This window comes from Lycium barbarum, chromosome 5, assembly GCF_019175385.1.
Source record: "Lycium barbarum isolate Lr01 chromosome 5, ASM1917538v2, whole genome shotgun sequence".
NCBI lineage: Eukaryota > Viridiplantae > Streptophyta > Magnoliopsida > Solanales > Solanaceae > Lycium > Lycium barbarum.
The window spans coordinates 140410713-140554891 of NC_083341.1; the positions used below are offsets into that span (position 1 = coordinate 140410713).

Here is a 144179-nt window from a genome sequence, read left to right on the forward strand (position 1 = left end):
CAATGCAAGTTTATAAGATAACAACATTAGACCATATAAGATATTGGAGACAGTTTATGTATCCACTTACCATAATTGTAAGATGCATATATTAAGCTCAAATTAAGCTTGTAGGTTATTTGAATCTAGTCAAAATAACAATTAACGTTTAAATTTCAACATAGACAAAAAAATATTAGATGGTTTCTTCTTATCAGCCTTCAACTCAGACAAAAATATATTGGGTGATTTCTTCTTATCAACCTAAATATTAGTGAACAGAATTATTCGACACCAGTGCTGATAGAAATTATTTGGTTACTTGCGTTATGATTAAAGAGGAAAGAAAACCACCACTAAATAAAATGGAGTGAAGATTACAACAAGTTTCGGCACAGTATAGATCGTTAACTAGTGGAAAATTGTCTTTTGAAACTCTTATCTTTCTGTCTCACTTGAATTACTAACATCTAGTTTTAAAATCATTACAAGATATTTCTAGTCACTCATGTCCAATTAAACAGATGCATGGATAGGACTTTCGTTATTTTTAGAAAGAAAACAAATTAGGAACATGATCTGAATTCCAATACAGGATTAGACAACATATCATTAGAAATCCTTGTCACATGTGGTATCATCCAATTTGTCATAATTTTAAGAAATATATAGATTATATTTGAACTTTAAGCTTCCTTTGTGTCTTCTCTCCGGCAAAGCTACTAATAAGAACTTCTAATTATTAGTCGACAACATTATAATTTTTAAGAGCCAACATTTGAAAGCTCTTTGGCCTTTATTTAATTTGAAGCCTTTCCTAGGTGTTAGAAATATTTAAAATATTATAATAAAAAGAATGATCCATTTTGATCGAGAAGAATTAAAATCGACGTTATCTCCTCATTTAGATTCAGCTCATTAAAAGGTAAAGCATCACATTTTAATAGACAATGAAAGAAATTTTACTTTAATTAGTTGTTAATTCTGTCTTAATCTCCCTCCTTGTGTTAAGGCAATAACTTGAGGCATGACTAGTCAAAAGCACTTAAGTAATTAACAGATGAAAAATAATCGAAATTAGGATGGATGTGATATATGATTAAAATAACCAAAGATAATTATTATAACTTAGTTTTTTAAGTCATCATTGTTCTCATCAATTGACTACTTCTTGCTCCATAGTTATCTAAGATGCACATAATTATTAACTAAGCAAACAACAAGGAGACATGCACTCATCACGGCATGTTAAGTACCTTCATAAAAGCAATATGACTGTAACTGTATAATCATGAGATCATTAGGTTTCATTAAACTAGGATAATATAAGGAGTTTGGTAAAGTTTCATTAGGGAGTTTGGTAAAGTTTTTGGTATATGTTTAATCAAGTTAAATAGTCCAAATATCACCTTTCATTCTACAGTATATGAAATGAAGTTGATAGGTGAGCATGATCAAGGCACTTCTGCCCCTCAGTTCTAGTTAGGGGTGATTGAGTTGAATTTGGATGAGTGAAAGTTGACTAAGGTGTCATTTGGACATGGTTTGAAATCTCAAGTCATGCCTTTTTGAATGATTTGGTCATAGTTTGAAACCATTAGATGATGAAACTGCATGTTCAAATGCTAATTTCATCTCATGGTTTCAAACCATAGTTTCAAATTGCATGTCCAAACGCCTACTAAGAGCCTGTTTGGATTGGCTTATTTAGGTGCTTTTAAGCCAAAATCTTTTATGCACTTTTATAGTGTTTGAGTAAAATAAAAAAGTATTTTTAATGTTTTTAAGCTAAAATAACAAAAATAAACTAAAAGCCCGTCCAAACAGGCTCTGAGTTAATAAATGAACACGTCATTAACTTGTCTAAAGTTGCTTTTGATGAAGCGGACTGGGTTAAATAGGCTAAATAATGTGTCATAACTCAACCCATCCAATTCTTTCAAAATTATGATAACATTTTTTTCTCTCTCTTATTATTTATTAAATTACCAAATAAAATTGTTTTTCCTTTATTATGCTATATATAACTAAAAAAATATTAAAATATTTTGCCAAGATCTCTCATGAATCATTGGCAATATATTCATCCCAAATCAGCCCAGCTTTTAAATGGGCTAAATAGAGCAAGTCATGTTTACATGAGCTAATTTTATCACCTCCAATTTCTATCTAGTTAATAAACACCTCCTCATGTCCTCTCCAAACACCATTAGTAGCACTTTTCTTTTCCAATTTTGATATTCAAACACTTTTATTGACCTGACTCCAAATTTGCGTCGCATACAATAATTTAAGAAAAGAAATATCTCTTATTAATTTTTTTTTCATACTCAAGTCTCAAATTCAAAATTTCTAATTTAGAGGTAAGTATATCATCCATATCGACCACATTCTCAGGTGATAACACCATCAATTTAAATGCACTAAACTATAAGAGAAAGATTATCCATAAAGATGAATGAAAGTAGAACTTTATAGAAGTCTAGACTTGTTGTTCAAAAAAGGAACTAAAAACGTGCAAGGCGGTAAAGAAGGACGTGCAAACCGGTCTTCTATTTTTTGGTCTCACATCTGCTACACCCCTCCTACACATCTGCTATTCTCACTCATAATTACAAAAAACATACCCCGGTATCTCAAATTATTTATCGTTTTTTTGTTTTTTTGCATGTCCCTTAATAAATATTAATTAGCAGGGTATTTAACCAACTTTATCTTTATCTCTCGCAAAGTTATAATTTCTCTCCATTAAATATTTATTTTATTTATGTGTTATATCTTCATTAGTGACAAAATTCTAATAAGGATAAAATAAGAAAAAAAAAATTAATCATGTCTTGAACTTCTACAACAACAACAAATTTGAGACAACAATTTTTATTAACCACGACGTCTAATTTGAGACGGAGGCACGAGCGGATCTAGGGCTCAGGGAGGGTGCTCACCCAAACAACCTCAGCAAAAATTTACACCGCACATATGAGGTATTTTATATATTTATGTACATATATAGATTTTGAATATCCTGAACAGAGTGGAGATGAATTCAGTATTTAGGGAATTCAAAATTTACATTGAGATTTCAAATTTCAAACACTATATTTTTATTTTTTAAACTTTCTAAATTTTGAATCCGCCGCTAAAGTACCAAATAGTACTTATTTTGGGGAGGGATGAACTCAGGAACAATAATGAAGGAATGGGGCCTCATCGATACTTCCAGAATTTCATAAAAAATACGTCAGCGAAAGAATGTATTTTTAAGGGTTTTGGACAAGTTCCATATGCGTCACAATCATCTCATTTTTTTTGTTTTCCTAAATAGAACTTGGTAAATAATTTATTTTTAGCAATTAAATTTAAAAATAAAAATATATAGCACTTAATTATATTTATTTATAAATGTATATAAGCAAATCCCTTGAGAAAAATATGTATCTTGCACCGAATTGGAGCTTTTCTTTTGATTTTTCATCCGATGTTTGGTACTCGTATTGGAGCTAGTATGACCCATTTAAGGACGAAGGGCTCCCTAACAAGATTTTTCAATAGCTATGGCTCAAACTCAAAACTCTAATAATTAGGAGCGGACTTGTTGGTGTAGCTACTTGTTATACATTTAAAAGTAATACGAATTGTATATCATATGCTTCAAAAACATTAATGAGAAATACTAGGTTAACAAATACTAAAGAGGTTTTCCATCAAATAGAGAACACCATATACACCACATTATAAATTCAAGAATTATCTTTACTTCCTCTATTACAGAGAAATTTTATACTTATACTTCTATCTATCCCTACACAAAATCATTAACGTAATTAATAGCAAGATCGTGTTACTTTGTTTATATAAAGATTAAACTGTTTATAATTTGATTGTATTACATAGTTCTTTTTAGTTTTTCATATTTCGTTGAATCTCTGAAGGTCCTAAAAAACCTTTCTAACTATATAATCTATCGGATTAATTAAACTACAACTAGGCACTTAGTGTGAATAAATAAATTATTAATACGTGGGAAACTATCTTCTGAAAGTCTTATCTTTCTGTCTCACGTAGAATAGGACAAACTGGCTATAAAAACGTTAGTATAAAAATTTTGCAAGCCAGTACTCATGTCCAATTGCATAAATGCTTGTACTACATTTGTGTTATTTTAAAAGTATTTTGGATCTGATCTGAATACAACATTAGAGTTCATCCACTTGCCACAGTGATAAGAAATTAAATATGTATTAAGCTCTAATCACACAAAATCTTTGAATCTAGTCAAGATGTAGTAATTAAGGGTTTTTACCTCCATTATGCTTACTCTTGAGCAAAGTGATTATAGAGCTACTATTTACTAGACAACATTATAAGTACTGAGTGCCAAAGGTTTCAAGCTCTTTAGCCTTCAATTTAAAGTTTTTTTTTTGTGTGTGTTTTCACCTTTTCTAGGTACAAAGAAATGGTACAATTTTTAAATAGTAAATTTGACTAATTAAATGATATATCCACGCGCGAACTGTTGGGCTAAAACAACCAAGCTTGCACGATTATTTTGCATAAGATTTCAAACCATTAAAAGTATCATTGCACTTTAATCTTTGAATCTAGTCAAGATATAGTAATTGAAGTTTTTACTTCTTTATGCTTACTCTTGGGCAAAGTGATTATAGAGCTACTATTTACTAGACAACATTATAAGTACTGAGTGCCAAAGGTTTCAAGCTCTGTAGCCTTCAATTTAAAGTTATTTTTGTGTGTTTTCACCTTTTCTAGGTACAAAGAAATGGTACAATTTTTAAGTAGCAAATTTGATTAATTAAATGATATATCCACACACGAACTGTTGGGCTAAAACAACACGATTATTTTGCATGACATTTCAAACCATTAAAAGTATCATTGCACTTTAATCTTTGAATCTAGTCAAGATATAGTAATTAAGGTTTTTACTTCTTTATGCTTACTCTTGGGCAAAGTGATTATAGAGCTACTATTTACTAGACAACATTATAAGTACTGAGTGCCAAAGGTTTCAAGCTCTTTAGCCTTCAATTTAAAGTTTTTTTTTGTGTTTTCACCTTTTCTAGGTACAAAGAAATGGTACAATTTTTAAGTAGTAAATATGATTAATTAAGTGATATATCCACGCACGAACTATTGGGCTAAAACAATCAAGCTTGCACGATTATTTTTCATAAGATTTTAAACCATTAAAAGTATCATTGTACCTTACTCTCTCTCTCTCTCATATATATATATATATATATATATATATATATATATAGCTATCAATATGAGACTCTATTTGCACTTCCAACAATCATACCTTCGAACTAAGTTTCACATGATCCATCGCCTCATGGGCTTAACTGTGTGGCACCTACATAGACCGAGTATTTATAAACACCAAATCCACTAACTTCTTTTTCTGTGTATGTGTCTCCAAAAATTACAACCTATGGATAAATAGGCCGAAGTGCACACATACTCGATTTTGGGATAATTGTTCAAGTGATACTCGCAGTGCGTGAAAATTTGCAAGTCTACTACTACGGAACAACTTCATATAGTTGAAGTTCAGTCATGTTTGCTTGAATTTCAGCCATGTGTGGCTAAATTAAATTATTTTTCCTGGACTTCAACAAATTTTGCCTGAAGTTGAATCACTTTTGCCCATCTTATGTGGCTAAATTTTGTCATTTTTGCTTGAACTTAACCATTTTTTGTTGAACTTCAGTTATATGTAATTTCAGACACTGTATGTCTAAAATTGTTCTGAAATGGATAGCCATTCGAAAATAAAAAAGTAGATACAGATTAAATAACGGTGTCCAAATAGGATACCCGTTATATCAGGTAAATATGGTAAACTAGCCGGTAGACCGGTGAAGACCTAAGTCGTGCTCCGCATAATCAGATTACATCTATATACTCGTCTGGCTGAATTATCAACTCTGTTAGACTAATACAAGACTCTAATACCAACTGTTAGGCTAATACAACCCAAAAATATTCTTATTGTGGTGTGATGTATAGTTCATCTTGACCAATTCAGATCACATGGTTTTCTCCCATATCGTTACATCATTAAAAATATCACTGCACTTTATATATAACTCTTTCTTCTTTTCAATTAGCATTATGAATTTTATTTGCACGCCCAATATATTAGCTCCTCCATCATACGGTCGAGAAGAAACTCAGTAAATGTACTCGAAAAATAATACGTCTTAATTTTGACGTTTATTATCAGAAGATAATCAGTTTTGAACGAGATGAATTGAAGATACTTTATTTTTCATTTTCTCAGCTCATTAATACATACAAATAAGAATCATCTTCTAATGTATTTGGTGAACCAAAAGCATTAAATTTTAATAGAAAAAAATTAAAGCCGGCCGTGATTAGGACTTATTATTACAAATAATCTCTTTTTCTTTTTCACCATCGTCTTGTCAGACACATATAATAACCAAGTCAGCACCAAAGAAACATGCAATCATAACAGCAAGTTGCATAATCATGAGATTAAGTTACTTTTGACAAATTAGGATAACTTAAGGAGTTTGGTATAGCCTTTGGTATCTGTTTAATCAAGTTAATTAACACTTTTCACATCACATGAACTGATGATCTCTAATGTGCTTTAGTCAAACCAAGAAAGCATCTTTTCTGTTCAAAACCTTGACTTTTCTTGGCACACCCTAATCTTAAAGTACTCATGTATTATGCACTTTTAGGATGAAATTGATGTTTTTCACACTCGTCTAAATTTGGTCATAGAGGGTGAATGCAAGAGCAATTACTCCATTCTTTGCAATTTATACGACATTTCCTTAAAATTTTCAGAAACGTTATCTTATATGCTGAGATTAATTCCATTAGTAATGTTAATAGGTTGCATTTTATATAACACTCCTTTTACATTTTGAATTTGATGTGACATCTTTTTTTTTTGTATGGCAAGAGAATCTGCATCACTATACTTTGGGGTGCACAAGGTAAATTCCGCTCATATGCAATAGCCCGCAAATCACACAACAATCTTTTAAACCAAACAAATCTTTTAACTAGTATTACTTACTCAGTCTCATTTTGGGTGACATTTATTTTCTAATCTATTCCAAAACGAATGAATATATTTATTTAGAATAAGTTAACTTATATATTGTATATTTAGAAATAAGTTAACTATAGATTTTTTTAATTTTTTTTCTTAATAAGATGATTTATAGTCACACAGATATCGATATCTTGTTTTTAAACCATAAATTTCAAAGATCTTTTTTTGTTTTCTTGAATTTCATATCCAATCAAACATCGCCACATAAAATGGGATGAAAACAACTACTAATATTATATCTAATCAAATAACACCATACAAACGGGCAACTAAAATATAAGTTTTGAAAATATAGTCTTGTAGGCGCAAACGGATCCAAAATTTGATTAAATATAGTTAAATAATTATAACACATATAATGTCTGAATAAAAATGATTTGAATTCACGTTAATTTATAAGTTGCACTATAAATCCACCCTGCTTGTAGGTCAAGGGACTAAAAACGTCGAATGCGGCAATACGTGTGGGTCGTGCGTAAATGTAAGTGTTCTATTTGGTCTCCCAAGTAGCAAACTCATCTAAATCCATACCCCAATTGTTATTTTATTTTTTATAACGTAACGAAAAATCGAATTCTTGTACTCATTCCATTCATTTTTACTTGTCATTTATTGACTTGCACGTCTATTAAGAAGCTAAAAAAAGAATGGCTATATTACCCTAATAATTGCTAAGTAAAATAATGATTGAAATTAATAAAATATTCTTTAAAAGTTGTGCAGCTACTAAGAATTTTTTAAACTTTTCAACTCAATAATTATAATAAGAGTAAAATACGTATGAAATGGTGAATCGTCTCTTGATTTTTCAAACTGGACAATAAATATGAATTTCTATTTTTAGTATACATCACAAATATAAATTGACAGAGGACTCATAAGATACCTTCAACCCAGGCATGTTGTTGCACGTGATGCTGACTCGTGGGGGACGATGAGGTCTCTCTAATCCTTTATTTGTTTAATTTAATAATTAATAATTTAATTATTTGTTTTTTATATTCGATATTATCCTGCCACGTCTTTAGTAGGACCAATTCTGTCTGTTTTTGTTATCTTCTTTCACTATTGTATTTTTAATTTTCGTATATAACCCACTTGATAACCCATAGTTTTTTTTTTTTTTAATAAATTTATTGGCTCAGTCCACTACCATACTAATAGCTTTGTGCCCCTGGTTTTTTGGGTTAATATGCAGTTGGATATTGAAAGTTGCAAGTTGCAACTTGGAAGATTCTATGTATGTCATCTAGTTTAATTTTGCTCAGTGCAATCATGAGAAGAAATTAATAAATAAATAAAACAATGAGAAGAAAACTTGGAAGATTCAATATATGTCATCTAGTTTAATTTTGCTCTGTGCAACAATGAGAAGAAAATAATAAATAAACCAGGGGTTATTTATTAGAAAACCACTAATTTAACGTTGAGATTTGTTCAATTCGGCCTCAATTTAGTAGGCGTTTCGACATGCGATTTCATCTCATGAGATAAATTCCAAATCATCGCAAAAGGCATGATTGGGATTTGAAATCACGATTTCAAATTTTTTAAATGTAAAAGTTGACCCAAAAGTTTATATTTTGTAAAAATATATCCATAAGTTGGTAGATATATTTACCAATCATGTTTACCAACCATTTATATCAAATATTAAAAGATCCACAAGTTAGTAGTATATTTATAACAAACTAGTGAATTTGATCGCGCTTCGCTCGGTATCTTAGTAATTTAAAAATGATCTTTTGTAAATTACGTCGAGATAAATGAGATAATTTGTTTTACTTAGACCTGATTTTCTTTTCCTTGTTAACAAATTATATAATTATAATTAAGATGCAATGCCATTGAAAACAATCAGAAGGAAAGATATACAGATAATGATCTTTTTTTGGGTTTGTTGTGCCATGTCAAGAAGAAAAATACAACTTCATAAAAGAGGAGATAAAATAGTTGAAAGCAGCAACCCTCTTATATTTCTGAAATCTAAGTAGTATTCTCTTTAATTACACACAGACAAATAATATTAAGCTTAGTACTGACTCTCAATTATATGTAATCAAAATTAGAACATTGGAGCCCCTAAATGACTATGCTACCACACAAAATTCTATATGATACAATATAGCTATTGTAAAAAAAAAAAGACTTTCGTTTTAGTTGAACTTCTAACTTGCAGAGATGAATAACGCATGGAACACATTTAAAAGATGAGGAAGTCGATCTTCTTTTATCATGTTTGTCAATTGCCATGTAGAATCCAGTTTCAAACACTTTGTAGATGTTGTTCTACAATTCAGCGTTCACCTTCTTCTCATATAGAATTAAATATGAACGAACTGCAAGAAGACAAAAACTTAGAAAACATGTAACGTTTAATTTATCTTTTTTCACTTTGATTTTGAAAGTTATTGTGGGTAAACACCTTAAATAGGGAAAGAGGACATTTTTCCTAAATGTCTTCCTCATTTATCATTTTTTAAACATAGCGCAATTAATCATAATTAAGAGAGTTAAGGAGTGACTTTTGAGTTTTTTTTAAACATAGCACATATATAAATGGGGGGGGGGGGGGGATAGAAAAATGCGAGATCTATTACCATAGCTATTTTTCGCAAATATTGAAAAAAGGAAGTTCGCAATTTCTAAATTAACTAAAGAGTAAGCATGAAGGAGAACAAAAATAAAAATAGCAACATACCTTGTATCAAATGTCATTTTCGATGAAGAAGCGGAGGCTTAGCGCAAGAGACAAACTTTGACTTTTCAATTTTGGAGCAGCTAAAGTGTAAAATCTAAGGAAAAGGAAAAATCAAAATCTTGATCAATAAATGGTATCATATCATCTTCCCAAACCTGGGTTATTCTTACAAAAATTATTAGGACGTTCATGCAAACAATAATATAAATAGGAAATATGGGGAAACAATTTAATAAAGGAGGAAACAAATAATTGTGTTTTTTGGCCAAAGAAAAGTGTCAGGTCACTCTCCTTTGTCTAACTTTATAATATATATGAATATAGATGGTAGTAGATTTTGCTAGAATTATTTGGCTTACCAATCAAAATTATCTAAGCAACAAAGTATATATATTTTAATCTTCATATACTCTTATTAAAGAGTATAAATATAGAAATTCTAGACAAAACTAAAAGGTATGATGACGCTTCTCAACAATTTGTGTCACGAACAAACGGAAAAAGAAGATCAACAGTAAAAGTTCTATAACATAATAATTTAAAGGGTGAGAAAATTAAACATTCTAAAAGACATTCATATAATAAAAGTACCAAGACACTCACTCACTTGCTAAAATAAATATTTGAGTCCCTGACATGGGAATAGTTCCTTCTCCATCAACATTTTCTTCATTTTGTGCTTTTGATTTCCTCCTCAATTCTACAATTTTGTGCTTTTGATCTTCTCATCCATTCTACAATACCCTTTATTTAGGGGTGTTCACGGTTTGGTTAAAAACCGATCCAACCCGAAAATCAAAATCAAACCGATTAAATAAACCGATATTTACTTGGGTTAGGTTTGGAATTTTTAAAAACCGATAATATTTGGTTTGGTTTGGTTTTGGTTTTACTAAAAGCAAACCGAAGAAAAAAACCGAACCGAACCGACAAATTTATACATAATTTTTATAATTATAATTATATATATATATATATATATATATATATTAGTTTTTATAAATACTTTTAAATAATCTATATACTTTTTAAACAAAATTTTATATCTCTAATAGGCTGATATATATATATATATATTAGTTTTTATAAATACTTTTAAATAATTTATATACTTTTTAAGCAAAATTTTATTTATCTCTAATAGGCTGATGAACTTTATATTGTAAGCCGATTTAAAAATAAATAAATAAAAATCCATGAATTCAAACTCATTTATTCAGAGAAACAACTATATGAGATTTACCTAGATTTATTTTTAGTATTTCTTATAAACTTTATTCACTTATTTAAAATCATAAATCTTAAGACATTTCTCCATAATGCAAGAAACTATAGCTACCACAATAAAAGGGTAATAGCGGATTATAAGTTGGAAAAAGGATAGAAAATTCTCTCCTAATTGTAGGGAAAAAACATGAAAGAGAGAAATACCGTTAATTTTCTTAAAAATCGAAATCCGACCCAAACCGACTACAATCAAACCGATGGATATGTATTATATTTGATTTGGTTTGGTTTTAATAATTTTAAAAACCGACTAGATTGGTTTGGTTTTGGTTTTAACCTAAAACCGACCCATGAACACCCCTACCTTCATTTATTGGAATGAAAATACCATATTGGTGTGATTTTAATTAGGTGTCGTAACTTGTACATTAAATTAGGAATTATGAAATTAATTAATAATACTAATGAAGACTAGAAGTTATGAAGATAAAGGGGTGTGTTATGGAGATGACTTTTTAAATTAAAATAAAATAATTAAAAATGATATAAAAAGCCAAAAAAGAAGAAAAAGGATAAATATGATCCTTGACCATAGAGAGGTATCACATAGGATTATCTATTCCTAACTTTATATTATATATAGATTAACTCTTACCAACTATGTGAGAGAATTATATTAAAGAGTAATTACACTATAACTCATGTTCAATTTTCTATTTTATTGAACTAAAGTTTGATCAATTGATGTTGTATTTTCTTAAAAAGGCTTTCTAGTAACGTATTAATTTTGTTATGAACTATGACTTGCTCATTTAGTAAGATTGTATAAGAATTGGGAAAGTTTTGATGGTTTTCACAACTTGTGGGTTTTTTATGTCTATTAAAAAAATACAACTTAAGAAATCCAAATTGCATATCCAAACAAAACTTCAACTTCAAATCATCATGATTTCATCTCATAATTTCAAATCATGATTTCAAATCATGTCCAAACGGCTCCTTAGTAATATCTTAGTGGATACTTGGTATAGCCCAAGCTTATGATGCATATTGTTTCGTTTTGCCTCAACGGACATTATGTATAGATTTACTTTTCGAGCTAAATTGTCATCGTTTATAAAAATGAACATACCATGTGAACTTATATTAAGGCTTTACATTTCTCTCTCATTCCGAAATGAGATTCGTCTAAGGTGAGCATACGCACATTCTTTAAAAACTTTTCCAGCCTAAAAGTATGTCAATTCTTTTCAGCTCACCCTTTGTCATGAACGTTATAAAGGCATCTGAATTTTGGTTTACTTTGATTTCAAAAGCTAATTTTTGGGAAAGTTTGTGCCTTCTAATAAATTTTCGAGAAAAATATTTTGCAAAAAACATTTGCATTAGTTAGTAGGTTTTATATAAAACCGAACTTTAGTTATTTTAAATTTTGGAAAAACATTTTAGTTTGATTGACGAAATTAAGATTTGTTTTTCAAAGACTAATTACAGAAATGGCTAAAGGTACTCTACTTTTCATGATGGACGTCATTATAACAAAAGCTAGTGGCTAGTATATACAGGAATTTTAAGAAATTTTGGAACTTCCTTGTCTTGAGCATCCAACGAAAAGCTAAACTATTGTCGAAAGTTGAATAGCCAATTGCAAACCTTAAATCATAATAAGGAAACTACAACCATAAAAAGATGCATACTAAATACTAATGCTAAGTAAATATTAGGGATTTAGGGGTGTCAAATGATTGGGTTGTGTGCTTAACTTGGCATATTAACATGAGTTAAATTAATAAATGGACGAGATATTAACCCGTTTAAATGTTGCTTGAGTTAAGATGGATTGCGTTAAGATGGGTCAAATAACGGATCATAATCCAACTCGTTCAAAACACTTACCAAGTTTTAATTTATTTGCATGTTTTCTTATATTTTGTTTAATTATGTAATAATTTCTTTTAAAAATTATGACTATCTATAACATATCAAACAAATAGTGGAACAATGCTTTCATGGGTCAATTTGCATTATATAAATATTTTGTCAAAATCAACCAAACTTTTAAATGGACCGATCCGGGGCCTCCGATTTACACAAATGTCCCTTGTTTAGGCCACCATTTAGTTTGTCCCTATTTTTACAAATTATGCAACTATAGCTCTTGAACAATTATTTTTGCCTGACAACGTTTGACGTTGTCTCTGATCTAATGTTTGCTCATATATTTCTAAACCTTGCAGATAAAATATTAGACTGTAAAGCGTAAACTTCTTCTTTTAACAAGGGCAGATCGCGCTGAATCCAATCGCTTTTGTTCAATCAAAATACTTGTACTAAACTATTAGCATTTGAAATCATCATTCTCAATTTAATAATTCACAAAATTAAAATCTTGGCTCTAACTGAACTCTTGGCTCCATATGGAAAAGGAGCAGATTTTTGGGAAGGATAAAGTGAAGGAATGGGGTCTGATTAACCATTCTCTGAATTTCATAAAAGATGTCAGCTGCAGGCAACAAGCTTGGGAGTTGAGACATACTATAAGCCAATTCCCGTGGGCGGTTGGCCAATTACTATTTCTGTATATACATTTTATTAATTTACGTATTCTATAATACACTTTACATTTACGTATATAATAATTTTATTTTTATTTCAAGCTAGCATTTACATTTTGGACACATTCTATGTGCATGTACCATCCCATTTTTAGATTCTCCTAAAATCAGAACTTCGTATCTAGGAAATAAATGTATTATATACTGCACCGATTCAATGTACTCATATTACAACTATTTTTATTTCTTAAAGTTTTCTATATTTTATACATAGAAAAGTCGTCAAGAAATGAATAATGCGTCAGAGAATCGGAAACCTAGTCTACTGAATTAATCTTAGTAGATATGCTGGTGAACAACGTGAAAGCCACTTAAAAATATGTGTGGATGCAACTTGTGAAGATTTTCGAAATAGTTTTTCTTTTTTGGATCAAGCTTTGATATTATATGTAACAGTCCAATTCACTAATGATATTATGCGACATCTCAGCTAGGAGAATCTCATATCGGCAAAACACAGGAGGAATGCTAGGTTACCTGGCTAGACCCAGTGAGGTCAGTGGCGGAGCCACATAGAGCCGAGGGGTTCATCCGAACTCCCTCGGCGGAAAAAAACACTATTTTTACAAGGTTAAAATTATTTTTTTATGTATATATATAGTAGATGTTAAACCTTCTTAGGTTTCTTCGTATGTTTATTTTTTTATATTTTGAACCCCCTCGGCGGAAATCTTGGCTTCGCCACTGAGTGAGGTGTATCAAAGCCGCGCATGTCTAGACCCAGAACATATAATATCACTAGCTAGCTGGGCCGTTACAAAACCGTCCTCAATATGTGTTTTTGACCACTTTCATATTACATTCTTTCTTCATAAAAGCAATTCCCATTAAATTTGTGGCCCAGCAAACTGATTAGAAGGGGTCTGTAAAGGTGCATTTGAACAATTAACCTTTAGCCTCAAGCAATTCTTCAAGTGTCACCCTTCTCTTTAACTACATAGAGATTTTTCCAGATAGTATTAAATTATTCACGTAAAATGTGGATATAATTATAAGAAAAATAATTCTAGCGTTAATTATAAAGGTATATGTATATATTATCCTTTATTTTCTTAAAATGTTTCTCTTAATGACATTCTACCAATTGCTAAAGTAAGGTAGATATGAAAAAAATGTAATATGTGACTTCTCCATTTTCTAAGATGTCAAATATTTCGAACAGATTCAAATTTATAATGGCCTAAATTATATTTGTTTTTGCTTTCATATATGGAATCTTTGGAGAGAGAAAAAATTCAGAAAATTTGTGGCCCAGAAAACACGATTATGAAGCAGTTAAAGAAAAGTTTAAGGATTAATCACGTTTGAACATTTGAAGTGGTCAAAGTGCTTTTGTAGAAAACAACGTTAGCCTCAAGCAATACAACAAGTGTCAATATGAACTCTTTACTGTCAAGATTTTTTCAGACAAACTCATTAAGTTATTCACCTAATTAAGATACGGTTTTAAATTAAACTATTATTGTACAATCTCTAAATAGTTCTTTATTAATTATGTGTACTAGGACGGCTAAAGATATTAAGATAGGCATGTGCTGCGGCAACATATGAGTTGCACGTGTGAGACTGAGGTAAATTTGCTTCATTTGATTCATTATTAAGTAATTAAATGTGGTTTTTTGAGGTAAACCACTTTAATTAGCAGGGATACTGAAAAAGACGTAGCATGTTTGATTGTTACTCTAGTTTGAGAGGTCTCTCCATAAAGACAATTATATCTGTTTAATTAATATCCCTCCGGATAAAAAATAATATCAACTTAGTCATTTACACATTCCTTAAAAAAATATTAACTCTTAGAAAAAATAAGTAATTTGACTAAATTATCCCTAATTAAATAGGCATTGGTATTTGATTACATAACACTTAATAGGGCAAATCTGAAAAAATAAAGTTAGTTCTTTCTTGATTTGATAAGTAAACACTCTTTTTTATCCCCAAAAAAAAAGCTAAGTTGACACTTTTTTTTATTCGAAGGGAGTAAGTAATTAAATGTGGTTTTTGAGGTAAATCACTTCAATTAGCAGGCACGCTGAAAAAGACACGGGGTAGCATGTTTGATTGTTACTATAGTTTGAGAGGTCTTTCCCATAAAGACAACTACATCTTAATCAGAAGAAAATTAGAGTCGGCTATATGAACTTTTATTTTCAAACGTAAACATAAAGTTATACGGTAACAATAAATTGACTGTTAACATAACACTGGTAATCAATAACAGTATAAAATACGTGAATAGATCTCTAATTAAACTTTTTTCTTGATATTAATTTATATAGGTAGCTCATGTTACTAGTTCATCTATTTATTAACTTAATAATAATAATAATATTAAAATGTGGTGGGATGGATGAAATCACTCCCTCATTAATTAGAGGTTTGGGGTCCAAGTGTTGAAAATAGAGAATTTTTTTTATAGGGAGCGATTCCCCACTTTAACTGAGTTACATGAAACGAATCTTAATTAATTTTATTAATGAATTCTGAATAACGGATGATTAAATAAAAAACTTAATAATATTAGGACATATTTTCTCATGAAAAGAAAAGGAGATAATGAAAGGGCAATTCGCACGAATGCCCCCAATCTTGGGGTGGTTTTTAGTTTTTTCCCCCTCAAATCGCTGGTCTTTAATTCTTGTCCGTCGTCATTTTAAGTAATAAAAAAGTGGTCAAAATACATTGAAAAAACAAAAAAATGAAACCAAAAATAAAAAAAAAAAATCGGCCTATCCTTATCTATGACCTAACGAGCAAAGTTTCATATATACTTTGCCTTGTCCAACATAAGTTCTGTAGGAATTAAATGTCCGACATAACTTCATTTCTACGGAACTTATGCCGTACAAGGTAAAATTTCTATAACTTATGCCGAGCGAATTAGTTACTATATAACTTATGCCGGATAGCTTCATTTTTATAGAACCTATGCCGGACAAGGCAAAGTTTCTATCGACTTTGCTGGGGATTGAACCCAAATCTCTGATTATGTAGACCAGCGAATATGAGTAATTTGGCCCACAAATTTTTATCAAATGAGAAGCAGAGGCAAAAATTAAAGGGAAAATGACATAAGATACCTACTTAAGACTCTTTATTACAAAACATAACGATGGTTTTCCTTATCTACAAAATATAACCGATTTTCATTTTTCACACTACTTTTTATTATTATAATTTTTTTTCCGCTCAAGGTCTAAAAAATTCACTCAAACTTTTGTGTATTAAAATTGTATGAAATGTGTATATGTGAGCAAAATATTTAATATAGTTTTTATACACAAAATTTTGAGCGAACTTTTTAAGCCTTGGGCGAGATATAGAGATTTCATACACAAAATTTTGAGCGATTTTTTTAAGCCTTAAATATTGTATAAAGTTGTAACAATGTTGTTGTAGTTGTATTAATTTTCCGGAAACATAACTTGAACTTTATACACGAAAGATGTGAGCGAAATTCTAAGCCTCGAGCGAGATATACAGTTTTCATACACAATTTTGAGCAAATTTTTTATGCCTTAAACCAGATATACACATTTGATACATTTTGTTACACAAAATTTTGAGCAAACTTTTTATGCTTGGAGCGAGATATACACATTTCATATATTTTTTATACATTTTTCATACACCAAATTTTGAGCGATTTTTTTTAGCCATGAGCGGGAAAAAAATTAAAAAATATTTTTAAAAAAATAATGAAATTTTTTTTTTTTGTTAAAAAGATATTTTAAAAAAATTGGAGCGAAAATTATATATTTTGTAAGAAATATATTATTATATTTTGTAAAATGAAAATTTTCATTATATTTTGTAAATACTTTTCTTATCATGTATATATAGGTCAATCGCTCACCATTAATTTGAGGGACAAAAATTAAAGACCAGTCCTTAGAAAGGGCAATCCGTGCATTGAAAAGGACTCGTGAGATTTGGAGGCGGAAACTTCCTGGCTGTTGCATCCAATATTTAGCCCAATCTTCATATTCTATGAGGTGGCTGTACTTCTATTTAAAAAAGTAAAATTTACACAAATAACTATCTTTTAACAGCTTCTAACAAATTATAGCTATCAGTGTTTTAAAAGACGGGACGTTTTACGTCTGCCTCAGTGAGGCGTAAGCCCCGAGGCACGGGGCGTAAGCCCCATGGAATTTTAATTTTTAGTATTTTATAAAATGGTATAATTATAATAAATACTTTTAAATAGGTGAAATAGCGTAAAAAATTGAAGAAAACTATAAATAAGTGATATATATATATATATATATATATATGCTCTACCCCCACAAAAAAACTAATTAGAGCAATCTATTAAATGCTACTTACAAGTACAAGTGACTGCTCGTTACTTTTTTGAGATAGTAGAAGACAAGATAAATAATTGGAAAAGAATATATATTAGACATTCTAATTTCTAGCAATAAAAAAAGGTCTTGATTTTTAAATTTAATGTTTCAGTTCCTTTTTAAAACATTTGAGTAATTACATGTTGACTTTTGAGAATTTGGGCATTATATTAAGGATTTATTTAACAAATTTCGTTTTAGTTTGAAGAAGTTTTCTGGGCTTACGCCCCAACAAAAAAAAACTCGCCCCAAACGCCCGGGCGTTCGCCCCAAACGCCCGGGCGTACGCCCCAAATTGCTGGGCGTACGCCTTTGGAGACTTTCGCCCAGACCCATCGCCCCGGGGCATTTGTGGTACGCCCTGCCTCAGGGCTCGCCCCGAAAATGCCTTTTAAAACACCGATAGCTATAAGTTGAAGATTTACAATTCGTAGCTACTTTTGGCTGTATTTCAGCTGTATCTCGCGTTTTTTTAAATACAATGAAATACAGCGAAATACAACGAAATACAGCGCGACTGTTGCATAAAAAAAAGCTATATTTATGGCCATAAAAATCTTTTTCAAATTATATGGTAATTTGTATTAATGGTTCCATGATTCACGCAAACCTCATGAGGTTCCATTATAGCTAACGTCTCTCTATCACAATTACTCCATTCAAAAGTTTTTTTGTTGGTTTTTGTTGTATTCGCTTGTATTTCGCATTTTTTAAATACACGAAAATACAAAATTTGGCAGAATAAAAATAGGTTGTATTTATGGAACATATTCTCTTCTTTCATTTTAAATGGTAAGTCAAATTAAATCAACCATGTATCACGCATAACGGCTGAAGTTTCATAACAACCCACGTTTCTCTCTCCAAATTACTCCATTCCAGACTTTTAGAAATACTTCCAAATACAGAACAATATACACTGGAATACAATTAAATATGGTTGATTGTTTAAGAAATATAAAATTGTAGTATGCGTATATACAGTGGAATACACTGAAATGTATCAAAAACTATTTCGTAAATTAAAAATACATTGAAATATACCGAAACAGTGCACTGAAATATATTGAAACAGTACATTGAAATACACTAAAAAAATGACGAATATACATTTTCTCCTTCGAAATACAAAGCGAAAACAAAAAAAAAATACACTATAACAAAATAAAATAAAAAATATAACCTCCACAACCACAAACCCTACCGAGCCGAATAGGAGCTTCACCGCCGCCGCCTCGACCACCACTAATTCAAATGATAAAAAATTACTAAAATTAGCTGACTTATTTGCCTGAAATTACTTCTCAAGCTGTAGCAGAAATTCGCGGTGTCATATTTTTGGCAGTTCTATTTGGCATCCCATCGCCACGATTCATTCGTCCATTGTTGCCTCCTATGTTGTCAGCTCGCTGATAGCCCTCACCTCCACCACATCCAACCTATACCAATTAACGGAAAAAATAGGGAAAGGAAAATATGCAGAAAGAGCTCATATGAAAATATCAAAGCTCATGACTTCATACGAATCTATTATATCTGCCAATATCGATTAGGTGTTAAAGAAATGTCAACTCTAACAAATCTATTCATAGTGGAAGAGGAAGCCTATCAGCAGGTTATTGGTTGGCGGCGTCACCGTCACCGTCACCGCCGGTGAAAACGCAGGCAAAAAGCACCGACGAATAAAAATTCAATCCGCCAGATTTGGCGACGATTGTGTCCACGACGTCGAGGGGTGGTTGTGGTTGTTGGTTGGCGGGTCTGAGATCTGGTTGTTGTTGGTTGGTGGCCGAAAGAGGAGAGAGAATTTTTTTTAGGGTTTAGAGAAAATGATAAATCTTAAATGTGTAGTGAGGGAGAATAAATAGATACATGTATTTTAAAAGTTACTGGACTAGTTATGAAATGTAATTTTAGAAAAATAAAGCTACAAAAATTAAATAAAAAATAAGGTAGTTATTATTCATAAATAAGTATTAGAGGTAGCTATGACAGGTAAATTTTCCTTTAAAAAAATAGTCAAAAGCTTTTTAAAATTTAATTAATCATTTCAGAATTAGTTTATACTCGCAAAAATGAATTGAAAATTGTAACTTTGAAGTTTCAAACTTTAGACCCGAATGTTATGATATCAGTGACGTAATTGGCATTGCTGTCAAATCAACTATTTCTTACAACCTTGTTAACCACAGTATGCTAAAAAAGAAACAATTAAAGTAAGGAATTTAATTTTTCATTTTCTTAACAATATCCTTATCGGAAAAGTTTAGTTAAGTGGGTCCATTATGTTGTCATCGGTCATTACTAGTAAGAATCAATTTCTTAGCTTACACATCATAACCAGTCTATTCACCTCAACTTGCATGGCCGGAAAACAAAAAAAACACAAACTTGACCCTTGAGTTCATGAACCGCCATTTCTGTCCACTAATTACAAAAAACTAAACAAGAGATTAATCCATGTGTTATAGATTAAATAAAATAATTTATTTGTGTGATTGGTCACCATTGCCACGATCAAAGGATTTAAAATATATATATTGTGACGCATATGATTTTAGTGGCTCAAATTAGGGGTGAGCGTTCGGGCCATCGGATTGGATATGAAATTTTCGATTTGAATATTTGGTTTTTGGATTGAAGAAATTACAATCCAAATTCAATCCAAATAAGTTCGGATTGGATTGAATATTTTAAGTTCGGTTTCGGATTATTCGGTTTGGATATTTTGGATTTGACTCTTTAGACTTAAGGCAAACTTGTTAGGAACGAAATTCATGTGTTAGTTCCACCTTGAAAGGTGCATACCTTTCAAGGCGGGGGTTAGGTCTGCGTACACTCTACCCTCCTCAGACCTCACATGGTGGGATTATACTGGGCTTCTTGTTGTTGTTGTTGTTGTAGTTCCACAGAGGTAATCTAAATTTTAATTGCTCAGTAAAAAAAGCCTTCCAGTTCAAATTAGGATTAACAAATCCAAGTCATGTCCAACATAATAAATTCATACCAAATAAAAGCATTTTGGAAAAGTGAAAATGAACAAAATAAAATCTAAGTAGTCATCTAGAAAATAACTAAGAACTATGTCGTCGTTGACAGTAATGTGAGACTTTGAGACTTGAGAAGTAAGAAAATCCCATATTATATTTGATTTAGTAGAGAATTATATAATGAATTTTTCCACTCTCAACAATTTGTGCAGTTTCAAAAAAAAAAATTGTATATTGGATTTAATATTTTAATGGGTAGGGCCTTAGGTACTAATCTATTGGACATTTAGAAACTAGACTTATTAGTACTGGGCACATATGATATAGGTAGGTCTAGATAAAAGGTATAAAAATTTCGGATTTTCGGATATCCAAAAATCCATAATACTAAATCCTTATCCAATCCGAAATCCATAAATTTTAAAAATAAAATCCGAAGTCCAATCCATAATCCAAATATCCAAACCAAATATTTAGGCTTAATACCTAGATGGACCCTTAAACTTGGCATGTTTTGTAAGATAGGCATATAAACTTATAAGGTGACCAGATAGACACTTAAACTTACTCAAAGTGTATTTTTCAAGTTTTTCAGTTGTTTTGAAAACAAAAACTATATTTTTCAAACACTCACAATTTTCATGGCCAAACAAGCCCTAAATATATCACAAAATATTTTTTTTAAAATGCAAAAATAAGGCAAACGCATATACATGAGATTATAAATGTGCACTTAAACCAATAAATACTCGCTAATCGCAATTTTGCAGCTTTCAATTAACTCGGATTTGTTTTTTACACTTGAATAATTAAAAAACAATAACTTTAACCAATAAAAATCCTTAAAAAAAGAAATTTCAAATTAAGAAATTTCTAAGTTCAGTATTTCAAGTGTAAAAGAAATTTCAAATTAAGAAAACTGTAAAGCCGAGAAGAAAATCCTTAAAAAAAAGAATTTCTTAATTTGAAATTTCTTTTTTTAAGGATTTTTATTGGTTAAAGTTATTGTTTTTTAATTATTCAAGTGTAAAAAAAAAAACCGAGTTACTTGAAAGCTGCAAAATTGCGATTAGCGAGTATTTATTGGTTTAAGTGCACATTTATAGTCTCATGTATATGCGTTTGCCTTATTTTTGCATTTTAAAAAAAATATTTTGTGATATATTTAGGGCTTGTTTGGCCATGAAAATTGTGAGTGTTTGAAAAATATAGTTTTTGTTTTCAAAACAACTGAAAAACTTGAAAAATACACTTTGAGTAAGTTTAAGTGTCTATCTGGTCACCTTATAAGTTTATATGCCTATCTTACAAAACATGCCAAGTTTAAGGGTCCATCTGGGTATTAAGCCAAATATTTAAAAAGTTCGGATTTCGATTTGAATTTCGGGTTGGCCCAAACTGTGCCCACCCCTAGCTCAAATTCAATGATGGGAAAATTTCATAAATGACTACATTTTAAGGGTTAAAAATCTGGCATAACAACATTTTACTTATTTACAGCTCGTAGCTACTTTTTTGTTTGCTGTATTCATTTTTTTTCGTCTGTATTCATTTTTTTTTTGCTGTATTCATGACTAAATAATTTTTTTCCCACTGTATTCATGAAATAACTATCTGTATTCATAAGTTGGCATATTTTATTCATGAATACAATAAGTAAAAAACTGAATGCATATACACCAATAATTACACAAATGCATCATATTTTCCAATATGTAACAACATATACAGGCGAAAAAAACTGTATACAACATAGATACACCAAAAAATTAACAAAAACAAGCGAAAAATATTGTATACACGGTAAATATACAACAAATACAATGAAAAAATTAATGAATACAATGAATTGTATGCTAAAAAAATTAATGAATACACTGAAAAAGAAACGTGATTTTTCAGATCTGGTACCGAAATTTGACCGGAAAAGCCACCGTCGAACCAGATCTGACCGTCAAAAAGTTCGCCGGACAAGGATGGAAGGCCAATCAGATAAGATCTGATGAGGATTAGTTGTTTGTGTTATGTGAAAGTGAAGGTTTACTTATCACAAAAACAGGGTGTAGATTTTTGTGATTAAGATGTTGAGAAAATCTCTATATTTCAAGTCACTAATGAGTTGAATCACCTGGCTTGTTCAGGGCAACCTTTGTTGCTGCATCGATTCTTAGAGATTTTGACCTTCAGGTATTTGGGTATTGATATTCGTATCTAAGAGTTGATACCGTTGGTGTGCTTCTCATTAGTTGAGAGCTCGGCGACAGAGCAGATCTTGTCCAGATCTGGGTGGTCGGCGACAGAGCTTAGGTGGGGGGGGGGGGGGGGGGGAGAGAGATGGGAGGATTGGGTTGGAAGTGAATAATGTGATGATGGGGTATTTTACTTTGTATATATATATATATATATATAGCTATAAGATGTATTTAACATATAATTATTAGCTATGGAATGTAATTATTTTAAACTATAGCTACTAAATATAAATATGTAGTAATGTTAGTTTTGCTATGTAGTAATCCCTTCAATGATTGTCTTTGAGGCCTGAGCCCAACTCAACAACTAATGGAATTTTATCAGAAGATTTTGAAATGGGCTAATGATAAAATCCAAATATTTTCCAAGCACTAATTTGACAAGAAGTAATTGCACGGTTTGTCCTTCAATCTTTAATTTTGTCCTCTAAAATCGAACTAATGCCTAGTCGGGCATAAGTTCTTTAAGGGCACAGACATAACTTATTAGATATTAAAATGCGTAACTTATGCCTCTCTGGGCATAGATTTGATTTTGGAGGGAAAAAAAAACTAAAGACCAGTCGATTTGAAGGTGAAAAAAAATAAAGACTAGCACAAAATAGGGAAGGTGAAAAAAAATAAAGACTAGCACAAAATAGGGTCAAAAGTGCAAATGACCCGTTTGACAGATCGGCAAAATCCTTAGCCCAAGTGGTTGAAGTAATTGCATGGGTTGTCTTTCAAATGGACTGGTCTTTAATTTTACCCTTAAAAATCGAATTTTTGCCTAGCGGAGCGTAAGTTTTTTTAGTCCGCGGACATAACTTGTAGATATTATGATGTGTAGTTTATGTCCCTCTAGACATAAATTCGATTTTGAAGTTCAAAAATTAAAAACCAGCTGGCAAAAATTAAAGACCTGCACAATATAGGTGCTAAAGCACAAATGACCCCAAGTGGTTGTGATCCACTCTTTATAATCCCTAATTTTTGGGCCGTTGGTAAATGTTTAGTCCTAGCTTGAAATACTTTTTTTTTTGGCGTGGATTGTCCTTCATTTGGGGTGGTCTTTAATTTTTGTCCTTCAAATTAGTGGTCTTTAAGTTTTATCCTTCGCCTAATAACCCGAAGTTGTGGGTTCGAACCCCATACAAATTCTGCCTTATCTGGCCATGCAGAATTTGGGCCTTAAGGCAGAATTTGCATGGGCAGAAATTTGCAATTTCTGTCCATGTGGAAATTTTGTCTTTAAGGAGCAAATTCTGCCTGAAGGGCAAAAGTTAAAGACCACCATTTTGAGGGCCAAAAATTAAAGACCACCCCAGCGAAGGCCAATCCTGCAAATTTCCCCTTGAAATATAGCTGAAAAATTAGCCAATTCTGTATTAAAATAAGCGAAAAATGACTTTTCTGCCCTATGCTCTTCATTTCCTTAATACGTCCTAGAAAGATGTTCGAGAAACTCCTTATAAATAAAGCTTAAATTCTTTGAGATGATGCAAAAAATGTATTTTGGTCAGCCTAACATCGAGTGACCTATTCAGATTGTTGCACGTTTTCACAAAAAAATTGTTGCAAGCAACAAGGCAGGTTTAACAAACTTTGATGAAGACATTCTGTTGTATACTTGTATTGTTGAATTATTGTGCACCAAAATAAGGCTGATGTAAGCAAAACTACTAGACTATTAAAAGAAGACTAACCATTAAAAATTATGCTGGAATGGATATGATTCTTTCATCTTTAATCAGAGGTATAAAATTCGAGCTCTGATAGAATCGAGAAAATTCTATCAGAGAACACTTTCTTTTTTAACGTGCATTACGCCAAGTGAATCAGAATTACGTAGGACCCCAAGCAGCTTTTAGCCATCGGATAAAAAAGAAATACTAAGCTTGGCTTGGTCAATAAGAATTCACAAACTCATTAGTCAAAACTGGGCAGGAGGCTTCCATTTAAAAGAATAAAAGATGTATACCTTAAATTAAACTAATTAATTAAGCTGGCTTGTTCACCAAGAAGCACCAGATTATAAAAAGTGAAAGCTCTTGCACTTATGGTTCCATCAACCAAGCAACAACAATTACAACTATATATATTGTCTTGTTTGAGATATATACTGATTCTGTTTATAGAAGAAACGAGAGGTAGATGAAGAAGAAGGAGAAAATTAATAAGTTCTATGCTGCCTTAAGATCATTTATATCGTGTTTCTATATTGAGGAAGATAGCAAAAAGGTGAAAAAATCAAGAAATGTAGCAACACCTAATTTGGGACCAGAAGCAACAATGGTTGCTGCAGCCAAGAACTTCTCTTCTGCCAATAAAGTCCAGTTAATTTAGCTGGGGTTATTTGTAACACTCTGACCACAGAGATAGAGTCAGAATTTAAAAAATTTAAGTTATGAACTTGTCATAAAATCCATAGCTCGTTTGAGTTCCTTCTAATTCGCTTTTAAATTTACATATATTTAATGAATTTTTCTTAATACATCAATAAATACAGGCTTAGCCAACGTTTTTATATTTGTTCGAACTCGTATGTAATACTGTAGCTCTACCCGTGACTTTAGGCAGATCCCAAGATGGCAAAATATGAGAGAGATGGCAGATATATAAATAAGAAAGGCTTAATCCTAGTAACACGTTTTAAAGCCATGCAATTCTATTTCCTGAATGGGTAATATCATATGACTAGTAGGATGGACTATCACATTATTTGATACCTAAATAAGTTGTGATAAGGAGTTGAAGCAAAGAGAAGTGTAGACATGAATGATATCCACGATTCTCTACAAAGAATTGTGGCAAAAGATTGTGTAGATTTTACTTCCATTGACTTTTCTAAGTGACCAAGTCCCTACTCTCTTTTATAGTATGTGTGATTTTATAGGAGGTTGCATATATATATATATATATATATATATATATATATATATATATTATCTTCTTGAAATTTTATATTACGATTGTAATAATCTGATTTCTATTTTATTATTGGATCATAAACAGAAAATAGATATATGCTGTTATAAAATGTTTGGTAAATTTTGATAAAATAAATGAAAAAAACAGTATATGAAATTTTCTTCTTGTATTTCTGAATGATGATTTCTACAATCTACTCTAGTATTTATACAAGTTTGTATGGAATCTACTCTATAACAGAATGGACAAGTGTACTATTTCTGTTGCTAACCTCCTAACTTGAAAGATAAATACTGAATTTACAACTACATAAATGAAATAAAAATACTATGTATGTACAACTAATGCAGAATACAGCTTATACAGGTATTTGGGCCTTCTCCTTCTGGCCATATGAAATCATTTTTGTCAGCCCAATACCGAGTTTGCAAGTTTGTCCTTAAGCCCAAATTGATATAAGCCCAATAACAAGTCTTTGCAAAAATTAACCTTGACCTAATTTATTCCCAAAAACATCTGATGATTTCGATCTTTCCTATGTTCAATGTCCAAACATAAACTTATCTTCTCACATCGTCTTCTTCCTTCACATCGTCGTCTTCCTCGATTCAACCATAGAAATGGAGAATAAAATCCCAACACCCCCCCCCTCAAGTTGGAGGGGAGGATGAAACACCCAACTTGTCCAATAACCTATGGTGAATCGGGCCAGTGAGAGACTTCGTAAATAGATCTGCAAGTTGCGAAGTCGATTTGACATAGGAGAGGGAAATCAGACCAGCGAGGTACTGTTGACGGACGAAGTGACAATCAATTTCAACGTGCTTCGTCCGTTCGTGAAATACGGGGTTCTTTGCTATGTGAATGGCGGCGAGGCTATCGGAATGTAGTGGAATCGGCAAAGAAATTGGAACGGATAGATCCTCAAATAATCGTATTAACCAGCTAAGCTCAGCTACAACCCTTCGCATGGAACGATACTCAGCTTCAGATGAGCTAAGTGAAATAGAAGCTTGCTTTTTAGATTTCCATGAAATAGGTGAAGAACCAATTGAAATATAGAATCCACTAACTGATTTTCGTGAATCTGGACAGGTGCCCCAGTCAGAGTCACAAAATGCGAGTAATTTGTAGCATGAGGAGGAGGACATGAACAAACCAAGACCTGGATCCTTCAAAAGATATCGCAAAACCCGAAATGCAGCAGCAAGATGTGGTTCACGAGGATCTTGCATAAATTGGCTCAAGTGCTGGACGGTGAAAGATAAATCTGGCCTTGTGTGAGTAAGATAATTCAACTTACCCAATAAATGTCTATATAGAGTAGGATCTGTAATTGGACTGCTGTTTGAGCTTGTAGTTGTAACTTGATGCTTGAATCCAGAGGAGAAGAAACAACTTTAAGATGTAATGAATCAAACTCATGTAATAGATCAATTGTGAATTTCCTTTGAGATAAAACAAGACCATGAGATTCCCTAACAACTTCCATGCCAAGAAAAAAATGCAAATTTCCCAAGTCTTTTATGCAGAATTCCTTATCCAGAAACATCTCAAGAGAATGTAATTCTGCTTGATTGTTCCCAGTCATTAGAATGTCATCCACATAGACTGCAACAATAGAAATGAAATCACCTTCCCTTTTCAAAAATAGAGAATAGTCATTTAAAGAATGTTTGAATCATTTGAAACTGAGAGCAGATGTCAACTTTGAATACCACTGTCTGGATGCTTGTTTAAGTCCATAAATGGACTTTTTCAGCAAACAGACATGATTAGGTGAGGGAGGTGAAATTCCTTGCGGAAACTTCATATAGACTTCCTCATCTAAATCCCCATGTAAAAAAGTATTGTTAACATCTAGTTGAAAAAGACCCCATCCTTTCTTAACTGCCAAAGCCAAAATACACCTTATAGTTGTCATTTTCACCACAAGTGAAAAGGTCTCATTATAGTCCACACCTTCTCTTTGAATATCTCCTCTAATTACCAACCTAGCTTTAAGTCTTTCAATACTGCCATCTGAATGTTGTTTAACCTTGTAAACCCATTTACAAGGTAAGGCTTTCTTCCCTGTAGGTAGAGCAACCACATCCTAAGTATTATTCAACTCTAGAGCTTCAATTTCCCTGTTCATAGCTTCTTGCCAACCAGGATGGTGGGCAGCCTCTGCATAGCTAATAGGTTCTTGGATAGTAGAAATGTATTTAAGTATGTCTTGATTAACAGAAGATAAGTTACTAAAAAGAAAGCATTCAACATTAACATGACTAAAAAAACAGTTTGCATTCATATCTGTGTGTGTGATAGCATTGCAGATATAATCTTTGAGATAGGAAGGAGGTTTTGGAATCCTAGAAGACTGTCTAAGTATGGTTTCAACAAGAGGTTCAGGAGAATTAGGAAGAGTGGAGTGAGGGATATCAGAAGAGGTAGGACTATTGATAGGACTAGTAGAAAGAGGTATAACATTCTCAGTAGCATTGCAATCATCAGGACTAGGATCAGAACCTTGAGATAAAGAGTCATCTGTTGAAATGGAGGCTGGTTCCTCATTAGTTGGTGAAATTTTAGACTGTTGAAAATGTCACGACCCAGCCCCGTGGGCCGTGATTAGTGCCCTAACTGGACACCCATACAGACTTACTTACCAGATCGACATATCAAAGACTTATTCAAATTTAGCATACGTTATTCTGAACAGATACTGAAAACAGACATCATCTTAAGCGGTCACCTGTACAGACATATTATACCAAAACCGGTAGGCTGGCAGAATACACATCGCCCAAATATACATACCTATACAAACATATGGGCCGTTTTGTCCATAATAGCAAACGGGACCGCTTAAGGCACAAATCACAAACATAATCGAACAAACATGACCCATGACCCACATACATGACTACAGGCCTCTACAAACCATAACAGAAACATATGATGGGACAGGGCCCCGCCGTACCCAAATAGCCATATATACAGAACATGTATAGCAGAAGATATGTACCAAAAATATGAGCTCCGGATCAAAAGGAGTACTCCAAACAACAGAATAAGTATCCTACACTGGCGGGTCACCTGAACGAACGTCTGTACCTGCGGGCATGAAACGCAGCCCCCGAAGAAAGGGGATCAGTACGAAATAGGTACTGAGTATGTAAAGCATGAGATACAGTCATCCGAATCATAACTGGAGTGAGAAAGTGCAGAAAATGGATACAAAATTAGTATGTCAAAACCTGTGCTGAAAATATATATAATGCAAATAAAATCATGCATAGGACTCAGGAACGTGGTCGCCACTCCGACGCTGGCGCCACAACACATCATACTCCAGAATGGTTTCAAATCTCCGTACAATCCCCGAACATATCATATCGTCAAACATATCACATCATCAGAATACATCATATGCCATATCATATCATAACGCCGTATATAAGCGGTACCCGGCCCTATGGCGAGGTCTCGGGAACCGTAACACATCATACTACCGAACATAACATAGTGCGCACGATCACAAAACCGGCCCGGGATCCGGCGAACGATATGATAGTAGTATGCACGAGCGGAGTAGTGAGGAAACCATATGCATATAAGTACATAAATAAATTTCAAAACTCAATGGACAATTATATTTACCAACATCGGAAGGCTCAAAAATAAGATTCGGATCAATCGGAGTTAGTATGAGAAAGTTGCGGGCTTTTGAAGTACAAAACCTTCTAAAAACATTTCATAGGCCATATTTTGAAAATTCAAGTATCATTCATATTATGAAACTTTCAAATAACATTATGAATCAAATCAAATGGAGACTTATGACCATATTTACTTATCAAAGCATTCATTAGAGATTTTAGTCATCCCGGTTATCATTCGAACCACATTCGGAAACATAACGACTAGAATCTTCAAACACCATAAATACGTATCAAGCTATATAGAATAGCTTATGGAAGTCGAAGATGTTGGCCAACCTAGTGGCTCTAAGAATGAGATTTTTCTTTATAAGCATACATATATATTTTTGTCCATTTCAAAGGGATCATGCCAAAAGAAGGAAAGGTAGGCTTTACATACCTCGATCGTTCGCTAATCAAATCCCGACTCAAGTCTCGGGCTCTCCAATATCTACAATAACGTTACCAATTACCAAACATTAGCTACAAGTACTTAGAAATTCAATTCTAACTAGTACTTGTCTACAGAAATTTCGGCAGCATCTCCCCTGTAAATTCAACATCCCCGAGAATTTAACTCGGCCAAATTCATCAACAACCACACCAACAATACCAACAACCATAATAAAAGTCATCAAAAATCAATTTAAACGCATTCTAACATTAATAACTTTCTTCTCTACATAGCGTATCATATTCGATTCAACTACGTCTTTTCAAGCCAATATCGCCACTTACATATTCATTTACTAGCTCAAGATTATTCAAACATAATTCAAAGACATTTCAAACAATCTACACAATATTCTGACAATCCCACCAAAAACCATACCTCACCCGAAACCTCCAATCTTCGACACGAACATTCACAACACATTTTTATCTTCCAATTTCATCAACAACAACAACAATTTGCACCTTAACAACTCTATTCCCATAATTACATAAAACTATAATAAAATCACATAATTTCCTACAACAACTTACAACAAATTTTCATGCCAATCTTGAACCATTATTCTTCCATTTACATCACAAGGCCACAACAACATAATTAACATACTAAATAAATTTAATTCCTCTTCCTTCACTACACCCACACACATGGCCACACATCCACACACCCACAACACACAAATTTCATACTTTACATTCATTTCCATATACTACAATATATATATAAGTCTTCCATAAAAAAAAGGTAGAATTTTTACCCTTTTCTTCAAATTCTTCACTTGCCACCAAAGTGATTTTCTTGCTAAAATAATTGTACCACGTTGAAGAGGGTCTTGAGCTTAGTAGGAATACTAGAGAATTAAGATTTTTGGATCAAACTTTGATGGGCTAAATTTTGTTTTTCTTTCTTTCTCTCTTCTATGGCCGAATGGCCCCTTTGTTTTTCTCTCAAGTTTTGTTCTTCTTGAAGCTTCTTTGAAAATGAAGAAATTGTGGCTCTTTTCCTTATTTAATAGTCTTGAATTAAATGGGCACATGGGCTTGGGCCCATGGCCGGCCACCCCTTAATTTTTGGGCCTCTTTTTTTTTGAGCCCAATTAGTTGGTTAATATTTGTAATTCATGAAACAAATTTTCAAAATTCCAATTTTGCCCTTAGCCTCCCTCGATATTTTCGCATCAATATTTCTCATGAACAACATATATATTTGCTAAAACCAAAATATTGCTTTATCTCATACTAGTCACAATTATTTCAAATTTCCCGAATGTGCAAAAATACGGGATATAACAGAAAATAGGGAGCAGAAAACAGTTTCTGAGGATTGTGGGGAGTAAGAGAAGAAAAAGGATAAAATTCCTCATGAAAAACAACATTTCTCGACACTGAAATCTGCATAGTCTTAAGATTCAGAACCTTGTATCCTTTCTTATTGAAAGGGTAGCCTATAAAAACACATGGCAGAGCCCTTGGATCAAATTTGGATCTTTGACTTGGTAGAGTGGACCCAAAACACAAACAACCAAAACATTTTAAATGAGAATACAAAGACTTTGTTTTAAACAAAAGTTCATAGGGTGTTTTGTAGTGTAGAACTTTAGATGGGAATCTGTTTATAAGGTAGGTGGCTGTTAAAAGACATTCTCCCCAATAGGTGATAGGCAAGTGAGATTGAAATAACAAAGCCCTTGAGGTTTCAAGAAGATGCTTGTGTTTCCTCTCCACTACTCCATTTTGTTGTGGGGAGGATACACATGTGGTTTGGTGTATAATACCCTTAGATAATAGAAAATCTGATTGCACTTTACCACTTCCTAATTCAAAAGCATTATCTGATCTTATTATTTTCACTTGAGAATTGAACTGTCTTTCCACCATACTTAAGAAGGATTGCAATACTGAAAAGGCATTTGATTTTGTGCTTAATAAATGAGTCCAAGTAGCCCTTGTAAAATCATCTACAATAGTGATAAAATATTTAAAACCATCATGGGTAGGAGTTTTGTATGGTCCCCAAGTGTCTACATGTATTAGATCAAAAGCAGATTTAGTTGTGATAGTGCTTAAAGGAAAGGGCTGCTTGGTTTGTCTTGCCATAGGACAGATAATGCAAGGAGAAGTAAATTTAGAACAAGAAGAAATAGGAACAATATTTTTCATATTACTTAAAGGAATGTGACCCAACCTGTAATGCCATAATCTCTCTTTACATTTGGATCAAAGACACTGGAAAAAGCAGAAAAAACAGACACTGAATTGGAAATACAAATGGACTGATCCTTAGGTAATTGAAAACTAGAGCTAGACAAATAACTAGATACAACCTTAGGAAAACTAGTAGAAACTGCTGGCTGATTTGACTTTAAGATGTAGAGTCCTCCTTGTTCTTTACCAAGCACCAGAGGGTTCTTCAGTGAAAGGTCCTGCAAAAGAAAACAGGCATTAGGTGTGAAGAGAAGAAACTTTCTGAGTTGCTTGCACAATTTATGTGCAGATAGAAGATTGAACCTAAAAGAAGGTATATAGAGGACATTATGTAGGATAAACTTAGAGGAAATAGAGACAGATCCTGAATAGGTCACTTTGACCTTTTGAGAATTAGGAAGATTGACCATAATAGGCTTAGAAAATGCTTTCAAATTAGTGAACAAACTTCTGTTAAAAGTCATATGTTCAGTTGCTCCACTATCTATTATCCAAGATCTACTATTAACATTGATTAGGCAAGCATTTGAGTTAAAGAACTTAGTCATACCAGCACATGTTAGATTTGCAGCAGTCTCGGTGGAACCTCCACTTGGCTGGTTCACTTTAACTTGTTCCAACAGCAATAGTTGAGAAATATTGTCTTGACTCAAAGATTTTGCCTCATTGTTCCCCCCTGATTGTTGTTCATCATCTCCTGAACTGAATACATTGTTAGATTGAATAGCATTTTGAAAATTTCTTGGCTTTGTAAACTTGAAATTAGTTGGGAAACCATGGATCTTTTAACACTTGTCAATAGTGTGTCCTGGTTTCTTGCAGTATTTGCAGTAGACTGTGTTTTTCTTAGTGTCATAGGCAGTTTTTTGATTCTTATAGTCATTAAACTTTCTTGGTTGCTGATTAGTTACCATAAAAGAGGATGATTCCCCTGGGTAAGTAGGGGTTGCATGAATCTCTCTTTGTTTTTCGTCTTGAATAACTAGAGAGTAAGCTTGTCCAATACTAGGAAGGGGTGAAGATAACAAAATATTACTCCTTACACCTATGAAAGTGTCATTTAAACCCATTAAAAATTGTAATAGTCTTTCATCTTGATGTGCCTTCACAGTCTTTTCTTTTGCACCACACGTACACTCACATCCACAGGCAGAAAAGGTATTCATAGCATCCAGTTCATCCCATAAGCTTTTCATTTTTGTAAAATAAGCAGAAATGCTAAAGTTCCCTTGTGTTAGTGCATTCAATTCTTTTTGAAGTTGAAATAATTTTGCCCCATTTGCCTGACCAAATCTATCTTCCAGGTCAGACCAGAGTACTTGTGCACTTTGGGAGTACAACACACTTTCAACAATTTCTTTTGATAAAGAGTTGAGCAACCAAGAGAGTACCATATTGTTGCATCTTTCCCAAGCTTTCTGGAGTCCAGAGTCAATAGCTGGAACAGTTAGAGATCCATCAATGAATCCTAACTTGTTCTTAGCTGAAAGGGCTATGATAACAGCCCTTCTCCAGCCTCCATAGCTTCTACCAGTAAAGAGAGCACCCACCAGGTTCATTCCTGGATAATCTGATGGGTGAATGTAGTATGGATGAGATGAATCCACAACATTAGTTGTAGTGGATCCATCAGTCCTTTCAACAGTAGAAGAAATATTTTCTGGTGTGGGTATTCCATTTCCAGACATTGTAAAATAGTATATAGATTCAAAAAAATTGCAGAGAAGAAAAAGACAGTGTGATCTAAGAACAGAAAATAGGATTGTAAATATGACTGAAATTAGACCTGCTCTGATACCATGATAAAATAAATGAAAAAAACAGTATATGAAATTTTCTTCTTGTATTTCTGAATGATGATTTCTACAATCTACTCTAGTATTTATACAAGTTTGTATGGAATCTACTCTATAACATAATGGACAGGTGTACTATTTCTGTTGCTAACCTCCTAACAACTTGAAAGATAAATACTTAATTTACAAATACATAAATGAAATAAAAATACTATGTATGTACAGCTAATGCAGAATACAGCTTATACAGGTATTTGGGCCTTCTCTTTCTGGCCATATGAAATCATTTCTGTCAGCCCAATACCGAGTTTGCAAGTTTGTCCTTAAGCCCAAATTGATATAAGCCCAATAACAAGTCTTTGCAAAAATTAACCTTGACCTAATTTATTCCCAAAAACATCTGATGACTTCGATCTTTCCTATGTTCAATGTCCAAACATAAACTTATCTTCTCACATCGTCTTCTTCCTTCACATCGTCGTCTTCCTCGATTCAACCATAGAAATGGAGAATAAAATCCCAACAAATTTTGAGAAGATGCCACTTGTTGTATTCATTATGAAGAGAAGAAATATAATTGATGTTGGCAAAAATGAATATGAAATTTTGGCATAAGGCAAGGAGGGTAAGAGACTAAGAATAGGAATAAAACATTTTTATATGACTTGAGATTCTATAATACTTGAATAAAGTTTACATTCACCTAATATTAATCTGACACAACGATGTGAAGAAAAGTCAAAAGATTTATGGTGATACAATGTTTATGGACTTCCTGTCAATTTTCAATCAAATGTTTATTAGTCTAACTAACAACAGAGAACATTAGAACTTATTAAGTTTACTATTTTTGTTTGATAGCAAAATTGACAGCTCATAATTAATTTACTAATTAACATCAAGTCCTGAACATATAATTTCAAAATATGATGAGTTTAATGATAAAAATAATCTATATAGTAAACTTATCAAATTTAATTTTTGAATCAGCCGCCAATGAGAATTAGAACTTTTTACCGTGGATAATCAGCATTCAGCACCAATTTCACGAAGGGATAATATAAAACATTCCTAGTATTGATATTGTATTTGCACGTTATTCATGTATTATCAGTTATTAGTTACTACTATTGTTAATCAGAGCAAACATTTTTGTCTGACCCGATTCTATACTACTTAAATACAATTTAAGTTACATTCTCCTATTATTAATCAGACACGCGGACATAACGAAAAGTCAAAGAAAAAGTGATACGTTGTCTATGAAAGAGAGGTTCAAATTTGTATTGTATTGACAAAGATACTATTTTTTTTTTATATTTGTCTAAATCTTAGCTGAGAGAGTTACTGAGTATGCGTACTGATAAATGGCAGAAGCTATCTAGTGGAATAGTCTAGTGCTCCCAAACTGACTCGCTCATATATCATCGTCATAAAAAAACTAAAGAATAACTGATCACTATAAAAAATAAAATAAAAAAGAATTAACATGAAAAATTCGTTGCTAATCCTATTTAATAATGAATTAACGATAAATTATCAAAAAATCTTGTCAGCTACAGATTATATATCGACAGATAAACAACGATTTATAGCAAACTTGTTTTTTTTAGTGACTACATATTCCAAGATAAGAAGTAATCAAGGTTATGTACTTTATAGGAAATTTCCTTTTCATGGCTGCTAACAACATCAAATGTCTCGTTTTTAATATTTTAATTGCTGAGAGGAAGAGGCTCTGTTGCTTCTCAATATATAAATCTTGGTCACCAAGAATAAACATGTTATATAAAGAGGCTTCATCAAATTCAAAACCCTTCAAGAATATATACACCCCTTTTGTCTTTGTGATCAATATTGACTTCATAGCCCTTTATTCTTCATAATTCTTTGTCGAAATCTGCCTAAGTTTTTGTTTCTTGAAATCAAACAAAAATGAGTTACAATAATAAGAAAAACAGTGATTTCTCTTCTGCCTTAAAGTCATTTCTTTTGTGCTTCTACATTAAAAATGATACTAGCAAACGCAAAGTTGTGAAAGATTCAATCTCTAGTGGTTACTCTGGACCTGAGGAAACTATGATATCTGCAGCCAAGCATTTCTCATCAGCTCATAAAGTCCGGTTAATTTAGTTGTCGCCAGTGTTCATCAGAGGCGTATCTAGTTGGGATGGTAAGGTGACTGAGGAATTTGTTCTAAGACACATACTGATGGGACTAGCAAAGCAAAATCATATGACAGTATCAACAACTTCAACAAGATCCAATAAATTCAAGAAGAAGTGATGAACTATCAAGTGTTGCTGGACAAATTTGACCAAGAAGACAAGAGAAAAATACTTTAGGTTTCTTTACACGGGCAAGCTATCTTTTTTAGCTGATACATATATAAAATTAAGTTTGAGATTGATAACTCAATTTTATTCTTCGATTTTATATTTTTATATTACTTAAGCATCCTCATTTGTAATATCATCATCGAGTGTATATATTATAAACTCTGAGATGATTAGAATACCTAGTTTTCTCTAGTTCTTATTTTCTCCATGCTTGTTAATTAGTAGAGGTTCGTTACCTCATTAGGATTAGTAAGGTAGAGCCTAGGCCCCCTTACTTTTACTCTTCTCTTTGAGGTTTGTTTTTATTTATTAATAAAAAACTAGCCCTAGACACCCGCCTAGTGAATTCACTTAAAAACAAAAAGGAGGCGTATCTAGGGTGGATTTTCCGAATTTAACTAAATTCATTGTTTTCACAGTTCGAACTACGATATGCGTATGCAAAAACGGTTCACAATTGACTCTAGATTCTAAATTCACCTGTGGTACCCATATATATGGCTTTATGTTATGCATGGTCACGGTATTGTATAGACAACAAAGAAATGCATGGAACCTTTGTATATCTTGGCGCTTTGGCATGGAATGAAAACTCTCTCCCACGTGTATGTTTTTGGAAGAAATTGTGCAGTTTCATAAGTACTGTAATATTTTTACAGTTTGTAGTTTCTAGAAAGGGTTTAATAGATTTTTTTTTTTGTGGTAACTAAGAATTTATATTAAGGGAAAAGGGCCTGATTTACCCCTCTACTTTGGGAAAAGGTTCATATTTACCCCTCGTTATACTACCAGGCCATTTATACCCCTACCGTTACAATAGTTGAAATATTTGCCCCTATTTTTAACGGAGGGGTAAATATGAACCTTTTCCAAAGTAGAGGGGTAAATCAGGCCCTAAAAAATAAAACACCCTAAATTTTTTCAACCAAAACTTACTTCGGGTACCTTTTCAACCCCTAAAATGACTATCCGAACGTCTACATATCCTTGATGTATTGAGCCTACATTATTGTACGCAGAAAAAATATCAGGTTCTATATAAAATATTGACGTTTCGGAGTCTTGACACACCACTAATCATTGGTCAAAGTATGAAAAAAAAACTAAATTTTTTCAACCAAAACTTACTTCGGGTACCTTTTCAACCCCTAAAATGACGATCCGAACGTCTACGAATCCTTGATGTATTGAGCCTACATTATTGTACGCAGAAAAAAATATCAGGTACTATATAAAATATTGACGTTTCGGAGCCTTGACACACGACTAATTATTAGTCAAAGTATGGAAAATAACACTAAGTGTAGCAAAAAATAAAGTTGGCCAATTTTTGTTTTTTATTCATACTTTGACCAATGATTAGTGGTGTGTCAAGACTCCGAAACGTCAATATTTTATATAGAACCTGATATTTTTTTCTGCGTACAATAATGTAGGCTCAATACATCAAGGATTCGTAGACGTTCGGATCGTCATTTTAGGGGTTGAAAAGGTACCCGAAGTAAGTTTTGGTTGAAAAAATTTAGTTTTTTTTTTCATACTTTGACCAATGATTAGTGGTGTGTCAAGACTCCGAAACGTCAATATTTTATATAGAACCTGATATTTTTTCTGCGTACAATAATGTAGGCTCAATACATCAAGGATATGTAGACGTTCGGATAGTCATTTTAGGGGTTGAAAAGGTACCCGAAGTAAATTTTATTTGGAAACTTTAGAGTATTTTATTTTTTAGGGCCTGATTTACCCCTCTACTTTGGAAAAGGTTCATATTTACTCCTCCGTTAAAAATAGGGGCAAATATTTCAACTATTGTAACGGTAGGGGTATAAATGGCCTGATAGTATAACGAGGGGTAAATATGAACCTTTTCCCAAAGTAGAGGGGTAAATCAGGCCCTTATATTAATCACCAAGTGATAACTATACAAATCCATAGCTAAAAAACTATAGAGCTATCTACATCAGATGTACTCGTTAATGACATTTTTGTCCCTTAGTTATTGGTAAATTTTCATTTTAGTTCTTGTGATATTCGACTAAATACATTTAATTTTTAATTACGTGAAATATGCACTTTTGAATCCTTTACTTATGATTATTCACAAAATTTTAAAATTATAACTGTTCAACCGTTTAGTTACCCATATGTTAAATTAAACTTGTTATTTACTTCATATTTGAGAGTAATATGCTTCTAAAAATAGTCCAAATATAACATACTTCCTAACATAAAGGGACTACCATTTTCCCCGACACTGTGCAAAAACACCACTCCTCTGTTGGGGCCCTCCACCATGGCCAATACATTCCACGTGGCCTAACATTTCGTTGAGATGGATGTCATGTGACATACTATCTGATCGCCCCAACTCCATCTTAGCTCGTAGCCCACTTCTTCTTCCGCCACTACCTTTCCCCTTCACCCAACAACCGCCTCCACCATCACCTCCTCCTTTGGGGCGGGCCTAGCTTTTTGGCAATTGCTCATCCAAACTCAATATTTTCAAATTCAGCAAATTAAAATTTTGAATCCGCCGCTAAGTATCTTCTATGAGCTCAAGCTTCTCAATAAAAGAGAGAAAATGAACCTTGAATAATCGAAGGAATGACACCGAACAAGATAATAATAGGTCCACCAAACTTGTCATAATCTAATTAGCATCACAATTTAATTTGCCTCCTAATTCTATTGATGCAACTATATTTGGGTACCATACTTCCTAAATTTTAATATTCCCATGAACTCCAATAAAACGTTAAACGCCAGCGTAAAAACGTAATTAAATGATCTCTAATGATCGAACAAGATCTCACTGATGAACATTGAGATTTTATGAAGCTGTGACGGAACGTCACTATTGATATACACTAACAACAGACTTTCTGTCAACTTTCAGTCAAATATATATTAGTCTAACAACATGGAAAATTCAAAGCAAGGGTTCAAACAATCAAAAGATTCACTAGTTTAAAATAAGAAAATAGCGAGAGTTAATTTCCGGGTCCTTTCCTTTTCTTGGCTAACACACAATATAAACTTTTTACTAATACTCTGCACCCATTTCATGAAGGGAAAATATGGAATATTCCTAGTATTGACTATTGATTGTGTTTGTTAATCTTGATACTGACACATTATCAGTAACAATTGTTAATCAGAACAAACATTTTTGTCTGACTTGACTCTAGATTACTCAATAAGAGCCCGTTTGGATTGGCTTATAAGTTGTTTATAAGTTGCTTATAAGCAGTTTTCAGTTTTTTTGTGTGTTTGACTGGCCAACTTAAAGTCATTTTGTACTTAAAATAAGCTAAAAAAATAATTGGGCCATTTGACTTAGCTTATCTAAAACAACTTATAAACTGAAAACAGCTAGCTTATAAGCCAAAAAAAATAAGTTAGACTACCCAACTTATTTTTTTTAGCTTATAAGCTGAAAACAACCATACGCACTAGGGCTGTGCATGTTAACGGTTAAACCAATAACCCGAACCGATTATTGGGTTATTGGGTTAATGGTTCGGGTTAATGGATTACCGGTTCGGGTTCCGGGTGGTGTTTTTGAGTTATTGGCTTATTGGGTCGGGTCGCGGGTTGACCATTTTTGTTAACGGGTTACCCGATAACCCGATAACAATTTAATTAATTACACTTCTACCCTTTAACTAAGTTGTTGTGCACTGTTTTGCCTTTGTCGCTGCTGCCCAGTGCCCACTAGAAGCTGTTCTATGGGTTATTTTCTAAGTTCTAATCTATAGCTTAATTATGGTCCTGTCAGTAGGGTTGGCGTTCATAGGTAGTTTACTAACCCCTGTAAAGATGCAGACCGTAGAATGATAGAGAAATGTAAAGATGATTAACAACCTGCCTTCTTGATAGTATTAAGGCTGAAACATAGTATTGTGTTTTGTTAGTTATACACTTAAGATGCTCTGCTGCCTTGTTTATGTTCTGTATATATAGAAGTCTCAGGTTGTGTTTGCATATGATGTATGTTAAGATTTAAACTCAACTGTTGCTTGTTTATGTTCTGTTTATGGGTTAGGAGTGATTTTAATATAACCTTTTGAAAGATGGTGGCAAAATAACCTTCTTTTAACAGTATTAGTTTTCAAATGAAGAAAAGTCATATATGGAACTACATCCATTTCTTGATCTTTTTGTGGGTTGAAACCCATTGTCAATTATAAATCATGATTAAGCGGGATAAACCTGCCAATTACCTCAATTTTAACCAGTCACCGTTCATATTGTGGTCAAGCCATTTTTTTGTTGTGTGAAATCTTAACGGTTAAACCGATAACCGAACTGATAACATACAAAAACCGATTAACCGATAACCGATTAACTGATATTTTAACGGTTCTTTAACGGTTTAATATATTTACAAACCGATAACCAATAAGTTAAACCGATAATTTTGAAACCCGAACCGAACCGACCGATATGCAGCCCTAATACGCACATAGCTCTAATTCAGGTTACATTCTTCAATTATATTAATCAGACACGCGGATATAAAGAAAAGTCAAAAAAGATTTCTAGTGACACGTTTATAGACCTCCAGTCAATTTAAAGAATCATTATTTCAAAATAAGAAATTATCAAAAGTTACTTTCTGGGCCCCTTGTTTTTCTTGGCCGACACATAACATAAAATATCTATGGTACTTTAATTTTCTAATTTCCATTGCCCGAGGAAAGAGGCAATGTTGTTTTAATTTCTCTCTACAGTCTTTTTCACCGAGAATAAACATGTTATATAAAGGGGTTTCATCATATGTAAAATACCTCAAGAAAATCAAAACCACTTTTGTATTTTTTATCCATATTGACTTGTAATCTTCATTCTCAACAATTTCTTTTTGTGGAAGCAAATAGCACAAATGAGTTATAGTATTAAGTCTTCTCCCTTAAGGTCATTTCTTTCATGCTTTTTCATTAAAAATGAAAGCAAAGTTGTGAAAGATTCAAAATCTAGTCCGGAGGAAACTATGATATCTGCAGCCAAACATTTCTCATCAGCTCATAAGGTCCGATTGATTTAGTGATTCATTGAATTTGCCTATTCTACTTCTACCAGTAACCAGTGGCGGATCCAGAATTTAGACGTCGTCCATTCTCTATTGAAAAAGTGTCAAGAGTGCTGAACCAAGACTTGATCTGTCACTGGTGTTAGAATCGATCAGATGACATATTTTGTGAAATTGAATCTTTGCACCAAGTATATTGTTTTTTTGCATTGTTATGGTATAATATGAGTAATAAATGTATTTAGTCAATTGGGTGGTTCTTTTTTTTTCTTATTAAAGTGAGATGGCTGATTTTATCAACGGTAAAAAATTGCCACATCAGCTAAGTGGTCGGAAATGTTATGTGAGTGTAGCGAGTGACTTTGTACTTGAAATGACAAAAATAGAGTGACTTTTGTGTTTCAAAACAAGAAAAGCGATTTTTTGCACAATTTTATTAGTTGAGTGACCTCCTAAATAATCAGCTCATATTTCTTGGCACCATGGCATGATAGATTAAAACAGTTTAAAAACACTCCCTTGTGTACGCTTTTGGAAGAAATAACATGGTTTCGTTATTATTACTGCAAACTTTTTTGCAGTTTATTGTTTTTAGACACTTAACACAAGCAAAACAGAAAAGAAACCACAGTGGTCTTTTGACATTTGTGCTACTTTTCTTCAACTTGCCTTCTCCAAAATGACATCAATGCATCAAACTGCACAACAGAGAAATCAAATCACACGTATTAACAATCATTCTTGTATTAGAAAAACACAAATTGATATCTATTCTAGATCAGGTGCATCTGTGATTCTATAAGTTAGATCTACTCCATCTGTTTCATTTTATATGATAGTATCTGATTGATCACGAAATTTAAAAAGAAAGGCAGACTTTTGGCACATACTAAAAGTACTAAGTATGACATTTTTATATCTACACGAGCATGTCATTAAAAGTATAATGAGAAGTATAAAACAGAATTGACATACCGATTTTTGTCCACGAATCTTAGGAAATGTTGTCATACGACTCGATTCTTGATCAATACAAACTATGTATGTTTCATCCGTCCCAGATTCATCTTCTTCTGATTCACTAAGATCAAAAGGAAATTCAGAAGGGTCCAATTCCAAACTAATTTGGCTCTCCTCACTTCCTTCAATTGAATGAGTGATCTTTTTGGGACATTTATACGTAATCTCTGGCAATATTAAACCAAACATGCACACTGACCATGCTGGAAATAGTAAGATTAAAGTCATTGAGATGACAATCAAAGCAGGGACCAAAATTGGAAGAAAAAAGAAGCCAAGAAAAAGAATGAAACATAGCTTGGGAAATGGAAGCATTGATTGTATAGATGAGACAAGACCAAGATTTTGAACGTTGTTGTAGTATACTTTTTCTTTTGAAGATTGGAACTAATTAGACTGTGGGGGTACAAAATTTTGTTACATTATTCAAGTCAGCCTATCTATATTTACAAGTTATGAAGGATTCAATATTTTAATTTGTAACTCCCTCAGTTCTTTTTTGCTTGTCACTCATTGACTTAACAGTACTCCCTTACGAAATTATTTATTAGGAGTTTGTTTTACTAACTTAGTCTTATTAATTATGATTTGAAAATCTAAGTTTGACTACTAGTACTTAATGATAAGAGTAATATTGGAAGAAAATAATACATCTCTCTTGATTTGTTAAAATGAACAAATATAATAGAAAAACTATTTTTAGTATAAGAGAAAAGTTTTAAAAAATACATATTTTAAGCCGCCTATCTAGATTTAGAAGGTCTGGAGCAGTTGAGCATTCATGAAACTGTTGACTTAGCCGAATTATTTTAGATCCTTTTGGTAGTTGAAGAATCTGACAGAAGCCACATTCTATCATAATTTTTTTTTAGGTATTTGGTATCGAAAATTTATTGACCCGATTAATCTAATTTACACGGATAGACATACTAAGGGATAAAGCACTACACACCAAGAGATTCTCCGTTCTAAGACTCTAACTCGAGGTTTATAGTTAAGAGTGGAGGGATATCTCAACCATCGAACCATCGATAAATACGTACTAACATTTAGTGTTTACACCAAATCAAAAAATTTGGTCATAGTAGTGACAATTTAAAGTGAGAATAGATATCAATATCACTTATGGGTCTAAAAGTAATATGCACAGTCAATATAAAGGAATATAGATTTAAGTTATATACACTAAAGAGTAAATTTTGTATTGCATATCAATGAATTTTATCACGTGATTACATATTAGTTACCATTTTTATTAGATTATAAATTAATGTTCAAAGAACTTAAATTCAAAAACTATTTACACAGGCCACTTAAAAAGTAATTACAAGAAACTTGCGAAAATCAACAAACTAATAACAAGATAAAAGTAATAACTGACCTACTCTGATCTCACAAGTTGAACTATATTAATAGTGTAATTTTTCTCATATTGTAACTGAAATAATAGAATTGGATAAATTGTGGTCCGTAAGTTTTGGACCATAATCCCACTAATCTCTATTACTTGGCAATAACTACCCATGTTATTGAACTGCCCGTAACTTCTCCAAAAAGAAGTTACTCCAATTCTGCAAACCGTTCTTGATAGAGAACAATATGTATGACATTTGGTTCAAGGATCTGTAAACACACTACTTTTTTTAACTCCATACCATCTAAGAGTCAGGTTTTGAGTGCTTAGAAGATCCTTATAGTAGAAAAGATTCACTGGAGTCTGAAAGCAGTAAGCTGACGCTAACGACGACTTCATGATAACGTCTAAATACACTCCTCAAAGAGAAAGTGTACACGGTCGTATGCAATATATTTACCCAACTATGAGTCGGGGTCGATCCCACAGAGAACAATATGCTAGGCGATTAACAAAGTAAGAAACTTTTACCAACTAAACTAAAGCCAAACGATAAATGATATTTAGGTTTTTTGAGAGAATTATAACTAATGCGGAAATGTAAACTAACCTAGAAAGCAAGTAAAATGATCAATGGCCACAAGCATGGATAATAGGAGATTACACTCAAGTAACGATCCAATGTATTTTACGATTTTACAACTAAGAGCGGGTTTGTGTTGATAGATAATGATATCTAAAATCTCATTGAAAGTCTTCTAACCAAATCAATGAATTTCACTCTAAGCTTTTCCAAGCCTTAAAGTGTGATATTAGGCACAATCAATTTAACCTCAAGTAACTATCCTCTTCCGAGCTCAAGTTATTAGATGAGTTTAATGACCCAAATTCTTGTTAATTAATCTTTCCCAACCTAGATTTCCTCTTCCGAGCTCAATCTAAGTAAATAGGTGAGTCCTAGGGTTAGCTAATCCCTTTGGAAACATTCAAGAACGAGATTAATTAAATCAGCAAAGACCCACTTCAATAGCAATAAGAATCATTCAATACATAAGCAAAACAAGAGTTTCATTCAACACCTTAATCATAGAATATTTCCATAAACAAGATTTAAGTGAAGAAAATAAATACTACACACTTAGATATACAATACAAAACAAGGAATTAAAGAAATGAATTAAAGGTTTAAGAAATCTCAACCAAATCTTCAAATCTTCAACCCCCAAGTGTGGTATAGAAACCTACTCTCCAAAACTTGTAAAAAACTGCCAAAGATATGTATTACAAACCCTAAAAGAGTATTTATATTATTTCAAAAAACGGGAACAAAATCTGGACCATAATACCCTCTTGCACAACATGCTGCACAACATGCTATTCGCATGTTCAACATGCTATTCGCATGTTCAACATGCTAATCGCATGTTGTGCCAAAACCGTAGCATCTGGTGACAATTTCTCTGTCACCACATGCTGCACAACATGCTGCTCGCATGTTGCACATGCTGCGCCATGTGCTACTCGCACATGGTGCCACTTTCTCTGGCAGCAGATGCTGCACCACATGCTGCTAGCATGTTCAACATGCTGCACCACATGCTATTAGCATGTGGTGCCAGAAACGTTGATTTGTTCTATTTTTACTCTATTTTGGTCCGTTTTGCTCTCCGGGCATCTTTTCCTACAAAACAACATAAAAACACAAAAAGTAACAACAAAAGTGCTTAAAGAATCACAAAAACTTAAGGAATTAGCATCGAATATCGCGTAATTTCACGACTCATCAACACCCCAACTTAAAGTCTTTGCTTGTCCTCAAGCAAATCAAAACAAAAATCTCAATGAGGATCCACTTTAAGCACAAAAACATGACTTTGGTTGGTACCAACAATTAGGCTACAAGCATGTGAAGCTTCAACCAAATAACTCCCCCATTTCAAAATACAATTTCAAGAATGCGATAGAGATTTAAAACCATCAAGCAACAACACTCAAGCCTCAATAAGTGACTCAAAACCACTAGCTTACTAGATATGCTCAGTTGACTCAACTTTGGATTTTTCAACATCACCAATCTATCGTAATCCATATGCCCTCACAAGAAAGAAAGTCCCAAAATCACTATATTCACAACAACAACACAAGGGACAAATACACAAAATCACTCACACTCAACAAAGAAATTCTAGTGCTAACAAATATCACACCATAAGCTTGCCCTTATTTTCAATCATCACTAACTCAAGAACATTCAGTTGGAGATCACATAGGGACTTTTTAAGCTTGTAATGTAGGCTTAGGGAATGGTAGGATAAGTATTTGGGATACAAGTGACTACGCCCTCCTTGAACACTACACATACTTTTTGTCCACTTTCCTCTTCATTTCAAAACATCACTCCTTCCTTTGCATACTAGTTTCCCCAATTATTCAATTTTTTTTTTTTTGCACAAAAAGTTTGCAACCTTTTTGTATTTTTCAAATTTTCTTCCTTTCTTTTGACTTTTCCACAACACCAACCTTCACCACTCTCAACCAACACTAACACCCCCAACTTAGGCTTTTGGCCTCAAATTCACAATTTCATGTTCACGGAGGGAAAGGTTCAAAAGAGAGACTCTTCATCAAAAAGGGTAAAGGCTTGTAATGTGGCAACAAAAGAAAAGACCGTAGGCTCAAATGGGGTTACTGTTATACCCCATTTTAATCGGGTTATAGCGGAGTATAACATATTGGAGATTCCTATATTGCTTTGTTTTAAGGAGTCGCCACCTAATTAATTTAACGGTGAATTAGGACACCTAAATATTAACTAAGGGAAAGTTAAAACTAAACCTCAATTAACAGTCTGCTTAACCAGCGTGATTCTAGGTAAGGGCTCTATATTATCCTAAAGGGAAGGGGTTAGGCATCCTTCAGAATCCGTTAACTTACGGTTATCCGACCAAACTTAGGTTAATTAATGAAGGTTAAAGATAATGCTAAATTTTAAGAAAAGAAACTCATAAATATTGCTGAGGTTTTAAAAGAAAGTATGAATATGCTATTTAAACCAACTTGTAGAAAATATAATAATTTAACAAAGAGGGAAATTTTAGATACTTTCGAAATAAGATTTATAAATGTGGTTAAGACTTTAAACACGAGGAAGATAAATTTATAGGATAAAAATGCATAAAAGAAAGACTTTAAATACTCTTCAAAATAAAATTCACAAATGTTGTTAAGGTTTTGAAAGAAAAAATATAATAATGCTATAAGAACAGGCTTGTAAATACATATTAATTGATTCTTTTGTTATTTCTCATTAACTATGCTTACCTGAAAATATACGTGATTGGCTCCAAACTTGAAGAGTTATTTATAAAATATGCTTGAATTTATGTTTGCGTATTAGTGGCGTTTTGAAACCGTTATGATAAAATATGATTCATTTTTACTTAAAATATATAGCCATACCATTTTTACAAATCAATTATTCCAAATAATGAATACTGTAAATAATCTTAACATAAAAGGGAATGAAACTTATAGAACTAATATTGATATCTCTCTTAAAGTTACTACCCATTATACTAGAGCTAAACCCACTAAATTTCGCTAAGGTTCATCTAAATCAAAAAGTTAGTTGCATAATACAAATCAAATGCATGAAATGAAGTAAAAAAAAAAAGCGAATCATATCAAATGGATCCAGTCCATTTTGGGATTGCTGGATCTGTTTGCCGTTAAGTTTCAGCCCAGCAACCTTTTATATTGCTGAGGGCTGGGCTGCTGCTGTTGGAGCTGGGCCTGACCCAGAATCTGTTTTTTTTTTTTTTTTTACTTTGCTGCAGGTGGGATGACACAAGAGGGAAATTGTGTTGGGCCTTTAGCCCAACGCCGAAGGCGGATGGAATCGAGTCCCTCGGACTCGTACGAGGCGGTCATGCATAAAAGATACGAGAGGAAAAAGATTAGTATACGATCAATAAGGCTTAAACAGTTAAAAGTACGAATCCAAAGTAAACTCCATAGATTATATGTATATACTTATGTATCTCATACACACACAATCATAAGGAGGTACTAGACATACTAACATATATGAATTCAAAAACAACCCAAAATCATCACAGCATTTCGCGTAGATCTGATGCACATAGGATTTCCTAAGATATGCTTCAGGTAGACAGAATATTTCAGCTAAACATCAATAATTGTTCTAGTATTTATGCAGTTAAATCAGCTAGCAAAGGGTTCAGTAGGCCAGTGGAGTTGAGGTATCACATGGAGGGTATAAACAGATAGGAAAGCATCTGATACATATTCAGTAGAGCAAGAAAGGAAGACATATCTATATTAACCATGCTACACCCAAATCATGATGCAAATGAGGTTATGCCATATGCAAATGAATAAATGCTCATTGAGAGTGAATTCAGATGAAACAAGGTGCAGGCAAAGATGTAAACATGCAAGCATTGGAAGCTCAGAACTTTAAAAACTAGAGGCACTACATGTTTATGAACTAATTGAAGTTAAAATCAGATCCTTGTTGATTCTATTTAGACCTGCTGTCATCATTGAAATTCAATTTTTTTATCATGCTGAAGAACATATGAATCCAAATAAACTCAGACCAATACTAAACCTATCAGAATTCAACTTATAACCTAGCATGGAAACATCAATAATATCATATACAGGTTAATCAATCAAGAAAAGACTCAAGTAAAGGCATATTATCTTGACATAGAACCATTAATACAAGCTTTTGTTAATAATTTAAATCGATGCTTAAACAGCCACATTAAACAGTTTCATACCATTTGGGTATATTCTAGATATGTAGAGACCCCTTTAGAACCTAATGAATATTTTTACAACTTGGTTTTTTGAAAGAAGAGGGAGAAACAGGCAGGCCATCTAGTACTTTTAGATTATTTACAAAACCACTCATCATATTTAACCTGCCAGAGGCCATATCTAACACAGTGCAGGATTAGATTATATGCTCAAATGATCAGAATAAAGACTAAGTTGACACATATTAGCAACAACATCTAGAAGCTAACTATGCTCGAATCATATCATACTACAACTAGCCTAATCAACTATAACAACTCAATACACAGATCATAACTAATCAAAACAAAGATTAACATACAATGAATAGTTAACATCAGCAAATTTAGCCAAATAACACCCAAGACCCTTTTGGCTAAACAAGTACATTAACACCTAGACCATGCTTAACTGAGATTGACAGCATAAATAAAGAATGCTTCGTTAAGGGACTAAGGCATATTATCTCGATGTAAAGCAATTCACAGTACTTCTGCATCAAGTTGAAGGAACATAAGCTTGAATAATCATATTAGAATCTTTAAATAATACTTCAGGTTTATTTTATATATAAGGATTTCATACAACTAATTCGAAACTCTGTTGAGCCCCTTTTGCTAGATCTAAACACCAACTTAATCTGAGTGGATAGCCATATTGGACTGCTGCTAATCAATAAAGGATCATGCTGAACGAGTTAAATAGATGTGTAGCCTATAAATCAATCTAAAATATTAATTACTTTAACATCATATTACTCCATAATGAGGAAATGACATGTTTATACATCAAAGGAACTGGACTAACATTGACTAGTATTCAAACATATGTGAATTAAGATTCGACACACACACACAGACTAATTAGTCAGTACATCCTTAAACTTAACCTTAACACTAATCAAACTGAATCAATCTAATTATACAGCACAATCATTAACCAACACATAAGCATTTAAATGACACTATATGAGACCAAACCAACTATCCAAAAGCGGCATTCTAGGAACATGGCTTAACTGTACAAACTGAATCAACTAACATAAGAATATATCGAACTTAGTGTATAAACACGTGCCGAAACTGAAAACAACTAAACAAGGAAGAGTTGCTCACATGCTTAACCAGCTAAACTAAATTATCATAGAAACCAGGATTAATCACACAAAGCGAACCAACACAGAAACAGGCTATCTGTCAAACTAAATCAACTTAACTGAACTAACATGCTTGAATCGCGGAATAATAAACCGAAATAACACAAGGTGACCAACGAATGCAAAAAAAAAGAAGAATAAAAAGAAGGATTGGAGAATTACCTTCTTCGGGTGCAGCGAAGTGGGTGCGAATCTTCGATCTACACTCGAAATAACACAAACTCCGAAATCTCGGTACTTATACTCGAACGAACAAAATAGAATGGATTTAGTATTTTTTTTTTGAGGTAATATCGAGGAAATTGAAATTGATATCAAAAGAGAATTTGAACGATTAAAGACTGTATTTTCGGGTATTCCAAAGAGATTGAAATAACTCTTATTTTTCACAGATTTCAAAACGGCTATGAGTAATATTTCTTGGGGGTTTTCTGCGGTAAAAAAAAAAACAAATTGTGTTTTGGGGAAATTTTATGAATCAAAGATCTCGTTCTTGGGGGGTTCTTAACGATCCGAAAAATCCTCTCCTTTAGAATCCACAGAATGATGATTTTATAGAGATTCGTTAGGGTTTTCATTTTTTACTAGAAGAGAGGGATGAGCGTGGGGGACAAAACGAGGTGGGGGTGACAGTGGCGTGGAGTGGGCGACAAAGAGAAATGGGGCGGCAGAGGTGTAGTGGAGGGTGTCATAGATAACGTGGGGGTATGGGCGAAGTCAGAGGAGAAGGAGAGAGTGTTAGGGGTGTGTGCGGCGGCTTTTAGGGTTTGGGGGTAAAGGGAAAGGGAAGGGATGAAGGAAAGGAGCGGCGGCGAAAAAGTGATGAGGGGAAACAAGCCGCGGCGGAGATGAGAGGAAAGAGGGAAGGGGAGGCGGAGATGAGAGGAAAGAGGGAAGGGGAGGCGGAGACGAGGAGGTGAGAAGGGAGTGGAGAAGACGAGCGAAAAATGAAAAAGGGAAACCCTTTTAGGTTTCCCTTATTTTGAAAGTGGTGCGGGTCGGACCCGGTCCATTTATGGATTGGGTTGATTTTTTTGGATCGGGTATTAAGAGAATGGGCTAGGGAATTAAAAACATGGACTGGTCTAAAAAATTGAGATAAAAAATATGGGCCAGCCCAAAAAATATTTAGGAGTTAATTGGACTTTGATTTGGAGTCCGATAAATCAAAAATACGGACTGAGTGCACGAAATAGTTTGGCTTCTAAATTTAAATAAAAGGCCTGTTTAAACAACTTGTGTTAAAATATTGCTCAATATGAAATATGCAATCCTTAATGCTCAGATAAAAAATGGCGTTGCAATAGCCGTGCAATAATATTTCGAAAAATCCGCAGTAAAATAAACACTATTATTTAATTATGCAAAGATAAATGCGATGCGTGGGCCTGAGCTGGTAAAATGCCGAAATGATAAAAATTGTGAATTATAATAATAGTAATAAATAATAGTAATAATAATAATAATAATAATAAATGCGATAATAGTAATAATAATAATTGATAGAATAATGCAATGACGGTATTGATAAGAGGCTAATAATTATAGTAAACATAATATATATTTATTTTATTTTCTCAAAAATATTAGAAGCACAAATAGGTATTTCGGAGGAGAGGCGGGACAAAATTGGGTGTCAACAGTTACTAGTGATATTATTTATGCAATGGTAGGCTAGAAAGGCTAAAGAGGCTTTTTTTAAAAATCACAAAGATAGCCCAAGGTCATCTCTCTAACCAACATAATCAAAATTAGCATTGAACGACTAACCGGGCAAGTTCTAGATGATAAAAGTAAACACAAGATTTATTCAACAAACACGCACCACACATGGCATATGAACTAGTCTAGATGGATCAACTAGTGTAATATCTCATATCCAAAGTAAACACAACTAGTAGGTAAAGAGTCACCAAATGAGCCAAAAAGTTGTCATAAAGATCATTCTTTCCTATGCACCTTATTTTTTTTTAACTTTCACAAAACAATTTGGAGGGGTATTCGCATTTCAATTTCACATGCAAGAGACTAACTCTATTAGTACTAAACAAGCCAAGAGTTTTCACATTTTTCCTCAAAGAAAATAAAATAATAAGACTGACTAATCCACAACATGTCAAAAGAACAAAATTTTCAGAAATTTTGAGCAAGTTTCAAAATATAATATGCTACCACGTGCCACCCCCAACTGTAAACATTGCAGCGTCCTCGCTGCACATAATCTAAACAAAACATAATAATATTTTTTTTTACTGGCATGACATGCGACCCTACATGCGATTCGCATGTGATGCCAATTTTTTTTTTTTTTTACTCTCTGTCACCACATGTGACGCGACATGCGATTCGTAGGTATGACATGCGAATCGCATGTTATGACACCAGAAAACATTTTTCCGCAGCTTTTACTGGTTTTGGGGGCTGTCCGGATATCCGATATGCTCAAAATAACTCCAAAAATTCTGAAACTTTGCAGATTAGTCAAAAACCATAAACTAAACTATTCTAAAAAATAAAATTTCAAAAACGATTTAAAACTTTTAAAACGATGGGTTACCTCCCACCAAGCGCTTGATTTAACGTCGCGGCGCGACAATTACCTTTACCACTTTTCCTTCCATTTGGAAGATATGAATTTGCGCCCCAACTTTGAATCAAGATCATGATGACGCTCATGGGGCGGTGGTAGAAAAACAAGGAGGCCAACTTTCGGGTATCGCATTTTGCACTTCTTGGCCAGTAAGTGAGGCATGCCATTTTGTCTTCTTGGCATAGCAAATTTCAAAATGAAAACACTTTCTTCTTCATCTCCAAAATCCTCTATAGGCTTGGTTAGTTCAACTTCCATATCATCAACCAAGCACAATGTTGAAAAATGGTTAGAGTGTGGTCCAATGCGCTTCAATTTTAAATTCGCTTCATTTTTGACATCCTCACCCAAAAATGAACTAGAGTCTTCAAAAACCATTTCATGAACTTTTTTCATTTCTTCAATCTCGGCATCTAGCAATATTTTTGGATTGGTCGGTTGGCAATTCACCATTAGCTCATGAAAATCAATCTTGACCTCTTCTTCATTGGAAACCAACTCAAAATTATAATCCATGGCCCTTTGATATTGAGCATTACATGCTTCAATCTTTGCATTCAATTCGGCCTCCAATTTCCGGATATCAATTTCAAGTAGCTCTATTTCTTGACTTTGCTCAACATGTATTTTTAGAAATTCTTCCATCATCCGTGAAATGCCTTCACAGTGATCTCCATAGGCTTCAAGTTGTTGAGCTTGATTCATTAGCCAATATTGGCTCAAAATTTCCATCTTGTCAAGTTTTTCTTCATTGTGAGAGTCGTCCAACTCTTGTAAAAATCCATCCATGGTGAGATATACCTTTTGGATAGCTTCATCATCTCCATGTTGAACTTCTTCCCACAATCTGGTCAAGACTTGCCCATAGTTTTTGTTCCTTCCCATTATGCTTTTCAAAATTTTCTCAACTTCTTCTTTTTGAGAATTGGAGATTTCTTCTTCAAGATTTTGCTCTTCTTCTTCTTCAAGTTGAACCACTTCTTCAATTTCACAACTTTCGTTGTGGTCACAAGAATTTTCGGGCTCATCTTGTAAACTTGAAATCTCTTCTTCAACCATTTCATTTTGAGGAGTCGACATTTCCATGACAATTGAGGAATTGGCATCCTCAAATGAATCATTCATTCTTTTCATAGCTTCTCCATTTTCTAAAATGGATTGTTGGACGAGTTTTCGCTCTTCCTCCATTTTAGCTTCTCGATCTAAGTATGTTTGGAGCATTGTCATGATGCCTTCATATCCGACACTTTGTCCTTCATTTGTCATGCGTTGTCCCTGTCAAACTCAAAAGCACAACTAGCATTTTCGTTAGAACAACTTGGGGGAGGGGAAGCAAAATAATTGGGACAATCACCCCAATGTCCACCTTGGCCACCACATATATTACAAATACTCTCATCATAGGATTGAGACGGTGCACACATCTCTCTCCCGGGAGCATATTCACAATCTTGCCAAAAGTGGGGTCCTTCACAATATGGACATGGGTCATCAAAATATGGATTGCAACCATTAAACCCATTTTCATTCCAAGATGCCATTGTTTTTTTTTTTTTTTTTTTATATATATAAGAATCAAATAAAACAATGAAACAACAACACAAATATTCACAAGTTTGGACCAAAGCAAGCAAGCTTAAGATCCCAAACTAACCTAAATACGCCAAATTGTTCCCCGGCAACGGCGCCATTTTTGATAACGTCCAAATACACTCCTCAAAGAGAAAGTGTACACGGTCGTATGCAATATATTTACCCAACTATGAGTCGAGGTCGATCCCACAGAGAACAATATGCTAGGCGATTAAGAAAGTAAGGAACTTTCACCAACTAAACTAAAGCCAAACGATAAATGATATTTAGGTTTTTTGAGAGAATTATAACTAATGCGGAAATGTAAACTAACCTAGAAAGCAAGTAAAATGATCAATGGCCACAAGCATGGATAATAGGAGATTACACTCAAGTAACGATCCAATGTATTTTACGATTTTACAACTAAGAGCGGGTTTGTGTTGATAGATAATGATATCTAAAATCTCATTGAAAGTCTTCCAACCAAATCAATGAATTTCACTCTAAGCTTTTCCAAGCCTTAGAGTGTGATATTAGGCACAATCAATTTAACCTCAAGTAACTATCCTCTTCCGAGCTCAAGTTATTAGATGAGTTTAATGACCTAAATTCTTGTTAATTAATCTTTCCCAACCTAGATTTCCTCTTCCGAGCTCAATCTAAGATATGTATTACAAACCCTAAAAGAGTATTTATATTATTCCAAAAAACGGGAACAAAATCTGGACCATAATACCCTCTTGCACAACATGCTATTCGCATGTTCAACATGCTAATCGCATGTTGTGCCAAAACCGTAGCATCTGGTGATAATTTCTCTGTCACCACATGCTGCACAACATGCTGCTCGCATGTTGCACATGCTGCGCCTTGTGCTACTCGCACATGGTGCCACTTTCTCTGGCAGCAGATGCTGCACCACATGCTATTAGCATGTGGTGCCAGAAACGTTGATTTGTTCTATTTTTGCTCTATTTTGGTCCGTTTTGCTCCGTTATGATCTCCGGGCATCTTTTCCTACAAAACAACATAAAAACACAAAAAGTAACAACAAAAGTGCTTAAGGAATCACAAAAACTTAAAGAATTAGCATCGAATATCGCGTAATTTCACGACTCATCACTTCACAACAATGGCCGAAGGTATGTCGATCTATTATTTCCGCTGCGTTTTGCTCTGTAAAATTCTAGACATACTATGGATTGCGTAAAATGTCTAACATGAAATCCATCCCTTAATTATGATTAAAATGATAAAAATATTTATGAAATGCACATTTTTACATTCATTTGTTTGCTGTTAATGATAAAAGAGAATAATTTTTTACTCTTAATCATTTCACCAGACACCACATTAATATAATAATGACTCATAACAAGAAATTCACAAAGCATAAACGAAAAGGAAGAAACTAGAATCTGTTTTATTGTTATCACTACAAGAGATAATATTGTCAGTGACAACTTCCTTCATCAGAGGTGCATTAGTATATGTGGCGACTATGCTCGTCACAAAAGTTAACAACAATGATTTAATGTAGGTAGCTTCTCACACCTGCTACCTAAACACTTATCTTTGCAAAGTAACCCCACAGATAATCGTCACTGTAAACCTTATTTTCTGTAGTGTATTTTAAATATGTACAATATAGTTCCAGTTATTTACTATTTTTATATTAGGTGTTGGAGTAAATTCGGCATGGCTACTTGTACCAAAGCCATGATAATTTGTCTGTTAATAATAAAAGGCAAGGAATATGGTCATAGACGTACAAATTAACAACTCAACAACATGATCTATATATATAAGTGAACCAAATTTATGAACGAACATATTAATTAACCCAAATAAATGTTGTTTATAAATATTTTATTCTCATAAAAATAAATAAATGATATTTAAGGTCTTTATTAGTCTTACTAAGAAAGTGTGAATAAAAAGTGAAAGAGACAGCAAACCAAAATGAAAAAGCAAAACAATTAATTTTAGGAAGTGTATGTGTTCACAGTTCATGGTCTTTTTCACTTCTACCTCTTAAAAATTGCCACTTTTTTTAATCAGGAAATTAGAAATGAGTATAATTTTTTTTACTGATGAAGACAATTATGAGGTAGGGGTGTGCATTATTTGGAGTAAACTAAAAAAGCCAAACCAAATTGAATTATTTTATATTTGGTTTGGTTTCCTTGATTTGTGCTTTATTTTTGATTTTATATATATATATATATATATATATATATTGTTTTGATTATGATATTAGGTGTGAAAGCTTATTCTTATTGATTTTTGTTGCATCATACTTTTAGGAGTGTATTACAGTACTACTATTTTATCAGTGGTAATGTGGTATGTATTATTCCAAAAATGTGAATAGAATTTGAAAATTTTTGTACGAGAATTGGCATTACTATTTCTCATCTTTATATTAGTTAGTTCTTTTCATTATTCAAATGTATATCCCCTTATATTAGATCCGTTTACTTATATGACATAACCGAAAAAAACTAAAAATCAAACAAGAAAAACTGAATCGTAAAGAGAAAAATCGAACCAAAATCAAATTTGTTTTAGCTCGAATTGGATGCCATTTCTTAAGAAATTTAAAACCAAAAAATCAAATCCAGTGATGCAAAACCAATATTTTTTTATTTTTTTTTGTAAAAAAAACCGAAAGTAAATCCCTACATACGAGTGAGCGACGTTCTGGTGAAATAAAACGTTCAAAAGTACTAACTAGACTCTAGAGGTAATTTTCTTTCTTAATAATGGTCAGCTTGCACGCACCTTAATTAAAGAACGGGAAAAGGATAAAAAATGCTCTTAAATTATGTGAAATTTAACCAAAATGCCCTTATTATTACTTAATTGGGTAAATGTCCTTTTCCTAATAAATATATTATTTCTTACTTTTTAAACACATTATTTTTATAAAAATATTATTTTTAAAGAAACCTTTTCTTGTTTCTTTTCTTTTAAAATCCCTTTACCTAATAAAAATGGGAGATAAATTTTCTTCTTAATCTCATTATATCAATTAAAATAAAATTACCCATGTACTTTTTTAACTAAAAATATATATCATATATATAAGATCATAATAATCCCATCATTAATTTTCATTCTGATAACGATAAAATTCTTTTTCCTAATAAAATATTTTTATTTTTGAGTCTTTTCCGAGTTGAAGTAGGATAAGCATTTGCTGATCTAATTCTCAATGAAAAAGGGTCAACAATAACTCCATCGACGATATCTTAAAGATATTTTGTGATTTGAAGCAATGTAAGAAATTTCCTTATTTTATGCCATTGTGATTATTGTATCTTAACTTTAAAACCAAGGATTATCAACAAATGCTTATCCTACTTCAATTCGGAAAAGATTAAGAAATAAAAATATTTTCTATTTTATTGAAATTTTTTTATCGTTATCTAAATGAAAATTAATGATGGGTTACTATGACCTATATTATCAGTTTAAAAAGTACATGAGGTAATTTTATTTTAATTGATAAAACGAGATTAAGAAGAAAAGAAATTACTTTCCACTTCTTTATTAGTTAAAGGGATTTTTAAAAGAAAAGAAACAAGAAAATGTTTCTTTAAAAATAACATTTTTTTTTATAAAAAACTGTGTTTAAAAGTGAAGAAACAATATATTTTTATTAGGAAAATGACATTTTGATCCAATTAAGTATTGTATAATTTAAGAACATTTTTTGACCAAATAATAAACTGAGGGCATTTTTATTCAATTGCATATTTTTAAGGGCATTTTGGCCCTTTTCCGGTTAAAGAATGAGTGCAACCAAAGAGTTAAAAAGAACCCCAAAGTATAAATAGTGCCCAACTCCAACTTCTAAGGTAAACCTTATGTTTTCTTTTGTTTTTTCGTTGATGTGCATGCCCTCTATAATTGCAATAGACGTTCTATAATTATGTTCAAATTCACTTAATTCTTAAGGGTCACATGTTTTTTCAGTTTCCTTTGTGTTAATGCTCGCCAGCTTTGCTTAGGGTTATGCAAATTGTGTTAACCAAAAGCTGCTAGGCTTATTTAGACTATTCACTTAATTGCTAACGTATTTTTTCAGTTTCCCTTGTGTTTATAATTACGTTAGGTTATGCAATTTGTGGGGGCAAAAAAAACTATTAATCTTATTTGGGCTTACTAGTTTGATGTCAAATTTGTGTTTTCTAAGTTACACGGACCAAATATAGGGACTTAATTTTCTCCCTATTGTGTAGCTATTAATGTCTTTAAGCTTAATAGGAGCAAAAGGTAATCTGGTTCTCGATTCTATTCTTTTGAGTTTTCTTTTGGAAATTATTTTGTATTGCTATCTGTTGTTTAATTTGTATTGTATCTTGATATTTTGATGTCTTATTTTTCTTGCAATCTTGCATCAATTATGTTTCTTTTGAGCCGAGAGTCTATAGGAAACAACCTCTCTACCCCATAAAAGAAACGTCTGCATACATCCTACCCCCCAGACCCCACTTGTGGGATTGCACTGGGCATGTTGTTGTTGTAAAATAATCAAATCTGTATAGTCCTGTTTTAATAAAGTATTTGTGGATGGCATCGTTGCTGTAAAGAATACAATTTTTTCTTATTAAGAGGAGATGAGTGAATGATTTTAGTTAGCACCCATTATATTCTTGTGATGAAACGATATGTAACAACTGTCCAAGCAAGTTGCAAGCTTATTTGGCTATTAGTCCTATGTCAAATATAGTCTAAGCTGTGAAACTGCAAATTTTCTAAGTTACATGGACCAATTATTGGAATTCTTTTTCCACCTTATTGTGTAGCTCTCGATGTCTTTAAGCTTAATAGAAGCAAAAGGCAATGTGGTTCTCGATTCTATTCTTTTGATTTTTCCATTAGATTAATCAAATATTTATAGTCCTTTGTTTTCATAAAGTATTTATGGATGGCATAGTTGCCGTAAAGAATGCTTTTCGTTGATATTAAAAGGAGATGGTTGAGTGATCATGTTACAGTTGTGGCATGTTAATTTGCCAACGTGAACAAAAATTTTGTCCATATAGTTTGGAGATCTTCCTCATCTTTTTATTACTGTTTATTTTCTATAGGGTCTTATTGACGAATATTGTTATATGATGCCTCCCAAGGTTTACCTCCCGATGTACTTAGCAACCTTCCGGAGAATGTAATTGATGCCATTTTAATGTGTTTGCCTTTTAAAGATGATGTGAGGACAAGCATCTTATCAAGGAAATGGAGGTATAACTGGTGCAGACTTCCAGAGTTGATGCTTGATAAAACTGTTTAGAAAACTAAAAAGGATGTCATATTCTGTACAAGTAAGATTATCAAGATTATCTCCCACATTTTGATACTTCATGTAGGACCAATTACAAAATTTACCCTCCGCGTTCCTGGTTCTGGAAGTTGTCCTGAGATTGCTGACTTGATTTATTTCCTCTCTCAAAATGGCGTTCAACATCTTGTTCTTAGACTACCATCTAAGCATAATCCCTACAACTTGCCTTCTTCATTTTTCACATGTTTGCAGTTGAGGCATCTGACTCTCAAAAATTGTTTAATAATTCCTACACCAGCTTTCAAAGGATTTGATAGGTTAATCAGCCTAGAACTATGTGATGTTAAAATTTCTTCCAAGTTGCTTGAATGTTTTATCTCTCATTGCTTGTTGCTCGAGCAGTTAGTGCTGAAGATCTCAGGTGTTTTAATCGACGATATTGAAATAAGTGCTCCTATGCTTAGATCATTTGACTATACATGCAATATAAGATTTGTCTATTTAAAAAATGTCCCTCGTCTGGCTAACCTTTCACTTAAGGATGGCGGGTATTTTCATCGGGCAGGAACATTTACTCTTGCCAAATTTTTTGAGTCTTTTTTTGCTCTTGAACATCTCCACTTGGATAACGATAGTGTCAAGGTAAATGTGCTTCATCACTTCATTTGGTATGCATTTTCAATGATGGATTCATCTTGATATTGACATTTTCTTCCTATATAGTTCTTTGCTGGAGTAGGTGGAGCTGTATTAAAAAGGCTTCTCTTTGATCTTAACTGTGTCAGATGTCTTTACCTATCTGATTTTTGTTTGGGTGAATTGGAGGTCACCTTGTGTGCTCTTTTCTTGATTAGAAGCTTCCCATGTTTGCAATATATGGAAATTGAGGTTTTTGACTTTCCTTTCTCCTTTCTTCTTTTCATATGGAGTACTTTTTATACTCAATAAGTTTATAGAGATGGGTCTTTGTTAATCTTCCTTAGGTGGATGATGGCGACAATAATATTCCAGCTCTAGAATGTCTTGAAGCCAGCTCTAGAATGTCTTGAAGTGGAAGCTTTCTCAAATGTCACATTTAATCACCTCAGGGAAGTTAACCTAACAAATACTATAGGCTCAAAACCTGAGATGTAGCTTATCAAGCTTCTGCTAGCCAAGTCTCCCGTGCTGACGAGAATGCTAATGCAGAACGATTGTTAATGCAGTAGTATAGCACTGTGTTTTGCCTTATTGCCATAAGATTAGAGAAGTGTGAATATCCGTTTGTAGAATGTGATTGAATCCACATGGTTTCTTCATTTTTGTCGTTATAATGTTAGAAGTGTTTTTACATTACATATATGCACTTGCTGCAGCAGGTGTTTATTCCTGACTTCAAAGTAATGTTGTGGGTTGCTGTGTGCTAATTTTCTTCTTGGTCATATCCCTTTGTCAAGCTTCAAGGCTAGTCCGAAGCTACCATAGAAGTTACTAGTTCAACAGAACTCAATAACTTCGGCTAAATACTTGTAGTTATACTAAGAAATTCAGTTAAGATGTATCAATCATGTATATCGAGATTAGTAAGTTTGTGATTTAGAATTCATAAACTTAAAATCTTGAATCCGTCTCTGATTATCGAGCCTCTTCTCAAGTATTTAATGTCCGTAAGGTAGAGCGCTAGAGATCTTATACTGTACTAAGATCCATCAGCATCATAATCATAACACTTATGGCACTCCGTTGTATTTTAATTAAGACAAATCTTGAAGAGTACATTTTTAGTATTCTAATAGAAAAAGTAGCATAGGATATTTTTTTAAGAAATTTGAGATTTTTCTTTGCCACAAATTCTTGAAACGAAATATATACATAAGTAAATACAACGCCTTATCAAACAGAAGAGATCAATAATGATTACTAATTTACTGTGATCAGGTAATGTATGTAAATGAAATGACGAAAATTAAGGCTCTTTGTTTAATGCTTTCTCTAACGTCATTCTGAAATTATGTAAAGCAGGAAAAGAAAAATACATAAACGAGTAAATGCCATTTGAAATTTCCTTCATTAGTAAATTGTTTAATTAGTATCTTAACTACCAAAAGGAATTGTTTAACTAGTAATATTCAACGTAAACAAATTTTAAGTGTTAAAACTAGTAGTCCTTCCATCTCAACTTAAGTGCACAATTTGGTATGAATACATTTATGTAAAAAGTTGTCCACACCCAATGTTTACCCTATGCCACTAGATATATCATATATTGACATGTTTGTAAATACATCTTTATACTTAATCTTGATTAATTAACATATATTTTAATCTCATCAGATCGCTTAATTATATTAAATTTTTACGATTTGGTGTACCCTCTGTGCAAATAAGTAGTTACCATATATTTATTAAGGTAAAATTGGAATATAATAATATTGACATTGAAGTGGTAGTTTTAGAGTTGAGATGAAGTTGAACTTTAAATACTAGCTTGAGTGTTTAAAAGTGTTACTTAATAGTTTGTTTAGCCAAACCTTCAAATCTAACTTATTTTAAAAATTATTTTTCGAAAAAATTCTTTAAAGTTTCAGTTGCAGTATTGTTTGACTAATTAATATGAAAAATTTCTTTTGCCAATATTAAACTGACATTGTGTTTGAGCTAAGTTTCCAAAATTGCTTAAAAAAATTTATTTTTTCGACTTGAACTATTATTCAAAACACTTACTTTTTCCTAAAACTTAGCCAAATACTTTTAACTTTCTAAAACAAACACTTTTAGGGGTCGATTGGTATACAAAAATTTATACCATCAATCTTTTCTTTTCTTAAGCAATCCGCCAGGCAAGATATCTAGGGCTAGTTTTTTTATTATATTAATAAATAAAAGCGAATGAGACCAAACCTTACCTCACTAATCATAAGAGGTGACGACGTGTCATACCGTCAATCAAATACAATATAAATAAAAGCGAATGAGACCAAACCTTACCTCACTAATCATAAGAGGTGACGACGTGTCATATCGTCAATCAAATACAATATAAATTTAATTCTAAATATACCATTTTATCCCATCAAATTTAAAATTATTTTATCCACCTCCCAGATGAAATAAATTAATGCAAGGATTATAATCTCACGACTAGTATCCTGATAATTTAGTCCGTGAACCAAACAAACTGTTAATATTTTTAAAAAACCCAAAAAAAATGTTTTAGCACAACAAAGAGAAAGGCTATTTCCATCTTTTACAATCTTCATTCTTGGTAAGCTTAATATATTTTTCTGGTAATGTATTCTTTTTCTTGTTTCTGTCAATCTTTTTTCATTATTTCTGTAAGATATTAATCTTCAAACTAAAGCTCTATTTTTTCTTTTCCTTCCAGTAACTTCGACTTTTTTCCTGTTTCTTTTTAATCTTTTTATTCAGTTCTGTATTTTTTTTTTCAGTAATTAACGTTGGGGTTTTGGTGCACCTATATATTTTTCAATTTCTGTTGGGGCTTTTTTTTTTTGTTAATAGAAGCAAATAGTAATGGGTTTCCCGTTTCTATTTCCTTTTGATTTTTAATTTAGTATATCAAATTTGTTTAGTCCTCTTTATTTGTAAAGATTACAACTTTGTGATATTAAGGGTGTGTTTGATACCAAGGAAAATGTTTTCTTGGAAATATTTGGTAAGTAAGAAAAAAAAAAAAAAATTATCCCAAGAGCATTTACGTGTAATTTAGCGAACTACTATGGGGTAGTAGAGTATTGTCTCGCTTACCGTTTCATACTGGTAGTGGTAGTAGTTCTCCTGGAGTTTCTTGTTATGTGATTTCTGTTACTATTTAATGTTTCTTGTACTTCGGTTATAGTCTTATTTTGTTGTAGTTATTGTACCCGAAGGCGCTGTCATGTTGGTTTCATTTTTCTATTTGCTTTGAAAGATTTGCTGATGGTCTATCGAAAATAGACTCTAACATCCAAGGTAGGGGTAAGGTCGTACACACTACCTTCCCCAGACCCCACTCCGTGCAGTTACACTGGTTACGTTGTTGTAGTTAGCAAACTACTATGGGGCGGGGAGTGCGGGGTTCGGGGGTGGCGGGGATAGGATGGTCAAGAGGTAGGGTTGGAGGCGTTGGGTGGGTGGGAAGGAGACAATGAACTTGGACGGTCACTTTTGGAACTTTTTTTCCCTACTTCCATTAGGAAAGTCATTTTTCTCATAAGGAACTTGCTAGAGAAAACATTTTGACCAACCAAACATGGCAAAATTGAAAAATATTTTTCTGGAAAATATGTTCCTCCATATCAAACACACCCTAAGAGGAGATGGATGTAGTTATTTAAATTGACAATGTGAACAAAAGTTTTGTCCAGATAGTTTGGATATATTCCTCATTTTTGTATTCTTGTTTATTTTCTACAGGTTCTATTGGCGAATATTGTTATATAATATGACACAAAAGGGAAAAAAGCAATGTTTCCGTCGAACTTCACCTCCTGATATACTTCGCGACCTTGCTGGGAATGTAATAGATGAGATTCTTATGTGTTTGCCTTTTCGGGATGCTGTGAGGACAAGCATCTTATCGAAAAAATGGAGACATATATGGTGTAGCCTTCCACAGCTGACGCTTTGTTACACACTTTGGAAACCCGAGGAGGATTTAACTGACTTTCCAAGTAACTTTGTAAAGATTGTCAACCACTTTTTAATCTTTCATGTAGGACCAGTTACAAAATTTACCCTCTGCGTTCCTTATTTGGATATATGTCCTAATATTGACAACTTGATACGTTACATCTCTAGAAATGGTATTCAACATCTTGTTCTTAGACTTCCGATCAGGGGTAAGCCATACATATTGCCTTCTTCATTATTCACATGTTCCCAGTTAAGGCATCTGACTCTCCAGAATTGTTCAATACTTTATCAACGAGACTTCAAAGGATTTGATAGGCTAACTAGCCTAGAACTGCGTGATGTTACAATTGAATCCAAGTTTATTGAACTTTTAATCTCTCGTTGCTCGTTGCTCGAGCAGTTGGTGCTGCAAATCTCAGGTGCTTTAAGCGACGTCATTGAAATTAGTGCTCCCATGCTGAGATCCTTTGACTACACAGGCAATATAAGATCCATAAGCGTAAAGAATATCCCTGTTCTGGCAAAGCTTTCACTTTCGCATAGGGAATATTATGTGGCAGCAGGAAAACGCAATATTGCCAAGTTTTTTGAGTCTTTCTCTGCTCTCGAGCAACTCCACTTGAATGACATGGTAAATGTTTGCTTCATGGCCTTATTGTAATTAATGCATTTTCAATCACGGAGCATCTTTTGGGCTTTGAGTCATTCTAATTTTTGGTATTTTCTTCCTAGTTCTTTGCTGCAGGAGCAGGTGAAGTACCAACGAGGCTTTCCTATGATCTTTATTGTGTCAAACATCTTTGCATATCTAGTATATATCTGTCTGACTCGAATGAGGTTTCATGTGCTCTTTGCTTGATAAGAAGCTTCCCGAATTTACAATCTATGGAAATTAAGGTTCTCCTTTTCTCTCTGTTTATGTAGTGGCTTCTTATTTTCAAGCTCCTTAAATCATCCATAAGCTCAGAGAGTTGAGTTTTGGTTCATCTTTCTTAGGTGGAGTGTGATGACAATGATACACCAGCTCTAGAATCTCTTGAAGTGGGACGCTTCTCCGATGTGACATTTAATCACCTCAGGGAAGTTAAGCTAATGCAAACTAACGGCACAATCCCCGAGATGCAGCTTATGAAGCTTCTGTTGGCCAAGTCTCCCAAGCTGGTGAGAATGCTAATCAAACCATGTCTAGTTGAAGATTCTGCAACAGTCAAAGTACTCGCTGAGCTAACAAAATTTCAGCGGGCATCACCCAAGGCAGAAGTTGTATATAAGTTGGATAAGCATCCAAATCCCCCTTCTGTTTGATTTTCACAGTCTTCCATCAGACCATGATGCATTGCAGAAATGTTTTGGAAGTTGATGTGAAATGACAGAACCGAATGTTGATGCAGTAGCATAACACTGAGTTTTTGCCTAATGTGCAAATATTGTTTCTTCTTCAACTTTGTTATTTCAGTGCTTAGTGCTTTTTTACTTTACATGCCTGTGCCTGAAATGAGACTTGCAACAAGAATTACTAATGTGGTTGTTTGTTTCATACTTCAAAGTTAGGTTGTTGGTTGCAGTGTTAATCTTCTTGGTCATATTGGTATGCTTCAAGCCTTTTCTCAAGTATTTTGTCTGTAAAGTAGAGACATAGTTTTGATACTAAAGTAGCACTGCTATGCGACTTTTGTTTTAGTTATTCACTTCAATATGTGTTAATGTTAAAGTCATCTTATATAAGATCATAATATTCCAATGACTTTGTCTTTGAATTCATTCTATTTCATATCCACCGATGAGGAGGTCAGGATGTTCAAAGGTACTGAGAAAGAAAAGCATTTGAACTCATTAAGAAAGAAAAGCATTTGAACTCATTATAGAAAGCGCATTGGCTAGACGCGATATATATTAGTTTGTATCACAAAACTAGTCGACACAATTATTGAAGATAGGGGGCCAACATATCAGATAGTGATGCAAGTCTTCATCAAAGCGCACACGCTAAGGGCTAAGTCTTCATCAAAGCGCACACGCTAAGGGCTAAAGCTCCTTACCTTTTCTGGCAAAAACCAAAGCATCAAAGACATCGGTCATTTAGTCAAGAACCAACAATTGAAAAAGAATAGACCTTAAGTTGACACGCTAAGGGCTAAAGCTCCTGCACGCTAAGGGCTAAAGCTCCTAACTTTTTCTGGTGAAAACCAAAGCATCAAAGACATCGGCCTTATTACATTGTTCTGGAAAAAAAAATTGATGAAGCTTATTTAACTTCCCATATATGCCTCCACATATATGCAACCATATTAATTGTCGTTCTTCAGTCAAATAAAAACCTCTCTACCTTTCAAGGTAGGGGTATAGTCTATGTACGCTCTACCCTTCCGAACCCCACTTTGTGAGATTTTACTGGATATGTTGTTGTTCTTCAATCAAATAAAAGAAGTTTTTTTTTTTAATACTCAAATAGTAGGATGATCGAGATTCAGACAATGTAAGAGAATAAAAGTAACAAAATAAAGAAACAGAAAATTGAATAATAAAAACATATACACTAAAATCTGGTCATGTTTGGTTGATAACTCACAGCTCACAGGTAAACATAGTTGCCTAACTCGTGAAATATCTAATTATATCACATGACTCGTGACCACAATTTAAGGCAAATAAATACTCCCTTCGTCTCAAATTATTTATCGTGTTTCTCTCATATACATCCTTATTTTACTCTTCATTTAATATTTAATTTACTTATGTGTTATCTCTCTATAATTGAGGTGTTTATAGTCTTCATGAACAATTAAGATTAAGAAAAAAATGGGAAAAAAATAACAAATTTGAACTTTGAACTTCTAAAATGACATATAATTTGAGACAATTATTTTTAGAAGGCGTAATTTGAAATAGGGAGTCACAATACTAAAATACAAGGCCAAAAAAAAAAAAAAAAAAAAAAAAGACAAAAGAACTTACCAAAAACAAAACGCAGCCAACTTTCTATTTTCAATGCCAAAAAAACCAAAAACACTAGTTGTAGCAGTGTAGTTTCCCAAAATCTCAACTTTCCAAACTTCCCAAGAAAATAAAAAACTTGGGTTTTCAAGAAGAAGCTGTAAATTGTAGTAATCTTTCTTTCTCCAATTCTTGTGGAACCTTTTTTTTTTTTTTGATTGAGTAGATCTCTATTTCTTTAATGAGTAAGTTTATTATACTGTTTTAATCTCATGGGGGTCTTTAATTTATTGATTTTATGCAGAAAATATTAAAATCTTGAAAAAATAAGATGAAAACTGGAAAGGGTCATCATGGTGAGGAAGAAGAAGAGGATGAATATGATTTTGGTTCTAATAGAGATGCCACACCTTCCAATAATAACAGTACTAAAGGTTTGTGAATATTCTTATGTTAATGTTTGTTACACTTTTATGCTAGAATTTTATAAAAGTAAGCATTTTGAGGTGGATTTTGATGTGTGAAGGGAAATTTTGGTTTTGGTTAATTGTATAAAAATGTAATTATTTGGTCTTGTTGGAAGTGATTGTAACAGTACAAAAGGTTTGTGAATGTTTTGATGTTAATGTTTGTTGTGGTTGTAAGCTAGAATTTTATAAAGTAAGCATCTTGAGGTGGATTTTGATGTGTGAATGGAATTTTTGGTTTTGGTTAATTGTTTAAAAATGTAATTATTTGGTCTTGTTGAAAGTGATAGTAACAGTACAAAAGGTTTGTGAATATTTTTGATGTTAGTGTTTGTTGTGGTTTTATGCTAGAATTTTATAAAAGAAGCATTTTGAGGTGGATTTTGAAGTGTGAAGGGAAATTCTTAAAATTTTGGTCTTGGTTAACTGTTTAAATGTTTAAAAATGTGATTTTTTTTCTTGTTGGAAGTGACAGATGGGAAGAATAGTGACAAGGCAAATGCAATTAGGTCAAAGCATTCAGTGACAGAGCAGCGTCGGAGGAGCAAGATTAATGAGAGGTTTGTATTTAATTTTCTAATTTTAGTTAAAGTTGATTCAAAAAGAACAAGAAGGTGTGAATGAAGGTAGAATTTAGGAATTGAAATGCAACTCGAGAACCCGAGTTCGTGCTCAGGAATTGGAATTCAATTGAGAAATAAGCTCACAAACTGAACAAAAGAGTAATTGTATTGATCAACTGTGAAATGATTACAGTGAGCTTGTTTATTCATAATCAAGCTTGTTAGTTGTTGCTAACATAAACCATGAAAATGCTCTTACGTAAAGTAGCTAAAATTTACACCTAACGGTCATAACAATGAGCTTTTTTGTTTGTTTGATTGAAGATAATAATTCATTGATGTGATAGAGGAACCCCACATATAGGGGCGGATGTAACATCATGTTACCGGGTTCATCTGAAACCAGTACTTTCAATGCGGAGCACAAATTTATGAGTTAAAATCTACTAAAATTGCAACAAATAGTGGATATGAACCCGATATGAACCCATAATTTTAAAAATATAATGGATTCAATACTAAGAACCCTAAAGGTTGAGCCCATAAAACTCCTCTTCGCACTTATACAATAAAAAAGTTGAAAATCATAGATGAAACATGACTTTCTGCTGAGAGCAGTCAAGCATCAACACTGACTGGAATATCATGCTTTATATGAAAACGATAAATGTTCCACTAATATGTACAAGAGTGATATCAGTTCCTTTGGATGATCTTCCATTTTCCTCTTTCCATATTGTCCATATGAGAGGGGCTACGTCTTATACTTTTCACCTTTTCCTCATAAAATTCCGCCCTAGCATTCATTCAATCACCATTGCAAAGTGTCTTTTCCAACGAGCTTTTGGGACAAACATTCTTGAACTAATTTGGTATGGAGGAATACATTTTCCAGAAAATACTTTTCACTTTTCCCATGTTTGGTTGGTCAAAATGTTTTGGAAAATATTTTCTCTAGAAAAACAAGTTCCTTAAAAATGAGGAAAATGACTTGCCTAACAGAAGTACTGTAGCTGGCATCACCCATTTGGTTCCAAACATGTTTGACAATGGACATGTTAGCTTGTCTGTGATCAGGCAATTAAGCAACAAATGGCTCAAATTCTCTCTCGCATACTTTCACATGAAAAACCAACTTATTATAATTGGTGCAAGTTGAGATTGCAAGCCTGCAAAAGCTTCTAAAGAAGAAGCGGAAGCTTCCCAAAACTGATAAACTTCATTCATGAATGGAAAGATATTAACAGCAAAAAGCTTTAATATTCCTTTAGGATTTACTGTCAGCCTACTGAAAATATATTGGATTATATATATCCACATTACGACCTCTAAGCAGTAAATTCTGAACTGGCAAGGCACTAGTGAAAATAAAAATAAGTTGCAAACCTGAGAAAAAGATAATGCATGCCTTACATTTTGAGACCACAAAGGTCTTCAAACTGAATACTCCCTCCGTCCCAATTTATGTGACACCTTTTGACTTGGCACAAAGTTTAAGAAAGAAAAACAAATCCTACAGATTTGTGTGGCTATAAATCACTTCATTAAGGGTAAAATGAGCTTGTTAAGTTGTTTCTAAATATGGTAGGTGACATTCTTTCTGGGACGGACTAAAAAGGAAAGGGTGCCACATAAATTGGGACAAAGGGAGTATTTGCTTTGAAAGCATAAAAAAAAAGCATACCACTTGGTAGCTTAGCAAACTTTGAAATATACTTGCTCTGCGCTGATGTATGTCATTTTGGTGAACAACTGATGTCTTCTCCATTTGTATGTTCTGTGATTTTCTTTGGGGGAAAGTTACACATTTGGTCGGGCGGCCAAAAAGAATTACATTCGCTAGCCAAATGTAAAAAAACAAAAAAATATACATTATTTTGTATATTAACTTTTATAAATATACATTTGTCGGTTATTATTTTGGTGGGCGGCTATTTTGTCAATTTCTCTTTTCCTTTCTCTTCGTTTTTGGCTTTTTGCATTGCAAAGGGCTATCTATACATACTCAATGTGAGTAACAAGATGCTACATATATTTCGTTGTGACTTGATCTTTAGAATTTGAAACAATTATCAGATTTGTCTAAAATGCTTCAACACAATTTATACACTCTTGACAAAACGTTTGTCCATCTCTAGATTTCAGATGTTGAGAAATTTGATACCCCATACTGATCAAAAACGAGATACCGCGTCATTCTTGTTCGAGGTACATATTAGAAAGAAACTTTTTAGCCTCTTCTTCTTTAAAGTTTAGTTTATTGGTTACTTTTGATGTTTGTATGCAGGTAATCCAGCACGTGCAATATTTACAGGAGACGGTACAGAAGTATGAAGGATCGTATCAACCTTGGAGCTCGGAGCCTACAAAACTCATGCCATGGGTAAATTATGTACTATTTGTAACATCTCTAGCTCTTTAGCTGTGCTAAATATTTGATTCCTATGACAGAAAATACTCTTGCTTCAGCTTGTTAAGATATTATGTGATTTTACGTCAATTAGGAATGATTTGATTTGGATTCTGATTGTTTATACACTTGCTAAAATTGTACATATTGCAATACTGCAAATCCCAACTAAGCTTGAGGGAAATAATCAAGTTTTTTCAGTGCAATTCTCTCTAGTTTTAACAAGGTTAAATATAGAGAACGTTGCGCATGAGTAATGATCAATGATAAAAAGCGGAATCTTATATGGAATGGTATTCCCATTTTTACTGAGGTAATGTAGTATAGTCTTAACAGAGACAGAAGTTGTGAATAATTCAGAGCTGAACTTGTAAAAGACACATTTAGCGCTAGTCTATCTACCAGAATTCCACATAATTGCACCCATGCTCGCAGATCGTTCTTATGTCTAATCAAACTGGAAAGAGAACTCTCTCTTTCTTGTACTCATAATCCCCCCCCCCCCCCCCCACACACACACACACACACACCCACACATAAACGTGCACAACTCTCTGATGAACGTTGATGTGCATGTAATTTCAGGTCATATCTATGTACTGATATATGCATGATGCTCTCATTTTGTGGTTTCGTTGTTTTTGGCTGAATACATGACGGCTCCTTAAACTTGCTGGTAAATTTCATTTAGACACTCGAACCATGGCATGTTCCAATTGAGTACCTGAACACATGATAAAGTGTTCCTATCAGACATTTTCGACTATTGGAAAAATTTCTACACTTGTTCACAAACGTCCATTACGTAAATAAGATAATCACATAAATTGTGTCTCCTCCTTTGATTGTACACATCAACATGAATTGAAACATGCATGAGGTTTTACGGTTTATTGAGGCAAATGTGTATAATAAAAGGAGGGACTTATCATAGTTTAAGTGGTTGACTTATCTATGTTAGGGGCGCTTGAGAACACGCATAAAAAAAATTCAAAAGTTTAAGTCGGCAGTGTCTAATAGGAGCACTTTGTCATGTTTTCAGGTGCTCAATCGGAATAGGCCATTGTACGGGTGTCTAAGTGAAATTCACTGGCAAGTTTAAGGGGTTGTCAATGTATTCTGCCATTGGTTTTTTTCTTTCCACTGTCACATGTGAATGTGTTAGTGGTTTCAGAAGTGGATTACATTATGCATGCATCTAATCTATGGTTAACTACACCTTAATTAAATTGGTTTTGGCTGTATTGCTTGCTGGTGTTTTCCTTCACTCCTGCAAGATTACGATATATCTCCCCTTCGTCCACTATCCTCTCTTCCAAATGTAAAATTCCATTGATGCAACTTAGGCTATATAAGGGGGCTGCTACTTAGGCAATGATAAGTCCGTAGGTGCAACGTAAGTTGTAACATAAACTACCTAAACTGTGTTTTGCATCTCTTAGTAAAAGGAAGTTAGGTGCATGACTACATATACTTCATAATGGAAGCAGTATACTTTTAGTTATAAGTTTGTGCTACTTTTGAAATCTTTCAGAGAAACAGTCACTGGCGCGCACAGAGTTTTCCTGCAAGCTCTCAAGCCTTGAAGAATGGTACTGACACAGGACCAACATATTCAGGAAGGTTTGATGAGAATCTTTCAACTGTCACTTCGTCTATGCAAGCAAATCAGCAGAATCCACTTGAATCTTATCCTGGTGGGGATGTTTCCTGTAAATCAACGGATCAAGAAAAGGAACTAGCTAGCAGGGCAATTGTGACATCGATACCTCTTCAAGCCAGTATGCAAGTTCCTGTTCAAAAAGATAGTGCCTTCTCTGACTCGCTCCCTATACCTGCTTCTGATGAATACCCCAGCACTACTAATGCTCTGAATAATCAGGAGTTGGTGATAGAAGGCGGCACAATTAGCATTTCGAGTACTTACTCTCAAGGGTGAGTAAATTACCTTAAATTTAGAATGTAATTAGCATTTCGAATACTTACTCTCAAGGTGGCACAATTAGCATGTCACAGAATGATGTTTGCATGAAGAGATGTGGTGATATCTTTAGCATCTTATGTATGCCATTTTTGTTATGTTGAAGCTTGTGTATCTCTGATTACTGATTTGGGATTTCTAAACAATTGCGATGATTGCTTTATTTATTGCTTAAGCTAGCATGTTGAAATTTCTCTTGTTTTTGTATGCCAAGTAGCTTTTCTGTTTCACATTACTGGCATATCTATATTCCAGCGCAATAGCCAGAAGTACCACTTATATACCCATCTTTATACTTGAAACTGAAATATGTGAAACTGAGCTGTTATTAGAACCTTAAATTAAAACGGATAATATCTGTACTTCTTTTTATCTCATTTACAACAAATATGGACTTCTCATATGCATGTAGAGTTGTTGAAGTCAGAATCTTTTATTCGTGGCTGCTTATGTTAGACCTAGAATTGTTCAAGAGAATAATTACTGGTTCTTTCATTTGCTTCAACTTTTCCTGGATTCATGTCATGTTGGATGTTTGCAATATAATCTCGATCAAAGTCATTTAATGATCATTCATTTGCTTTTAATCAGGTTACTGGATTCGTTGACACAAGTGCTACAGACTGCTGGTCTTGATCTTTCACAGGCTACTGTCTCAGTGCAGATTAATCTAGGGAAGCGGGCAAACAGGGGAATGGCGTCACAGCCATCTGTTGCTAAGGTATGACGCTTCCCCACTTCTTTGAATGAGAAGCAAACAAAGGGTGTGTTTGGTTGGTCAAAATATACTGGAAAAATTTTTCTTTAGGAAAAGCAATTTCCTTAAAGATGAGGAGAATGACTTCTCTAATGGAAGTAGGGAAAAACAAGTTCCATAAGTGACATCTCAAGTTCATTGTCTCCTTCCCTTCGACCCTATGCCCCCAACCCCCACCTCTTGACTATCCTACCCCGTCACCCCCGAACCCCTACTCCCGTTCCCATCCCATCCACACCCCATAGTGTTTTGCTAGATTACATATAAATACTCTTGGAATACTAATATTTTTTGCTTACTTGTGAAACACTAGAAAATAAGCTAGAAACCTACTTTTCCAAGAATTTTTTTTCCTTCATACCAAACACACAGAGTCAGTAACCACAAGAATATTCAATTATGCACCTATCCTATTCCCTTTAGGATTATGAGATCTCTAGGTTAACATTTGGGTTATTCACGGTGTCTGGCTCACTATACTCTACACATTTCACTCTAGGATACAGAAAATCCTCCACCTGCTGGCGATCACTTTATGGAGCAATTTCGGGATACAAACAATGATGAAGAGTTGGACCAATCTCAAAAGAGGCTGAAGATATAGATACAACTATAGCAGTTAAATCAACTTACCTTCTCCAAAATCAGTTTAGTGTAAATCCTATTCGTTTTTGGCACATCCTAATGTTATTCATATGTTCATAGCAATGCTTTCTTCTGATGTCTTTCCTTTCTTTTTCCTTTTTCCTTTAATCTTTGTTATTCCTTTTTTGGATGTTGTCATCTTCCTTGTCATTAGTTAAAAATGAATTCCACATGTTCCAAGTCTGTGAGGTCAACAATTTATATATAGAAGCACATGTTGCCATGCTATGATATTATGCTATAAATTTCTTGTTTTAAGCCATTTATCTTGCTTTCTATTTAGGTATTTAATCAAATGTATATCGACATAGAATCAGAATTGGTCGAAAGTAAATCTAACAACAATGCACAATCCATTAGCTGGTAGACATAACTGTCAATGTTGAGTTACAAAACTAGAAACTGAACGAATTCTCGATAGATCTTGTATGATTTTAACACTAAAAATCAATAAATTTCAATGGAGTAATGTTCTCAACAAATCTGCTAGCATGACTTAACAGAAAACCTTTAGGGAAGGCCAAAGAAGCTGGGGCACTAAGAAGGCTCGCAGTTGCTAAAACATCTGCAAACTTTATCTTGTCAATCCTTTCTTCTTCAAGCAAGGCAATCTTCTCCAAATTGGGACTAAGGTTGAATTTCTTGAAAACCTTTTTAACCACATCATATACTACCAGCTTTTCATATTTTGGGAAGGAAAAAACCAGCTTTCCCAGCAATGCAGTTAGCATTATCTTCAACTTACCAAGACAAAACATTACCGGGGTTGAAACAATCCCAAACTTCTCCTCTCTGATGTTGAAGTAGTTGATAGGATGGAATGAATCAGTCCAATAAAGTGCCCCATGGAGGTAAATACATCCCCTAAATGAAACATTGGGAGAAGAATTTTCAGGGATTATTTCTCTCCAAGAATTGGTTCCTAGAGTTAGAATCTTGATCGTTGGACGATTTTTGTAGTAAAACACATGAAGCAATTTGTATTTTTCCGCGATCGTATCAAATCCCAAAAACAATCTAGGACCCCACCTGTATTGATATATCAGAGAGAATGGCAAAGCTTTTATCTCCCCTGTGGTGACATTGTATAAGTAAACTTGATCAACTTCATTGAATTTTACACAAACAAGGCCATTGCAATGATTTGAACAGGTAATCATGTTTGATCTTGTGTCGGAATGATAATGATGAGGCGCGAGTTGTAAAGAAAATCCCTCTAATTGTGACTGTGTTGCAGAAGTAGTCGCCGAATACTTATGAAGAGGAGGTGTTTCCAGTTCAAACAAAAGGTGGATGGCTGACCTGCGGGCTTGAGAACGAGCATTGTGCGACTTGACAAAATTTGGATCTCGTATCAAAGCGTTCCAAGCTTTAGAAACACACTTGAATCGCATGAGAGACTTGGCCGGAAGAAATATTAGAATCTTCATTACTATGTCGTCTCCAAAACCATGCTTCTCATCCGTCCTTCGACATCTTTTTTGAATCCTTTCTGTTGTGCCTCTATATCTAAAGGGCAAGGGCGACCGCTTTTTTGTGGTAGTAATTGCGAATTTATTGAGGGTTCCTTCCATGTTATTGCTACTAAGAAGCCTCAAGCTATGCCTCCCTTTAGTTCTACAAGCATAACAAAGATGGACAAAAGAGAAAACAAGAGGAAATTAACCTAGTAGTAGATTAATTAATAATTGTAGTATTGCCATAAAAGTAAAATACTTCATATCACAGGTCTCTCCGTTTTTGGTTAGTAATAAATGAAGTTAGAAATATATGAACTTCCGAACCAGTAGGGTTTTAGCCTAAGTTTTCAATATTTGAGTTGGATTCCTAATATCTTTAAATAGTAGGAATATATGGTTGGGGGGGGGGGGGGGAGCCAAATAAAATATTGTCATCAATGTTCATTGGCATTTTGAGTTCAATTAAAAGATGTATTATCTGGATAGTATATTGAAGTGATATCACACGTGTAGCACGTGCCCCTAGCTTCCTATCGCAAACTGAGGATTCTTAATTTTAAAAAGCTAAAACATAACCATGTAATAGTACAAAAAGGAATAAAATTATAATGGACAAAAAGAAAAAGATAAAGACATTACTATAAACTTATAACAAGATGTCTACAACAGCAGATTAAAAAAAAAAAGAGTTACGAAAACTTCTGTTTTATGAAAATATTAAACAATCCAAACCAAATAAGCTCAGTTTGGTTCACTTTTTTATGGTTCAATTTTGAATTAACGGTTTAACCATTTCAGATTCTCAGTTCGAGCTTATAAGTTGGGCATCTTTTTCGTTAAAAATTCGACGTCCAAATAAAATATTCATATCAAATTGCAATAAAAGTTCTTCATTCCAAATTTCAACTCCATCCATTAACGTCTGAAATTTGGTAATTCTAACAAATGCAAACCATTGTTAGAAGAAATGGTATCACAAGAAGAAAAAAGAAAAGCAGAGTTGTAATAAATTACAATCCATAAATTGGTACACATGCCTAGCAATTGATCTTTACTTCAAAACAAGAAATTAAACAAATTCTCAATTTCTCTTCAAACTAAAAATCTTCAATAAAATTTAATGGCATAATGTTCTCAACAAAACTGCTAGCATGACTTAACAGAAAACAATCAGGGAATGCCAAAGAAGTTGGGGCACTAATTAGCTCATTGTTGCTAAAACTTGTGCAATCTTTGTCTTGTCAATCCTTTCTGCTTCAAGCAAGGTAACCTTCTCCAATTTGCGAATAGAGTTAAAATTGTTAAAAACCTTTGTAACTTCATCGTATACCGAATAGACTTTATCTCCCCTCCTATAGAAGTCGAACCAACTCAAAACCAGCTTTCCCTGCAACGCAGTTTGCGTTTTGCTCAGCTCATCGAAACCATAATTCTTTGTTCGTAGCCGTGAAAGTGTCCCAAACTTCTCCTCTCCGAAGTCGAAGTAGTCGATATCACAGTATAAATCAGTCCAATAAAGTACTCCGTTGAGGAAAATACAATTACCCCTAGAAGAAAAATTTGTAGACGAGTTTTTTTCAGGTATTTCTCTCCAAGAGTTGGTTCCTAGAGTTAGAATCTTGATTACTTGGTCGATCATTGCTGAAAACTAAAACATGAAGCAATTTGTGTTTTTCCGTGACCAGATCAAATCCCAGAAACAATTTAGGAGTGTATGGGAATTGAATACACGACTATCCGGGCTGCTCTGCAGAGAGAATGGTAAAGCTTTCATCTCCCCTGTGGTGACATTGTATAGGTAAGCTTGAGTATCTTTATCGTTATAAACACAAACAAGGCCGTTGCAATAATTTGAACATATAACCCATCTCTGATCTTGTGTCGGAACAATAATGATGAGGCGCGAGTTGTAAAGATAATCCCTCTGGTTGTGGTGTTGGGATCAAAGTGGTCGCCTTAGTAGCAGGAGGAAGTATTTCTAGTTGAAACAACAGGACGGTTGCAGAGGGACGGGTTCGAGAACGTGCATTGTGGGACTTGACAAAGTCTGGATGTTGTATCAAAGCGTTCCAAGTTTTAGAAACACACTTGAATCGCATTAGAGACTTGGGTGGAAGCACTATTAGTAACTCCGTCGTCCTTCGACATCTTTTTTGAATACTTTAGAGGGCGAGCGGCCGCTCCTTTGTGGTAGCAATTGCAAATTCACTGAGGGATCCTTCCATGTTGGTGCTACTGAGAAGCCTCAAACTATGCCTCTTTATAAAGGAAAAACGAAAACAAGAGGAAATTAACCTAAGTACATTAATAATTGTAGTCATAAAAGATCAAAATTTGATCTTCAAATTATTTTTAAAAAAAAGTAGCAAGCAGTGGAGTATTTTTCTTATACGTGAAATTAACCCCCAACAGTAAGAGACAAGAATAACCTAAATTTGAATATCTATATGAAGATCATTTTCTCTTAGATGTGAAAAAAACGACCCCTCACAAGAAAAAAACAACAATTACCTAAATTTGAACTAGATTACCACATTCCTGCACCTGATCATAACCACTACAGATCCTTTTACCAGTATGGTTGTTGGACCTATTGAATCTTGTTCTAGGCGTACTCTTGTCAACTGAGGTGAGCCAATCATATATGTTCGTGGTCAGAGACGGATCCAGAATTTCAAGCTTGGGGTTCCCAATAAAATTAATTAATATGCATTAATAATCAGACAAAAAATGAGTACTGAAACTCTGTATATATCTAAAAAGTAAAGCAATAAACCACTTAAACACATTATATTAAAATAAACATTACCATTACAATTGTACTCAACGACTTGTCATGCTTTGAAAAGGATCAATTATCACATCATTAGATACACTTTCAAATATTTCATCCTTAAATAACAAACTGAACAATCATTAAAAAAATCATCACCAATTGTGCTACGAAAGTCATTTTTAATATACTCCATCGAAGAAAAAGCTATTTTCACCGTTATAGCCGCGACATGTAATATTAAACTCAGCTTCACAAGCAAATAAACAAGTCTCCAAGTCTTGTGCAAATTTGTTTTAACCAATGTTTCTGAAAGATTGCCAAGGGTCTCCCAAAAACAATCTCTCTACCTTTCCCAAGGGAGAGATAAGGTCTGCGTACACAGTACCTCCCCAGACCCCACTTATAGAATTATACTGGGTATGTTGTTGTAACGTCTCTGAAATATCTCCAAGTATTTTCAAGTTAAAGAAATTATTGCCCACTTATCTCACATAATCAATATAGTTGTCAAACTCAACTGAACATGAAGGAGAATTTGAAGTGGTTTGAGGCTTGAAAAATTTCGTGGTCACACCACTCTCGCTCTTCACAATTTCAACCTATTTAAATACAAAAATTAAATAAATAACTAGAACCCAAATCCCAACAAATGCTATACTACAATTTTTTTAATTATGGCATAAGGCAAAGTTTGCCGGTAAGGCAGACATTTTGCAAAGCCTTGTCTTGCGATTTTTTTTTTTTTGCTGAGCGGGGGTTCAAACCTAGAATCTCGGATATTTTCAACTACCTTTTTAAGTGAAAGACAAAAATTAAAGACCACCTCAAAAGAAGGGTAATCCGCACAAAAAAATGAAATAAGTATCTAGAACCCAATAAAAAATATAAGTAAAAATCCTTATTTAACAAAACATATCGATGAATAAGTGTAAGCTATTTGGAGACAAATATACAATATAATCTATCTATATCTATACTATATTAAAAGCATGAATATAAATGTTAGTTGACCAAAATATCCTTCAAATATTGAACGACTTTTACACCCTTCAAAATATAAAATACTAGCAAATAATGCGCTATTAGATAAAATTATAATATTACAAGCTTTTCCTAATAAAATCATTTTCTAGGACTTCTAATATCAATCAAATTCAAACGTTACTAATATTGTATCCTAATTACTCTTAAGTTCCAAAAGATACAAATTCACGTGGAGAAGATACTGGACAACTTATCCTAAGAGATACTTATAAATTAAATTTGCTAAAGAAAAACATTTATATCTTAGAGTACAGTAGATCTGTAGTAACCAAGATTCCATAACACTTAAAAGTCAAACACAAATAATTATGAAACGCAAGAGGGATAAATAATAAATTTGTAAGTTTATCTTTGTAAATGCATCCCATGTTGAGTAAAATGATAACTACAATAGTCTCTAAGAATTCAAAAATTACAAACAAAAATTAATTTGCTAGCGAATCACTAATTTGACTACTATTTTATTCATAATATATTGTTTTTTTTTTCAAGCTGTCTATCGGTTAAAAAAAAAAGTATTTTGTAATATAAGATCCCATAATTAGAAAGTCAGAGAACTCATATTTTAAGGTTCTAACAATATCTAATTATATTAAATGTAGATATTAGATGATCACACCACATGCAAGTACAACCTAAATTTTTTATATAAATAATAGTTATCATAAAAGCATTATTAAAAATATTGGTTGACCAAAATAGCTTTAAAATAATGAAACCCTTACTATCACTACTAACGTTTATAATTACTAATCTTATTTCTATTGAACTGCCTGACAGAATATCTATTGTATTAACGATACCTATTACAAAATAACGGTTACTACTAAGTACTAACATTACTAATTACTAACTCTATTTTTATTAAACTACTCTTAATATTATTACTAACGTTACGTTACTAATTACTACTCATAAAGAATCCTATCGTTATTCTATTACAAGGTTACAGCCGTATGGCTATATTAAGGTCAATTGTGTACATGATTACGAGTACATAAAAGTAAACTAAGATAACCATCACAAATAAGTTAAAATATAATATTAGAAAAGGAAATTTGATAATACTGGGTAGGGGTGTACAAAGTAAACCGACAAACCGCACCAAATCGATAAATCGAGTCAAACCGAGAAAAAAACCCGACTAGTGGTTTTGGTTTGACTTGGTTTGGTGTTGAAAAAAAAAACCCGACCATAATTGGTTTGGTTTGGTTTGGTTTTAGCTAAAAAAAGTCAAACCGAACCAAACCAACCCGACATTACATTTATTCAATTTTTAAAATATTAATTTGTAATGTAATTTATAAATATTTCTTAAATTTTTTCGTAGCTTTAAATCTATTATCATATTATTAAAGCTTGAACTTAGAATTTTGAATGCGAATAATTTTTATATCCTATGGATGTTAGTAACTCATATAAGTCTAAACCAAAACCAAGTCAACACTAATACTAACAAAAGAAATTCAATTTAGCACTAGGAATTAGGGCTGTTCAAAACCGAACCGCCACCGATAACTCAACCGTAAAATTGGCTTATTGGCTTATTAGTAGTGGGCTATCGGATTAGCGGTTGGGGAATGGATTAAAATTTTGTAGTTAACGGCTTATCGGTGCGGGGGCGGATTACATAATTTTCTTATTGGGCAAACCGTTAACCCGTTAAGAATTTATCATATTTATATTTTTACCCCTAAACATATAAAATATGTATTGTAAACCTAAAACACTAAAATCTAAAGCTAAAGAACTAAAGTGAAAAGTCTGAACCATCAGTAATTATCTTCGGTAAACTCTTCCATTAACCATAAATTATTATTATTATTATTATTATCCATTATCCATAAATTATTATTATTATTATTATTATTATTATTATTATTATTATTATTTTGTGTTGGAAGTTACTATTGCAATAATTGTGGTTCCAGAGAAAGGTGGTGAAGTGATCACCATCGGAAGGGTTGAGATTAAACTTGTGAATTCTTAACTGTTAAGTCCTGCCCTGTGGCTATGGGGCTTAATTGACTTCCTAGTTGTTAAATTATGAATAAAACGTTTGTCTTTCAAGGCAAAAAAAAAAAAAAATAGCAATTACGTAATTTAACCGATACACCGCCCAATAACCGTTCGATAATTGCTAACCCGATACCGAACCAACCGATATCTTATCGGTTGGCTAGCGGATTAGTAATTTTAAAAACCGATAACCGTTAAGCCAAACCGTTAAGCGTAGTTATCCGCCCAATCCGCCCGATAAGCAGCCCTACTAGGAATGACAATAATGTTGGATATTTATTCTTTAGTTTTGCATAATTGGTTTAGAGGGTGAAAATACATAACTTAAGTTTTTTTTTCTTGTCATGTAAATAATACTTATTAGCCGTACTTATTTTAGTATGACTTAGTATTTTTAGATTATGGTCATTTTCTTTATGGTTTATTAATTAGCAATATTTATTTTAACCGATTTTATTATCTTTTGTTAAATATTTTAATACAACGTCATCACTCTTCTCACATTTTGTGTTATTTTCTTATGAAACACCTTAATTACATAGTTGTATCTTACTAGGACTAAAGAAATATTTGAAGTAAAAGTTATATGTTTTGTATCAAGAATATTCCGGAAAAAAAAAACCCGAATAACCCGAGAAAACCGAATAACCCGAGACAACCCGAATCTTATTGGTTTGGTTTGGTGTATAAATTTAAAAACCTGACGCAATTAGTTTGGTTTGGTGTTTAAAAAATCTGAACCAATCCGGTCCATGTACACCCCTAATACTGGGAGCACCTATGGCGAAGCATTAAATAATTGAAATAGTTATCATCATCATCAAAACATGAATCTACGAGGCAATTTATTGATTGACTGTATATGTACGGGTAGTTATTAATTGAATGAACATTAACGTGTGACTCTTAACGTACAACGTACCTTCATAGAGACTAGTATAAGAAATAAGAGGGAAAAATATGTAGAAGAACAGTGAAGAAGTTGAAGAACCTGGCAGTAGAGCAATGTGGTCTCCCTTTTTTAGAACCCTAAGTTTCTTGTTTCTCTCTTTTTTTGTTTCAACCTGATTTGAAAAATTGGATTTGGGTAAAGGTATTAGGAGTATTTTGTTTTGCTGGCCTCTTTTAGTGGACTTTGTTACTCCCTAGTTCATATGATATAGTTTGACTTGACACTAAGTTTAAGAAAAAAGAGAACACTTTTGAAACCTGTGATCTAAAATAAATCCTAGATAATTATGTAGCTGTAAATCATTTCATCAAAGGGCAAAAGAGAAAGTTTCAAGTTAAATTATTTATAAGTATAAAAATGTATCATTATTTTTGGGACAAACTAAAAAGGAAAGTGTATTATTTTGTTAAGACAAAACGAGAAGAAGTTACAAATAGTCTTAAACGAGAAGAAGTTACAAATAGTCTTAGGGGAATCGAACCCATGTCATGCACGAGCAGAGCTTCAGCTGGGTTTCAGTACCGCTGAATCAATAATCGACTATGGTACTGGGTTCCTATCGTTAAATTTCTTTGTAGGTTTAATAGATTTTTCAATACAATTACAGGGTTTACGAAAACGTTTTGTGGGTTCACGGCAACCCCCGAGTGGTAGATCCGCCACGAATCGTGGTGACGTTTTTACTTGGTGAATTGTTTTTTTGACTTCTCCTACTTTGATTATGTTATTATGAGATGATAGTTATTATGTAATGGTATGGAGCGGTTCTTCTTTAAATGGACTTTAAGTAGCATGAATCTATATAAATATATTGAATCCGTGGATTTCTGATATCAAATGATTAAACCAAAGAGAGAGGAAAAAAAATAACAAGATTACCACACGTTAAAAAGGAAAATTTGAAAGAAGTTTGGCATTCAAAGAGAGTGTCAATCGTGAGATTTGCACAAGTAGGATCTTTTAGAGCAAAGTTTTGACGAGGTTAAGAAAAGTTTTACAACAATAGATCCGCCAGCGTTATAAATTAATGATCAAAACTGGTCTTGTCATAAAAACTTCCATATTACCAAATTTTGGCCACAAACCCCAACAGACTTGAAATTGATGGGCAAAACTTGCCTTATAACAAATCATGACGGATCACCGGTGTTGCCAAATCCTGATGGATCGCCGAAATTTCAACCACAAATCTTAATAAATCAGCAGAGTTAGGTCACAAAATCCTAACGGATTATCACAACTTGTTCTTTAATTTTCTTCAATCAAACCAAATTCAAATCGTTCAGGATCGACAATATAAGCCCAACGGAATATTACTCAATTATTCTAACCACAAATAAGCAACACGTAATAATTTTCTACAATCTAAGATTTTTTACATTGTAGATCTGGATCTCCAGAGCAAAAAATATACATAAACAATAAGTCTAGTGGAGGCATCATTTATAATGATATTCTGTTAGTACAGTTATGAGTGACTTAATTTCATCATTAATGGTGATAATATATCATAAACATTCTTGAGGATTGGACCAAAAATATTCCTCTTCTTTTGGTTTTCCTGGAATCACAACTCTTTTAGCTGGATTTCCCACTCGATTTTTATGACATTCCTTCACTAAAATTGCAAACTCTTGCCAACTTAGAGCTCCTCTTCTATACTTGTCAATCAATTTCACTAGAAGCTTTCTGTTGGGCTTAATAGTTTTTTGAAATCCCATATATCTGAAAATGTCAAACAATAGATAACATTATTATAGAACAAAATAGAATTTAATCGTACAAGTGTACACACAGGGATAATATCAGATGATGACATGTTAAAATCAATACGTTAGAGACTTAGAGTGTGTTTGAATCTGTACTAATCTAGCAAAACTTGGTAACTTGAGCATTATAAACACTAACAAAATGGTTCCCTGGTACCTTATAATAAGATATCCCATTTTACCAAAACAAAAAGAATAACTGCTACAACAGGTTAAGGTATACTAGTATTAGATTTTTTTTATTTATAAATCATATCAAAAGGTGCTAATGGATAATGTCTTTCTAGTAGACTCCCAGCCAGTAAACATTCAAATTAATATTTGTATTCCCTCCGTCTTAAAATATTTGTTGCATTTTTCATTTACTCTTATTATATTTGATGTAATCTCTCCTCAATAAATATCTACTCCATTAATGATGAGAACGTCTTAAATATTGCTAATTAATATAAGGGTAAAATGGGAAAAAGTTACTTAAATTTGTCTTGATTAAATAAAACGATAAATATTTTGAGACGAGTATTTTTAGTAAGGACGACTAATTCATTACTCCCTCCGTCCCATATTACTTGGCCACATTACTAAAAATATATGTCTCAAATTACTTATTCATTTACAAACCAAGATAAAATTAATGAAATTTTTCCCATCTTGCCCTTAGTATTAAATGTTCTTGAAAATATTCAATATTGATTAGAATGTATTTATTGGAGAGAGATAGGGTAAGGTAATAAAATACATCTTGGTTAAAATGTATTTATTGGACAGAGATGGGGGTAAGGTGGTAAAATACATCTTTTATTTATGATCTTTTAAGGGACATGCAAAATGGAAAGTGATCAAGTAATATGGGACGGAGGAAATAATAAAGGAACTCATAATTAATGGGTTAAAGACCATATATATCAACCGATGTAAAGCACCTTTTACTAAGATTAATATAGTTATATCTTAAACCAATAGCAATACCATGATGAACCAAAAAGTCTCTAGGACCTATTGTTATTGATGAACCAAAAAGTCTCTAGGACCTATTGTTAAAAATAATGAAATGTTTTCATTAACAAACATTTGACCAGCACTCGGCAGCCAAATGCTTCACTCGCATTGAATATCAGGACATTCTTTGAAGATAAAAAACTATCATTGGGATCGTGAAAAATGTTTTACTAGTTTTTGTACACTATCGTTGGTGTATATAAGTTGAGTTCTTTTAGAATATAATAACTAATTAAAAAGACTTTTAAGTACTAAAAGAAGAAAATGAGTGATATGTACCTTCTATGTCCTTCAACAACATGGGCCATATTTCCACCATAGGTAGGGAAAAATATATCTGAACTAACTGATACAATATAGTCCACTGCTGCCATTTGAGTGGAATGATTTTTGAAGGCCAAAAATTCAGTGGATGGCAACAGATTTTCTTTCCTTACCTATTAAAAAAAAGGGACACAATTAAACATAACCACATTCTAAAGCAAAGTTAACTTTTCTTAAATTAAACAAAAAGGTAATTTGGGCATTGACATTTTATAGGTTTTCTACACCATTAAATAAAATTGACCAACAACAAAATATAGATTTTCAATCAAAGCACACATTTTGTAGTACAGTACAATCAAATTATGGCTTTATTGAACTTCTTAAACCACGCTTTCGAGAATTGCTTCAATCCACGCATGGATAAAATACTTAGAAGAAGAAAAGACGACACGAAGAATGGTTGGCTGCAAGATTACAGACAAAAAACAAGTTATATTTAGGAGGAAATTGGAGTCTATCATGAAACATTAACATGTAAGCAATAAGAGATCGATGCTTTCAATAACTCATTATTTGTCGAAGAGGCTTTTAGGTTAAGTATTGACGTTAAAATAAAGTGTGAATTTGCTAATTGCTATAACCGATAACTAGTTAAATTGCACTGATCAGCGTATATAAAGAATATATTACTAACCAAATTTGGAAAAGCCTCTTGCAAAATTGCCAATCTTCTATCTCCCCCATAAGTATCTCCAGCAGCAACATAAATTTGAGTGTTAGGATGAATATTCAAAGCCTTCAATATTAATGCAGTTTCTTCAGGAGTTAAAGGACAAGATCCAGCTAATCTTTCTGCTGTGGAATTGGGGTGCTTATTTTTCCACCAAGAAATGTTATCTCTAAAATTATAACAAATAACAAGATTAGTAATTAAGCAGGCATTTGGATAATGTTTGGTCGAAGTTGAAAAAAGTATTTGAAAATAAAGACGAAAAAAAGAGTATTCGGAAGTCAAGTTGTGTTGAGGGGAATTAAGATCCCGTGTTTCATCACGCCGAAATGATCCGAACTCAGTATTTTTTACGTGGAGCGTAGAATTTTATGTGGGAAATACACAAAAAATTTAACAAATCTAGATAAGAACTCATAATTATAAAAGTACAATGAGTTCAGTGATAATTAAAATCTTAAAGGTAGAACCCGTCAAATTAAAATTCTGGATCATCTCTGATTGTGTTTGGACATGAATTTCACTTGAAAAAAAAAAAATTGAGATACATGAACAAAAAACAAATTCACTTGAAATACTTCTCAAAAATCCTTTCAATATTTTACTAGCATTTCAAGTACTGAATCTCAGTATTTTCAATTATTGGAGGTCAATCAACTATTCACAAATACCGAGCTTCAATATTTGAAAATAATGGAACATCATTTATTACCAAGGGCATACAACAACAATAACCACACTTCAGTCCCTAAAAAGTTGGAGTCATGAAAGCCTACTTTTGTAAGAAAAGTTATAGATAAATGCTATTACCAAATAGGGCATAGAATTTGAAATTTCTTTTCTTTTCAAAATTGAAATTGCAACTATGAATTAACACTTTTACCTCATCTTTTGCAAATATAGTGCTTCATGTGGAGTAACACCTTCATTACAACCTGTGAAGGCTAGGATATCTTTCTCATATCTAAGATGAAGAGCTAATATTGGACCTCTTTGCCTTAATAAATCCACTATCTTTTCTCCCAATTTGTTTATTGGAGACACAAATCTCATGGCATCATAGTTCACTCGACAACGCAATTTTTGCACTTGTATAGGAAGCTCATTATTAGCAAGCCTAAAATCACTTTTGGTAAAGTTCAATACTTCATGCTTCTTCATAAGAGGTAGAACCTATAGAATAATTCACAATACATAAATAGTTAGTTTCTCTTTAGAGTTATATATCAAAAGAGACTCTATTTTATATATAGATAGTGGAAGAAAACTTTATACTATCAGGTCATCTAAAAGATATGATTATTTTCATTAAAAAACAAATTTGTGATCTTGAAAATAAGACAGGTTACTTGCTATAACAAGTTAATATAACCTGATGTGTCGAAATTGTTTGTAGCTTCGGCGGATATGTTAAACTCATAGAAAAAATAAAGTGTTTAAGCTCTATGCAGGGATGATGTAAAGGTCAGGTTACTTTAAAGATAATTTACTTGTAAATCTTTACGACCAGTATTAGTTGATAACATGGTATAAACAGTAACTAATCTGTTATCACAGGTTAAACTACACTGATAGTGTAAAAACCATATTTGCATTCCTCTATAATATATGGAATACATGTGATAAATACACAAATTTTACACTATCAATGCATATAAATTACATTTAGAATAATGTTTATTTAGTGAATAAGTGACACTCACTCTTTTGTGATAGAACTCCATCGTTGACCAACTACCAGGAGGAAAGGAAATACAATATTCCTTCTTCACATCATCTTTTAGACTTGAATGGATAGATATACACTCTCCACCTGCCATTTTTTTGGTGTATATGTAGTGACAAAAAATTTCATTATGTGAATCTGATATCTCAATACAACAACAACAACAACATACCCAGTTAGATCCCACAACGTGAGGTCTGGGGAGGGTAAAGTGTACGCAGACCTTACCCCCACCTTGGAAGGTAGGGAGGCTGTTTCCGAAAGACCCTCGGCTCAAAAGAAAATAAGGAAAACAAGGGAAACAACGGAAAAGAGTCAGATACGGACAAGCAAATCAAAACCATGTGAAAATGACAAATAGCAAGAGCAACGAAGTTATGATAAAACAACAAAGACAGACAAGACCAACACATAGAAATAGGATAAAAATACTCCTAATACGAGAAAGGAAACCTCGCGGCCCCTCACTAGCCTTCTACCCTGATACTCGACCTCCACCCCCTCCTATCACAGTCATGTCCTCAGTAAGCTAGAGTAACGCCATGTCTTGCCGAATCACCTCTCTCCAGGCCTTCTTTGGCCTACCCCTCCCTCTCTTCAGGCCCACCACTGCCATCCTCTCACACCTCATCACTGGCGCATCAGCGCATCTCCGCTGCACGTGGCCGAATCACCTCAATCTCCCTTCCTGCATCTTATCCACCACAGGGGCCACACCCACCTTATTCTGAATCACTTCATTCCGAATCATATCTCTCCTGGTATGCCCGCACATCCATCTCAGCATCCACATCTCAGCTACCTTCATCTTCTGGACATGCGTTTTCTTAACTGGCCAGCATTCCGTCCCATACAACATAGTCGGTCTAACCACCGCTTTGTAGAACTTTCCCTTTAGAATAGGCGGCACCTTCTTATCACACAACACCCCGATGCGAGCTTCCATTTCATCCATCCCGCTTCAATACGATGTGTGACATCGTCGTCAATCTCGCCAGTCCCTTGGATGATCGACCCCAGGTACTTGAAACTTTCTTTCTTCGGGATGACCTGAGTATCCAGCTGCACGTCCTCGTCCTGTACTTGACTCCCATTACTGAACTTGCACTCTACATACTTTGTCTTAGTCCTGCTCAACTTGAACCCCTTCGACTCCAGAGTCTGTCGCCAAACCTCCAGTCTCGCGTTAACACCGTTCCACGACTCGTCAATAAGCATAATGTCATCTGCAAACAATATGCACCACAGTACCTCTCCTTGAATGTGGCTTGTCAGAGCGTCCATTGCTACAGCAAACAGAAACGGTCTAAGCGCGGACCCCTGGTGTAGGCCCATCGTGACTGGAAAGTGTTCCGAGTCACCTCCAACCGTCCTCACCCGGGTTTTGGCTCCATCATACATGTCCTTAATCGCTCTAATGTATGCTACAGGAACACCTCTAGCTTCCAGACATCTCCACAGCACCTCTCTTGGGACTTTGTAGTAAGCCTTCTCAAGGTCGACAAACACCATGTGCAAGTCAGTCTTCTTATCCCTATGTGAATGGCTTCTGTAGTCGAACGCCCCGGCATGAATCCGAACTGGTTCTCCGAAATAGAAACTAACTTCCTCATCCTCGCTTCCACCACTCTCTCCCAAACTAACCCCTGTTGCAGTTCTGATATCTCAATGAATTTATGAAATAATCAAATAGCAAATAGGTACGTGAAAATATGTTTAGGAACCGATTCTTCACCTTTCATTTTCTTGTAGAATTGCAAAGGTAATTCCTTTATTATTCGAACCTCATCTTTCAATGAATTTATGAAATAATCGACATCAAACACGTCTTCAAATTCACTGCAATAGAAAACATGCATTTTTCAACAATCCTTTTGTCTTTTTAATTGAACAAACAGAACAATAACATATCAAAAGAACCAATATGATTCAAATAGAAATAGTTTGTGTTTTAACCTTTGATCTTTCCACAATGAGGTGCGATCAAATTTTGGAACTACAAGTGTAGCATTCATATACCTCGCAATCGCAACCATGTCACATATCTACAAACCATAAAGATATAAGTAGATTATAAAATAAATGTATGCATAAGCTTGCTCATATTACTGACTCAAACTCAAATAAATTACGGAGGAAAATTATAATAATTTACTAATTAACATAAAACTAATCAATTCATGGTGAATCTTTATAATGCGCGTATAATATTGTTGCATAAAACATAGTAGCAGTTACAGAACTCATTGCACTTGTTAAAGAAGGGAAAAGAGGTCACTTACTCCTGCTCTCATTTGATTGAGTCCACCATTTGTAGAGATCATTAAATATCCATTACTGTTATATTCGCCTGAGGGAAATTTAAGCTAAGTACATATAAAGTAAATAAATAATACAGTAATGAATTTAACTTTGCATAATTTTTTTAATCATTTCAGGTAACTATTCATAATCAATGTAATATAAGTTAAATCCAATAGTAGACTATGCGGTAAAACGTTACGTATTATATTGTGTCCATTTTTTTTCCCTTTTGTTAAGTATTTCTGCAATGCAAAGACTCTTTGCCTTTTTCTTCTCTCAACAAATTATGCATTAACACTAACGTGTAAACTAAAGTAATGTGAAAACTTTGAAAAAAAGTAAATAAATTTGTAAATGCAGATCAGAGACCATAACAAAAGGATGTTAATGATTTAATTCAGTGTACTTACTTTTGGGATGTAAACTTGTACCATGATGAGGATGATCCTTTGGGTTTGAAACTTCATGTTTCCATGTATGAACAAACAGTATTAATTTCACAATGCTGAATACAACCATGAATAATGTAACTAGTAGCCATAGCCTTGATATAGTTGCTCGAGTCTTAGCAGTCAAACCTTTTAGCTTTCCACGTTTTCTATTTCTAAACAACTTCAACTCCATTCTTAGCCAACTTCTTCTGATAAATAAAAGAAGAAAATGTATAAAGCATATGTTTTAGTACGCAAGAAAGAAAAAAAACTAATTGTTTCCATGAAAGAAACATGAACTAATTCAACTTATAGCACTTTGAAAGAAGAAAAAAAGCATCCATCCCCCACTTCCAAATAATAGTGAAGAGGGATTAGTATGTATAGTGGGTAGTAATTTGTTTTGTTAAAGGAACCAAAAAAAAATGAGAGAAAATGGTGGGGAAGAAAAGGGAGTTTTGGGGTATTCATAATTCAACATAGGATAGTTGTGATGTTATAGACATCTAATGCTACTAAACTTCTTTTCATGTTAATCCTTTGCTCATTTCAAATTCTAAAATGTCCATTAAAAAATTCTTACTAAAGTAAAAAAGGACGTAGCATAGTAACTTTGTTTTTATTGTTCTTTTTTAAAAGACAAATTTGTGTTAAATAAAAAAGACCAACCAAGGATTCTTGCACGCAAAGGTTAATTTTTTTCAAAGCTCTTTCGGAAGATTAGAAATTTTAGTATTTGGTTGGTCAGAAATATTACTTCTCCTCGATATATTTTTTATCAAGATTATATTTCAAATGATCTATATGTTCATCCAACTAAAAGTGAAAAGTGCTACAAATATCGTACATATTTTAATTACATTCCGGTTTGTGTAATACAAAGATTTGTTCCTTATTTGTTTCATCTGAAATGAAAAGCGTACGGTTTTCTTTGATTACTCTATCCTTTCTACACCATCTTGTCATCAACTTTAGTTAGTTTATATGACTCCATATAATTCTCATCAACCAAATACTCAAAACTACTTCCAAAAAGATTTTGAAAGCAGAAAACAGATTCTAAATGAAATGACCGGACATTATTTTCAAAATATAGCAAAAAAAGATAGATGGGTAAATCAATCAAATCTTTTATGCTATGTCAGCCAAAATAAATTAACTTTATTCGGAAATGAAGGAATGCAAGGAAGAAACCAATAGATGCATATGTGAACACGTTCATCCCTCTTGGATATGGCCATATGGGAACGATGTTCAAAATCTAATCAAAATAATCTCTACTTAATGAAATAAGTATACGAGTAACAAGATACAACCAAAGAGAGGATGACGTAGAGTAGAATAAACCTTTCTAGTGAGATTTTGATGCATCTCGAAATCCGAAAAGCAGCTTCTAAATGAGATGATCTCAGCTAGTATATAAAAATTAGTTGCTCACTCCCTCTTATGTTTTAAGTGTAAGCAATGTATGTGAACCTTTTCCCAAAAAGTATTGTGGCACATGGAAGCCATTTCTCCTCTTGAGCATTGTTAGGGTCAAGAACAAATACGAACACTTTGCTAACAACAAGAGTATCAACGGCTACAAGGTATAAAGGGCGGTAATTTTTGGAGTATTTCCATATTATAGAAGGGTCTATAAGTTTGTCCTTTCTCACAGTATAATTTATCAATATATCGCCCATCATAGTAACTCTTCTTTAGTATAGTGGAGGGAGCTCGGGACTTTCTTAACCTAAAAAATAACTTTTGGAATCAAACTAACCCTTTAAAAAAAAAATCCAAAAATCCAGAATCTGTGCGTGAAAGGACCAAACTGTAACTTCTTGAGTTTGGTTCTTTCTGTGCGTGAAAGAGGGTACTTTTTTTTTCTTTCTTTTTTTAAGCTATCAAAATCACGTTTTTTTCATACTTTGGGCAAAGATTAGTCATGTTTCAAAATCACGAAATATCAATATTTTATATAGAACTTAATATATTTTTTTGCGTACAATAACGTCGGCTCATTACATCAAGTATACCTAAACGTTTGGATCGGCGTTTAGGGGTTGTAAAGTGCCCCGAAGTAAGTTTTGTTTGCTTGGAAACTTGTCATCTTTATTCTTTGAAAATCAAACTCAAAATTAAGCTTTTTTCCATACTTTGACTGAAGATTAGTCACATTTCAAAACACCGGAATATAAATATTTTATATAAAACTTCATATTTTTTTAAGCATAAAGTAATGTCGACTCATTACATCAAGTATACATATATGTTTGGATCGTCGTTTTAGGAGTTGTAAAGTGCCTCGAAGTAAGTTTGAAAACTTGTTATCTTTAAATTTTTTTTCGTACTTTGACCGAAGATTAGTCATGTTTCAAAACGTCGGAATATAAATATTTTATATAGAACTTAATATTTTTTTTAGCGTACAATAATATCGGCTCATTACATCAAGTATACATATGCCTCTTCACTCACATAAATAAAAAAATAAGGACAGAAGCATATATAGAAAACTAATTATAAATTGTTGAAACTTTAAATGATCATAACTTTGCGCTCGGATGTCCGATTTACGCGATTTTTTTTTTTTTGAGCTAGGGTATTTTTTCGAGATCTAGCCGGCGGTTTGGCCAGGCCGATTTTCCAAAAAACGCCCGTTATCCCATTCAATTTGAATTTTCCCCCAAATTGGTGCACAATTTTCATTCTTGCTTGGTGAAAATTTGATGATAAAAAGTAGATTTCGAGATGCTAGTCCCGTGGTAATGATGTTTAGAATGTCAATTTCGAGGTTCGAAATTCAATTTGTGAAAACAAGTTAGATAGCATTAGTGAACATTATAAAAAATAAAAAGTGTCTACTTTATTGCATTCACTAATTTGGCTTGGTGATTTAGCATCTCTTTTTTACTTCTTTTGTATGCCAACAACACGGGATCAAACCTTGGATGGAGCATTGAATGAGATATATTATACCTTGGTGAATATTATTGAACTTTCAGGTCCAGGATTTGCATGGTTATGGCTCACACAAGGTACCTTTTTTTTATAAAGGTCGTGTCTGGCAAGCATGTGCTCACCTCGACTTTTCTACCCAGTACCTGCTAACTTTCACTAGCACAAATACCGGGTAACTCTGCCTCAAATAAGGCACTTCTTTCAAATCATTCAACAGTTTCTTTGTGGATTGACTTGTAATCCAATCAGGCTGTGTGTGTTCAGACTTCTGAACTGCAAATTCAGACCCTCATAAGGTCGATAATGGCAGCAGTCAACTTCTGGTGTCTCCAGCTCTTCTTCTCACGAGTCACGCCATTCTGCAACTAACATAAAGAAAGACACTCAATCGATTGGCTAAAAGGATAAGTTAATGATCGATTTGGCTAAAACGATTAGACACGTTATCTTTCATTCAGGCTTATACCAGCAGGATGTTCAAGTACCATGAGGAGTTTCTGGGTGCATTTGGTTAAATAGAGCTTCAGCTGGTGAACATTTGCCAGCTAATCTCACTCATCGCGAGACAGCACTGGACCAACCCTCTGTCATCAAAATCCAGAAGCTCCATTTTAGTTCAAGATTTCCCCAGGACTTTCATCAGAAAAGCGTATTCATGAGCTGCTTCCTCGCATTGGCCAAAACGACCACCTTCACCAAAATGTCCTCCACTCATATTTGTCTGCAATATGACTGAAGAAGAACACCTAGTGCATGTTTTATCCCGCATCTTGGCCACCCATTTCGCAGCTTCCCAAACACCAACTCTGCATAAATATGTAATATGACCAGAGCAAGGGTCTTAGCAAGTTGAAAACGCCTTGGCACTTCGACCAAACTATCCAACAAACACAAATACTACATAGATATGAGTGCATGCTAATTTTGGAGAAGAGATTTATCCTCAATGGCATACGCGACAAGAAAATTACCTGGAGTCGTTCAATGAAGCTTTCACAAGCATTGCCGGACAACAAACTCCTTCAGGAATATTGTCATAAGGAGAATACTTAAGAATATATTCAAAGTCGGCCTGTAGTTGAGGATTTCCAAATTCTTCATAGTCTAAAACAGTGAGAGGCAAGCTGGGATCCAACAAGCTATTGCACACATCCAGAAAAGGAACCTGGAACACACATTACATACATGAGCAACTACAACACACCAGCATCATACAAAAAAAAATCCAAATTAGATTTGAGAACATATGGGTACAGTTAATTATTGTAAATCCAATCATTTGGCCGTGTCAATACTGAAGTCTCTTTAACAAAAGTGTCAACCCTCAAGATCAGCAGCATTTTAGGTTTATAGAAAGTTGTCTACAGACACTAAAAACATTCTAAGCTCGAGAGTAACTTAAAACAAAAGCAGCCTGCATCTAGTAAATATCATTACAAACCAATGTAACTAGAACTCGTTTCCTTTCCCGCTAAAGAAGATATATATACGGAGAACAACTCAAACCATAATATGCATTATGAATCCAATTCAAGGAATCTATAGGTACATGAAAGAATACTAAGGGTGTGTTTGGTATAGAGGAAAACATTTTCCAATTTCCCATGTTCGGTTGGTCAACATCTTTGAAAAAAAAAAATCTATAGGAAAATTTCCTTAAAATGAGGAAAAAGACTTCCCTAGAGGAAGTAGGGAAAACAAGTTCCACAAGTGGCATCCACATTGATTGTGTCCTTCCCACCCTCCAACAACCTCATATTCACCCCCACCCCCGTAGCCCCCATCCCCACCACCCCACACCCCTAACCCCCACCCGGCCTTCCATAGTTTTTGTCTAGATTATATACAAATGCTTTTAGGATAATATTTTTGCTTGCGTACTGAACACCAGAAAATAAGTAAGAAACCCATTTAGTTTCCAGGAAAACATCCCAATAAATCATTTTCCTTAATACCGGACACACCCTAAAGGACTCCCAAATTGGTGCTTACCTTCAGAATTGCAGCTTGAAAAAGTTTAGGTTGCATGTTAATTGCTGCTGCAACAAGAAGACTTCCTGCACTTACACCAAGAGCTCCCAGCCGATCTTGATGAACATAACCCTCACTGACAAGATAATTACCACATGATATGAAATCACTTACAGAGTTCAACTTATTCATTCCACTCCCAGACTTGTGCCACAAAGGATCTGGACCACCACCACCCCTGCACAAGTAAAATATGTCACCAAGGAATTCTGTCACAAGAAATCACAAGCAATGATATTGCCTTCGGGACTCTGTGCAGCTTATCTCTTTACAGTTTGCACCATTACATACATTTGGAAAAGAGAGAAACTGACAGCAACAAATGGAACTCAGTGAGAGAGTGACCAAGCTAGAGTGTAAGAACTTCTGTATTTTCTTCTTATCACTATAGCTCATGGATGGATAAGTAACATTTCAGAGCAAACTGAATTACAAAATGTATATTGCATTGAGCAAATCAGTGAAAAGATATTAGACGCAGCATAAGTTACGAAAATAACACATTTAAGTAGCTTTCAAATGCTTTTTGAATGTTTAACCACTACAAATGCATCAAATCAACAATTTCCAGTAGATTCCTTTTCTTTTCTCTTTTTCCTCTTTCTTTTTCTTTCCTTTGCTTTGTTTGGAGGAAGGATCATAAGGAGTTCCTGGAGAACAGGTTAGCAGTTTTCTACTAGCTAAGACCTCAACCAGTGGCCAAACTATGCACGGAGATTACGATCCAACTTAAAATAAAAGAGAGTTGTACCTTACATCAGCAAATGCAATCACCCAACCACGATCAAGTAAGCTCAGGCGGTCCCCACACCAGCTTTTATCTAGCATTTCTCCATATGCTCCATACCCTTGTAGAAGCCCGGGAGACTGACCCTTCTTATGTGCTTTACGAGAGAACAGAATAGTTATAGGAATCCTTACACCATCATGCGATATCACTTCTTTTTCTTCACAAGAATAAATTTCAGCAAAGTCACTCCATCTCTGCACTTCATTGTGTTCCTTCTTTAAAGGGATGCCCAGAAGCTCATTTCTGCTTCTCTCTCCATTGCTTGAATGGTACTTTTTATTATCGCGAACATTAATTACTTCTTCTTGCTGAATGACAGAGAACGTTCTTCTTGACATATCATAGTCGACAAGAACATCAGGCATCTGTATTCCAAAAGAGAAATACCGAAAATCATATAATGTTGCTTGGCCTACAGTTAGACACCTGTTACAGTAGGTAGAGAAGTCTTTAACTTTGACAGGAAAAGGGAGGAAAGGCGTATGTCGACCATAAAGTCCCTATCTCCATATCCTTTTAGTTTCCTCTACCCTTTTTCCAAAGGTTTCCCTTTTAGTTTCCTCTTATTTTCATTTCCTTACCAAATTGTTGTTATAGACTCCAACCGAGAGAGTATAAGGAGAACAGGCCCATAAGAACTGGGGTTCTAGGAACTTTTTACTCAATTAAACTCAATGCTGTTTATTTCTAATGGAAATTTCAGAAGTTTCATAATGGTTGCTGACTCCTTTAACCCAACTAGATTGGGATTGTGGCATAATTGTTGGGTTTTCTTTTCAAAGGAAAACAACAATTCAGTATAGGGAAACAAGATGAATTTTCATACCATGCAGCATGATGTTAGCATTTGAGATACTGAAGATATATAACAGAAATCTGCACTAGTTTTTCATGGAGTAAAGCGAGAATACCTCAAAGTGGAGTAATATGAAGACAAGATTATCAATAACAACAACATACCCAGTATATTCCCACAAAGTGGGGTCTAGGGAGGGTAGTGTACGCAGACCTTACCCCTACCTTGACAGGTAGAGAGAAAGACAAGATTATCAAACAACATTATTTTTCAGTTGAGATAGGGGTAAGGTCTGCGTACATTCTACCCTCCCCAGACCCAACTTTGTGGGATTTCATTGGGTATGTTGTTGTTGTTGTATACAAGAATAAAGTGGTAAGTGATAACATGACAACCAACAGGATGCAGATCATTTGAAGACAATTGACAAAATTACCACTGCGGAAGGAAAAAAAAAAAGAGTTGACAAGCATTACCACTGGGGAAGACACAACACCACGGTATACAGCTCGTGTGAAATCATGATTTGAGCCTGGAGCTATTGCACATATATCAGAGGGAAGAGGAAAGAACCAAGGGTTAAGTTCATCAATCTTCATTTGTTCCTGCACAACAGGAAGATAGTAAGAAACAATGGAATCAGTCAACTTTACAGAGATAATGAGATGATTATGCTTCCTCCTACAACCTAGAAAGGAAAAGAAACTCAGGTATAGGGCATAAGTTTAATAAAAACTTGGAAATTGATTTACTAATGTAAATCATTTGTAGAATAAATGACCTCAACTACCTAAAGGACACGCTACAGAAGGTTCCCCATTGTAGGGACTGATGGCAGCAGATACATTTAGCCTTCCACATTCAGATAAAAAACGATTTTTAAGGCTCATACTAGTTACTTAAAAAAGGTAAAACATAACTTTGTCATACTTCTATATAATAGAAATGATAAAAGTTTTACTGCAGTTTCAGTTGTAATGGTTCAGAGAATGCATACCGAGGCTTAAAGCTGCTGATTATTCCTGGGATTAAGTTAATGTAAAAGCGGAAAGGCTAAGAACTAATATGGGGAAACCTGAATTGACATGAAAAAGATGTTTTTCATGGGCCATGAGAGGCTAACACTGTCTCGGAATTTCTATTCAACAATCAAAGTTAGGAAGCTTCTTCCCCTCCAGGATTTACTGTGAAGTTCATCATTTAATCAACCAGGAAGGCAACACGGAGATGATATAACTATATCAAGACACATTGATCAAGCCTCTAATGATTATGTAGATTTTTTTGAGAAGGAATGCTCTTGAGTCAACTTATTATGCTTTCAAAAGGTATATCAAGTACATGAACATAAATATTTTAAGTTTTCTAGATGAAAAAGGTTATTTTAAGTTTTAAGATTATACCTCACAATTGATGATCATTTGCATATCAACGGAACATATCGATGAAGAACCCTCTTTGTTCAGAAAAAGCACCAAATGTTCATTAAACATGTCCATATCTTGGATGAACATGTCCCCGCTAGGTGCTATAATATTCTGCAGACGAAGCTAGCAGATGATGAAAAAAAACAAAAAAGGTGGAAATAAATGTTCTTGAATCAACAAGTACATATTCAAGTAACTCAATTTTGCACTTGCGCAAGTAGAAGAGTAAGACAAACAAGCTGACAGAAAATACTATGAAATATTTATTAGGGAGCCCAATAACAAACATATCATAATTATGCTAACGAGCACATAGCCTCAGATCACAACCAAAACGACAAGCTAGAGTAAGGTACAAAGCAAAAGTACAAATCCTTCATCAGCCTAAAAGCCATATAAAAGAAAAGTCAAAATAAAGTATCCAATAAATGGAATGCTTTTGGAGAACAATGTGAAAGTTTTATATTCATGCATGTATAAATGTTTTATCACAGCAGCAGCCCCTTCTAGAATCAATAATTGATGGAAGAAAACATACCTGCAAACAGGTCGACTGCAAGTTCTCAACAGGGCATCTAGCCAAATAATACTCTCCACTCAAAGGCGATTTGTCACCAACATTACAAGAATTTGTGAGAACATAGAAAAAGCCATGATGATGTTCAAGAAAATATTGTACACCAGAAGCACGGTTACAAAATCTTTGAATTCCAGTCTGCAGATTGGTTGCATTTATAACATAAACCTGCAATAAGACAATGAGGAGAATTAGAATTACATCCTCACCAATACAAAGAAGTATCTATACCATGATAGAGGTAAATTTCTTGCCTCAGATGATGTTCTTGAATTAGAATTAACAGTAATAAACTTTCCATCCTTTGTACTTGCTATATCCACACAGAAACTAGAATCATTTTCTACAAACAATGGGACATCATGAACAGAATCTGATCCCAGTTTTTTGCAATGTACCCTGGCCACATAACGTTAAAGTAAATAAGTAAACACATCCAGATATCCAATTTAAAATAGAATCTGCTAATCATAGTACAGAGAATTGCCTGTAAGGCCGTTGGTTCTGATCAGATAACGTATAGAAGAAAGTAGAAGAATCTTGAGCCCATTCTACACTAACAACCCCTTCAACTCTCAGGGTTGGCAGAACACAGTCATTTCGTAGATCCTTAATCTGAAGCACAAACTGCTCACTACCAGTAATATCAATTGTGTAAGCAAGATAATTGTGGTCTGGGGATACTCGACATGTGCCCACATGAACATATCCTATGAAAACAAGAACACATTAAAACATAATGGAAACACTTTCTTTAAAACTAAGAAAACCTAAAACAATGACCTATGATCTGCACGCATATCATGAAACCTACAAGAATACTCTCCCTTCTTTTCTCTTAAATTTTATCACTTTATTATCCTGCTGACCTCAATATGATGATATGGATATTCTTTTAGAGTGGATTCAGTCCTTATATTCTCCTTCAATCATGCTCAAGAAATGGGAAACAACAGTCCTTATATTCTCCTTCAATCATGCTCAAGAAATGGGAAACAACTGCAGTAATAACATATAAAAGCAACAGTAAGTGAAGATTTTGACCCATCTCATACAATCCTAGAACAAAAGTTTAAGTTTACTCTTGCACCAAGTGTTCGATTAGGAATTTTAACGTCTTGGAACCGCAAAACATCTTCTAATTTCACCAAAGGCAAAAAAAAAAAAAAAAAAAAAAAGGAAAAATGCTCAATGGGAAGAAAATGACATGAATGCACAAAAACACACAAGGATAGAAAATTGATTATAAAAAAGTGCTTGAAAAAGAAACAAGAAGAGCAAAAGGAAGCTTGTTAAAGGAATAATATGAGAATGATATACCATATCTTTCCGCAATTTCATTCCAGTCAAGCAGTATTTGCTCCTCCTTAGAAGATCCAATCATATATTTGGATACCGTCCTCATCCAACCTTTGTTCTCAGCAGCCAATTTCCTACATAATACTGGAAACTCCTTCCCTTCTGGTGTGTACTGGTAGTATAACCTGTTAACAACCCAAAAACATACCAATAGTCAACCAACAAAAAAAAAGATGTTTTGTAGCAAGTAGATTCTCAAAACATAATTTAGAATGAACTTACATACCCAAGAAATCTTTGGCGACTACATAGTTCACACAACAGTTACACAAACTCTTAATTAGATTAGGAGGATTGAGCAATTACAGACTTAATACATTCTGTAAACTATGGTATAGGCTTTACACTGACTTAAATCTAGATGCGAATTTTTATATAGAAATTTAACAGTCGCTTCATCTCATTTTGATCAAGTTGGTTTCTTTTCTACCAAAATTGTGACTCCTTTCTCTGATTCAAATAGAATGACTTAATTTGACTTTGCAGAAGAATTATGAGAAGTTGACAAACTGAATTCTTTAGTATTTGTGCAAGGAACATAGGAAGGAGATTATTTTCACATGGACTAAACAAAAGTGGACAACACTGTTGATACACGGGAATACTATTTTACCCATCTGTCCAAGCCTTGGTGGAAAGAGTTACCTATCCTGGTGGGTGGTGGGAGTTAGCAGGAACCTCGTGAAACTAGTTAAGGTCGCACAAGCTGACCTGGACACCACGGTTATCAAAATATGATACAGGGAATATAAAATGACAAACTTTTCCTCTCAAATCATATTATTCATATAACTAACTCTAAGGGGTCGTTTCGTTGGGAAACAAGTTAGCCCAAGATTACTTATCCTGGGACTAGTTATCCCAACCTCCCACATGGATAACATAACACTACAATCCCGGGATTAGTTATACCGCGATTTTATCCCAACCAAACGTTGGACAAACTCATCTCAAATTTAATCCCGGGATTATTTATCCCTTACCCTCGTACCAAACGAGCCCTAATTTGCTACTATATATTTTCACACAAGTTGTCTGCCTTTTTTGTTTAACATTTCAAACTTATACTTTTAAATTTGCAACAATATTCAATTCAAACATTTTCCCACATTGTCATAGCAAAGCATGCATAATACTAATAAGTTGAAAAATTGAGTTTTTTTATAGACAAACCAAGGACCCCAAAGTTCAGGTGGGGTAGAAATCTTGGAAGGCATTCTACTAATCATCTCACAAAACAAACCCTTTGCATTTCCTCAGTATCCTTCATGAAAGACTTAGCATATGAATTTTCTTCCAGAAGATAGTTAATAAAATCAGTGTCGTTAGTTTTGTTCATCCAATGGTAGGGATCATTCCACGTAATTCCATGTGGAGAAACTAACTCCAATTTGCTACTATATAATTTCACACAAGTAATCTGCTTTTTCTGTTTAACATTCCAAACTTATATTTAAATTTCCAACAATTACTATTACCCTCAAATTGCGTTGTTACCTTATTCTTTTTTCTCATTTTGTCTTTACTTATTATCTAATAATCCTATTTTATCATTTACCCTACCTTTTTATAGCAGCTCTACCTTGACAACCTACTTGTCTTATATGTGTGACATTATGTAACGACGGAAAAGGATACAATCTATCCGTTGTACTCATCAAAACAATACATTACAATACAATACAACACAATACGATATAATACAACACATGACTAAACAATATGTAACAACCATCCAAAAAGAGTGTAAGTTGAAAAACTGAGTTTTTACAGACAAACCAATAACCCCATAGTTCAGGTGGAGTAGAAATCTTGGAAGGCATTCTACTAATCATCTCACAAAACAAACCTACATCGACCCCTACTTGTCTTATATGTGTGACATTATGTAACGACGGAAAACAATACAATCTATCCATTGTATTCATCAAAACAATACAGTACGATACAGTACAACACAATACAATATAATATAATACGACACATTACTAAACAATATGTAACAACTAACAACCATCCAAACAGAGTGTAAGTTAAAAACCTGAGTTTTTTAGAGACAAACCAAGGACCCCATAGTTCAGGTGGAGTAGAAATCTTGGAAGGTATTCTACTAATCATCTCACAAAACAAACCTACATCGACCCCTACTTGTCTTATATGTGTGACATTATGTAACGACAGAAAAGGATACAATCTATCCATTGTATTCATCAAAACAATACAGTACGATACAGTACAACACAATACAATATAATATAATACGACACATTACTAAACAATATGTAACAACTAACAACCATCCAAACAGAGTGTAAGTTAAAAACCTGAGTTTTTAAGAGACAAACCAAGGACCCCATAGTTCAGGTGGAGTAGAAATCTTGGAAGGCATTCTACTAATCATCTCACAAAACAAACCTACATCGACCCCTACTTGTCTTATATGTGTGACATTATGTAACGACAGAAAAGGATACAATCTATCCATTGTATTCATCATAACAATACAGTACAATACAATACAACACAATACGATATAATACAACACATCACTAAACAATATGTAACAACCATCCAAACAGAGTGTAAAGTGACAAACCAAGAACCCCATAGTTCAGGTGGGGTAGAAATCTTGGAAGGCATTCTATTAATCATCTCAAAAAAGAAACTCTTTTGCATTTCCTCAGTATCCTTCATAAAAGACTTAGCATACAAATTTTCTTGATGAAGATAGTTGATAAAATCAGGGTCATTGGTTTTTTTCATCCAATGGTAAGGATCATTCCATGTAACCCCATGTACAGAAACAGTAAAAGGTACTTTTTTTACCACTGGTGGAGTAGTAATTTGAGGTGAAAAATGTTGGTTATGGTTCTTGATTAGTGTGGAGAAAAGGGATGATTTTGTGATTAGAGAAAAGGGTATTTTGGTCTTTTTGATTGAGATGAAGGTTGAAGACGCCATTGTTAATGGTGGAGAGGCTAGGGTGGAGGTCAAGAGCAAAAAGTCAAGTTGGTCCTTGTAGTTTTGGAGTGTTTCAATTTGGAGATAAATTGGTAAATAACTATTTTTTGGACATAGCCAACGTTCATATTTAGTGGCATTTAGACATAAAAAAAAATGTTATATTTGAAAAGGTAGCACAATATTTGGAAAAAAGTTAGAAAAATGGTATTTGAGAATTGGAAATTAGAAATTGGAGTTGTGTTTGGACAGGAATGCAATTTAAAAAATTGTCGAATTCTTCTGAGTAATTTGGAGTGAAAAACGTGAAAACAGCTATTTGGAGTGTTTCGAATTGTCCAAACATGAATTCGGAATATAATTTCAAAAGAGTGAAAATTATTTATGGCGAAACAGCCGTGTTTAGCCACTTTTTAATGCGGAATGGGGAATAAAATTTTGATAAAAAATAACCTTAGTTAATGTGGAGTAGTTTGAGGTGAGAAAGGTTGGTGATGGTTCTTGATTAGTGGGGAGAAAAGGGAAGATTTTGTAATGGTAAATATGATTAGAGAAAAGGGTATTTTGGTCCTTTTGATTGAGATAAGGTTGAGGAAGCCATGTTAACGGGCTTCACCGGCGGTGAGGCTAGGGTGGAGTAGACAAGATATTTAATTGTAATTACATACTTTTGGAAGTGAATTATTTAAACAAAAATATTTTTTTGGGAAAAAAAAAGAAAAATATAATGTTGACGCCCAGGATCGAACTGGGGACCTTCAGTGTGTAAGACTGACGTGATAACCACTACACCACACCAACAACTTTGAAGTTTTGTTAGAACCTAAGTAGTTTCAGATAACAAGAAAAAGAATATTATAATCATATTAAATGTAAATAAAAGAAACAATCACCAAAACATAGATAGTTGTTTCTTGATAGCAGTCTCAAAATGGAGGGGAGTGGGTGAGGGGAATTAAAGCCACAAGATGACTAGACCTTGAAAGCGATCATCTTAAGATAGCGACTTCGGTATGATCATCTCTCATAGTGTGATGGACGGTATATACAAGGCAAGGAAATGAATTTTGATTTATTAATTAGCAAAAAAGAGTGATTAGTGAGTCTAAGGACTAATATTTTGTTAGTCATTTTGTTAAAACGATTAATATTTGAGATCGATCGACCTGCTTAATATTTTGATGAACTAAAATACAAGAGTGGACAGTCTTGGAGGAAGAATATTAACTTTGCCTAGAAGCAAAGTTGAAGTCACTTTGTATTGGAAACTTAATTGGAACTTGGAAATATCAAAACAAAATTATATTACTTCAACTTTAAAGTGGACAGAGTTGCAATTTTCAAGGATTAGTTAAACATCTCTCATGGCCAGATACTACATTCATGTGCCTGATGTACGGAGAATTTGTCTTTCGAGGAAAAATAAAATGATGTACTATAATTGTTTGTTGATAAAAGTCTCAAAATAGATAGAGGAGAGCTTACGTTCATTACAAAAATCTATCATTATAATCATTACGTGCTTATCTGGTACCAACATTAATTGTGATTAGGATGTCAATATAATCTGCTAGGAACGGACCTCCTACAATATGGGCATACATATATGGATATATATATCATCCTAGTGCTAACTCCTTATTTTCAATAGGATTAACAAAAAATCGCAGTAGTGGTTTTGTTAAAGTATATTGATAGTCTATTACAGTAATTAAGTAAAAACTCAGTTGCAGATTTTCAAATAGTACGCGTAGTCTGGCAAATATTTTGGATAAAGTAAATAGTTTATGTGTTTGTATCATATAAACTGCTACTCCACTAAATAATTAATATTGCTCTCTTCGTCCCACTTTATATGAGGCAGTTAGAAGTACGAAGGTAAAATTATCTAATTTTTTATGTGAATATGAACATAGAATCTTCAAGTTATTTGAAATAAAATTCACCACATATTTTTAGACGTTTGGACATGAGATTTCATCTAATGGTTTCATGTCATGAGATGAAATTCCAAATCATCCAAAAAAAACATGACTTGAGATTTCAGACCATGATTTCAAAGAATGTCCAACTTACTTCAAAAGTACTAAGTATAAGTCATAATAACTTATATTTCTCAACATTTAAAAGGTACATGAAAATTTTCCGCTCAAAGAAAGTTCATTTGACTCTCCAAATAGTAATTGCGTCACAAAAGGTAAACAAAGCTTTGAGTGTATACTCACAAGCTTGCCTTTCTATTATATTCCAGTGGCTACACATTCAGATACAGAGACATGATCTTACAGGTATGTGGAATAGGTTAGCAAGAAGAGCTCATGGCTGACTCTTTAGGTTGATGGTGGAGCAAAGGCTCAGTTTAGGCTTACTCTGTCTTATTTCTGTTGCTGCAATGTACGCTCTCTCTACTGGTTTTTGAGTGATAAATAATACTATAGTTTGCTCGACCAAAAAAAACAAAAGGTGAACAAAGAGAGTAATAGTTAAATCATGATTATACTTTCAAATTAACAACCTTTTCCCGCCCCCCTCAAATGCTACAAATGAAGTAAGAATATACTCCCCTCGGTCAGTGGCGGAGTCAAAATTTCCACTGAGGGAGTTCAAAGTATGAAGAAGTGAACATATGAAGAAGTCAAATTAAGGAGGTTCAACATTTACTATATATACATAAAATATAATTTAAATAATGTAATTTTTTGCCGATGGGGTTCATTCAGACGAACCCCCTCGGCCCTACCTAGCTCTGCCCCTGCCCTCGGTCCAAAATAATTGAAGTTTTAAACTTTGACACATGGATTAAGGAATTCACTTATTCCTAAAAATTAAGAGGTATATTGACTAAAATACTACCCTGAATTAAGAGGGCCTTTGGAACTATAGCAAACATTAAATTTGTTCATTGAATTAAGAATGTGTCAAGAGTAAATTTAGAAAAAGAATAAAATACCTTCTTGATAAATCAAAACCTTAATTATTTTGGACCAGCTTTTAGAAGCTAAATCGTGGATTATATATTTTGGACCGGAGGGAGTATCTTACTTTCAAAAATTATGTTAACTACAGTAAAATAATTGGTTCATTCAATAATTATTGAAAACGCAAGAATGGCACACTAGAATGCCAATTTTCAGATAGAGCAAAGAGCAGAAGTAATTAGTGAGACATGCACTCCTTTATTCTTGATATAAACAACTCGAGGAGTTGCTTGAACGACAACTACTCCTATTGACATGATTTTCGACTTTCTATTTACTCATGATCTGCCTTTGGACAAATATTAAATATACAAAGAAATTATGATGTTGAACGTCTATTTATCGAGAGTATAAATAATTTTCATTATCAGAACAATTTTAATATAACTATTGTTATTGTTCATGAAGTAAAATTCGTAATCTGAAAAATTATCAAGACAAATAACCTGATATAATTGATTAAAACACACTAGCTAATAGTATCTTTTACATTTTCAGAGAGTTTAAAAGTTAAATTATCTTGGAATAACAACTAATAGTACCTAAAATGGGAGGTAGAAACCTACAAAAACATTGTCTTGAATAACTTAATTGATAGCCATAATACAGGTGAATACTTTACTTACAAAGCTTTCATACAATCTTCCCCTCATTGTTGTTAAGGTAACCACTTAATTCGGGCATGGACATGTCACATCATGTGATGGACGGTGTGTATAAGGGTCCATGAACGAACTTTTAATTTATTAATATATATGCAAATTAAAAGAAATTGATTAATGAGACGAAACGATTAATATATATTTTGTGAAACGAGTTCATTTTATTAAAACTATTAATATTTGAGATCAAAGGGGCGTAACATTATTCGTAAGGTAAATACAGGAGGAATAGTCTATGAAGAAGAATACTCGCTACTAGAAAACAAGAAATTAGAGTTGCACCCACTTTGCATTGGAAAATTAGAACTTGGAAATATAAAAGAAAAATTTACCCAGTTTTATAATGGACATAGTTTGCAATTTTCAAGGATTCGTTAAACATCTCTCATGGCCAGATACTACATTTATGCGCCTGATGTACGGAAAACTTGTCTTTCGAGGAAAACTAAAATTAAAAAATGGCTTGTAATGTGTGACACCAAATCTCAATATATTGGGGCTTGAGAAAATTAATTTGACTGCCTTAAATAAATTGTACACATTGTAACAAACAAAAAAATGTTCCCCTGGAACTAAGCTCAAAACTCAAAACAGAAAGGTGGTAGGGTTTTTCTTGTTAGTACCAAAAGTTAGGGTTTAATGTCGGCCATAAACAAAGGTACAACACGACATAATCCTCATATTCTTACAACAAACTCCTAATATACAACAAAACACACTTCATTTTCCTAAGTCAAAATTGTATTCCCAAAAACTATTTTTTATACTGAATAATGGGAATCACTATACGGTACTATATTGAGGATTGATACAGTCGATCTCAACTAATTTGAGATTAAAGCGTAATTGTTACTGTTGAGAATCACTAATAAAAGTAACTACAAGCCGATTCCAACTAGTTTGAGATCGGCATTTCATGGGCGAATAGACTTGTTATGTATGGGACGTCGTCTTCTAACCCAATGATAGTCCATTGTAAAGAACTCAGATGTATCTTTCTCTTCAATCCATTCTTGCCTTGTTCCTTTTCTTGCATGCACCCATTTTGCACCTTCTGGCTCATGTTCTTTACCTGGACATGTCATAATATATTAGTAACAACTCTCTTCCGTGCTAAATATTAGTAACTTTGATAAACTGATGAATTTGTTTAAGAATATTTCATGCATGTTTTAGAAAATTAGAAGGCCGTTTGTTATGTATTATATTACCTAAAGGCACCCTTATTATTTCATCATATTTGTTAATGTTGATTAAGTGAGACGATGTCTAATTAAAGATAGTATAGAAAAATATTTTTATAATTAAAACTATTATTAGTGTCTTTTTAAGGGTGTGCAAAAACTTTATAAGATATAGTAGGAATTGAGAGTAGTTACATACTTTTAGGTGGTAAGTTGGTCAAAAAGTAGACAAATCGAACTAGTTAAACTGCTAAGTCAAAAAGTAGACAAATCGAAACATAAGTTGCGTACTTTAAGATACTACACCATATAATATTATACTAAAGACAACACATGAAATTATGGAATATCAGCATATCAATGGAAAGCTTAGTTAGTTAGTCAAAGTAGATTGATTCTTCAAAAAACTTAAACTTTTCGGCCATAAAGTCCTGCAGTACTTTTCAGTTTTCATGGAAGGAACTTAATTACTGCATTATTTATCTTAGATATGAACATATATGTCATGCATGAAACCAACAAATGTTGCTATTAATCAAGATTAATTAAATTGATACTAATATAAATAATAATAATCAATAAATAAATAAATTATATACATGTACCTGTTAATGAAGCTTGTTTTGCAGTGTTGAATGGGACCAAATTCATTTTATCTCCATTGCTTTGCACCTGCTTCACACAAAAAAATATGTCATTTATGATGAGAAAACACAACCATATACTGAGATATATTAAAAGAAAGGAAAGAGCTTCCTAGTTTATATTCAGGAAGAAAAAAAAAAAGAAATATATACAAAACAAAAGTCATTACATTTGGCTGTTCATTGAACTTCAGCTTCCTAGGACTTGAAGGTATAGTCACCTTCACTTCATGATCTGCCAAAATTACAATACAATGAAGTTAGCATGAAATGTAAAGCAAGAAACTAAAAAAGAAAGAGAAAAAAAAAAGACTAAGATAGAAAGAAAAATGATGAATTACCTAACAGTGGAGCAGCAGATGAAAATGGATATAACATGAACGATGAGAAACAAATGAGTAGAGCAGAGATGAATCTGATGATTTGCATAGTTATGGTTAATTTGATGAAACTTAAAATGAAAGTGTTATTCTTTTGGAAATGAAACTTGCAATTTATAAGAGTCAAAGAAGGAAGGAAGGAAGGTAAAAGCCCACAGAATCCAATGAAAAGAAGAGAGAAAAAGACATACACAAAGCACAAAATTATTCAGAGTTCCAAAAATATTAAAGTAGGTGTAAAAATCCATATTTTTTTGAGTTTTGCCTTTTTAGGAACCTTCACACCATTTGGGTTGATTTTGTGTTACCTAACATCCTACCCTTTGTAGGACCACAATAAAAAGAGGTTATATGCTGACAAAATTGATACATTTCTTCACGTATGTTTGTCTAGCAAACCCAATCTGATAATTTAATTTAAGTTATTTTGGAAAAACTAAAAGTTCACTTGCAATAGTAGTGAAGGATGTGGTGAAATGATACAAGTTCCTTAATTTTGAATAAAGATTTCGAGTTCAATCTCTAAAAATGAATCTCTCGTCGATAGGGAGCACTAAAACCACCATGATGAATTAGAAAGGCTTAACTAAACAGCAGTCATTAGGCCATCGAAATTGAATTTATGATATGACAATGTGAATTTTGGCATGCCTCTTGGTTGCTAAACTGTCCTAAATAACAAATGGACATTCAAGGACAATTTTCTATAAAAATAACATCCGCTGGCCATTTGTGGAGCCTTGTCTTTGAAAAATAGCAATTGTCATGCAATTTCAAATTTCACAAATAAAACTTCCATGATAATGTAGTGGAGTTTCAAATTTCAGTTTCACATGTGAATTTTGAAACTCCATGAAGTTGCTATTTGTTAATTACAATCTTGAAAAGTGGTATTCATGAATTTTATCCAAATTTAATGCTCAACGAACCTTTAGAAAAAGGGAAAAAAAGAATTGCAAACATTTGACTCAAGTCCTTGACCAAAAGAGTCAAAAGACAAACGTTTAGGGAGGGTTGGGCCTTGCTCAATCAGCCATTTCCAAGAAAATAGGTGGGCTTTGTTTCTTCAAACAAATTATGGCTCACATTTGAAAAGAATTACATGTCTAAGAGCCTGTTTCACAAAATGATTTTAAGCTGACTAGCCAAACACTCAAAAAAGCTGAAAACAGCTTATAAGCCAATCCAAACTGCCTCTAAGATTGCAAAGAACAACAAGAATATCTCACAAATAGAAAGAAGGGGCATATTATAGATTGTGTAAGGAGAACGAAACTTAAGTCTGTAACAAAGGGGTTTTACATCATCAGCCTCCATGTCTTTAATAAAACAAACTCAAAGCCCTTTAAATCCTACCAAGAATAGCATTGCCACCCTAAGTGAATATCAACATGTATACTTACCATACTCCAAAGGTTCAAGATTTTTTTATTAGCCTCCAAAGGTTCAAGATTTAAGGTCTGGTTATGTATATTCTTTAACTAAAAACCTTATAAATAGAAAAAGAATAAGAATTTAGAATCTACAACACAGAAGGCCCTGCCTCCAACCCTTTTGTTTCCGTAAACGCCTCCGTTCCGCCTTTGCCATTCTTACTGGACTGCTATTCCATTCATTTTGTAAGCTGCAAAAGAAGGAAAATGTTAATCACAAGTTACTAATATCAGTATTAATCACAAGTTACTTAATATCAGTATTAAGTTGAAAAGAAAAAGGAAACTAGCATGAGAAGTAGCGACGTATTACACTGGGAAGGCAAATGATCTGGCACTGGTAGTGCTGCAATCGGATCGGAGAGAGACGCTCCCAGAATATGCTATAGGCCCTGAGTAAGTAATAGAACCTGATGCAGGAATTGCAGCAAAACTTGCCTCTCCATCAGCAAAACTTTCTTCTCCATCAACAAAATGACCTTGGCTGCCTGGTGGGAAATTACCAGCGAGTTTATCTTCAAGATTAGTCACAGCTTGGGATTCAAGGGACTTTTCGTGCACATTGCCAGCTGTACTGTCCACGCTTTTAGCAGAATGAACTTGACTAGCAGCTGAAATATCATCCGAATTCCCATCCTTGTGAACGGAGATGACCTTTGACTTGAGAGAATCTTCAGGCAACTTTTCAACACCATCCTCCATGCTTTTTGTTGATTCTGGCTTGGGAAGGTTGACATCAAAAATACTAGCCCCAGCTCCCTCTTTGCTATTGTTAAATAAGTGGGAAGCTGGACCCTTGTTGTTTGTCTCATCAGCTGCAGAAACTGCAGTTTGGCTTTTCAAAATTGCTTGCTCAAAAGACCTCTGCGGTACAAGAAAGAAAATCCCTAAACATTATCGACCAGAAGAACGTGTCCGAAGAACATACACCTAATTTGTAGGCGAATTTGCAAGCATAATAGGAACAGACCTGATCAAGTTGCGGTGCAGATTGATCGCCATCAGAGTTAGCTCTTTGAGAATTCTTTATATTGGACTCTTCCAAAGGAACAGCGTTATTAGGAGATGATGGTTTTTCTGATGCATTAGTAGCTTTCCCATTTGTAGTACATTTTGAACCAAAAATCATCATCAAATCCTCCAGATAAGAATCCTTGTCAGCATCTTTGTTGGCATTATTCTCCAGGGAAGGTTTGAAACCATTTGGAACAAGAGCTCCAGTAACTTCATTTTCTGTATCATGAGTCACAGCAATGTTCTTGGCATCTTCAAAAGATGAATCTTTCGATACAGATGCAGGGACGGACGCCTTATCGATGCTTTCCCTTGTGTTGCTCTGCTGTTCTTCATCAGCAGCAACAGAAACAGACGTGTTAAGTAGATCATCTTTCCAGCTTTCAGTTAGAACTTTATCCACTGCAGGTACACCCTCGTCCATGCATATATCTTTAACAATGTTAAAGTTATTCTCTCTGTAGCAAACTGACAATTCAGGCAGATCATGATCAGTGACACCTTTATCAGAATATAAATGTGCGTTATTCTCAAACAGCTCCGAGTGAGAGGTAAAAGGTGAATCAGAGTCGATGGCTTCAGTTTCTTTGTCATCAAGGAAATCAACAATCATGGAGCTATATTCTGGAATATTCCATGGCTGATCTCTATCTTTTGTATCACATTCAAATGGATTTCCACCTCTCTTGCTATTGATGATATTTGACAAGCCTCCGTTTTGATCATCCATCACACTTGCAGAATCAATTTCATTTGTTTCGCTTGAGGGAATATCACAGGCAAAAGGATTTCCACTTCTCTTGTCACCGATTATCTTGGACATGTCTACATTTTGATCGTCGCTCACACTTGAATCCCTAATTTCATTGTTGTTGTCAAAAAATATAGAGTGATCAAGTTCAGGAACTTTCCAGAATTCATTCCCATCTTCGCTGTCGCATGCCAAAGGGTCTTCGATATTGCCATGGACATTTGAATTTGCAAATCCATTTGCAGGAAAACCTAAAGAATCTTCCTCCTTGTAGCCATTTGAATGACTTAATATACCATTCTGATTTCCCTTCATTGTAGGCTTCTCTTCAGCTGTGTCGTCAAAGACGCTGTTGTTGCATTCAAATGTTTTAGAATCATGCACAGAGACTAGTGTTGAATCACAAAACAGAGGATTATCTGCAGTCGAATTTAACTTTTCAATGCAAGGATCAAGTTTTGTAGGAATACTAATATTAAAATCCATCGACTAACTCTCAAAGTAAGGATATCAAGAAATAGACTGAGTACTAGAACAAAATAAAACATCTCGACATCTATCAAGTGAATCTGGAGTCCCCAGATAAAGGAAGAAAGGAAAGCTATTCAGGAAAAAGGATGCATCAGATTGGAAATCCTTATTACTTGAAACTAAAATATAAAAACACATACATTCGATCAATGCTATGTTACATTACATGGATCCTTTATTTGCCTTCACGTATACTTATTTTTCCAAATACAAAGAAACTGCAGTGCTAAAGCAGCTGCAGCATTAAGAAGAAACAGAGTTTGTACACTTACCGGCTTTCATGGTTTACATCAGCTGGTAGAGACTGGAGAATTCTCAAAAGCTGTGAAGCAAACATCCAGTAGTCACGAAGAAAAACAGCTCAGAAGCCTGTTTCAACATAAATTTCAAGAATATATTTAAGAACAGCTCAGAATCAGCATAGATTTTAGCAGATGTCCAGCAAAACTCTGAAGAAAATGCTTATTATACTTAACAGGCCAAACGACACTAATCGTTGATGAATACTGATAATGGCCAAGAATACAATAGGAAGCAAACTTAGCATTCAACAGGTCAGAACAACAACAACAACTATGTCTCAGCTCCAAAAAAGTCGGGGTCGGCTTAGATACCACTATATTTAACATTAATCAACCTGCAAAGTTTAATGACTTGTTCAGTGGCGGATCTAGACTAGACAAAATGGGTTCGACAGAATCTACTGCATCTAGCTCGGACTATATATGTATATGTGAAAAAAAAATTGGCACATACATAATGAGCAGAACCTGAACCCTGAATTCGCCATTGGAATTCTTTAAAATGAACTGATGAACAATTGATATTCTGTAACATAAGATTCCCACTTTTGCAGAAACTCAAGGAAACGAAAGGTATCATCTCAATGACAAGATGCCAATAATTTGAAATATAAACAAAGTGAATTCACTCACGCAACAGAGTGAATTCACTCACACCTCATCTTTATTTTGTCTTTTCAAAGACATACTTTAATTTAAATTCTTGTCCTGTCAATTGAATAGTGAATTTATGGTCTAATTACCAAACTACCTGGAATCTTTAACTTTGTCCATTTTTGAAGTAAAAGACAAGAAATGGTCACCATTTTGAAAATTTTGTACAAAAGATCAATCACCACCATCCATTTTGTTCTTTAGCTCAATTACTTAATAATTTCTAACTAGATCCAGTTCAAATTCTTTAATAACAAATCATAAAAAGTTCAAAAGAAAAGCTGATTTCTCTGCAATAATACATTCTGACAGGTTGTTATCGGATCCCAAGAAAATTCACAATCTCATAAAATCCATAAACAACTAGTAATATAAAAAATAAAAAAAAGGGGGGGCTGTTAATTATTTAATCAAATGATTGTAACCAAATGATTAACATATAACTTTACCTGGCTAAAAGTGAATCAAAAGAATTCTCCTCTTTATCCCTTTTATAACAAACTTCTGCTTCTGTGTTTCACTGCAAAAACATAAAAACACCAAATTCCATCAAGATTTGAAACATAACTTAGAACTTAAACACTCCAAACAAAAAAAATTAAAAAATCAAGAAATACAAAAACAAAAACAAAAACAAAAAAAAAACAATCTTTGCCAAGAAAATTAAAAACCCAATTGCAAAATTACACTAAATAAGCATATCAATCACTGCACAGCATAAAAACACAATATCCCATCAAGATTAAAGACATAACTAGAACTTCAATACTTCAAAAAAAAAAAAAAAAAACCGTGCCATGAAAATTACAAACCCAATATCAAAATTAAACCAAATAAGCATAAAAACACAAAATTCCATCAAGATTAAAGACATAACAGGAACTTAAATTCTTCAAAAAAAAATCAAGAAATACAAAAAAAAATAAAAAACCAATCTTTGCCATGAAAAATTAAAATCCAATTACAAAAATTAAACATAATAAGCATATCAATACCAAGATCCTAACCATATACACAACACATTTGAAAAATCCAAAAACGAAAAAAAAAATGATTTGAATAAGACAAGGAAACCTCTTTGTCTTGTTGTGAAGAACATGAAGTTGGTAAGTAGTAATATTACATTCAGATCATGTCTTTTGATTTGTACTTTGAGAATACTATAGAAATAGAAATAGAGAGAGAGAGAGTAAGTTAAGAAAGACAATGAATGTGACAGAAAAGAGTTTTAAGTAACAAGAAAGAAGAAGAGAGAGTGGGAAGCCAGCAAACATTAACACACAGCTATACACAAAAAAGGTCAACTCTTCTCTCTCTTTCTCTCTCTCTCAATGTATATGCACAAACATAAATGTAATCTGTCTCAAATTATCTGTCGTGATTTTTAAATAGTTATTTTAAATTATTTATTATTATATAAAATTAGTTATCTTTTTCTCATTACGGAAATAAAATAAATGTTTACTTAACCTTTAGGACATTCCTTAAGAATATACCAACGCTTAAAAAAATATGTATTTTGACTAAACTATTTTTAATTGAATGTTACCTATTAATATAGTTTCTTGATTGCATAAACGCTCACTTATCTAAATAGGATAAATTTAAAAGAAAATAATTAGTTGTTTCTTTTCATGACAATGTAAGTAGACACTTCTTTTGAATTAAAATAAAAAAATAAAACTAAGTGGATACTTAGGAGTGAGTATTCAATAAAAAAAGATAACATCTTAATACATTAATAAGGGTAAAATCATCAGAGATTTTTCTAATTAATTACTCCCTCCGTCCTATAATGAGTGTCATCTTAGCCAAATTTTCTTGTCTCATAATAAGTGTCACCTTACGAAACCAAAACATAAATTATCTAGTTTTTTTCTAATTCTACCCTTAGACAATAAAGTAATATCTAAATGGTGATTGAAAAAGCCACATAGTAACTTGGTATTGTTGGATTCCCAATGTCAAAAAGTTTACTTCTTGTGCATGCTTTAATCAAAAGGTAAAAGTAATTTATTTTTATTATATAGGGGTAATTTAGTAAACTTCACATTGCATTATTGGTTTCTTAATATGCGTATTTTTTTATTAAGGTGACGCTTATTATGAGACGGATGGAGTAATATAGTTTCTTGATTGCATAAACGCTCACTTATCTAAATAGGATAAATTTGAAAGAAAATAATTAATTCTTTCTTTTGATAATAATGTAAGTAGACACTTCTTCTGAACCAAAATAAAAAACAAAACTAAGTGGATACTTAGGAGTGAGTATTCAATAAAAAGAGATAACATCTTAACATATTAATAAGGGTAAAACAGTTAAAGATTTTTCTAATTATTAGTATTTTTTTAAAAGGCGTGTACAACATAAACACTAAAGATAATTTGAGACTAAGCAGGAGTATGTATATATCCCAAAAATCCAAATTACAGTATTGCAATTAATGTTACACTTATCATTTATCCTTGTGCGTGAAAAAAGAGAGCAGAGACGTTGGTAAAGGTGCAGTGCACGATAAGAGGCATAAAAAGGCATTAATTATTGCTCTCTACAGTCGTAACAAAAATAGTAACAATAAAAAATTAAACTGGGATGGCAGGGTTACCAGAAAAACAGATCAGTACGTCGGAGTATTAATTAGAGTGTTATGTCTTGTTTTGTTTTAATCGAAAAAATCAGATCCATAACTAAACAAAAAGTGTGTAATATGAAAGAAGAAACAGAGAGAAAGTGGGGTCTGACAATGGGATTTATGGAAAAGAATGGAAGAGCTGACTTTGTAAGTAGTATTTTATGGAGAGAAAAGGGACAAGAAATGGTCAAAAGGTAGAAATTGGATTGGATTTGGCTATTTGGTTTGGATTTCTTTCCTTTTATTTTTTGGCTGAATATTGAGTGTAATTATATATTTTTGATATCTTTGTCTGATCAAATAAATAACTTGATCAGTATATCATTTGGTGTAATTGAAGAAGAGTAATTAGAATGATATAATTATGGTGTAATTATAAAGTTTTTTTTTTTTTTTTGCGCTTCTGGATGGAGCTGCTCTTCACCTAATCAGGATATCGGGTTCAAGTTCTCGTTATGAATTTTTTTTTGGTAGGGAGCGCTTTCTCATAAATGGGGTCGTACGAATTCAGATATAGTCCGGCTTCAATACCAATACAGGATACCGAGTGAGAATCCAAAAAACGTTTTTTCTTTTTTTGTTTTACTTTTAACGCACAATGGTACAATCAAGCATTGCGTTTATAATTATATTGCATTTACTTTATGACAAACAAACAAAATAATTATTAGATTGTCTAATTACTATCCTAGTAATTGCACCAAATTCAATTACGATGTGACTTTTCAAAATTTGTTATAATTGTTTCCCTCTGTCAATATAGTGAATTTGGTTTGGTTAACTTAACTACCTACTAGACTCTTAAGAACACGCGCAAAAGTTTATTCAAATTTGAACCGGATGTGCAATTGGAACATTTTATCATGTGCTCAAGTGTTCAATTGGAACAAACAGTAATTTGAGTGTCTAAATAAAATTTACTGACAGGTTTAAAGCGATGCCTATATATTAAGGACCCGTTTGGCCATAAGAATTATTGACTTTTTGCGGATTTTATTTTCACTTTTTTAAAAAATTAGTGTTTGGCCATGAAAATTCCAAATACAACTTGAAGTTGTATTTGGAATTTGAAAAACAAGAAAAACTTGTTTTTCAAGTTTTTCACTTTTTTCACAACTAAAACAAGTATATTTCAACAAAAAAAAAAAACTATTTGAAAAAACTATGGCCAACTCCAACTCTAAAATTAAAAAAAAAAAGTGATTTTTTTTTTATTTCTATGGCCAAACGCCTAGTAAGCCTTTTGTTTCCCATTTTGGTTTGGGGTAATATTCCAATCATGTTTTAGCTTAATAATAAGTTATTCGGATTTCTTTTCTGAATAATTTACTCGTTTGTGTTGGCAGTTGTATTAAATGTCTATCTAGGGACGTCTACTGTTGCCCCGCAATTTATCAGGGCCAACACATTCATTTTATTCTCCAGTAGGTATGAATATGATTAATTTTTTCCTTCAACAAATTAATTAAGAATGTCATTGTCTGAGTTCGACTACACCTGTCCGTCAAATGTTGACATTTAACATTGAAACCTAATGTTCAATAATTAAAATGCTTGTGCAAAATGTTCTTTCAATCATATGAAGTATAGTAATGCGGGTTAATGAAGAGGAGATTACTAACTTCCGCTTTGTCATATGTAGATAGATAATTGAGCTAAAAAATTATCACATTTCAATTATATATGCAAGTTACAAGGTTTTCAATTGCAATGCTACATTATACTATTATAATTCTTAAAAAGCTTGGGTGAAGGATTGAGGCTTATAATACCAAAGTAAATTTTATGTTATACAATACTAACGAAATGTAATCTTGATCTAACAAAAATTTAATGCCTTCGCAAAATTACTAGCCATCTGGAGTCGTGCATTATTTGTAAAGACAACCAATTTCTTCATATTATAGTATAACAAAAATTCAAACTTCTCCATTCCTATGCTACCTTTCACAAATTTCAAATTTCTTAGCTATATTTGTAAAATATAAAAAAATCGACTCATTTACCCTTAGCCAATTGGCTCAACTTTACCCTAGCCATATGTACATATAACAGAGTTCAAGTTTTATGCATTGCTTATGTAAATAATATTTGTGCAATCAAATCATTTAAAATAAGGAAAATGGTCAAATTTACCCTCCAAGTATCGTTTATAGTTTAGATTTGCCCTCTGTTAAAGTTTTGGTTCATATTTACCCCTTCCGTTAAAAAACTTGTTACATTTACCCTTTCACTAACTAATTGATGACTAGGAGCCCTTATCTATCCGCATAGACGCCATGTGTATATATAATTTTTTCTTTTACTCTATACCATACCAATGAAATTTTGCCATGTAACCATGTAATTTTCTTTTTCTATTAAAAAAAATTACAATACATAATCTTCTTTTCCATCAAACTATCACTTCCCCTTCTTCTTCTCCGCCACTGTCAGCGTCCACTGTTCTCCACCGCCGCCGGTTAAATTACTAAAAATTAAATTCCCACCCAAGCAGACCTTGTTTGCAGTTATTGTTAAATTCCATAATAAGGGCTATTAAAATATTATTAAAATCTCGGTATATATGACGTAAACATTATTAAAAAATGAGATTAATTATAAATTTCTTTTCTATTGGGCCAAGGGTCTTTCGGAAACAATCTCTCTACGTCATAAGGTAGGGGTAAGGTCTGCGTACATCCTACCCTCTCCACTCCCCTGACCTCACTTGTGGACAGGGTCACCGAAAAATAACACAATATAGGCAAGATTAAAATTATTCTTATGTATATATATAAGATGTTGGATCTCCTTAACTTCTTCATGTGTTTACTTAAATATATTTTTGAACTCTCTTAGTAAATATTTGGTTGCGCTACTGCCTGTGAGATTACACTTTGTATATTATTGTTATTGTAGTGATTAATTATAAATTGTAATCCAATAGCAGCAGCCCCCACCAACCCCAACCCCTGACACAAACCCCCCCCCCCACCCACCCGGCACCCCCAAGGTATACTATTGGGCCCAATCAAGGGATGTGCACGGGCTGCAGAATTGAAAGAGCCCACATGGAGGGGCACCTCTACTATAATCACAAAGTCTTTCTTGGTCGATCATTTTGGTGCACACGTGTCATATTCACGTATTATTTTGCTATACTGCTCCTGAATCAAGTCCACACCTTACCAGTTAAGATTCCATGCATGTAATCATTTGATTTTCTTTATTATTCTGGCCACGAAATAAAGAAAAAAAAAGGACATTTCACTAATTCTTTTGATTTAATAATAGTAGAAAAATGGATGTCAATGATGAGTTACGTATATTATAATGGAAGCTTTTGGGTAATGGCATTATTCTACTTGAGTTTGTTTCCCCTGGCTTTCGAATGAATAATCGTATCTGTTTTACTGGGATTAAAGTATAAAGTAATAAGCACTAGCAATAAACAAAATTGTTTATAATATTAGTGTAACTAATATATGATAATTAATTAATAATTATATTTTCATTTTGAAGAAAAAAATAAGGAAATTAAGAATTTACAATGGTATTAAAAATCTACATTAATAGTTGAATATTGATTTTTCAATTTTAAGAATATTCTGTTTGAAAACTTTATACAGTCTACACAGGATCACAAGTAAAGACAATTTTCATGGATTAGGCAATTTTCATGGACTAATAAAAACAAATAAAATTTGGTAAAAAGATTTCTTACTAATTAAGAGAGAAACTTATTAGTAGGCAGACAAAGCTCGACGATGAAGACTTTCAATATTAAGGTATTACTTCATTTCTCATGCAATGCAAGGTATGGAATTTGTGTTTAGTACTCAACTTGTCCTTGCAGCCAAAGCGGTCAAAATCCTAATTGTTGTTGTATTTATTTTATAGTAATTTGATAGTTTTGGAAATGCAAGTGGAGAAATGTGTGAGATCATTTCCAACTGGTAGATCAGCTAGTATACGCTAGCAATTTGCTGTTTTTTTATCAGTAATTATTGGCAGCATAAACGCGTCTTTTGTTCGGGATTTATAGCTTATTTGGCCAAGCTTCTAAAAATAACTTATTTTAAAAAGTATTTTTTTCAAAAGTACTTTTCAAAAAAGTATTTTTGGGTAAAAACAGTTTGTGTTTGGCTAATTAATTTGAAAAGTACTTTTGCGCAGCAATTAGTGTTTGATCAAGCTTTAAAAAGTGCTTCTATATATATTTTTCTCAAAAGTACTTTTCAAAAAAGTATTTTTGTAACTGTTACTCCCCAAAAGTACTTATTTTCTTCTAAAAGCTTGACCAAATTCCTCACTTTTTTTTTAAAAAAAATAAGTACTTATTGATAAAATAAGTACTTTTGGGGGGGAAAATAAATTTGGCCAAACAGGCTATTAGCAGGTACACCAAAAAAATTCCTTCCATGCAATAGATTTCTTTTATAAAAAAACTTTTATATTTGTAACCGGGGTTGGATAAGAAAAAAAAAAGATATAATAGTTTTTAAGATCTGAAAGTTGTAAGAAATACGTGTTTGATTCTCTTAATTAGGATCGGGGCAGATCCAGTGGAGTCAGAATTTTCGTTAAGGAGATTCAAAATATAAAAAGTAAATATATAAAAAAATTAATAAATTTCAATATCTACTATATATATAAATCCTGTTCGTGGGATTTTTTATCCTTTCTTTTTTCCTAGGACAGTAAGAATGGAATCGCCTGAATGATATCATTTTGATCTTCGAACTACAATTTAGTTTTTTCAATAAAGAAATTCGGATAAATTCTTTGCGTACCTAGTTTCGTGACCAACTGGTAAATAGGACTAAAGAAAAAAGAAAGAGAAGATGACAAGTGTTGAGATCTTAACCTCATAGGATAAAATGTCGACCAATGGGCTGGAACTTCAATCATAGAAAAGAAAATTCAAGTTTAGGATCTTTTACTTGATAAAATCAATAATAATGAAACCAAGATTGTTATTAATTCTTCTTTTGCATTTTTAAAATTTACTATCTCGATTAATTTAACTTTCTATCAAGTATACTTATTAAAGAAGGTGAAACACTTTTTATTAAAAGATCTTTTACTCACAAAAAGTCGAATATAAAATTTCTAATGAAGGGCGGATAAATTCTAACTCTCTCACTATACTTGTTAACAGTAATTTGACATTATTATTAGAACGACCAACCAACAATTATGTTGTAGTAATATCAAAATAAATAAGACAACACTATATGAATTAAGGAAGGACTATCAACGAGAAATATCAATAGAAAGCATTTCAAAATTAAAGTTCATCCCTCACAAATACAATATGTGATATATCTGATATAACCTTTATCCATTAGTTTCTAATTCATTTTTTTCTTCTTTTTCAGAACTCCTCTCTTAAGTAATAATTTTTTTGTCTAATAAGACAGAGACAGCCGTAAGAGTCATGAGGCAATAAAGCAACATCAGTAAATTAATTTGCCTCAGTTCTAAATAGACATATTAAGGGACATATTCTGCTACATTTCCCCCACTTTATGCTCTAAATTTGTTTTCGTCGTCCCTTCCATACATTAAATATTTCAATACATTTTGACAAAAAATGAATTATTGAGTACGACAAAAGCGTTACCATGAAAAGTATTTTGCATGTCGCCCAAATGTCTTAACTGCTTTTACAGTGTCTGTCCACTTCAAACATTCTTCAAGATTTGTTTCTATTTTATTGTACTTTATTTAAATAAAGACACGCCAAACAAAACTAAATTAGAAGAGAGAAAGACAAATGATAAAACTGTAATAACATTCCTCCACTACAACCGATGTGATACTTAGTTACGAAATTATTAGTCATAACACAAAACTTGTCACTAGTTGTTCACATTTTGTGATAAAATTACATCGCTAAATACATGAGCCACATACTTTTAGTGACGAAGCACAAAATTTTGTAGCAAACTTTTGTCCATTAGTGTTTCCCATCAAAAAATGAGTTGGCGCCAATTATTGAGTAACATTAGCCACGAATTTTAAGTTATTAATAACATATTATTTTGTCACTAATGATGTACCTAATTTGTGACACGAAATAATTTTCATCACAAAAAGTATGTTCTTACAATAGCGACTAATTATAGTTCATCGCTAAATATTGTAAGCTTTAACTAAAAATTTTACATTTAATTGACTTTAGTTTTTATCACTAATAACAATTATTGACAGAACAATTTATCGTCTCTAATCAACATGGGACTTAGTGGAGATAAAGTTTTGTCACAAAATATGCAACTTTTTTCTTTGTTTTAATCGAAATCAGATCCATAACTTAAAAAAAAACAAAAAGTGTGTAATATATGAAAGAAGAAACAGAGAGAAAGTGGGGTCTGACAATGGGATATATGGAAAATAATGGAAGAGCTGACTTTGTTTTTTTATGGAGAGAAAAGGGACAAGAAATGATCAAAAGGTAGAAATTGGATTTGGGACTGAGCTGTTTGGTTTTGTTTGGTATGAAAGAAAACGTTTTCTTATAAAATATTTCTTAAAAAGCAAGTGAGCTTCTTACTTTATAGTGTTTGGTAAGTAAGCAAAATCTTAAGAACATTTATGTGTAATTTAATAAAATATTATGGAGATTGGGAAGGGAAAGATGAAATTTGTTTTCGTTACTTCCATTACGAAAGTTATTTTTCTCATTTAATGAACTTATTTCCTAAAGAAAATATTTTTTCCTCCATACCAAACACAACCTCAATCAATTTAAGGGATGAATAAGCACAATTTAACTCGGAACTTAAATGCTCAACAAATGCAATTCTTAGTCCTAAGTATCTAAATAAATAAAAATATTGAGAGACCCCGTAAATTATACTGTAACTTTTGAAATAAATTGTTTACAACTATTGACGAATCGTTAGAAGTTTTACCTACACGCAGTTGTTATAAAATTGATTCAAATTGATAATCAATTCTGAATGACTTCAAATTTGATATACGATATTTTCATACAAATTTCAACAATTAAGCTTAACAAAATTCAATAATGATCTGTTTCAAATTACTTCGACCAAAGTTTGGTCGTCAAACCAATCTAGATCAACCACAAATAAGAAATGTATCGTTAGAGAAATAGAAGTGTCCGATCTAAATCATTTTTTCTCTTATTTTTTTTCTTTTTTAAATGGAGACACAAAGACATTGTATGGGATAATAGGAGCGGGGAGCCTCTAAAACGCAAGTAAAAGATTTACTAGTAAGTTATGATGTAATCTTTAAGAAAATACATAATTTACATTCTAAATTTATTTTAAAAGTTATTTACCATAAAAATTTTATGGGCACCTTTTAATTTATATCCCTATTTTTGTTCGAAGTGATTGAGATATTATCTCACATTGTCACTCAACTAAGGGTTGTTCGTTCAGAAAATTATTTAATTTTGTTTTTCAACCCAAAAGTCACTCATTAAGGGTAATTCACTCAGAAAAGTCACTCAACTTTGTTTTATCCCAAAAGTTACTTAGCTATTGGTATTTCATTTAGAAAACCACTCAACCTATTTAAGTGATTTTTTCATTAAAATTTGCTGAAATTTAATTTTTATTTAAAGCCAAATTTTAAAAAAATAGAAAATATACTCATTTTAGCCATTTTATTAACCCCATCTACTTGATCCGACCCGCTAAAAATATACTGACCAAGAGCCAACAGATACAACTTACTTTAATTGAAAGAAAATATATTGAAAAATCAATATCTTTGACGGACAAATACTAAATTCTTTTTCTTTTTTCACTTCACCCACACCACCTTTCTTTCACTTGTCCATCTTTTCCTTTTATTTCACTTTTTGGTTTGGGATAATTTCCAATCACTATATCTCTTTATAATAATAATAACATTACCGATTTCTTTTCAGAATAATTTACTCCTCTGTGATGGTAGTTGTATTAATTATCTAGCTAGGGACCACCATTGTTGCCCTGCATGTTTTGTTTGTTAATATATCAAGAGCAACACGACAACACCTTCTTCTTCTTTTTTTTTTTTTTTCCAGTACGTATAATTAACTTTTTCCATAACAAATTAATAGAGAATGTCAATATCTGAGTTCGACTACAGCTATCTGTCAGACGTTGACATTTAAATTCAACAATCTGTAAAATGATTGTACAAACTGTTCTTTCAATCATATGTAGTAATAATGCAGACGGAAGAGAAGATTACTAATAAATTCTGCTTTATTAAATGTTGATTGAGCAAACCAAAAATTAAACTCACATTTCAATTATATATCCAAGATATAAGGTTTTCCATTGTAATGCTACATTATACATTTGCATAAAATGTTAAATATTAAGTATGACTAATTTCTGTATATATAACATACATACTATTCAAAAATAAGATTAATTATAAACTTGTAATCTAATGGTTGATGTAATTTTATATTGCATCACTTAAGTAAAATATTCACGACCTCACTCCACCCTGGTTGATTTACACAAATGCTTTTCTTTTAGGTCATTGTTTAGATTTTATTATTTTTTAAAAATTTGCAAATACAGCCCTTGGAATAATTATGTTTCGGACAATGTTATATCGGCCTAATGTCTGCTCGTATATTTAAGAACGAAACTTTAGATTATCGTCTAATATTTACTATACAATAACAACAACATAGTAGTTGTGTAATATCTCATCTGGGGAGGGTGATGTGTACGCAAACCTTACATGTACCTTATGGAGGTAGAGAGACTGTTTCCGATAGACTCTAGGCTCAAATAACACATCTTAAAGCAGGTTTGAAAGGTAAAAACAACAGTGAAGAAACCCCTTTTCAAGTAATGTCATCTAACATTTATAATAACTTATAAAATTTTAGAACACTTTATTTGCCTTAGTGATGGATGAATTGACGCGGCAAATTCAAGGTGAGGTGTCATGGTGTATGCTTTTCGCGGATGACATAGTCCTGATCGACGAGACTTGTAGCGGAGTTAACGCTAAGCTGGAGGGTTGGAGATAGACTCTAGAGTCTGAAGGGTTCAAGCTGAGTAGGACCAAGACAGAGTACTTGGAGTGTAAGTTCAGTGAAGCACCTCAAGATGCTGGCGTGGAAGTGAGGCTTGGTACCCAGGTCATCAAGAAGAAAAGTAGTTTCAAGTATCTTGGGTCTATTATACAAGGCAGTGGGGAGATTGACGATGATGTCACACATCGTATTGAGGCAGGGTAGATGAAATAGAGGCTCGCTTCCGGAGTGCTATGTGATAAGAAGGTGCCACCACAACTTAAGGGCAAGTTCTACAAAGTGGTGGTTAGACCGACTATGTTGTATGGGGCGGAGTGTTGGTCAGTTGAGATTTCTCACGTTCAAAAGATGAAAGTTGCCGAGATGAGAATGTTGAGATGGATGTGGGCACACCAGGAGTGACAGGATTAGGAATGAGGCTATCCGGGATAAGGTGGGAGTTGCCTCGGTGTAAGACAAGATGCGGGAAGCGAGACTGAGATGGTTTGAACATGTGAAGAGGAGAGACACAGATGCCCCAGTGCGGAGGTGTGAGAGGTTGGCCATGGATGGTTTCAGAAGAGGTAATGGTAGGCCGAAGAAGTATTGGGGAGAGGTGATTAGACAGGACATGGCGCAGTTATAGCTTACCGAGGACATGACCTTAGATAGGAGGGTATGGAGGACTCAGATTAGGGTAGAAGGCTAGTAGATAGTATCGTTTATCCTTTCATATTAGTAGTCGCATTATCGCGATATAAGTTCTTGTGCTTTGATTTCTGCTGCTATCTGTTAGTTTCTGTACTTTGATTATCTTATTTTATTTGTGATAGCTACTTCTCCTTTGCAAACTGCTTCATCATGGTTTAGTCGCTTTCGTTATTTTCATTTCCATATCGCTCTGAATTTCTTGGTCTTATCTGACCTCTTTTTATGCTTTCTATTGAGCCGAGGGTCTTTCGAAAATAGCTATCCTACCTTGGTAGGAGTAAGGTCTGCGTACACTCTACCCTCCCCAGACTCCACGTTGTGGGATTTCACTAGGTTGTTGTTGTTGTATAAAATTTTAGAACGCGATATAACGTTTTATTGTAAGATTTTCAACTTTCTCAAAAGAGATACTTATACCATGATCTAAAAAATACACTAATATATATTGCAAATCAAAAACTATCATTTACTAAATAGTTATACTAAAAAAGGATAACCGGCAAAAAAAAAAAAGGCACATTGAATTATGTTGGGCCAAATATACGGGCCGCAGAATTGAAAGAGCCCACATGGAGGGACATCTCTACCTGTCATATTCACGTGTACTTTTGCTATAATGCGCCTGAATCCAGTCCATACCTTACCAGTTAACATTCCATGCATGTAATCATTTGATTTTCTTTATTATTCTGGCCACGAAATGAAGAAAGAAAAAAAGGACATTTCACTAATTCTTTTGATTTAAAAATAGTAGAAAAATGGATGGTCAATGATGAGTTACGTACATTATAATGGGAGCTTTTGGGTTATTGCATTATCCATTTGAGCTTTTTTACCTGGCTTTTGAGTGAATCATCGTATCTGTATTACTGGGATTAAAGTATAACGTAATACGCACTGACAATACACCAATGTTTTATAATATTAGTGTAATTTAATATATGATAATTAATTAATAATTATATTTTACTTTTGAACAAAAAAATAAAGAAATTAAGAATTTTACCATTGTAAAATCTACATTAATGGTTGAATATTGTTATTGTAATTTTAAGAATATTCTACAAAAATATAGTTACTATCCTTCTAAGTTTAGCTAGAGTCTTATTAGATCTACATAACTACATTAATTATACAATGTTTATTTGTCTTTTAGGCTATGATTTATAGGGAAAATAGTAGTATATACTATCTTTTTATTTCGTATATTTCCTTTAGTTCTCTAAAGATAATGATGTATAGTTTATCCTCATTCTTGATGTTCTCTGATTTCTTAACAGTTTGACTATAAGACGACTTTGATATATTGTAATACGTACGTCCGGTTCTTTGGAAGAGTGGATAACATAATTTGGGAATTCAATATATATCGGTAAACTAAGAATTGAGATACATGAGCATACGACCCAATGACACTAAAATCGATGTTAGGTTTAACTCATATTCAAAAAGTTACTGTAGTTCATAAGGTGAAGACCATATACAAAGACCAATTATTCAAAACGTGGGACTGCTATGTAAAATGATTGTCATAAGGAAATTGAAGGTAACAATTAGGGGTGTTAAATCGGTGAATTGGACTGAGTTAACGGTCAAAATGAGTTGCTTTAATAAATGGGCAAGTGAAATGGGTTGGACTGGTAGGTAGACAAATTAAATTTGGTATACAAGATTTCATATTAAGAGACAAAACTCGACCATGAAGACTTTCAATATTAAGAGAGTACTTCATTTCTCATGCAATGCAAGGTATGGAAATTGTGTTTAGTACTCAACTTGTCCTTGCAACCAAAGCTGTCAAAATCCTAATTGTTGTTGTAGTAGTTATTTTATAGTAATTTGATAATTTGATATTATAATTGTTTTGGAGAAGCAAGTGGAGAAATGTGTGATCATTTCCAACTGGTCGATCAGCTAGTATACGCTAGAAAATTGCTGTTTCTTTATCATTAATTATTGGGAGCATAAACGCGTCTTTTGTTAGGGTTATATTTAGCAGGTACACCTAAAGAATTCCTTCCATGCAATATATTTTTTATAAACTTTTATATTTGTAACGGGGGTTGGATAAGTTAAAAAAAAACAGATACAGTACGTTGTTCTTAAGATCTGAAAGTTCTAGGAAAATATGTGTTTGATTCTCTTAATTAGAATTAGGGCGCATGTGTTATATCCCGTATTTTTGAATGTCAGATTAATTGCTGAGGTGGGACCCACACATCGAGATTTTTTTGGGACATCTGAAAACTCATATGAATCACATATGAGAAGTTAAACACAACTCAAGAAGGACCCTTGGGCCAAATCAAAGTGGAAGTCCTCCAAACGAATATTTTAAGAAAACGTTTTCGGGTGATCTGACTTCAAGGGGCAAAAACGGTATTATAAGTTTGGAATTTTGAAAAGTACCAAGAAATAGAAGTTGTAGATAATTGAATTAGCTTTCCAACCATAGGTCGTGGGTCCCCAGGTGACGTCGGTACAAGGAGATATGGACGTTTTAAGGTCGAAAGGTCAGTGGGCTAGGCCCAACTCGGGACCAAACCGAGTTGGCCCAAAAAAATAAAAAAAAATAAGTGGGCTAAGGTTTGGGCCTTGTTTGGCCGTCCATTTGGTGTGGGCTTAAGCCCACATCAAGGTTAATGAGTAAATAAAGAGATGACCAAGTCATCTTTTTCATCAAACTCTCTAGAATTTTCAAGAAAGTAAGAACAAGAAAAGAAGGAGAAAAACTTGAAGGCCATTTCGGCCCAGATCAAAAACCAACAAGAAAATTGATAAAAATTCTTCAAAAATCATTTTCTACCAAGTAAAGGGTGATTAACAAGGTGGAGTTGTTGTTGGAGCAAGAAAAATTCAAAATCATACAAGTTGTCAAGTTGTAGTCAAGTGAGAAGTTGAAGAAGAAAGGTGAGTTTTGATCTTGTTTTATGTGTTATATATGGTTTATATGTGTTGTAGTATGCTAAAATGGATGAAATTCATGAAGGAGAGAAATATAGTAAATGGCCGTGTGTATGTATATATGTGTAGGAGTCATACTTCAATTATTTTAATTAGTGTTTGGTTGTTATTGTTGTGAATGATATGTGGAAAATGGAAGTTGAATGAATTTTGAGAAGTTGTAGTGTGTATGTTGGTGTTGGCCGTGTGGTTATGGTGAAAAAAATGGAAGAGAATGAGTCCATTTTATTTAGTATTTTGTTTGTTGTTATGTTGTGGACTCTATGTAGCTAATGAATGTCTAGGAACCTTAGTGAAGTTGAAGTAGGTGGAGGTTTGTTTTAGAAGTTGTGTAAATTGAATGTAATGTTCTTGCATGCATGGAAGGTAATGTGGTTAGTATGATGTTGTTGGAATATAGATTATGAGGTTGTTATTGTTTTCATTAAAGTTAGAAAGTTTTTGGAAGAAGTAGTAAGTTGATTGAATATGGAAGTTGTTAGTATTGTTGTTGTTGGAATTGTGGTTGATATTTTGGCCGGGTTTGAATTCCCGGGATTGTTGTTGATTGAAATTAGCCAAGTTGAACTTGGTGGGATGGAGTATTTATAGGGGAAGTGCTGCCGAAATTTCGGTAGCCAAATGTTTCCTTAAGATTCTAACTCTAAGTACCCTAATAAGAGTTTTGGTAAACATGACCAATTTGCAGATTTTGACGAGATTGCGACGTGAATTTGGAATAGTAAAAGGAGCGGAAAGAGGTATGTGAGGCTATGTCCTTTCTTTCTATGGCATGATTCCTATGTTACGATATCATAAATGCTTCCATAACTTCCTTATTTTCAAAAGTTAGAAGTTTATGATTCCAAGACATGGTTCCTTTCTTGACAACCCGTAAATGTTTTTTTTAAATGTCTGTATCTTTCCAAAACAAAAGTTTATGATTTTGTAAGCTATTATGACGACAAGGATGGACATGTTTTTATTATGATGGCAATGATGCCAAAGATGAGAATATTTTTCGATGGTAATTATTATGAGAACAATTTCATGCGTAAAGGTTCCAAGTTTACGATTTCAATGACAATACGAGATTTATGATCTTATTCTATGTTCTCTTAATGATATTTCTTCATTATAGTCTCACCTTATAATGATTGTCCCTTCAAGGTGAGATATGACGATCATGACTGTTCCATAATATAACCGGAGGTTACTGACCCTACGTCACTCCGATAGAGTTATAGTTTTTCTTTGGGCTCTCGTGCATGCTACGTATATCATAAAAGTATATGATATGTATATGTACATGGGGGAATGGGAAGGGAAACATGTTTCATTGCTACCTGATCAGCTGGCTTATCATCCCGGACGCGGGATATATGGGTGAGCCGGTGTATATCGGCGCTATGTGGGTGAGCCGGCATTGTTCGGCGCTATGATATGACCTACCATGTCATGACCAGACATGCTATGATAAGATATGCTATGGTAAGCTATACTATGACATGATATGCTATGATCTGCTACGACAGGACATGATATGACAAGCTATGCTATGCTATGATACGCTATGATATGCTATGCTATGGTAAGACATGCTATGACACGCTATGCTATGACACGACATGCTATAACATGCCATGCTACGATATGAGGTACTATGTTATGATATACTATAGCCTGACACTCTATGACACGATATACTATGACGTGATATACTACGACAAGACAAGATAAGATATAATACGATATGATACGAGATGATAATATATGACACGAGATATGTTCTATCTTCTATATTCTATGACTCCATGACATTATTAATTATACATTATGTTACTGCTAGTGTTATCTTTCATGCCTTACATACTCGGTACACTATTCGTACTGACGTCCCTTCTTGTGGACGCTGCGTTTCATGCCGCGCAGGTCAGCAGATAGGCGACTTTGATCCTTAGGAGCCTTACCAGCAGTGTTGACAGCGCTCCAGTTGTTCCGGAGCCTCACTTCTGCGGTACTATTTTGTGTATGTATATTCGGGCATGGCAGCACCCGGCCCTTTCTATGTATAAGTGTACTACGTCTAGAGGCTCGTAGACAGTTATGTACAGTCAGTTAAGTACAGTTAGATATATGGTGTTTTGGCATGCTAATGTTGATGTATAAGTGATAACGAAGTTTATTAGTCTATGTTCAGAATGACGCCGCTAATGTTAATGTTCAAAAAAAAAATGGCTCTATTTACATGGCTTGCTAAGAGGTAAAGGTAAAACGATAGACAAGGGGTGCTCGGTACAAGTATCGGGTACTCGTCACGGCCCCTAGACGGGTCGTGACAGCAGGTCTAGTGGAGTCAAAATTCTCATTAAGGGGATTCAAACTATAAAGAAATAAATATACGAAAAAATTAAGAAACTTCAATATCTAATATATATATATATATATACAAAAAAAGTATTTTAATCTTAATTATAACTAAAGTGTAGTTTTTTCAATAAAGAAATTCGTATAAACTCCTTGCGTACCCTAGCTTCGCGATCAACTGGTAAATAGGAGAACTAAAAAAAACGAAAGAGAAGATGACAAAGTGTTAGATCTTAACCTCATAGGATAAAGTGTCGACCAATGGGCTGGAACCTCAATCATAGAAAAGAAAATTCAAGTTTAGGATCTTGTACTTGATAAAATCAAATAATGAAACCAAGATTGGCTTTAATCTTGTCTCGCATTTTGATATTTGAAATTTATTAGCTCGATTAATTCAAATTTCTATAAATTATACTTATTAAAGAAGGTGAAACACTTCTTGTTAAAAGATATTTTACTCACAGAAGGTCGAATACAGAATCTGTAGTGAAGGGCGGATAAATTCTAACTCTCTCACCACACTTGTTGGCGGTAATTTGACATTATTATAAGAGTGACCAACAACTACTCTGGTTTATGTTGTATTAATACCAAAATAAATAAGACCAAACTATATGAATTAAGGAAACGACTATCAACGAGAAATATCAATAGAAAGCATTTCAAATAAAAGTTCATCCCTCACAAGTACAATATGTGATATAACCTTTATCCGTTAGTTCTAATTCATTTTTTTCTTATTTTTCAGAACTCTTCTCTTAGTAATAAATTTTTTGTCTAATAAGACACAGACAGCCGCTAAAGTCATGAGGCAATAAAGCAACCTCAGTAAATTAATTTGCCTCCTGTTCGAAATAGACATATTAAGGGACAAATTCTGCTACATTTCCCCACTTTATGCTCTAAATTTGTTTTCGTCGTTTCTTCCATACAACAAAATATTTCATTACATTTATATTTGACAAAAAATGAATTATTGAGTACAATAAAAGCCTTACCATGAAAAGGACTTTGCATGTCGCCCAATGTCTAAGTGCTTTTACAGTGTCTGTCCACTTCAAACATTCTTCCAGATTTGTTTCTATATTATTGTACTTATATACTTTTTTATTTAAATAAAGACAAGCCATACAGAAACTAAATTAGAAGAGAGAAAGACAAATGGTAAAACTGTAATATCATCCTCTTTTTTTATAACAATTTAGTATCCAAAATACCCTGTGCCTAAGGGTTGCTTGCGGGTTAGACAGAATTCAATACTTTTAGCCTCTTAGACTCTGAATTTGTATTAAAAAAATCTACTTAATATATATAAATAATTTTTTCATAAACTAGTAAATCGCATTGTCCAGAATTCAAAACTCATGAGTTCAAAATTCTGATTTCGTCTGTAACTGTCATAGCTAATTCAGGTTTGCACAAAATAAACTTAGTAGAGCATGTCCCATTAAAGGGTTAAGCACTCGTTATTAAGAGTTTCTTTGTTGTCAAGGCTCAAATTTAAAATCTCTTATTAAGAGTAACAACGGGATCATATTCATTTCATCGTAATCCGGGATAATCGTTTCTCTTATTTTTAATAGGCACGATATCTTATGCAAATTAAGTGAGTTTTTTTAATCATAAAACCAAGTACACGTAAGAAAAATGTTGTCAATGAGTCATCATGAGGGAGCCTTTAGATTATGGTATGGTGGCTTGACCTTTTCTCTATATATGAGTGGACCATCATTGTACCACCAAATAGCTTTTTGACTATATGAAAGCGTAGGACTATGGTATTATTTTTGTACATCAGCTCCTTTCATCTGACTAAGGATGTTGTATATGTACATCCATTTGCAAATTAAATTATTTTTGTCGGTAGACTAATTTCAACTAATATGAAAAATATTGTTGCGAGTATAGAAATCAAACTCTCTGTGCCTTGTTTCATTGAATTAAGTATTTGCATTTTGTTGATTACAGTATTAAAAGAGTGACCATCGAAAGATATATGATAGAATACATGCTAAGCTAAACGGGGGTGGGTGGTATTGCTCATGATAAATTCTTCTTGAAGTCATTATTGAAGGGACGATCAAATATACTTACAGAAGTGCAAGTCCGGATAACAAGTAAATACAAATAAATTAGCATTATATGTATAGCACTTGTTATTTGTTTTGTCGCTTGATTCGACTATAGGTTATAATCCTACCGAAAAGAAAAAAGACTATAGGTTATAAGGCTTAAAGTACAAAAGCAATCAAAAGTCAATCATAGATCTGCATTAACCATTTTCAAGAAAAAAAATTAAAGTATCAATACAGATGGGAAATACAAATAAACCTTGGTATAATTCCAAAATTTTGATTTACACACTTATTTTAACAATAAAAATTGGTAACAAAGGAGATTTCGTTGGTATTTGGTATCGTGAGGATACAAAATGGTCGGTCCTCTTGATTAAAGTCAACGAAAACATAAGAGAACCTGTTTCCATGTTTTCATACAACTGTGAATTTTCTAAATATTTTACTTATTAGATCCAAAATTCAAGTTTTTTAATCTATAGTTATCATGTCAACATGTTCATACAAGTCCTGCATGTATTACCGCTATTTTTTTTTGAAATTCTTAGATGACTTGTGTCCTGAAATTCTTCTCTCACATAATTAACGTGTTGTATGAGATTTTCTTTTGTTTTACAAATTAGTGGATCAAAATCTTACACTTTTGGGTCAGTTAGTTTATTATTTTAAGAGATAATTACTTAGGGCCAGTTTTTTTTTTTTTTTTTTTTTATTATTATCTTGATATTATTTCCTTTTTTTGGGTGTTAATTTTAGAAATATTTACACTTGGTAAAGGTGTACTTCTTTTAGATTACAAGCAACAAAGTCATCAGAGCAAGTAGTACACATACAAATGCTTTACACAAGTTTTTTAAAATCTTAGCATTTCGATTCCTCTTTAATCACTTGATCAAAACGTTTCATTGTGATATAAAAAGTGATTATTTAGTAATTGGCTACTTTGCCTTTAATTTTATTAATAACTAATAAGCAGAAACTTTTTGACCAATTCATCGTATTTGATATTTGGATAAACAAAAGGAAGCCTACTCCCCATGTGTGATCGATGCAAACATGCAAAATATAGGAATAAAACTAATTCCATAATTTAATTTACTAACAAAGAATTATGGATAATTTCAACAGTGTGCAATTGGTTTGTCTGTTGATCTGGATACCAAAACCTAATACATAACTTATCTTCAGTTTTAATATTAGGGTTATTTAATACATAGCAAATCTTAAATTCGTCTCTGATTACAGTTCAACTAATTAGACTTGTCAGATTTATATTGGTGGAAAATAATATATACTTGATAAATTAGTCGAGGTGTATATAAACTGCATACTAATACAAAATCTCAAAAATATGCATCATGAGTCAATTGTGTACAAATGCACCCTCGTTAAAAAACTATACTACAAATTGCTACTGCAAGCACCTCTTCGATCAACCATCGACTTTGAATTCTGAATATTGGCTAATAGTTTAATTAAGCAACTTAATAAGTTTGGTAGAGTAGTGGCGCGGACCAGGGACCAGGGATCGGGATTTAAGTTCTTTGAATTCAACTTTTAAGATTTTTACTGTTTTAGTATTGAACATCTTATTTTTTAGAATTATGAGTTCGAACTTACTATTTGTTACAATATTAGTGAATTTTGACACATAAATTCATACATAAAAACTATTAATTCAGATGATAAAAACTATTGATTCAGATGAATTCGGTACCACGACGATGCATCTGCCTCTTATACAAGGGGCCATAGTCCAATATTGACTTTAAGAATGATCCAATGTGTTAGAGATGACATTTTATCTGCATATACGAATATGATAACGATTGATCATGATTCATTGAGGTCACTTCTTTTTTAATTATGTATATTTTTTTAATTTAAAGAAATTTAACATGATCGATCTTTTAAGGAGGATGAATGCGCCGGCAGAACCAGAAAATCTTTGATTAAATTACTCGCATTAATTAGAATGGATGCAAACTTTGACATTAGGTTCAAGTGATTTCAATGAAACTGTATAAATAAAACACTAATTTCATATCCATTACTGTTATATACGCAAGAGTACGTATTGTAGTGATACTTCTCGGCTTCGAGAAATTTGTGTTTTTAGTCCATCCAATATTATAAATTTTAATTTTTGTGATTTTTTATTAAGCATAGTTAATCTTCATTTAATTGATATGCATACTTTTGATATCCACAAATTTAACAAAGTCATTTAATTACCAACTGCATTGAATCTAAGATTTAATATTTTTCATTCAAAGGACAGGCCTTGAATTGCGATTATGCAATGACACTATTTGTTTACTTATAACCCTAATTATCTGTATATTTAATTTTTTTGTGATGTCATTATAAAACACCATTTCTAAAAGTAATAAGATGTTCTAGTCTTTCATGGAGGCTAAATATGCGTGCATGTTAAGTAAACTTACTGACTCGTATCATTAATTTTTATTTTAATATTTACGTTGGCTTCTAGATGCATTTGTTTGTCTTGTAAGGTTGAAAATAAAATATGAAGTAACCATTCTACACTTGAAGACTAGATAAAGGGAGGGAAAAAAATTATATGAGAGAAAATGGAAAATTGAAAAAGAATTATCAGTTTCTTCCCTTTATTTGGTTCGAATAAATTAAAAGAAAAGAAAGAAAAATATATTCTCATAATTTTATAGTCAACCCAAAAATAATTTTATGATCTTATTCTCATAGTTGTTTTCTAGTTTTCAATAACTCTCAGGAAATGAAAAAAGAAGAAAAATAACTTCTCTGAGACATTAAAAGAAGAAACAAATAAGAGAAAAGGACACAAATGGCCAATCGGGTGAAACTATTGACACCCGGTAGCCCAAGAATTTTAAAAGTCATTTTTTAGTATTTTCAATATAATTCCATTGTCTAGCCATTTTTCAACTAATTTCAGCATATGTATATAAATTGTATCATTTTTGTATATGTATCACTACTGTTTATGTATAGAAACTATATCATTGTTGTATAGAAGATGTATCACTACTGTATATGTATAGAAAAAATGTATCACACGTATAGAAACTGTATCATTATCGTATAGAATATATTTCCCTAAAGTATATGTATAGAAAATATATCATTGTTCTATAATTTGTGTATAATAAATGTATAATTTCTGTTTAATAAATGTATAATTAATGTATACACATTATACATGTTTTGGGATACTATACTTTTAATGACGACTTTTCGATCTTTGGTGGCGACTTTGTATGATTTTTTTTTTTTAATAGTGTGGGTTGGACGGCTAGCACCTGGGAATAGTATGGGCCGAACGGCCAGCTCGGGTATTAAGCCCAAAATGGGGTCTTTTTGGGCTTTTCTTTTGGGTAGGTGGCTTCAGTGTGTCTTTGTCCCAACAAATAACATCTCTGAAAAAACATAAGTGAACAAGAAAATGAAAATATTTATATACTCTTAACAGGTAAATGCAATAAACATTTCATAGCAATTTAATTAAGCAATTTCCTATGTATAAGGCAGCCCTCCGTACATGAAGGGCATAATAATCCCACGACATTATCTAATTATTTAGTGGGACTCTATATCGTTGTAACTAACTGCTTTGTCACAGTTTTTTCCATTTTATAATTCCTCCACAATTTGAAAGTGCAACATTTTTTATTTTTTATTTTATCGACCAATTATATTATGTAAATTACTTATGTAATTTTGTTATATGTGGTATAATGAAGTTGTTAGACATAGAATATTATTGGTATAATTTTGTTACACCCTTTGCAATATATTATGTATACCTTTCATAAATTGATTATATTGTCTATATTAAATATTATATACATGGTATAATTTTAATATACATTGTATACTAAATTATATTATGTATATTCCATGTATTATCTTGTATGTGTAGATGATCAATGTGATTGGAGTTTAAAGTCATCAAGCCTTCATACATCAAATATATTAAAGGTGATAGAGTTTAAAGGAACATATTATCGGTACTATTTTTTTCACTAACATTAAATCTAAAGTAAATTCTCTGTAACTTGAATCAACCAAGAAAGGAAAATGTAAGTGGAGGGGTTAGTAATAGCACATGGAGGATATATTGGTTGAATAAGAAAGATAAGTGAAAAATATAAATGTTTATCGTTAATGAAGAGAGATAAATGATGGATTTATCCCTTAATTAAAATGAGAGATAAATTAAGATAAAGAATAAAAGATATCATTGAATCTTGATTTAGGGGATATTTCATTTCATAACATACTTTTTTTATATGTTATAAATGTAATAAACAATGTTATTTTTGAAAAATGTAGAAAGTTATGCTATTTATGTGCTTAATTCTAATACCATGACTTATGGTGTAATGGTGCCAATTACCATGGGCCCATAAATTGGGCTTTGGCATGGCAGTCCTCAACCTCGTAAGCCTGTTAATTCTCGGCCCAGACAGCAAGCTATATTAAAGGGGTCATTTGCACTTTATCCCTATTTTGTGCAGGTCTTTAATTTTCTCCCTCAATGCGAACAGTTTTTGCGGGGCATAAGTTTATATTTTCGCATTATAATATTCCATAAGTTATGCCACATGCCTTTAAAGAACATATGCCCCACTAGGCATAAGTTCGATTTTGAAGGGCAAAAATTAGAGAACAGTCCATTTGAAGGGGAAACCGTGTAATTTATTGGAAAATTTACTTGTCATAGCTACTTCTAAGACCTATTTATGAATAGTAAATACCTTTTATTTTATTTATTGTTCATAACTAAAATATTTTCTTAAATTACACATCATAACTAGTGTCCTGTATTTCACAAGTTTCTCTTTTAAATTGGTTTTCTCTCACCTCTCAAATCTATTTCTCCCTCACCCTTCTCTCTCTCTCTCTCTCTCCGTTCCCTCTCCTGCCCCCATCACAGTTTGCTGATTTCAAGCAGTACCAAAATTCCAAGCTTTTCCTTCCATTAGTTTGCTGATTCCAAGTAGTACCAAAAGTAGTGGAGGATCTCCAGCCAATGGCCGAAGCTCAACCATAACAATTTCTTTGCTAAATCTCCATGAATAGGCTGAAATAAGAGGAAAATCCTTCTTATGTTTGTTAATCATGTGGTGTTGTTTATCTTATGAGTGATGAAGAATAGTATTGATTATAGTAATATGATATTGTAGCATTATCTAGGAGCAAGAGAATAGGTTGTTGTTGTAGAAACACCATTGATGAGAGTTATGGAGCTTCACGCCCACCAAGTGTTTGATAAAATGTTTCAGTATATTTCAGTGTATTATTTCACTGTATTTATCTTCTTTTATTTTTATCTTTTTTTATTATTTTTTATGTAGAGCCTATTTTTGCTCCACTTTGTTTTCATGATTTTTGTATTTCACTGTATCTCAATGTAATTCTGCATTTTGTATTTCTAATTTATGAAATAGTTTCTGATATATTTCATTGTATTCCATTATATATACGCATACTACAAGTTTATATTTCTTAAACAATCAACCATATTTCATTGTATTCCAGCGTATATTTTTCTATATTTGGAAGTTTTCAGATCTTTAGTGGTTTTTGAATTCAAAAAGTTTTGATTGTGATAAAAGTTGAGAGAGATTCGTGAGTTGTTATGGAATGCGTGAAATATGATTGATTTAATTTAACTTACCATTTAAAAAGAAAAAGAAGAATCTGTTTAAAAAATATAGTCTATTTTTACTCAACCCGATTTTGTATTTCCGTGTATTTCACTGTATTTCAAAAAATCTATTCCATAAATAGCTCCTGATTTCACTGGAGCGTGTTTACTGTTCACTGTATTTCTCTATATTTCAAAAAAACAGAAATACACGCGTTTTTACACTCTGTTTGGAACGTTGTTACTCATTGTTTCATAATGTACTGTATTGTATTGTACTGTGCTGTTTTGTAGATACAATATTTGGATAGACTGTATTGTTTGCTGCTGTGTCATAACATATTTTTTGTTTGGATTAAATGTATCGTACTGTATTTTAATTGGTAAGTTTACTAAAATGCCCTAAACTATAAGTTTACAAATTCAGATTTCAAATTCAATCCTAAATAGTTAAGAAACGTCATTAACCACTCAAAATCTTTAAAATTTCACTGGTATAGAAAGTTTGAAGACACCCCACAAATGATTTTCTCACGATGCCTATATTTTTCATATAATCCATAGCTTAAAATGCATAACGAAATAATTGTCAATAACGAAGTATTCATGCAGTCCACAAAATCATAAATACTTAAAATTTAAATAAAATTATTCTAAACTTAATCTTCGGGTGACATCATGGTCAATAAAAGAATCTTGCGGTCTTCCTGCGGACATCCCATCAGTGTGCGACACATATCTGCGTTTTTACAAAGAATTATATAAGCCTTATTGCTCATGTGACGTTCCAAATTCATCTCCTTTACCATTTGCCATATCTCATTCGCAGGAATAGGAGGCATAGTTGAAAGCACAGCAAATAAGCAAAATATTCTATGCAAAAAAAAAAAACAAGAAAGCAAGCAAATTAATGATGATTGTGAATAAGGAGCGCAATACAAATAATAACTTACAATTTTGAAAAACGGCAGAATGATAAGAAGTTTTAAAAAGATGGTCATGGAGAACAAGAAGTACCTGTAACTTTGAAACTATGGCAGAAACCTAAACAAAAAGCAAACATATAAAATTAAAAGAAGGAAGAAAAAGCAGGGAGCAGGATAATAAAGAAAAAACGTAGAAGGAGATAGAAGAAGGAAGAAGACGTAGGGAGCAGATAAACCAAACCTAGAAGGAGACAGAGTTACGTAGAAGACGTAGGGTATAGGATTTTTGGGTAGAGTTAAATAATATAAGGTAAAGGGTAAAATAGAATTATGAAATATTAAGTAAGGATATAATTGGAAAAAGAAATTAGGCAATGGGATAACACCAAATCGGTTGTTACATAAAATGGGGTTTTTCATTGTTACGTAACGACGAAATTTAACAATATGATACAATACATTTTAAATAACAATCAAAACAAACATTATTTTGTGGTAACAATACAATACAATACAATGGGTAACAACGTTCCAAACAGATTAAAGAAAAATAGCTACGCTTGGTAATTTTGCATTTTATAGTTATATCTAGTTAAAAATCAATAAAAGGTAGCTATTTATGTAAGTTGTCCTAATTTATTCATATTAAAGTTCAAAACAGTAACGAAAAAGAAACAGAGTAATAGGATTTTCATATCCTTTTTCCTTTGTTTCTTTCTTATTTTCCTCTTTACATATACTGATATTATAAGTGTTTTTTTTCACATTATTAGCATATTTTAACTAATTTCGGAAGGTTTTCGATTTTTACTCCTAAGTTACCAAATTTAATTTATACGTAGTTACCAGTTGTCATTGTAGGTCACATATACTTAAAACTATACACAGTAAATGAATAAAAGTTAAACTCAAAAGGAAGTACATACTCCTGCTATAAAGACAAACACTAAGCACATCATCCCTTTCTCGTTTTGAGCACAGAACGTTAAAGTAAGTGTACTTAATTTTTGTAAAATTATCTAATGTTAATAACTAGGGCGATGATGCTCCTCTCCATTTTAGTAACGAAGGAGGTAATGAGCATCGAAGTGTTACAAAATTAACAGAGAAATAGCACGTATATATAGTAGTAGAAGGATGCATTTCTGTTGGAAAAAAGCAACAAAAAAATAATAATAAAAAGAAGGTAATGTCGATAAAAATAAAGTTAAACTCAAAAGGAAGTACATACTCCTGCTATAAAGACAAACACTAAGCACATCATCCCTTTCTCGTTTTGAGCACAGAACGTTAAAGTAAGTGTACTTAATTTTTGTAAAATTATCTAATGTTAATAACTAGGGCGATGATGCTCCTCTCCATTTTAGTCATTTTAGTAACGAAGGAGGTAATGAGCATCGAAGTGTTACAAAATTAACAGAGAAATAGCACGTATATATAGTAGTAGAAGGATGCATTTCTGTTGGAAAAAAGCAACAAAAAAATAATAATAAAAAGAAGGTAATGTCGATAAAAATAAAGTATTTTCTAATAAAAACAGCACATCTGGTAAAATTGTTGATGCCCAGGATCGAACCGGGGACCTTCAGTGTGTAAGACTGACGTGATAACCACTACACCACACCAACAAGCTGGTTATGGTTGCTAGAAATGATTATTAATTTACATATAACTTTCTTGTTTGGTGAAAATTGAATTTTCCGCCTCTAACGTTCAAGTATGACCTTTCAGATGCTTTTCCAACATTTTTTTTAAACCAATCACGATATTCAAAGTCAAGGAGATCGAATCAGTTCAATTAAATTAAGATTTTTTAATGATTATGGATTTAAGAATTGACTCAATACCGAATTTCAGAAATCCAAAAATGATTAAAGGAAAGGTTTACTTCTGGAAAAAAAAAAGATAGTGACAAAAGGAGAATTCTATCAATGTATCACGTCTCACAATTAGCTAGTTGAATATGAATTTGCTCTATATTATCTAATTTTTTTTCTTTTTCTCCGCCCTCCATATCATTATTGTAGTCACCTAGCTAGAATAATTGAACACTGATGCCCATAAACACCCAAATAACTTATGCATTCTTTTATTTATCAAACAACAAGCAATCACAATTTTACAATAATAATGTGAAAAAACTTCTCAGTTTTAAACAAAGTGACAGGACAAGAAATTATTGTATGCAATACTTGGCAAAATATAATGCTGAATCAAATTTACTAAAACCTTAATCCAGAACCTTGGAATTTTTGTTCAATGATATGATCGAGTTTCTCACTCATCTCTATATTGAAGTAATTCTTCCAATCTTCAACTTCACCTTTACGAAAGAACGCTTTATTTTCCTCTCCAGATGACAATTTCCCATTTATATTCACCTCCAAATGGCTCAAATTCTCAAAGCTACACATTCTTAATATTTCATCAACTACTCCACAATTTTCTTCCTCTATAGAAAATGGACATTCCAAGAATTCGGCTAAACGTTTAAGCTGAATTTTTGGTTGTTCTTTAATTTCTTCATACATTAAGAAAAGTACTTTCTTAGGCTTTTCTATGCTTCCTTTCCAATAATCTAACATGTGATTCCAAAACGGACCATAAATGCTCACTCCCTTACAGAAAAGATCAAGCATTTCTTCAATAGAATTGGTCCCCATGTTTTCTATTCTCAAACTATTTGTGAAATGAAATAAAGAAATAAAAGTGTCCCTAGGATTCCTACATAAGTAAACAAGTTTGTTTCTTGAATCTTGGACAGATTTTGGTAAGGAAGCAAAAGGCAAATGAGTTGACAAGAGTCTTGGTGTGTTGAAGGATAAAAAATTAGGGACTTGTCCATCAATATAGAGTTTAAGTTCCAAGAATGGAACAAGATCATGAGGGTTCTTGACAAGTAAAGGATGATTTTGTTCAAAAATAGGATATTTCATTCGATTCACAAGTGCAAATAAAAGTGATTTTAACCAAGTGGTTCCTGATTTAGGGGTTGTAACAAGGATTATATCACTATCTTGAGCTTGAAATTGTTGTTGACATGCAATCACACCTTGTAGTTGTCTTGGTGCAATCCAAAAACCTTGGTAATTGTAGATATGTGATGCAAGCCATCCTCTTTCCTTTGGTAAGGTTAAGAGCAATTGCTTACATTCTTCACTAAGTTCATCCTCTCGTAAATACTGAGGAGGAATTTGTGGAGAAGTTTGAGATGTTGGCATTTTTTTGAAGTGTGTATATATTGAGTGGTTCTTTTAGTTTTGCAGGATGGAGATTTACTCATGAATGCGGATATATATGGAGCTGACTCACCAACAATGTGACTTACGTACGCTTAGGCAATAATTGAGCTAGGTTGATTCCAATCTTATGGCATGTCTAAAATTTTAGTCTTAAAGTCTAGTTAATTTCCAACAATTCAAATCACTTGTCAGCTGTGTTTTATACCAAAAATTATTACTATTTTACGGTGTAATCCTAGACGTGCGATTGTCATGCAGCGCACAATCATTTTTTAAGATGGTGTTTTATATGCTTAAGTTATGTTTCAAAAAACTTTGAAATAATAATGAATGGGTAGACAGGTATATGTGGTTCGCTCGGTGGGATGGCAGAACTGGGTGTCAGTCTCATATGTCTTTCTGGAATTTGAGAACACATTTTTATTTACTTATTATTTTCAATGTAGGTAGCACGCCCCATCACGTGCGGGCCGTTTATATTCATGGCCAAGCAGTGAGACTGCCTTCTCTTGTACTCTATTTCCATGATTCGCCCCTTTTTTATGCAAAGAATACTTTTAAAACAATCAAGTTCAATTGGAAGGGTGTTTCCATTCGTCTCAACAACATATTAATACATAATTGAACAATTTTGAGTTGTTATTCCTGAGGTTGCAGTTAATTGAAAATAATATTTCTACTTTCTAAAAAATAGTATGTTGTATTAGTTATATATGGTATCTCTCCTTCATTTTCCTTTCTAATTCATACATCTTCTTTAAATGAATGCACCAGGCATATATTGAAGGATGAGTCGAAACAATAATGCATTTGGGAGACAAAAAGTCAACGTATGAAATTGACCCCAAATAAATTTGCATCGCTTTCAAGCTAGTAGTTGAAGAAAAGATCTAC

The 144179-nt window shown here is 33.1% G+C and overlaps 10 protein-coding genes and 2 non-coding genes across 29 annotated transcripts; 3 read left to right on the forward strand and 9 right to left on the reverse strand.

Moving 5' to 3' along the window:
• Positions 1 to 41963: 41963 nt before the first annotated feature.
• On the reverse strand, positions 41964 to 43158 carry LOC132642838 (uncharacterized). The gene is made up of 2 exons (XM_060359863.1): positions 42636 to 43158; positions 41964 to 42358 (listed from the first exon to the last, which is right to left on the reverse strand). The coding sequence occupies exons 1-2, from the start codon at positions 42993 to 42995 to the stop codon at positions 42311 to 42313; spliced, it is 408 nt and encodes a 135-aa protein (XP_060215846.1). The 5' UTR covers positions 42996 to 43158; the 3' UTR covers positions 41964 to 42310.
• A 12156-nt stretch (positions 43159 to 55314) lies between these two features.
• Positions 55315 to 60521, forward strand: LOC132639924 (F-box/FBD/LRR-repeat protein At1g13570-like). Its single transcript, XM_060356308.1, has 4 exons — positions 55315 to 55324; positions 59558 to 60114; positions 60196 to 60360; positions 60456 to 60521. The coding sequence occupies exons 1-4, from the start codon at positions 55315 to 55317 to the stop codon at positions 60519 to 60521; spliced, it is 798 nt and encodes a 265-aa protein (XP_060212291.1).
• A 2054-nt stretch (positions 60522 to 62575) lies between these two features.
• Positions 62576 to 65817, forward strand: LOC132641917 (F-box/FBD/LRR-repeat protein At1g13570-like). Of its 3 annotated transcripts, none has more exons than XM_060359040.1 (4): positions 62576 to 62716; positions 63868 to 64717; positions 64819 to 64983; positions 65083 to 65817. In XM_060359040.1, exons 2-4 carry the CDS (start codon positions 63896 to 63898, stop codon positions 65389 to 65391), a joined length of 1296 nt encoding a protein of 431 aa, XP_060215023.1. In that variant the 5' UTR covers positions 62576 to 62716; positions 63868 to 63895; the 3' UTR covers positions 65392 to 65817. The 3 variants fall into 3 exon arrangements, with proteins under 3 accessions (XP_060215023.1, XP_060215025.1, XP_060215024.1); XM_060359042.1 differs by having other exon boundaries at positions 62632 to 62738; XM_060359041.1 differs by lacking the exon at positions 62576 to 62716 and adding an exon at positions 62788 to 63127.
• A 1217-nt stretch (positions 65818 to 67034) lies between these two features.
• Positions 67035 to 74088, forward strand: LOC132641918 (transcription factor BIM2-like). 7 transcript variants are annotated; one of them, XM_060359044.1, is made up of 8 exons: positions 67035 to 67190; positions 67325 to 67454; positions 67957 to 68047; positions 70189 to 70258; positions 70338 to 70442; positions 71995 to 72395; positions 73033 to 73162; positions 73698 to 74088. In XM_060359044.1, the coding sequence occupies exons 2-8, from the start codon at positions 67352 to 67354 to the stop codon at positions 73800 to 73802; spliced, it is 1005 nt and encodes a 334-aa protein (XP_060215027.1). In that variant the 5' UTR covers positions 67035 to 67190; positions 67325 to 67351; the 3' UTR covers positions 73803 to 74088. The 7 variants fall into 7 exon arrangements, with proteins under 7 accessions (XP_060215027.1, XP_060215029.1, XP_060215032.1 ...); XM_060359046.1 differs by having other exon boundaries at positions 67963 to 68047; XM_060359049.1 differs by having other exon boundaries at positions 67035 to 67187; positions 73705 to 74088.
• Positions 74089 to 74175: 87 nt separating this feature from the next.
• LOC132642839 (F-box protein At2g23160-like) lies at positions 74176 to 75430 on the reverse strand. The gene has a single exon (XM_060359864.1). The coding sequence runs from the start codon at positions 75415 to 75417 to the stop codon at positions 74284 to 74286; it is 1134 nt and encodes a 377-aa protein (XP_060215847.1). The 5' UTR covers positions 75418 to 75430; the 3' UTR covers positions 74176 to 74283.
• Positions 75431 to 83587: 8157 nt separating this feature from the next.
• Positions 83588 to 90513, reverse strand: LOC132639925 (rhamnogalacturonan I rhamnosyltransferase 1-like). The gene is made up of 9 exons (XM_060356309.1): positions 90300 to 90513; positions 89868 to 89935; positions 89542 to 89630; positions 89321 to 89424; positions 87563 to 87636; positions 86743 to 87032; positions 85824 to 86028; positions 85142 to 85299; positions 83588 to 83819 (listed from the first exon to the last, which is right to left on the reverse strand). Exons 1-9 carry the CDS (start codon positions 90511 to 90513, stop codon positions 83603 to 83605), a joined length of 1419 nt encoding a protein of 472 aa, XP_060212292.1. The 3' UTR covers positions 83588 to 83602.
• A 2744-nt stretch (positions 90514 to 93257) lies between these two features.
• Positions 93258 to 103789, reverse strand: LOC132641920 (uncharacterized). Of its 5 annotated transcripts, none has more exons than XM_060359053.1 (12): positions 102843 to 103789; positions 100208 to 100371; positions 99375 to 99597; positions 99142 to 99286; positions 98849 to 99055; positions 98287 to 98433; positions 97360 to 97488; positions 96049 to 96452; positions 95259 to 95475; positions 94238 to 94431; positions 93733 to 94072; positions 93258 to 93625 (listed from the first exon to the last, which is right to left on the reverse strand). In XM_060359053.1, exons 1-11 carry the CDS (start codon positions 103205 to 103207, stop codon positions 93883 to 93885), a joined length of 2385 nt encoding a protein of 794 aa, XP_060215036.1. In that variant the 5' UTR covers positions 103208 to 103789; the 3' UTR covers positions 93258 to 93625; positions 93733 to 93882. The 5 variants fall into 5 exon arrangements, with proteins under 5 accessions (XP_060215036.1, XP_060215035.1, XP_060215034.1 ...); XM_060359052.1 differs by having other exon boundaries at positions 93752 to 94072; positions 102843 to 103788; XM_060359051.1 differs by having other exon boundaries at positions 93258 to 93631; positions 102843 to 103788.
• Positions 103790 to 103935: 146 nt separating this feature from the next.
• Positions 103936 to 104008, reverse strand: TRNAV-UAC (transfer RNA valine (anticodon UAC)). Its single transcript has one exon. It is a non-coding gene; the product is annotated as a tRNA-Val (tRNA).
• Positions 104009 to 107456: 3448 nt separating this feature from the next.
• On the reverse strand, positions 107457 to 110145 carry LOC132641923 (uncharacterized). The gene is made up of 4 exons (XM_060359062.1): positions 109017 to 110145; positions 108846 to 108910; positions 108637 to 108703; positions 107457 to 107919 (listed from the first exon to the last, which is right to left on the reverse strand). The coding sequence occupies exons 1-4, from the start codon at positions 109102 to 109104 to the stop codon at positions 107762 to 107764; spliced, it is 378 nt and encodes a 125-aa protein (XP_060215045.1). The 5' UTR covers positions 109105 to 110145; the 3' UTR covers positions 107457 to 107761.
• Positions 110146 to 110278: 133 nt separating this feature from the next.
• On the reverse strand, positions 110279 to 115050 carry LOC132641921 (uncharacterized). 6 transcript variants are annotated; one of them, XM_060359059.1, is made up of 6 exons: positions 114864 to 115050; positions 114190 to 114260; positions 113057 to 113153; positions 111459 to 112602; positions 110802 to 111352; positions 110279 to 110679 (listed from the first exon to the last, which is right to left on the reverse strand). In XM_060359059.1, the coding sequence occupies exons 3-6, from the start codon at positions 113119 to 113121 to the stop codon at positions 110571 to 110573; spliced, it is 1869 nt and encodes a 622-aa protein (XP_060215042.1). In that variant the 5' UTR covers positions 113122 to 113153; positions 114190 to 114260; positions 114864 to 115050; the 3' UTR covers positions 110279 to 110570. The 6 variants fall into 6 exon arrangements, with proteins under 6 accessions (XP_060215042.1, XP_060215040.1, XP_060215038.1 ...); XM_060359057.1 differs by having other exon boundaries at positions 114815 to 115050; XM_060359055.1 differs by having other exon boundaries at positions 111459 to 112672; positions 114815 to 115050.
• Positions 115051 to 141598: 26548 nt separating this feature from the next.
• TRNAV-UAC (transfer RNA valine (anticodon UAC)) lies at positions 141599 to 141671 on the reverse strand. The gene has a single exon. It is a non-coding gene; the product is annotated as a tRNA-Val (tRNA).
• Positions 141672 to 142104: 433 nt separating this feature from the next.
• Positions 142105 to 143316, reverse strand: LOC132642840 (cytosolic sulfotransferase 12-like). Its single transcript, XM_060359865.1, has one exon. It carries the CDS (start codon positions 143262 to 143264, stop codon positions 142266 to 142268), a length of 999 nt encoding a protein of 332 aa, XP_060215848.1. The 5' UTR covers positions 143265 to 143316; the 3' UTR covers positions 142105 to 142265.
• Between the last annotated feature and the right edge of the window lie 863 nt (positions 143317 to 144179).

Bases quoted from the DNA above. Each gene is read 5' to 3' on its own strand.
- LOC132641923 (XM_060359062.1), bottom strand. From the start codon at position 109,104: ATGCAAATCATCAGATTCATCTCTGCTCTACTCATTTGTTTCTCATCG. The intron at 108,704-108,845 runs GTAATGACTTTT...TGTGTGAAGCAG, and splicing joins AGTTCAATGAACAGCCAAAT to GTGCAAAGCAATGGAGATAA. The intron at 107,920-108,636 runs GTACATGTATAT...TGACATGTCCAG, and splicing joins AAAACAAGCTTCATTAACAG to GTAAAGAACATGAGCCAGAA.
- LOC132641918 (XM_060359044.1), top strand. From the start codon at position 67,352: ATGAAAACTGGAAAGGGTCATCATGGTGAGGAAGAAGAAGAGGATGAA. The intron at 67,455-67,956 runs GTTTGTGAATAT...TCTTGTTGGAAG, and splicing joins CAATAATAACAGTACTAAAG to TGACAGATGGGAAGAATAGT. The intron at 70,259-70,337 runs GTACATATTAGA...GTTTGTATGCAG, and splicing joins CCGCGTCATTCTTGTTCGAG to GTAATCCAGCACGTGCAATA.
- LOC132641921 (XM_060359055.1), bottom strand. The intron at 111,353-111,458 runs GTCTGTTCCTAT...CTTGTACCGCAG, and splicing joins CTGCACCGCAACTTGATCAG to AGGTCTTTTGAGCAAGCAAT. The intron at 110,680-110,801 runs GTAATACGTCGC...CTTCTTTTGCAG, and splicing joins AGATCATTTGCCTTCCCAGT to CTTACAAAATGAATGGAATA.
- LOC132641920 (XM_060359053.1), bottom strand. From the start codon at position 103,207: ATGGCGTCTTCAACCTTCATCTCAATCAAAAAGACCAAAATACCCTTT. The intron at 100,372-102,842 runs GTTTGTCACTTT...GGTTGTTAACAG, and splicing joins CCTGAACTATGGGGTTCTTG to GTTATACTACCAGTACACAC. The intron at 94,073-94,237 runs GTAATTTTCTTG...ATATTTATGCAG, and splicing joins GCTTCATTGAACGACTCCAG to AGTTGGTGTTTGGGAAGCTG.
- LOC132639925 (XM_060356309.1), bottom strand. From the start codon at position 90,513: ATGGAGTTGAAGTTGTTTAGAAATAGAAAACGTGGAAAGCTAAAAGGT. The intron at 89,936-90,299 runs GTAAGTACACTG...AATTTCCCTCAG, and splicing joins TACAAGTTTACATCCCAAAA to GCGAATATAACAGTAATGGA. The intron at 85,300-85,823 runs GTTAGTAATATA...TTTTTTTAATAG, and splicing joins AAGAGGCTTTTCCAAATTTG to GTAAGGAAAGAAAATCTGTT.
- LOC132642838 (XM_060359863.1), bottom strand. From the start codon at position 42,995: ATGCTTCCATTTCCCAAGCTATGTTTCATTCTTTTTCTTGGCTTCTTT. The intron at 42,359-42,635 runs GTATGTCAATTC...TCTGTTGTGCAG, and splicing joins AGATTCGTGGACAAAAATCG to TTTGATGCATTGATGTCATT.
- LOC132642840 (XM_060359865.1), bottom strand. From the start codon at position 143,264: ATGCCAACATCTCAAACTTCTCCACAAATTCCTCCTCAGTATTTACGA.
- LOC132639924 (XM_060356308.1), top strand. The intron at 60,115-60,195 runs GTAAATGTGCTT...CTTCCTATATAG, and splicing joins TGGATAACGATAGTGTCAAG to TTCTTTGCTGGAGTAGGTGG. The intron at 60,361-60,455 runs GTTTTTGACTTT...AATCTTCCTTAG, and splicing joins TGCAATATATGGAAATTGAG to GTGGATGATGGCGACAATAA.
- LOC132642839 (XM_060359864.1), bottom strand. From the start codon at position 75,417: ATGGAAGGAACCCTCAATAAATTCGCAATTACTACCACAAAAAAGCGG.
- LOC132641917 (XM_060359040.1), top strand. From the start codon at position 63,896: ATGACACAAAAGGGAAAAAAGCAATGTTTCCGTCGAACTTCACCTCCT. The intron at 64,718-64,818 runs GTAAATGTTTGC...TTTTCTTCCTAG, and splicing joins AACTCCACTTGAATGACATG to TTCTTTGCTGCAGGAGCAGG. The intron at 64,984-65,082 runs GTTCTCCTTTTC...CATCTTTCTTAG, and splicing joins TACAATCTATGGAAATTAAG to GTGGAGTGTGATGACAATGA.